The following is a 142,501-nucleotide window of genomic DNA, read 5'->3' as shown; positions in this document are numbered from 1 at the left end:
CGTGGCCTCAAAGCGCTCCACATATCCACTTGCAGATTCTACAAAAAGAGTGTTTCAAAACTGCTCTTTCCAAAGGAAGCTTCAAGTCTGTGCGTTGAATGCCCTCATCGCAAAGAAGTTTCTGAGAATGCTTCTGTCTAGTTTATATGTGAAGATATTTCCTTTTCCAACATAGGCCTCAAAGCGCTCCAAATAAACACTTGCAGATTCTACAAAGGGAGTGTTTCAAAACTGTTCTCTCAAGAGGGACGTTCAAGTCTGTGAGTGGAACGCACTCATCACAAAGAAGTTTCTGAGAATCCATCTGTCTGGTTTCTATGTGATGATATTTCGTTTCCCAGCATTGGCCTCGAAGCGCTCCCAAGATCCTCATTCAGATGCCTGTAAAAGAGTGTTTCAAAACTTCTCTATCAAAAGGAAGGTTCAAGCCTGTGAGTTGAATGCACTCATCACACAGAAGTTTCTGAGAAGGCTTCTGTCTAGTTTCTATGTGAAGATATTTCCCTTTCCATCATAGGCCTCAAATCGCTCCAAATATCCACTTGCAGATGTTACAAAAAGGCTGTTTCCAAACGGCTCTATCGAAAGGCCGGTTCAACTCTGTGAGTTGAATGCACACATCACAAAGAAGTTTCTGAGAATGCTTCTGTCTAGTGTTTATGTGAAGATATTCCCTTTTCCAGCATAGGCCTCAAAGCCCTCCAAATATCCACTTGCAGATTCTACACAATGTGTGTTTCAAAACTGCTCTATCAAAAGGAAGGTTCAACCGTGTGAGTTGAATGCACACATCGCAAAGATGTTTCTGAGAATGCTTCTGTCTAGTTTTTAGGTGAAGATATTTCATTTCCCAGCAAAGGCCTCAAAACGCTCCAAATATCCACTTGCAGATTCTACAAAAGGAGTGTTTCAAAACTGCTCTTTCAAAAGGAAGGTTCAAGTCTGTGAGTTGAAGGCACTCATCACAAAGAAGTTTGTGAGAATGCTTCTGTCTACTTGGTATGTGAAGATATTTCCTCTTCCAGCACAGGCCTCCAAAAGCTCCAAACATCCCCTAGCAAATTCTGCAAAAAGAGTGTTTCAAAACTGCGCTCTCCAAAGGAAGAGTCCCCTCCGTGAGTTGAATGCATAAAGCACAGGGTAGTTTCTGAGAACGCTTCCGTCTAGTTTTTAAGGGAAGATATTTCCTTTTCCAGTGTTGGCCTCTCGGCACACCGAATATCCCCTTGAAGATTCTACTCAAAGAGAGTTTCAAAACTGCTATAGCAAAGGGGAGCTTCAACTCTGTGAGTTGAATGCGCAGGTCACAGAGAAGTTTCTGAGAATGCTTCTCTCTAGTTTTTATGTGAAGCTATTTCCTTTTCCAGCATAGGCCTCAAAGCGTTCCAAGTATCGACTTGCAGATTCTACAAAAAGAGCGTTTCAAAGCTGTTCTATCAAAAGGAAGGTTCAACTCTGTGAGTTGAATGCAGAAAGCACAGGGAAGTCTCTGAGAATGCTTCCGTCTAGGTTCTAAGTGAAGTTATTTCCTTTTCCAGGGTAGGACTCAAAGCACTCCAAATCTCCACTTGCAGATTCTACAAAAAGAGTGTTTCAAAACTGCTCTATCAAAAGGAAGGTTCAACTCGGTGAGTTGAATGCGCACATCGGAAAAGGTTCCTGAGAATGCTTCTGTCTAGTTTTCGTGTGAAGATATTTCCTTTTCCAGCATAGGCATCAAAGCGCCCTAGTGATCCCCTTGCAGATTCCACCAAAAGAGTGTCTCAAAACTCTTCTCTCGAAAGGAAGGTTCGACTCTGTGAGTAGAAGGCACTCATCGCAAAGAAGTTTCTGAGAAGAGTTCAATCTAGTTTTCATCGTAATGTATGTTCCTTTCCACTAGATGCCGCAATCGCACCAAATATCCACTTGCAGTTTCCACAAGAAGAGTCATGCAGAACCGCTCTACGAAAAGGAATGTTCAACACTGTGAGTTCAATCCCCACGTGACAAAGAAGTTTCGGAGAATGCTTCCGTCTAGTTTGTATGTGAAGATATTTCCTTTTCCAACTCCAGCCTCAACGCGCTCCAAATATCCACTTGCGAATACTACCAAAACGGTGTTTCAAAACTGGTCTATCAAAACGAAGGTTCAACTCTGTGAGTTGAATGCACTCACCACAAAGAAGTTTGTGAGAATGCTTCCATCTAGTTTTTAGGCAATGCTATTTCCTTTTGCAGCGTAGGCCTCAAAGCGCTCCAATTATCCACTTGCAGACTCTACAAAAAGAGTGTTTCCAAACTGCTCTAGCAAAAAGAAGGCTGAACTCTGTGAGTTGAATGCACAAAGCACAGGGAACTTTCTGAGAATGCCTTTGTCTCGTTTCTACGTGAAGACATTTCCTTTTCCAGCATAGGCCTCAAAGCACTCCATACATCCACCTGAAGATTCTACTAAAAGAGTGTTTCCAAACTTCTCTATCAAAAGGAAGGTTCTACTCTGTGAGTTCAATGCACCCATGACCAAGACGTTTCTGAGCATGCTTCTGTCTAGTTTTTCTGTGAAGATATTTCCTTTTCCAGCCGAGGCCTCATAGCGCTCCACATATCCACTTGCAGATTCTACCAAAAGAGTGTTTCAAAACTGCTCTTTCCAAAGGAAGCTTCAAGTCTGTGCGTTGAATGCCCTCATCGCAAAGAAGTTTCTGAGAAGGCTTCTATCTAGTTTCTATGTGAAGATATTTCCTTTTCCAACATAGGCCTCAAAGCGCTCCAAATAAACACTTGCAGATTCTACAAAAGGAGTGTTTCAAAACTGTTCTCTCAAGAGGGACGTTCAAGTCTGTGAGTGGAACGCACTCATCACAAAGAAGTTTCTGAGAATCCATCTGTCTGGTTTCTATGTGATGATATTTCGTTTCCCAGCATTGGCCTCGAAGCGCTCCCAAGATCCTCATTCAGATGCCTCTAAAAGAGTGTTTCAAAACTTCTCTATCAAAAGGAAGGTTCAAGCCTGTGAGTTGAATGCACTCATCACACAGAAGTTTCTGAGAAGGCTTCTGTCTAATTTCTATGTGAAGATATTTCCCTTTCCATCATAGGCCTCAAATCGCTCCAAATATCCACTTGCAGATGTTACAAAAAGGCTGTTTCCAAACGGCTCTATCAAAAGGCCGGTTCAACTCTGTGAGTTGAATGCACACATCACAAAGAAGTTTCTGAGAATGCTTCTGTCTAGTGTTTATGTGAAGATATTCCCTTTTCCAGCATAGGCCTCAAAGCCCTCCAAGTATCCACTTGCAGATTCTACACAAAGTGCGTTTCAGAACTGCTCTATCAAAAGGAAGGTTCAACCCTGTGAGTTGAATGCACACATCGCAAAGATGTTTCTGAGAATGCTTCTGTCTAGTTTTTAGGTGAAGATATTTCATTTCCCAGCAAAGGCCTCAAAACGCTCCAAATATCCACTTGCAGATTCTACAAAAGGAGTGTTTCAAAACTGCTCTTTCAAAAGGAAGGTTCAAGTCTGTGAGTTGAAGGCACTCATCACAAAGAAGTTTGTGAGAATGCTTCTGTCTACTTGGTATGTGAAGATATTTCCTCTTCCAGCACAGGCCTCCCAAAGCTCCAAACATCCCCTAGCAAATTCTGCAAAAAGAGTGTTTCAAAACTGCGCTCTCCAAAGGAAGAGTCCCCTCCGTGAGTTGAATGCATAAAGCACAGGGTAGTTTCTGAGAACGCTTCCGTCTAGTTTTTAAGGGAAGATATTTCCTTTTCCAGTGTTGGCCTCTCGGCACACCGAATATCCCCTTGAAGATTCTACTCAAAGAGAGTTTCAAAACTGCTATAGCAAAGGGGAGCTTCAACTCTGTGAGTTGAATGCGCAGGTCACAGAGAAGTTTCTGAGAATGCTTCTCTCTAGTTTTTATGTGAAGCTATTTCCTTTTCCAGCATAGGCCTCAAAGCGTTCCAAGTATCGACTTGCAGATTCTACAAAAAGAGCGTTTCAAAGCTGTTCTATCAAAAGGAAGGTTCAACTCTGTGAGTTGAATGCAGAAAGCACAGGGAAGTCTCTGAGAATGCTTCCGTCTAGGTTCTAAGTGAAGTTATTTCCTTTTCCAGGGTAGGACTCAAAGCACTCCAAATCTCCACTTGCAGATTCTACAAAAAGAGTGTTTCAAAACTGCTCTATCAAAAGGAAGGTTCAACTCGGTGAGTTGAATGCGCACATCGGAAAAGGTTCCTGAGAATGCTTCTGTCTAGTTTTCGTGTGAAGATATTTCCTTTTCCAGCATAGGCATCAAAGCGCCCTAGTGATCCCCTTGCAGATTCCACCAAAAGAGTGTCTCAAAACTCTTCTCTCGAAAGGAAGGTTCGACTCTGTGAGTAGAAGGCACTCATCGCAAAGAAGTTTCTGAGAAGAGTTCAATCTAGTTTTCATCGTAATGTATGTTCCTTTCCACTAGATGCCGCAATCGCACCAAATATCCACTTGCAGTTTCCACAAGAAGAGTCATGCAGAACCGCTCTACGAAAAGGAATGTTCGACACTGTGAGTTCAATCCCCACGTGACAAAGAAGGTTCGGAGAATGCTTCCGTCTAGTTTGTATGTGAAGATATTTCCTTTTCCAACTCCAGCCTCAACGCGCTCCAAATATCCACTTGCGAATACTACCAAAACGGTGTTTCAAAACTGGTCTATCAAAACGAAGGTTCAACTCTGTGAGTTGAAAGCACTCACCACAAAGAAGTTTGTGAGAATGCTTCCATCTAGTTTTTATGCAACGTTATTTCCTTTTGCAGCGTAGGCCTCAAAGCGCTCCAATTATCCACTTGCAGACTCTACAAAAAGAGTGTTTCCAAACTGCTCTAGCAAAAAGAAGGCTGAACTCTGTGAGTTGAATGCACAAAGCACAGGGAACTTTCTGAGAATGCCTTTGTCTCGTTTCTACGTGAAGACATTTCCTTTTCCAGCATAGGCCTCAAAGCACTCCATACATCCACCTGAAGATTCTACTAAAAGAGTGTTTCCAAACTTCTCTATCAAAAGGAAGGTTCTACTCTGTGAGTTCAATGCACCCATGACCAAGACGTTTCTGAGCATGCTTCTGTCTAGTTTTTCTGTGAAGATATTTCCTTTTCCAGCCGAGGCCTCAAAGCGCTCCACATATCCACTTGCAGATTCTACCAAAAGAGTGTTTCAAAACTGCTCTTTCCAAAGGAAGCTTCAAGTCTGTGCGTTGAATGCCCTCATCGCAAAGAAGTTTCTGAGAATGCTTCTGTCTAGTTTCTATGTGAAGATATTTCCTTTTCCAACATAGGCCTCAAAGCGCTCCAAATAAACACTTGCAGATTCTACAAAAGGAGTGTTTCAAAACTGTTCTCTCAAGAGGGACGTTCAAGTCTGTGAGTGGAACGCACTCATCACAAAGAAGTTTCTGAGAATCCATCTGTCTGGTTTCTATGTGATGATATTTCGTTTCCCAGCATTGGCCTCGAAGCGCTCCCAAGATCCTCATTCAGATGCCTCTAAAAGAGTGTTTCAAAACTTCTCTATCAAAAGGAAGGTTCAAGCCTGTGAGTTGAATGCACTCATCACACAGAAGTTTCTGAGAAGGCTTCTGTCTAGTTTCTATGTGAAGATATTTCCCTTTCCATCATAGGCCTCAAATCGCTCCAAATATCCACTTGCAGATGTTACAAAAAGGCTGTTTCCAAACGGCTCTATCAAAAGGCCGGTTCAACTCTGTGAGTTGAATGCACACATCACAAAGAAGTTTCTGAGAATGCTTCTGTCTAGTGTTTATGTGAAGATATTCCCTTTTCCAGCATAGGCCTCAAAGCCCTCCAAGTATCCACTTGCAGATTCTACACAAAGTGCGTTTCAGAACTGCTCTATCAAAAGGAAGGTTCAACCCTGTGAGTTGAATGCACACATCGCAAAGATGTTTCTGAGAATGCTTCTGTCTAGTTTTTAGGTGAAGATATTTCATTTCCAGCAAAGGCCTCAAAACGCTCCAAATATCCACTTGCAGATTCTACAAAAGGAGTGTTTCAAAACTGCTCTTTCAAAAGGAAGGTTCAAGTCTGTGAGTTGAAGGCACTCATCACAAAGAAGTTTGTGAGAATGCTTCTGTCTACTTGGTATGTGAAGATATTTCCTCTTCCAGCACAGGCCTCCAAAAGCTCCAAACATCCCCTAGCAAATTCTGCAAAAAGAGTGTTTCAAAACTGCGCTCTCCAAAGGAAGAGTCCCCTCCGTGAGTTGAATGCATAAAGCACAGGGTAGTTTCTGAGAACGCTTCCGTCTAGTTTTTAAGGGAAGATATTTCCTTTTCCAGTGTTGGCCTCTCGGCACACCGAATATCCCCTTGAAGATTCTACTCAAAGAGAGTTTCAAAACTGCTATAGCAAAGGGGAGCTTCAACTCTGTGAGTTGAATGCGCAGGTCACAGAGAAGTTTCTGAGAATGCTTCTCTCTAGTTTTTATGTGAAGCTATTTCCTTTTCCAGCATAGGCCTCAAAGCGTTCCAAGTATCGACTTGCAGATTCTACAAAAAGAGCGTTTCAAAGCTGTTCTATCAAAAGGAAGGTTCAACTCTGTGAGTTGAATGCAGAAAGCACAGGGAAGTCTCTGAGAATGCTTCCGTCTAGGTTCTAAGTGAAGTTATTTCCTTTTCCAGGGTAGGACTCAAAGCACTCCAAATCTCCACTTGCAGATTCTACAAAAAGAGTGTTTCAAAACTGCTCTATCAAAAGGAAGGTTCAACTCGGTGAGTTGAATGCGCACATCGGAAAAGGTTCCTGAGAATGCTTCTGTCTAGTTTTCGTGTGAAGATATTTCCTTTTCCAGCATAGGCATCAAAGCGCCCTAGTGATCCCCTTGCAGATTCCACCAAAAGAGTGTCTCAAAACTCTTCTCTCGAAAGGAAGGTTCGACTCTGTGAGTAGAAGGCACTCATCGCAAAGAAGTTTCTGAGAAGAGTTCAATCTAGTTTTCATCGTAATGTATGTTCCTTTCCACTAGATGCCGCAATCGCACCAAATATCCACTTGCAGTTTCCACAAGAAGAGTCATGCAGAACCGCTCTACGAAAAGGAATGTTCAACACTGTGAGTTCAATCCCCACGTGACAAAGAAGTTTCGGAGAATGCTTCCGTCTAGTTTGTATGTGAAGATATTTCCTTTTCCAACTCCAGCCTCAACGCGCTCCAAATATCCACTTGCGAATACTACCAAAACGGTGTTTCAAAACTGGTCTATCAAAACGAAGGTTCAACTCTGTGAGTTGAAAGCACTCACCACAAAGAAGTTTGTGAGAATGCTTCCATCTAGTTTTTATGCAATGTTATTTCCTTTTGCAGCGTAGGCCTCAAAGCGCTCCAATTATCCACTTGCAGACTCTACAAAAAGAGTGTTTCCAAACTGCTCTAGCAAAAAGAAGGCTGAACTCTGTGAGTTGAATGCACAAAGCACAGGGAACTTTCTGAGAATGCCTTTGTCTCGTTTCTACGTGAAGACATTTCCTTTTCCAGCATAGGCCTCAAAGCACTCCATACATCCACCTGAAGATTCTACTAAAAGAGTGTTTCCAAACTTCTCTATCAAAAGGAAGGTTCTACTCTGTGAGTTCAATGCACCCATGACCAAGACGTTTCTGAGCATGCTTCTGTCTAGTTTTTCTGTGAAGATATTTCCTTTTCCAGCCGAGGCCTCAAAGCGCTCCACATATCCACTTGCAGATTCTACCAAAAGAGTGTTTCAAAACTGCTCTTTCCAAAGGAAGCTTCAAGTCTGTGCGTTGAATGCCCTCATCGCAAAGAAGTTTCTGAGAATGCTTCTGTCTAGTTTCTATGTGAAGATATTTCCTTTTCCAACATAGGCCTCAAAGCGCTCCAAATAAACACTTGCAGATTCTACAAAAGGAGTGTTTCAAAACTGTTCTCTCAAGAGGGACGTTCAAGTCTGTGAGTGGAACGCACTCATCACAAAGAAGTTTCTGAGAATCCATCTGTCTGGTTTCTATGTGATGATATTTCGTTTCCCAGCATTGGCCTCGAAGCGCTCCCAAGATCCTCATTCAGATGCCTCTAAAAGAGTGTTTCAAAACTTCTCTATCAAAAGGAAGGTTCAAGCCTGTGAGTTGAATGCACTCATCACACAGAAGTTTCTGAGAAGGCTTCTGTCTAGTTTCTATGTGAAGATATTTCCCTTTCCATCATAGGCCTCAAATCGCTCCAAATATCCACTTGCAGATGTTACAAAAAGGCTGTTTCCAAACGGCTCTATCAAAAGGCCGGTTCAACTCTGTGAGTTGAATGCACACATCACAAAGAAGTTTCTGAGAATGCTTCTGTCTAGTGTTTATGTGAAGATATTCCCTTTTCCAGCATAGGCCTCAAAGCCCTCCAAGTATCCACTTGCAGATTCTACACAAAGTGCGTTTCAGAACTGCTCTATCAAAAGGAAGGTTCAACCCTGTGAGTTGAATGCACACATCGCAAAGATGTTTCTGAGAATGCTTCTGTCTAGTTTTTAGGTGAAGATATTTCATTTCCCAGCAAAGGCCTCAAAACGCTCCAAATATCCACTTGCAGATTCTACAAAAGGAGTGTTTCAAAACTGCTCTTTCAAAAGGAAGGTTCAAGTCTGTGAGTTGAAGGCACTCATCACAAAGAAGTTTGTGAGAATGCTTCTGTCTACTTGGTATGTGAAGATATTTCCTCTTCCAGCACAGGCCTCCCAAAGCTCCAAACATCCCCTAGCAAATTCTGCAAAAAGAGTGTTTCAAAACTGCGCTCTCCAAAGGAAGAGTCCCCTCCGTGAGTTGAATGCATAAAGCACAGGGTAGTTTCTGAGAACGCTTCCGTCTAGTTTTTAAGGGAAGATATTTCCTTTTCCAGTGTTGGCCTCTCGGCACACCGAATATCCCCTTGAAGATTCTACTCAAAGAGAGTTTCAAAACTGCTATAGCAAAGGGGAGCTTCAACTCTGTGAGTTGAATGCGCAGGTCACAGAGAAGTTTCTGAGAATGCTTCTCTCTAGTTTTTATGTGAAGCTATTTCCTTTTCCAGCATAGGCCTCAAAGCGTTCCAAGTATCGACTTGCAGATTCTACAAAAAGAGCGTTTCAAAGCTGTTCTATCAAAAGGAAGGTTCAACTCTGTGAGTTGAATGCAGAAAGCACAGGGAAGTCTCTGAGAATGCTTCCGTCTAGGTTCTAAGTGAAGTTATTTCCTTTTCCAGGGTAGGACTCAAAGCACTCCAAATCTCCACTTGCAGATTCTACAAAAAGAGTGTTTCAAAACTGCTCTATCAAAAGGAAGGTTCAACTCGGTGAGTTGAATGCGCACATCGGAAAAGGTTCCTGAGAATGCTTCTGTCTAGTTTTCGTGTGAAGATATTTCCTTTTCCAGCATAGGCATCAAAGCGCCCTAGTGATCCCCTTGCAGATTCCACCAAAAGAGTGTCTCAAAACTCTTCTCTCGAAAGGAAGGTTCGACTCTGTGAGTAGAAGGCACTCATCGCAAAGAAGTTTCTGAGAAGAGTTCAATCTAGTTTTCATCGTAATGTATGTTCCTTTCCACTAGATGCCGCAATCGCACCAAATATCCACTTGCAGTTTCCACAAGAAGAGTCATGCAGAACCGCTCTACGAAAAGGAATGTTCGACACTGTGAGTTCAATCCCCACGTGACAAAGAAGGTTCGGAGAATGCTTCCGTCTAGTTTGTATGTGAAGATATTTCCTTTTCCAACTCCAGCCTCAACGCGCTCCAAATATCCACTTGCGAATACTACCAAAACGGTGTTTCAAAACTGGTCTATCAAAACGAAGGTTCAACTCTGTGAGTTGAAAGCACTCACCACAAAGAAGTTTGTGAGAATGCTTCCATCTAGTTTTTATGCAACGTTATTTCCTTTTGCAGCGTAGGCCTCAAAGCGCTCCAATTATCCACTTGCAGACTCTACAAAAAGAGTGTTTCCAAACTGCTCTAGCAAAAAGAAGGCTGAACTCTGTGAGTTGAATGCACAAAGCACAGGGAACTTTCTGAGAATGCCTTTGTCTCGTTTCTACGTGAAGACATTTCCTTTTCCAGCATAGGCCTCAAAGCACTCCATACATCCACCTGAAGATTCTACTAAAAGAGTGTTTCCAAACTTCTCTATCAAAAGGAAGGTTCTACTCTGTGAGTTCAATGCACCCATGACCAAGACGTTTCTGAGCATGCTTCTGTCTAGTTTTTCTGTGAAGATATTTCCTTTTCCAGCCGAGGCCTCAAAGCGCTCCACATATCCACTTGCAGATTCTACCAAAAGAGTGTTTCAAAACTGCTCTTTCCAAAGGAAGCTTCAAGTCTGTGCGTTGAATGCCCTCATCGCAAAGAAGTTTCTGAGAATGCTTCTGTCTAGTTTCTATGTGAAGATATTTCCTTTTCCAACATAGGCCTCAAAGCGCTCCAAATAAACACTTGCAGATTCTACAAAAGGAGTGTTTCAAAACTGTTCTCTCAAGAGGGACGTTCAAGTCTGTGAGTGGAACGCACTCATCACAAAGAAGTTTCTGAGAATCCATCTGTCTGGTTTCTATGTGATGATATTTCGTTTCCCAGCATTGGCCTCGAAGCGCTCCCAAGATCCTCATTCAGATGCCTCTAAAAGAGTGTTTCAAAACTTCTCTATCAAAAGGAAGGTTCAAGCCTGTGAGTTGAATGCACTCATCACACAGAAGTTTCTGAGAAGGCTTCTGTCTAGTTTCTATGTGAAGATATTTCCCTTTCCATCATAGGCCTCAAATCGCTCCAAATATCCACTTGCAGATGTTACAAAAAGGCTGTTTCCAAACGGCTCTATCAAAAGGCCGGTTCAACTCTGTGAGTTGAATGCACACATCACAAAGAAGTTTCTGAGAATGCTTCTGTCTAGTGTTTATGTGAAGATATTCCCTTTTCCAGCATAGGCCTCAAAGCCCTCCAAGTATCCACTTGCAGATTCTACACAAAGTGCGTTTCAGAACTGCTCTATCAAAAGGAAGGTTCAACCCTGTGAGTTGAATGCACACATCGCAAAGATGTTTCTGAGAATGCTTCTGTCTAGTTTTTAGGTGAAGATATTTCATTTCCAGCAAAGGCCTCAAAACGCTCCAAATATCCACTTGCAGATTCTACAAAAGGAGTGTTTCAAAACTGCTCTTTCAAAAGGAAGGTTCAAGTCTGTGAGTTGAAGGCACTCATCACAAAGAAGTTTGTGAGAATGCTTCTGTCTACTTGGTATGTGAAGATATTTCCTCTTCCAGCACAGGCCTCCAAAAGCTCCAAACATCCCCTAGCAAATTCTGCAAAAAGAGTGTTTCAAAACTGCGCTCTCCAAAGGAAGAGTCCCCTCCGTGAGTTGAATGCATAAAGCACAGGGTAGTTTCTGAGAACGCTTCCGTCTAGTTTTTAAGGGAAGATATTTCCTTTTCCAGTGTTGGCCTCTCGGCACACCGAATATCCCCTTGAAGATTCTACTCAAAGAGAGTTTCAAAACTGCTATAGCAAAGGGGAGCTTCAACTCTGTGAGTTGAATGCGCAGGTCACAGAGAAGTTTCTGAGAATGCTTCTCTCTAGTTTTTATGTGAAGCTATTTCCTTTTCCAGCATAGGCCTCAAAGCGTTCCAAGTATCGACTTGCAGATTCTACAAAAAGAGCGTTTCAAAGCTGTTCTATCAAAAGGAAGGTTCAACTCTGTGAGTTGAATGCAGAAAGCACAGGGAAGTCTCTGAGAATGCTTCCGTCTAGGTTCTAAGTGAAGTTATTTCCTTTTCCAGGGTAGGACTCAAAGCACTCCAAATCTCCACTTGCAGATTCTACAAAAAGAGTGTTTCAAAACTGCTCTATCAAAAGGAAGGTTCAACTCGGTGAGTTGAATGCGCACATCGGAAAAGGTTCCTGAGAATGCTTCTGTCTAGTTTTCGTGTGAAGATATTTCCTTTTCCAGCATAGGCATCAAAGCGCCCTAGTGATCCCCTTGCAGATTCCACCAAAAGAGTGTCTCAAAACTCTTCTCTCGAAAGGAAGGTTCGACTCTGTGAGTAGAAGGCACTCATCGCAAAGAAGTTTCTGAGAAGAGTTCAATCTAGTTTTCATCGTAATGTATGTTCCTTTCCACTAGATGCCGCAATCGCACCAAATATCCACTTGCAGTTTCCACAAGAAGAGTCATGCAGAACCGCTCTACGAAAAGGAATGTTCAACACTGTGAGTTCAATCCCCACGTGACAAAGAAGTTTCGGAGAATGCTTCCGTCTAGTTTGTATGTGAAGATATTTCCTTTTCCAACTCCAGCCTCAACGCGCTCCAAATATCCACTTGCGAATACTACCAAAACGGTGTTTCAAAACTGGTCTATCAAAACGAAGGTTCAACTCTGTGAGTTGAAAGCACTCACCACAAAGAAGTTTGTGAGAATGCTTCCATCTAGTTTTTATGCAATGTTATTTCCTTTTGCAGCGTAGGCCTCAAAGCGCTCCAATTATCCACTTGCAGACTCTACAAAAAGAGTGTTTCCAAACTGCTCTAGCAAAAAGAAGGCTGAACTCTGTGAGTTGAATGCACAAAGCACAGGGAACTTTCTGAGAATGCCTTTGTCTCGTTTCTACGTGAAGACATTTCCTTTTCCAGCATAGGCCTCAAAGCACTCCATACATCCACCTGAAGATTCTACTAAAAGAGTGTTTCCAAACTTCTCTATCAAAAGGAAGGTTCTACTCTGTGAGTTCAATGCACCCATGACCAAGACGTTTCTGAGCATGCTTCTGTCTAGTTTTTCTGTGAAGATATTTCCTTTTCCAGCCGAGGCCTCAAAGTGCTCCACATATCCACTTGCAGATTCTACCAAAAGAGTGTTTCAAAACTGCTCTTTCCAAAGGAAGCTTCAAGTCTGTGCGTTGAATGCCCTCATCGCAAAGAAGTTTCTGAGAATGCTTCTGTCTAGTTTCTATGTGAAGATATTTCCTTTTCCAACATAGGCCTCAAAGCGCTCCAAATAAACACTTGCAGATTCTACAAAAGGAGTGTTTCAAAACTGTTCTCTCAAGAGGGACGTTCAAGTCTGTGAGTGGAACGCACTCATCACAAAGAAGTTTCTGAGAATCCATCTGTCTGGTTTCTATGTGATGATATTTCGTTTCCCAGCATTGGCCTCGAAGCGCTCCCAAGATCCTCATTCAGATGCCTCTAAAAGAGTGTTTCAAAACTTCTCTATCAAAAGGAAGGTTCAAGCCTGTGAGTTGAATGCACTCATCACACAGAAGTTTCTGAGAAGGCTTCTGTCTAGTTTCTATGTGAAGATATTTCCCTTTCCATCATAGGCCTCAAATCGCTCCAAATATCCACTTGCAGATGTTACAAAAAGGCTGTTTCCAAACGGCTCTATCAAAAGGCCGGTTCAACTCTGTGAGTTGAATGCACACATCACAAAGAAGTTTCTGAGAATGCTTCTGTCTAGTGTTTATGTGAAGATATTCCCTTTTCCAGCATAGGCCTCAAAGCCCTCCAAGTATCCACTTGCAGATTCTACACAAAGTGCGTTTCAGAACTGCTCTATCAAAAGGAAGGTTCAACCCTGTGAGTTGAATGCACACATCGCAAAGATGTTTCTGAGAATGCTTCTGTCTAGTTTTTAGGTGAAGATATTTCATTTCCCAGCAAAGGCCTCAAAACGCTCCAAATATCCACTTGCAGATTCTACAAAAGGAGTGTTTCAAAACTGCTCTTTCAAAAGGAAGGTTCAAGTCTGTGAGTTGAAGGCACTCATCACAAAGAAGTTTGTGAGAATGCTTCTGTCTACTTGGTATGTGAAGATATTTCCTCTTCCAGCACAGGCCTCCAAAAGCTCCAAACATCCCCTAGCAAATTCTGCAAAAAGAGTGTTTCAAAACTGCGCTCTCCAAAGGAAGAGTCCCCTCCGTGAGTTGAATGCATAAAGCACAGGGTAGTTTCTGAGAACGCTTCCGTCTAGTTTTTAAGGGAAGATATTTCCTTTTCCAGTGTTGGCCTCTCGGCACACCGAATATCCCCTTGAAGATTCTACTCAAAGAGAGTTTCAAAACTGCTATAGCAAAGGGGAGCTTCAACTCTGTGAGTTGAATGCGCAGGTCACAGAGAAGTTTCTGAGAATGCTTCTCTCTAGTTTTTATGTGAAGCTATTTCCTTTTCCAGCATAGGCCTCAAAGCGTTCCAAGTATCGACTTGCAGATTCTACAAAAAGAGCGTTTCAAAGCTGTTCTATCAAAAGGAAGGTTCAACTCTGTGAGTTGAATGCAGAAAGCACAGGGAAGTCTCTGAGAATGCTTCCGTCTAGGTTCTAAGTGAAGTTATTTCCTTTTCCAGGGTAGGACTCAAAGCACTCCAAATCTCCACTTGCAGATTCTACAAAAAGAGTGTTTCAAAACTGCTCTATCAAAAGGAAGGTTCAACTCGGTGAGTTGAATGCGCACATCGGAAAAGGTTCCTGAGAATGCTTCTGTCTAGTTTTCGTGTGAAGATATTTCCTTTTCCAGCATAGGCATCAAAGCGCCCTAGTGATCCCCTTGCAGATTCCACCAAAAGAGTGTCTCAAAACTCTTCTCTCGAAAGGAAGGTTCGACTCTGTGAGTAGAAGGCACTCATCGCAAAGAAGTTTCTGAGAAGAGTTCAATCTAGTTTTCATCGTAATGTATGTTCCTTTCCACTAGATGCCGCAATCGCACCAAATATCCACTTGCAGTTTCCACAAGAAGAGTCATGCAGAACCGCTCTACGAAAAGGAATGTTCAACACTGTGAGTTCAATCCCCACGTGACAAAGAAGGTTCGGAGAATGCTTCCGTCTAGTTTGTATGTGAAGATATTTCCTTTTCCAACTCCAGCCTCAACGCGCTCCAAATATCCACTTGCGAATACTACCAAAACGGTGTTTCAAAACTGGTCTATCAAAACGAAGGTTCAACTCTGTGAGTTGAAAGCACTCACCACAAAGAAGTTTGTGAGAATGCTTCCATCTAGTTTTTATGCAACGTTATTTCCTTTTGCAGCGTAGGCCTCAAAGCGCTCCAATTATCCACTTGCAGACTCTACAAAAAGAGTGTTTCCAAACTGCTCTAGCAAAAAGAAGGCTGAACTCTGTGAGTTGAATGCACAAAGCACAGGGAACTTTCTGAGAATGCCTTTGTCTCGTTTCTACGTGAAGACATTTCCTTTTCCAGCATAGGCCTCAAAGCACTCCATACATCCACCTGAAGATTCTACTAAAAGAGTGTTTCCAAACTTCTCTATCAAAAGGAAGGTTCTACTCTGTGAGTTCAATGCACCCATGACCAAGACGTTTCTGAGCATGCTTCTGTCTAGTTTTTCTGTGAAGATATTTCCTTTTCCAGCCGAGGCCTCAAAGCGCTCCACATATCCACTTGCAGATTCTACCAAAAGAGTGTTTCAAAACTGCTCTTTCCAAAGGAAGCTTCAAGTCTGTGCGTTGAATGCCCTCATCGCAAAGAAGTTTCTGAGAAGGCTTCTGTCTAGTTTCTATGTGAAGATATTTCCTTTTCCAACATAGGCCTCAAAGCGCTCCAAATAAACACTTGCAGATTCTACAAAAGGAGTGTTTCAAAACTGTTCTCTCAAGAGGGACGTTCAAGTCTGTGAGTGGAACGCACTCATCACAAAGAAGTTTCTGAGAATCCATCTGTCTGGTTTCTATGTGATGATATTTCGTTTCCCAGCATTGGCCTCGAAGCGCTCCCAAGATCCTCATTCAGATGCCTCTAAAAGAGTGTTTCAAAACTTCTCTATCAAAAGGAAGGTTCAAGCCTGTGAGTTGAATGCACTCATCACACAGAAGTTTCTGAGAAGGCTTCTGTCTAATTTCTATGTGAAGATATTTCCCTTTCCATCATAGGCCTCAAATCGCTCCAAATATCCACTTGCAGATGTTACAAAAAGGCTGTTTCCAAACGGCTCTATCAAAAGGCCGGTTCAACTCTGTGAGTTGAATGCACACATCACAAAGAAGTTTCTGAGAATGCTTCTGTCTAGTGTTTATGTGAAGATATTCCCTTTTCCAGCATAGGCCTCAAAGCCCTCCAAGTATCCACTTGCAGATTCTACACAAAGTGCGTTTCAGAACTGCTCTATCAAAAGGAAGGTTCAACCCTGTGAGTTGAATGCACACATCGCAAAGATGTTTCTGAGAATGCTTCTGTCTAGTTTTTAGGTGAAGATATTTCATTTCCCAGCAAAGGCCTCAAAACGCTCCAAATATCCACTTGCAGATTCTACAAAAGGAGTGTTTCAAAACTGCTCTTTCAAAAGGAAGGTTCAAGTCTGTGAGTTGAAGGCACTCATCACAAAGAAGTTTGTGAGAATGCTTCTGTCTACTTGGTATGTGAAGATATTTCCTCTTCCAGCACAGGCCTCCAAAAGCTCCAAACATCCCCTAGCAAATTCTGCAAAAAGAGTGTTTCAAAACTGCGCTCTCCAAAGGAAGAGTCCCCTCCGTGAGTTGAATGCATAAAGCACAGGGTAGTTTCTGAGAACGCTTCCGTCTAGTTTTTAAGGGAAGATATTTCCTTTTCCAGTGTTGGCCTCTCGGCACACCGAATATCCCCTTGAAGATTCTACTCAAAGAGAGTTTCAAAACTGCTATAGCAAAGGGGAGCTTCAACTCTGTGAGTTGAATGCGCAGGTCACAGAGAAGTTTCTGAGAATGCTTCTCTCTAGTTTTTATGTGAAGCTATTTCCTTTTCCAGCATAGGCCTCAAAGCGTTCCAAGTATCGACTTGCAGATTCTACAAAAAGAGCGTTTCAAAGCTGTTCTATCAAAAGGAAGGTTCAACTCTGTGAGTTGAATGCAGAAAGCACAGGGAAGTCTCTGAGAATGCTTCCGTCTAGGTTCTAAGTGAAGTTATTTCCTTTTCCAGGGTAGGACTCAAAGCACTCCAAATCTCCACTTGCAGATTCTACAAAAAGAGTGTTTCAAAACTGCTCTATCAAAAGGAAGGTTCAACTCGGTGAGTTGAATGCGCACATCGGAAAAGGTTCCTGAGAATGCTTCTGTCTAGTTTTCGTGTGAAGATATTTCCTTTTCCAGCATAGGCATCAAAGCGCCCTAGTGATCCCCTTGCAGATTCCACCAAAAGAGTGTCTCAAAACTCTTCTCTCGAAAGGAAGGTTCGACTCTGTGAGTAGAAGGCACTCATCGCAAAGAAGTTTCTGAGAAGAGTTCAATCTAGTTTTCATCGTAATGTATGTTCCTTTCCACTAGATGCCGCAATCGCACCAAATATCCACTTGCAGTTTCCACAAGAAGAGTCATGCAGAACCGCTCTACGAAAAGGAATGTTCAACACTGTGAGTTCAATCCCCACGTGACAAAGAAGTTTCGGAGAATGCTTCCGTCTAGTTTGTATGTGAAGATATTTCCTTTTCCAACTCCAGCCTCAACGCGCTCCAAATATCCACTTGCGAATACTACCAAAACGGTGTTTCAAAACTGGTCTATCAAAACGAAGGTTCAACTCTGTGAGTTGAAAGCACTCACCACAAAGAAGTTTGTGAGAATGCTTCCATCTAGTTTTTATGCAATGTTATTTCCTTTTGCAGCGTAGGCCTCAAAGCGCTCCAATTATCCACTTGCAGACTCTACAAAAAGAGTGTTTCCAAACTGCTCTAGCAAAAAGAAGGCTGAACTCTGTGAGTTGAATGCACAAAGCACAGGGAACTTTCTGAGAATGCCTTTGTCTCGTTTCTACGTGAAGACATTTCCTTTTCCAGCATAGGCCTCAAAGCACTCCATACATCCACCTGAAGATTCTACTAAAAGAGTGTTTCCAAACTTCTCTATCAAAAGGAAGGTTCTACTCTGTGAGTTCAATGCACCCATGACCAAGACGTTTCTGAGCATGCTTCTGTCTAGTTTTTCTGTGAAGATATTTCCTTTTCCAGCCGAGGCCTCAAAGCGCTCCACATATCCACTTGCAGATTCTACCAAAAGAGTGTTTCAAAACTGCTCTTTCCAAAGGAAGCTTCAAGTCTGTGCGTTGAATGCCCTCATCGCAAAGAAGTTTCTGAGAATGCTTCTGTCTAGTTTCTATGTGAAGATATTTCCTTTTCCAACATAGGCCTCAAAGCGCTCCAAATAAACACTTGCAGATTCTACAAAAGGAGTGTTTCAAAACTGTTCTCTCAAGAGGGACGTTCAAGTCTGTGAGTGGAACGCACTCATCACAAAGAAGTTTCTGAGAATCCATCTGTCTGGTTTCTATGTGATGATATTTCGTTTCCCAGCATTGGCCTCGAAGCGCTCCCAAGATCCTCATTCAGATGCCTCTAAAAGAGTGTTTCAAAACTTCTCTATCAAAAGGAAGGTTCAAGCCTGTGAGTTGAATGCACTCATCACACAGAAGTTTCTGAGAAGGCTTCTGTCTAGTTTCTATGTGAAGATATTTCCCTTTCCATCATAGGCCTCAAATCGCTCCAAATATCCACTTGCAGATGTTACAAAAAGGCTGTTTCCAAACGGCTCTATCAAAAGGCCGGTTCAACTCTGTGAGTTGAATGCACACATCACAAAGAAGTTTCTGAGAATGCTTCTGTCTAGTGTTTATGTGAAGATATTCCCTTTTCCAGCATAGGCCTCAAAGCCCTCCAAGTATCCACTTGCAGATTCTACACAAAGTGCGTTTCAGAACTGCTCTATCAAAAGGAAGGTTCAACCCTGTGAGTTGAATGCACACATCGCAAAGATGTTTCTGAGAATGCTTCTGTCTAGTTTTTAGGTGAAGATATTTCATTTCCCAGCAAAGGCCTCAAAACGCTCCAAATATCCACTTGCAGATTCTACAAAAGGAGTGTTTCAAAACTGCTCTTTCAAAAGGAAGGTTCAAGTCTGTGAGTTGAAGGCACTCATCACAAAGAAGTTTGTGAGAATGCTTCTGTCTACTTGGTATGTGAAGATATTTCCTCTTCCAGCACAGGCCTCCAAAAGCTCCAAACATCCCCTAGCAAATTCTGCAAAAAGAGTGTTTCAAAACTGCGCTCTCCAAAGGAAGAGTCCCCTCCGTGAGTTGAATGCATAAAGCACAGGGTAGTTTCTGAGAACGCTTCCGTCTAGTTTTTAAGGGAAGATATTTCCTTTTCCAGTGTTGGCCTCTCGGCACACCGAATATCCCCTTGAAGATTCTACTCAAAGAGAGTTTCAAAACTGCTATAGCAAAGGGGAGCTTCAACTCTGTGAGTTGAATGCGCAGGTCACAGAGAAGTTTCTGAGAATGCTTCTCTCTAGTTTTTATGTGAAGCTATTTCCTTTTCCAGCATAGGCCTCAAAGCGTTCCAAGTATCGACTTGCAGATTCTACAAAAAGAGCGTTTCAAAGCTGTTCTATCAAAAGGAAGGTTCAACTCTGTGAGTTGAATGCAGAAAGCACAGGGAAGTCTCTGAGAATGCTTCCGTCTAGGTTCTAAGTGAAGTTATTTCCTTTTCCAGGGTAGGACTCAAAGCACTCCAAATCTCCACTTGCAGATTCTACAAAAAGAGTGTTTCAAAACTGCTCTATCAAAAGGAAGGTTCAACTCGGTGAGTTGAATGCGCACATCGGAAAAGGTTCCTGAGAATGCTTCTGTCTAGTTTTCGTGTGAAGATATTTCCTTTTCCAGCATAGGCATCAAAGCGCCCTAGTGATCCCCTTGCAGATTCCACCAAAAGAGTGTCTCAAAACTCTTCTCTCGAAAGGAAGGTTCGACTCTGTGAGTAGAAGGCACTCATCGCAAAGAAGTTTCTGAGAAGAGTTCAATCTAGTTTTCATCGTAATGTATGTTCCTTTCCACTAGATGCCGCAATCGCACCAAATATCCACTTGCAGTTTCCACAAGAAGAGTCATGCAGAACCGCTCTACGAAAAGGAATGTTCAACACTGTGAGTTCAATCCCCACGTGACAAAGAAGTTTCGGAGAATGCTTCCGTCTAGTTTGTATGTGAAGATATTTCCTTTTCCAACTCCAGCCTCAACGCGCTCCAAATATCCACTTGCGAATACTACCAAAACGGTGTTTCAAAACTGGTCTATCAAAACGAAGGTTCAACTCTGTGAGTTGAAAGCACTCACCACAAAGAAGTTTGTGAGAATGCTTCCATCTAGTTTTTATGCAATGTTATTTCCTTTTGCAGCGTAGGCCTCAAAGCGCTCCAATTATCCACTTGCAGACTCTACAAAAAGAGTGTTTCCAAACTGCTCTAGCAAAAAGAAGGCTGAACTCTGTGAGTTGAATGCACAAAGCACAGGGAACTTTCTGAGAATGCCTTTGTCTCGTTTCTACGTGAAGACATTTCCTTTTCCAGCATAGGCCTCAAAGCACTCCATACATCCACCTGAAGATTCTACTAAAAGAGTGTTTCCAAACTTCTCTATCAAAAGGAAGGTTCTACTCTGTGAGTTCAATGCACCCATGACCAAGACGTTTCTGAGCATGCTTCTGTCTAGTTTTTCTGTGAAGATATTTCCTTTTCCAGCCGAGGCCTCAAAGCGCTCCACATATCCACTTGCAGATTCTACCAAAAGAGTGTTTCAAAACTGCTCTTTCCAAAGGAAGCTTCAAGTCTGTGCGTTGAATGCCCTCATCGCAAAGAAGTTTCTGAGAATGCTTCTGTCTAGTTTCTATGTGAAGATATTTCCTTTTCCAACATAGGCCTCAAAGCGCTCCAAATAAACACTTGCAGATTCTACAAAAGGAGTGTTTCAAAACTGTTCTCTCAAGAGGGACGTTCAAGTCTGTGAGTGGAACGCACTCATCACAAAGAAGTTTCTGAGAATCCATCTGTCTGGTTTCTATGTGATGATATTTCGTTTCCCAGCATTGGCCTCGAAGCGCTCCCAAGATCCTCATTCAGATGCCTCTAAAAGAGTGTTTCAAAACTTCTCTATCAAAAGGAAGGTTCAAGCCTGTGAGTTGAATGCACTCATCACACAGAAGTTTCTGAGAAGGCTTCTGTCTAGTTTCTATGTGAAGATATTTCCCTTTCCATCATAGGCCTCAAATCGCTCCAAATATCCACTTGCAGATGTTACAAAAAGGCTGTTTCCAAACGGCTCTATCAAAAGGCCGGTTCAACTCTGTGAGTTGAATGCACACATCACAAAGAAGTTTCTGAGAATGCTTCTGTCTAGTGTTTATGTGAAGATATTCCCTTTTCCAGCATAGGCCTCAAAGCCCTCCAAGTATCCACTTGCAGATTCTACACAAAGTGCGTTTCAGAACTGCTCTATCAAAAGGAAGGTTCAACCCTGTGAGTTGAATGCACACATCGCAAAGATGTTTCTGAGAATGCTTCTGTCTAGTTTTTAGGTGAAGATATTTCATTTCCCAGCAAAGGCCTCAAAACGCTCCAAATATCCACTTGCAGATTCTACAAAAGGAGTGTTTCAAAACTGCTCTTTCAAAAGGAAGGTTCAAGTCTGTGAGTTGAAGGCACTCATCACAAAGAAGTTTGTGAGAATGCTTCTGTCTACTTGGTATGTGAAGATATTTCCTCTTCCAGCACAGGCCTCCAAAAGCTCCAAACATCCCCTAGCAAATTCTGCAAAAAGAGTGTTTCAAAACTGCGCTCTCCAAAGGAAGAGTCCCCTCCGTGAGTTGAATGCATAAAGCACAGGGTAGTTTCTGAGAACGCTTCCGTCTAGTTTTTAAGGGAAGATATTTCCTTTTCCAGTGTTGGCCTCTCGGCACACCGAATATCCCCTTGAAGATTCTACTCAAAGAGAGTTTCAAAACTGCTATAGCAAAGGGGAGCTTCAACTCTGTGAGTTGAATGCGCAGGTCACAGAGAAGTTTCTGAGAATGCTTCTCTCTAGTTTTTATGTGAAGCTATTTCCTTTTCCAGCATAGGCCTCAAAGCGTTCCAAGTATCGACTTGCAGATTCTACAAAAAGAGCGTTTCAAAGCTGTTCTATCAAAAGGAAGGTTCAACTCTGTGAGTTGAATGCAGAAAGCACAGGGAAGTCTCTGAGAATGCTTCCGTCTAGGTTCTAAGTGAAGTTATTTCCTTTTCCAGGGTAGGACTCAAAGCACTCCAAATCTCCACTTGCAGATTCTACAAAAAGAGTGTTTCAAAACTGCTCTATCAAAAGGAAGGTTCAACTCGGTGAGTTGAATGCGCACATCGGAAAAGGTTCCTGAGAATGCTTCTGTCTAGTTTTCGTGTGAAGATATTTCCTTTTCCAGCATAGGCATCAAAGCGCCCTAGTGATCCCCTTGCAGATTCCACCAAAAGAGTGTCTCAAAACTCTTCTCTCGAAAGGAAGGTTCGACTCTGTGAGTAGAAGGCACTCATCGCAAAGAAGTTTCTGAGAAGAGTTCAATCTAGTTTTCATCGTAATGTATGTTCCTTTCCACTAGATGCCGCAATCGCACCAAATATCCACTTGCAGTTTCCACAAGAAGAGTCATGCAGAACCGCTCTACGAAAAGGAATGTTCAACACTGTGAGTTCAATCCCCACGTGACAAAGAAGGTTCGGAGAATGCTTCCGTCTAGTTTGTATGTGAAGATATTTCCTTTTCCAACTCCAGCCTCAACGCGCTCCAAATATCCACTTGCGAATACTACCAAAACGGTGTTTCAAAACTGGTCTATCAAAACGAAGGTTCAACTCTGTGAGTTGAAAGCACTCACCACAAAGAAGTTTGTGAGAATGCTTCCATCTAGTTTTTATGCAATGTTATTTCCTTTTGCAGCGTAGGCCTCAAAGCGCTCCAATTATCCACTTGCAGACTCTACAAAAAGAGTGTTTCCAAACTGCTCTAGCAAAAAGAAGGCTGAACTCTGTGAGTTGAATGCACAAAGCACAGGGAACTTTCTGAGAATGCCTTTGTCTCGTTTCTACGTGAAGACATTTCCTTTTCCAGCATAGGCCTCAAAGCACTCCATACATCCACCTGAAGATTCTACTAAAAGAGTGTTTCCAAACTTCTCTATCAAAAGGAAGGTTCTACTCTGTGAGTTCAATGCACCCATGACCAAGACGTTTCTGAGCATGCTTCTGTCTAGTTTTTCTGTGAAGATATTTCCTTTTCCAGCCGAGGCCTCAAAGCGCTCCACATATCCACTTGCAGATTCTACCAAAAGAGTGTTTCAAAACTGCTCTTTCCAAAGGAAGCTTCAAGTCTGTGCGTTGAATGCCCTCATCGCAAAGAAGTTTCTGAGAAGGCTTCTGTCTAGTTTCTATGTGAAGATATTTCCTTTTCCAACATAGGCCTCAAAGCGCTCCAAATAAACACTTGCAGATTCTACAAAAGGAGTGTTTCAAAACTGTTCTCTCAAGAGGGACGTTCAAGTCTGTGAGTGGAACGCACTCATCACAAAGAAGTTTCTGAGAATCCATCTGTCTGGTTTCTATGTGATGATATTTCGTTTCCCAGCATTGGCCTCGAAGCGCTCCCAAGATCCTCATTCAGATGCCTCTAAAAGAGTGTTTCAAAACTTCTCTATCAAAAGGAAGGTTCAAGCCTGTGAGTTGAATGCACTCATCACACAGAAGTTTCTGAGAAGGCTTCTGTCTAATTTCTATGTGAAGATATTTCCCTTTCCATCATAGGCCTCAAATCGCTCCAAATATCCACTTGCAGATGTTACAAAAAGGCTGTTTCCAAACGGCTCTATCAAAAGGCCGGTTCAACTCTGTGAGTTGAATGCACACATCACAAAGAAGTTTCTGAGAATGCTTCTGTCTAGTGTTTATGTGAAGATATTCCCTTTTCCAGCATAGGCCTCAAAGCCCTCCAAGTATCCACTTGCAGATTCTACACAAAGTGCGTTTCAGAACTGCTCTATCAAAAGGAAGGTTCAACCCTGTGAGTTGAATGCACACATCGCAAAGATGTTTCTGAGAATGCTTCTGTCTAGTTTTTAGGTGAAGATATTTCATTTCCCAGCAAAGGCCTCAAAACGCTCCAAATATCCACTTGCAGATTCTACAAAAGGAGTGTTTCAAAACTGCTCTTTCAAAAGGAAGGTTCAAGTCTGTGAGTTGAAGGCACTCATCACAAAGAAGTTTGTGAGAATGCTTCTGTCTACTTGGTATGTGAAGATATTTCCTCTTCCAGCACAGGCCTCCAAAAGCTCCAAACATCCCCTAGCAAATTCTGCAAAAAGAGTGTTTCAAAACTGCGCTCTCCAAAGGAAGAGTCCCCTCCGTGAGTTGAATGCATAAAGCACAGGGTAGTTTCTGAGAACGCTTCCGTCTAGTTTTTAAGGGAAGATATTTCCTTTTCCAGTGTTGGCCTCTCGGCACACCGAATATCCCCTTGAAGATTCTACTCAAAGAGAGTTTCAAAACTGCTATAGCAAAGGGGAGCTTCAACTCTGTGAGTTGAATGCGCAGGTCACAGAGAAGTTTCTGAGAATGCTTCTCTCTAGTTTTTATGTGAAGCTATTTCCTTTTCCAGCATAGGCCTCAAAGCGTTCCAAGTATCGACTTGCAGATTCTACAAAAAGAGCGTTTCAAAGCTGTTCTATCAAAAGGAAGGTTCAACTCTGTGAGTTGAATGCAGAAAGCACAGGGAAGTCTCTGAGAATGCTTCCGTCTAGGTTCTAAGTGAAGTTATTTCCTTTTCCAGGGTAGGACTCAAAGCACTCCAAATCTCCACTTGCAGATTCTACAAAAAGAGTGTTTCAAAACTGCTCTATCAAAAGGAAGGTTCAACTCGGTGAGTTGAATGCGCACATCGGAAAAGGTTCCTGAGAATGCTTCTGTCTAGTTTTCGTGTGAAGATATTTCCTTTTCCAGCATAGGCATCAAAGCGCCCTAGTGATCCCCTTGCAGATTCCACCAAAAGAGTGTCTCAAAACTCTTCTCTCGAAAGGAAGGTTCGACTCTGTGAGTAGAAGGCACTCATCGCAAAGAAGTTTCTGAGAAGAGTTCAATCTAGTTTTCATCGTAATGTATGTTCCTTTCCACTAGATGCCGCAATCGCACCAAATATCCACTTGCAGTTTCCACAAGAAGAGTCATGCAGAACCGCTCTACGAAAAGGAATGTTCAACACTGTGAGTTCAATCCCCACGTGACAAAGAAGTTTCGGAGAATGCTTCCGTCTAGTTTGTATGTGAAGATATTTCCTTTTCCAACTCCAGCCTCAACGCGCTCCAAATATCCACTTGCGAATACTACCAAAACGGTGTTTCAAAACTGGTCTATCAAAACGAAGGTTCAACTCTGTGAGTTGAAAGCACTCACCACAAAGAAGTTTGTGAGAATGCTTCCATCTAGTTTTTATGCAATGTTATTTCCTTTTGCAGCGTAGGCCTCAAAGCGCTCCAATTATCCACTTGCAGACTCTACAAAAAGAGTGTTTCCAAACTGCTCTAGCAAAAAGAAGGCTGAACTCTGTGAGTTGAATGCACAAAGCACAGGGAACTTTCTGAGAATGCCTTTGTCTCGTTTCTACGTGAAGACATTTCCTTTTCCAGCATAGGCCTCAAAGCACTCCATACATCCACCTGAAGATTCTACTAAAAGAGTGTTTCCAAACTTCTCTATCAAAAGGAAGGTTCTACTCTGTGAGTTCAATGCACCCATGACCAAGACGTTTCTGAGCATGCTTCTGTCTAGTTTTTCTGTGAAGATATTTCCTTTTCCAGCCGAGGCCTCAAAGCGCTCCACATATCCACTTGCAGATTCTACCAAAAGAGTGTTTCAAAACTGCTCTTTCCAAAGGAAGCTTCAAGTCTGTGCGTTGAATGCCCTCATCGCAAAGAAGTTTCTGAGAATGCTTCTGTCTAGTTTCTATGTGAAGATATTTCCTTTTCCAACATAGGCCTCAAAGCGCTCCAAATAAACACTTGCAGATTCTACAAAAGGAGTGTTTCAAAACTGTTCTCTCAAGAGGGACGTTCAAGTCTGTGAGTGGAACGCACTCATCACAAAGAAGTTTCTGAGAATCCATCTGTCTGGTTTCTATGTGATGATATTTCGTTTCCCAGCATTGGCCTCGAAGCGCTCCCAAGATCCTCATTCAGATGCCTCTAAAAGAGTGTTTCAAAACTTCTCTATCAAAAGGAAGGTTCAAGCCTGTGAGTTGAATGCACTCATCACACAGAAGTTTCTGAGAAGGCTTCTGTCTAGTTTCTATGTGAAGATATTTCCCTTTCCATCATAGGCCTCAAATCGCTCCAAATATCCACTTGCAGATGTTACAAAAAGGCTGTTTCCAAACGGCTCTATCAAAAGGCCGGTTCAACTCTGTGAGTTGAATGCACACATCACAAAGAAGTTTCTGAGAATGCTTCTGTCTAGTGTTTATGTGAAGATATTCCCTTTTCCAGCATAGGCCTCAAAGCCCTCCAAGTATCCACTTGCAGATTCTACACAAAGTGCGTTTCAGAACTGCTCTATCAAAAGGAAGGTTCAACCCTGTGAGTTGAATGCACACATCGCAAAGATGTTTCTGAGAATGCTTCTGTCTAGTTTTTAGGTGAAGATATTTCATTTCCCAGCAAAGGCCTCAAAACGCTCCAAATATCCACTTGCAGATTCTACAAAAGGAGTGTTTCAAAACTGCTCTTTCAAAAGGAAGGTTCAAGTCTGTGAGTTGAAGGCACTCATCACAAAGAAGTTTGTGAGAATGCTTCTGTCTACTTGGTATGTGAAGATATTTCCTCTTCCAGCACAGGCCTCCAAAAGCTCCAAACATCCCCTAGCAAATTCTGCAAAAAGAGTGTTTCAAAACTGCGCTCTCCAAAGGAAGAGTCCCCTCCGTGAGTTGAATGCATAAAGCACAGGGTAGTTTCTGAGAACGCTTCCGTCTAGTTTTTAAGGGAAGATATTTCCTTTTCCAGTGTTGGCCTCTCGGCACACCGAATATCCCCTTGAAGATTCTACTCAAAGAGAGTTTCAAAACTGCTATAGCAAAGGGGAGCTTCAACTCTGTGAGTTGAATGCGCAGGTCACAGAGAAGTTTCTGAGAATGCTTCTCTCTAGTTTTTATGTGAAGCTATTTCCTTTTCCAGCATAGGCCTCAAAGCGTTCCAAGTATCGACTTGCAGATTCTACAAAAAGAGCGTTTCAAAGCTGTTCTATCAAAAGGAAGGTTCAACTCTGTGAGTTGAATGCAGAAAGCACAGGGAAGTCTCTGAGAATGCTTCCGTCTAGGTTCTAAGTGAAGTTATTTCCTTTTCCAGGGTAGGACTCAAAGCACTCCAAATCTCCACTTGCAGATTCTACAAAAAGAGTGTTTCAAAACTGCTCTATCAAAAGGAAGGTTCAACTCGGTGAGTTGAATGCGCACATCGGAAAAGGTTCCTGAGAATGCTTCTGTCTAGTTTTCGTGTGAAGATATTTCCTTTTCCAGCATAGGCATCAAAGCGCCCTAGTGATCCCCTTGCAGATTCCACCAAAAGAGTGTCTCAAAACTCTTCTCTCGAAAGGAAGGTTCGACTCTGTGAGTAGAAGGCACTCATCGCAAAGAAGTTTCTGAGAAGAGTTCAATCTAGTTTTCATCGTAATGTATGTTCCTTTCCACTAGATGCCGCAATCGCACCAAATATCCACTTGCAGTTTCCACAAGAAGAGTCATGCAGAACCGCTCTACGAAAAGGAATGTTCAACACTGTGAGTTCAATCCCCACGTGACAAAGAAGTTTCGGAGAATGCTTCCGTCTAGTTTGTATGTGAAGATATTTCCTTTTCCAACTCCAGCCTCAACGCGCTCCAAATATCCACTTGCGAATACTACCAAAACGGTGTTTCAAAACTGGTCTATCAAAACGAAGGTTCAACTCTGTGAGTTGAAAGCACTCACCACAAAGAAGTTTGTGAGAATGCTTCCATCTAGTTTTTATGCAATGTTATTTCCTTTTGCAGCGTAGGCCTCAAAGCGCTCCAATTATCCACTTGCAGACTCTACAAAAAGAGTGTTTCCAAACTGCTCTAGCCAAAAGAAGGCTGAACTCTGTGAGTTGAATGCACAAAGCACAGGGAACTTTCTGAGAATGCCTTTGTCTCGTTTCTACGTGAAGACATTTCCTTTTCCAGCATAGGCCTCAAAGCACTCCATACATCCACCTGAAGATTCTACTAAAAGAGTGTTTCCAAACTTCTCTATCAAAAGGAAGGTTCTACTCTGTGAGTTCAATGCACCCATGACCAAGACGTTTCTGAGCATGCTTCTGTCTAGTTTTTCTGTGAAGATATTTCCTTTTCCAGCCGAGGCCTCAAAGCGCTCCACATATCCACTTGCAGATTCTACCAAAAGAGTGTTTCAAAACTGCTCTTTCCAAAGGAAGCTTCAAGTCTGTGCGTTGAATGCCCTCATCGCAAAGAAGTTTCTGAGAATGCTTCTGTCTACTTTATATGTGAAGATATTTCCTTTTCCAACATAGGCCTCAAAGCGCTCCAAATAAACACTTGCAGATTCTACAAAAGGAGTGTTTCAAAACTGTTCTCTCAAGAGGGACGTTCAAGTCTGTGAGTGGAACGCACTCATCACAAAGAAGTTTCTGAGAATCCATCTGTCTGGTTTCTATGTGATGATATTTCGTTTCCCAGCATTGGCCTCGAAGCGCTCCCAAGATCCTCATTCAGATGCCTCTAAAAGAGTGTTTCAAAACTTCTCTATCAAAAGGAAGGTTCAAGCCTGTGAGTTGAATGCACTCATCACACAGAAGTTTCTGAGAAGGCTTCTGTCTAGTTTCTATGTGAACTATTTCCCTTTCCATCATAGGCCTCAAATCGCTCCAAATATCCACTTGCAGATGTTACAAAAAGGCTGTTTCCAAACGGCTCTATCAAAAGGCCGGTTCAACTCTGTGAGTTGAATGCACACATCACAAAGAAGTTTCTGAGAATGCTTCTGTCTAGTGTTTATGTGAAGATATTCCCTTTTCCAGCATAGGCCTCAAAGCCCTCCAAGTATCCACTTGCAGATTCTACACAAAGTGCGTTTCAGAACTGCTCTATCAAAAGGAAGGTTCAACCCAGTGAGTTGAATGCACACATCGCAAAGATGTTTCTGAGAATGCTTCTGTCTAGTTTTTAGGTGAAGATATTTCATTTCCCAGCAAAGGCCTCAAAACGCTCCAAATATCCAATTGCAGATTCTACAAAAGGAGTGTTTCAAAACTGCTCTTTCAAAAGGAAGGTTCAAGTCTGTGAGTTGAAGGCACTCATCACAAAGAAGTTTGTGAGAATGCTTCTGTCTACTTGGTATGTGAAGATATTTCCTCTTCCAGCACAGGCCTCCAAAAGCTCCAAACATCCCCTAGCAAATTCTGCAAAAAGAGTGTTTCAAAACTGCGCTCTCCAAAGGAAGAGTCCCCTCCGTGAGTTGAATGCATAAAGCACAGGGTAGTTTCTGAGAACGCTTCCGTCTAGTTTTTAAGGGAAGATATTTCCTTTTCCAGTGTTGGCCTCTCGGCACACCGAATATCCCCTTGAAGATTCTACTCAAAGAGAGTTTCAAAACTGCTATAGCAAAGGGGAGCTTCAACTCTGTGAGTTGAATGCGCAGGTCACAGAGAAGTTTCTGAGAATGCTTCTCTCTAGTTTTTATGTGAAGCTATTTCCTTTTCCAGCATAGGCCTCAAAGCGTTCCAAGTATCGACTTGCAGATTCTACAAAAAGAGGGTTTCAAAGCTGTTCTATCAAAAGGAAGGTTCAACTCTGTGAGTTGAATGCAGAAAGCACAGGGAAGTCTCTGAGAATGCTTCCGTCTAGGTTCTAAGTGAAGTTATTTCCTTTTCCAGGGTAGGACTCAAAGCACTCCAAATCTCCACTTGCAGATTCTACAAAAAGAGTGTTTCAAAACTGCTCTATCAAAAGGAAGGTTCAACTCGGTGAGTTGAATGCGCACATCGGAAAAGGTTCCTGAGAATGCTTCTGTCTAGTTTTCGTGTGAAGATATTTCCTTTTCCAGCATAGGCATCAAAGCGCCCTAGTGATCCCCTTGCAGATTCCACCAAAAGAGTGTCTCAAAACTCTTCTCTCGAAAGGAAGGTTCGACTCTGTGAGTAGAAGGCACTCATCGCAAAGAAGTTTCTGAGAAGAGTTCAATCTAGTTTTCATCGTAATGTATGTTCCTTTCCACTAGATGCCGCAATCGCACCAAATATCCACTTGCAGTTTCCACAAGAAGAGTCATGCAGAACCGCTCTACGAAAAGGAATGTTCGACACTGTGAGTTCAATCCCCACGTGACAAAGAAGTTTCGGAGAATGCTTCCGTCTAGTTTGTATGTGAAGATATTTCCTTTTCCAACTCCAGCCTCAACGCGCTCCAAATATCCACTTGCGAATACTACCAAAACGGTGTTTCAAAACTGGTCTATCAAAACGAAGGTTCAACTCTGTGAGTTGAAAGCACTCACCACAAAGAAGTTTGTGAGAATGCTTCCATCTAGTTTTTATGCAACGTTATTTCCTTTTGCAGCGTAGGCCTCAAAGCGCTCCAATTATCCACTTGCAGACTCTACAAAAAGAGTGTTTCCAAACTGCTCTAGCAAAAAGAAGGCTGAACTCTGTGAGTTGAATGCACAAAGCACAGGGAACTTTCTGAGAATGCCTTTGTCTCGTTTCTACGTGAAGACATTTCCTTTTCCAGCATAGGCCTCAAAGCACTCCATACATCCACCTGAAGATTCTACTAAAAGAGTGTTTCCAAACTTCTCTATCAAAAGGAAGGTTCTACTCTGTGAGTTCAATGCACCCATGACCAAGACGTTTCTGAGCATGCTTCTGTCTAGTTTTTCTGTGAAGATATTTCCTTTTCCAGCCGAGGCCTCAAAGCGCTCCACATATCCACTTGCAGATTCTACCAAAAGAGTGTTTCAAAACTGCTCTTTCCAAAGGAAGCTTCAAGTCTGTGCGTTGAATGCCCTCATCGCAAAGAAGTTTCTGAGAAGGCTTCTGTCTAGTTTCTATGTGAAGATATTTCCTTTTCCAACATAGGCCTCAAAGCGCTCCAAATAAACACTTGCAGATTCTACAAAAGGAGTGTTTCAAAACTGTTCTCTCAAGAGGGACGTTCAAGTCTGTGAGTGGAACGCACTCATCACAAAGAAGTTTCTGAGAATCCATCTGTCTGGTTTCTATGTGATGATATTTCGTTTCCCAGCATTGGCCTCGAAGCGCTCCCAAGATCCTCATTCAGATGCCTCTAAAAGAGTGTTTCAAAACTTCTCTATCAAAAGGAAGGTTCAAGCCTGTGAGTTGAATGCACTCATCACACAGAAGTTTCTGAGAAGGCTTCTGTCTAATTTCTATGTGAAGATATTTCCCTTTCCATCATAGGCCTCAAATCGCTCCAAATATCCACTTGCAGATGTTACAAAAAGGCTGTTTCCAAACGGCTCTATCAAAAGGCCGGTTCAACTCTGTGAGTTGAATGCACACATCACAAAGAAGTTTCTGAGAATGCTTCTGTCTAGTGTTTATGTGAAGATATTCCCTTTTCCAGCATAGGCCTCAAAGCCCTCCAAGTATCCACTTGCAGATTCTACACAAAGTGCGTTTCAGAACTGCTCTATCAAAAGGAAGGTTCAACCCTGTGAGTTGAATGCACACATCGCAAAGATGTTTCTGAGAATGCTTCTGTCTAGTTTTTAGGTGAAGATATTTCATTTCCCAGCAAAGGCCTCAAAACGCTCCAAATATCCACTTGCAGATTCTACAAAAGGAGTGTTTCAAAACTGCTCTTTCAAAAGGAAGGTTCAAGTCTGTGAGTTGAAGGCACTCATCACAAAGAAGTTTGTGAGAATGCTTCTGTCTACTTGGTATGTGAAGATATTTCCTCTTCCAGCACAGGCCTCCAAAAGCTCCAAACATCCCCTAGCAAATTCTGCAAAAAGAGTGTTTCAAAACTGCGCTCTCCAAAGGAAGAGTCCCCTCCGTGAGTTGAATGCATAAAGCACAGGGTAGTTTCTGAGAACGCTTCCGTCTAGTTTTTAAGGGAAGATATTTCCTTTTCCAGTGTTGGCCTCTCGGCACACCGAATATCCCCTTGAAGATTCTACTCAAAGAGAGTTTCAAAACTGCTATAGCAAAGGGGAGCTTCAACTCTGTGAGTTGAATGCGCAGGTCACAGAGAAGTTTCTGAGAATGCTTCTCTCTAGTTTTTATGTGAAGCTATTTCCTTTTCCAGCATAGGCCTCAAAGCGTTCCAAGTATCGACTTGCAGATTCTACAAAAAGAGCGTTTCAAAGCTGTTCTATCAAAAGGAAGGTTCAACTCTGTGAGTTGAATGCAGAAAGCACAGGGAAGTCTCTGAGAATGCTTCCGTCTAGGTTCTAAGTGAAGTTATTTCCTTTTCCAGGGTAGGACTCAAAGCACTCCAAATCTCCACTTGCAGATTCTACAAAAAGAGTGTTTCAAAACTGCTCTATCAAAAGGAAGGTTCAACTCGGTGAGTTGAATGCGCACATCGGAAAAGGTTCCTGAGAATGCTTCTGTCTAGTTTTCGTGTGAAGATATTTCCTTTTCCAGCATAGGCATCAAAGCGCCCTAGTGATCCCCTTGCAGATTCCACCAAAAGAGTGTCTCAAAACTCTTCTCTCGAAAGGAAGGTTCGACTCTGTGAGTAGAAGGCACTCATCGCAAAGAAGTTTCTGAGAAGAGTTCAATCTAGTTTTCATCGTAATGTATGTTCCTTTCCACTAGATGCCGCAATCGCACCAAATATCCACTTGCAGTTTCCACAAGAAGAGTCATGCAGAACCGCTCTACGAAAAGGAATGTTCAACACTGTGAGTTCAATCCCCACGTGACAAAGAAGTTTCGGAGAATGCTTCCGTCTAGTTTGTATGTGAAGATATTTCCTTTTCCAACTCCAGCCTCAACGCGCTCCAAATATCCACTTGCGAATACTACCAAAACGGTGTTTCAAAACTGGTCTATCAAAACGAAGGTTCAACTCTGTGAGTTGAAAGCACTCACCACAAAGAAGTTTGTGAGAATGCTTCCATCTAGTTTTTATGCAACGTTATTTCCTTTTGCAGCGTAGGCCTCAAAGCGCTCCAATTATCCACTTGCAGACTCTACAAAAAGAGTGTTTCCAAACTGCTCTAGCAAAAAGAAGGCTGAACTCTGTGAGTTGAATGCACAAAGCACAGGGAACTTTCTGAGAATGCCTTTGTCTCGTTTCTACGTGAAGACATTTCCTTTTCCAGCATAGGCCTCAAAGCACTCCATACATCCACCTGAAGATTCTACTAAAAGAGTGTTTCCAAACTTCTCTATCAAAAGGAAGGTTCTACTCTGTGAGTTCAATGCACCCATGACCAAGACGTTTCTGAGCATGCTTCTGTCTAGTTTTTCTGTGAAGATATTTCCTTTTCCAGCCGAGGCCTCAAAGCGCTCCACATATCCACTTGCAGATTCTACCAAAAGAGTGTTTCAAAACTGCTCTTTCCAAAGGAAGCTTCAAGTCTGTGCGTTGAATGCCCTCATCGCAAAGAAGTTTCTGAGAATGCTTCTGCCTAGTTTCTATGTGAAGATATTTCCTTTTCCAACATAGGCCTCAAAGCGCTCCAAATAAACACTTGCAGATTCTACAAAAGGAGTGTTTCAAAACTGTTCTCTCAAGAGGGACGTTCAAGTCTGTGAGTGGAACGCACTCATCACAAAGAAGTTTCTGAGAATCCATCTGTCTGGTTTCTATGTGATGATATTTCGTTTCCCAGCATTGGCCTCGAAGCGCTCCCAAGATCCTCATTCAGATGCCTCTAAAAGAGTGTTTCAAAACTTCTCTATCAAAAGGAAGGTTCAAGCCTGTGAGTTGAATGCACTCATCACACAGAAGTTTCTGAGAAGGCTTCTGTCTAGTTTCTATGTGAAGATATTTCCCTTTCCATCATAGGCCTCAAATCGCTCCAAATATCCACTTGCAGATGTTACAAAAAGGCTGTTTCCAAACGGCTCTATCAAAAGGCCGGTTCAACTCTGTGAGTTGAATGCACACATCACAAAGAAGTTTCTGAGAATGCTTCTGTCTAGTGTTTATGTGAAGATATTCCCTTTTCCAGCATAGGCCTCAAAGCCCTCCAAGTATCCACTTGCAGATTCTACACAAAGTGCGTTTCAGAACTGCTCTATCAAAAGGAAGGTTCAACCCTGTGAGTTGAATGCACACATCGCAAAGATGTTTCTGAGAATGCTTCTGTCTAGTTTTTAGGTGAAGATATTTCATTTCCCAGCAAAGGCCTCAAAACGCTCCAAATATCCACTTGCAGATTCTACAAAAGGAGTGTTTCAAAACTGCTCTTTCAAAAGGAAGGTTCAAGTCTGTGAGTTGAAGGCACTCATCACAAAGAAGTTTGTGAGAATGCTTCTGTCTACTTGGTATGTGAAGATATTTCCTCTTCCAGCACAGGCCTCCAAAAGCTCCAAACATCCCCTAGCAAATTCTGCAAAAAGAGTGTTTCAAAACTGCGCTCTCCAAAGGAAGAGTCCCCTCCGTGAGTTGAATGCATAAAGCACAGGGTAGTTTCTGAGAACGCTTCCGTCTAGTTTTTAAGGGAAGATATTTCCTTTTCCAGTGTTGGCCTCTCGGCACACCGAATATCCCCTTGAAGATTCTACTCAAAGAGAGTTTCAAAACTGCTATAGCAAAGGGGAGCTTCAACTCTGTGAGTTGAATGCGCAGGTCACAGAGAAGTTTCTGAGAATGCTTCTCTCTAGTTTTTATGTGAAGCTATTTCCTTTTCCAGCATAGGCCTCAAAGCGTTCCAAGTATCGACTTGCAGATTCTACAAAAAGAGCGTTTCAAAGCTGTTCTATCAAAAGGAAGGTTCAACTCTGTGAGTTGAATGCAGAAAGCACAGGGAAGTCTCTGAGAATGCTTCCGTCTAGGTTCTAAGTGAAGTTATTTCCTTTTCCAGGGTAGGACTCAAAGCACTCCAAATCTCCACTTGCAGATTCTACAAAAAGAGTGTTTCAAAACTGCTCTATCAAAAGGAAGGTTCAACTCGGTGAGTTGAATGCGCACATCGGAAAAGGTTCCTGAGAATGCTTCTGTCTAGTTTTCGTGTGAAGATATTTCCTTTTCCAGCATAGGCATCAAAGCGCCCTAGTGATCCCCTTGCAGATTCCACCAAAAGAGTGTCTCAAAACTCTTCTCTCGAAAGGAAGGTTCGACTCTGTGAGTAGAAGGCACTCATCGCAAAGAAGTTTCTGAGAAGAGTTCAATCTAGTTTTCATCGTAATGTATGTTCCTTTCCACTAGATGCCGCAATCGCACCAAATATCCACTTGCAGTTTCCACAAGAAGAGTCATGCAGAACCGCTCTACGAAAAGGAATGTTCAACACTGTGAGTTCAATCCCCACGTGACAAAGAAGTTTCGGAGAATGCTTCCGTCTAGTTTGTATGTGAAGATATTTCCTTTTCCAACTCCAGCCTCAACGCGCTCCAAATATCCACTTGCGAATACTACCAAAACGGTGTTTCAAAACTGGTCTATCAAAACGAAGGTTCAACTCTGTGAGTTGAAAGCACTCACCACAAAGAAGTTTGTGAGAATGCTTCCATCTAGTTTTTATGCAATGTTATTTCCTTTTGCAGCGTAGGCCTCAAAGCGCTCCAATTATCCACTTGCAGACTCTACAAAAAGAGTGTTTCCAAACTGCTCTAGCCAAAAGAAGGCTGAACTCTGTGAGTTGAATGCACAAAGCACAGGGAACTTTCTGAGAATGCCTTTGTCTCGTTTCTACGTGAAGACATTTCCTTTTCCAGCATAGGCCTCAAAGCACTCCATACATCCACCTGAAGATTCTACTAAAAGAGTGTTTCCAAACTTCTCTATCAAAAGGAAGGTTCTACTCTGTGAGTTCAATGCACCCATGACCAAGACGTTTCTGAGCATGCTTCTGTCTAGTTTTTCTGTGAAGATATTTCCTTTTCCAGCCGAGGCCTCAAAGCGCTCCACATATCCACTTGCAGATTCTACCAAAAGAGTGTTTCAAAACTGCTCTTTCCAAAGGAAGCTTCAAGTCTGTGCGTTGAATGCCCTCATCGCAAAGAAGTTTCTGAGAATGCTTCTGTCTACTTTATATGTGAAGATATTTCCTTTTCCAACATAGGCCTCAAAGCGCTCCAAATAAACACTTGCAGATTCTACAAAAGGAGTGTTTCAAAACTGTTCTCTCAAGAGGGACGTTCAAGTCTGTGAGTGGAACGCACTCATCACAAAGAAGTTTCTGAGAATCCATCTGTCTGGTTTCTATGTGATGATATTTCGTTTCCCAGCATTGGCCTCGAAGCGCTCCCAAGATCCTCATTCAGATGCCTCTAAAAGAGTGTTTCAAAACTTCTCTATCAAAAGGAAGGTTCAAGCCTGTGAGTTGAATGCACTCATCACACAGAAGTTTCTGAGAAGGCTTCTGTCTAGTTTCTATGTGAACTATTTCCCTTTCCATCATAGGCCTCAAATCGCTCCAAATATCCACTTGCAGATGTTACAAAAAGGCTGTTTCCAAACGGCTCTATCAAAAGGCCGGTTCAACTCTGTGAGTTGAATGCACACATCACAAAGAAGTTTCTGAGAATGCTTCTGTCTAGTGTTTATGTGAAGATATTCCCTTTTCCAGCATAGGCCTCAAAGCCCTCCAAGTATCCACTTGCAGATTCTACACAAAGTGCGTTTCAGAACTGCTCTATCAAAAGGAAGGTTCAACCCAGTGAGTTGAATGCACACATCGCAAAGATGTTTCTGAGAATGCTTCTGTCTAGTTTTTAGGTGAAGATATTTCATTTCCCAGCAAAGGCCTCAAAACGCTCCAAATATCCAATTGCAGATTCTACAAAAGGAGTGTTTCAAAACTGCTCTTTCAAAAGGAAGGTTCAAGTCTGTGAGTTGAAGGCACTCATCACAAAGAAGTTTGTGAGAATGCTTCTGTCTACTTGGTATGTGAAGATATTTCCTCTTCCAGCACAGGCCTCCAAAAGCTCCAAACATCCCCTAGCAAATTCTGCAAAAAGAGTGTTTCAAAACTGCGCTCTCCAAAGGAAGAGTCCCCTCCGTGAGTTGAATGCATAAAGCACAGGGTAGTTTCTGAGAACGCTTCCGTCTAGTTTTTAAGGGAAGATATTTCCTTTTCCAGTGTTGGCCTCTCGGCACACCGAATATCCCCTTGAAGATTCTACTCAAAGAGAGTTTCAAAACTGCTATAGCAAAGGGGAGCTTCAACTCTGTGAGTTGAATGCGCAGGTCACAGAGAAGTTTCTGAGAATGCTTCTCTCTAGTTTTTATGTGAAGCTATTTCCTTTTCCAGCATAGGCCTCAAAGCGTTCCAAGTATCGACTTGCAGATTCTACAAAAAGAGGGTTTCAAAGCTGTTCTATCAAAAGGAAGGTTCAACTCTGTGAGTTGAATGCAGAAAGCACAGGGAAGTCTCTGAGAATGCTTCCGTCTAGGTTCTAAGTGAAGTTATTTCCTTTTCCAGGGTAGGACTCAAAGCACTCCAAATCTCCACTTGCAGATTCTACAAAAAGAGTGTTTCAAAACTGCTCTATCAAAAGGAAGGTTCAACTCGGTGAGTTGAATGCGCACATCGGAAAAGGTTCCTGAGAATGCTTCTGTCTAGTTTTCGTGTGAAGATATTTCCTTTTCCAGCATAGGCATCAAAGCGCCCTAGTGATCCCCTTGCAGATTCCACCAAAAGAGTGTCTCAAAACTCTTCTCTCGAAAGGAAGGTTCGACTCTGTGAGTAGAAGGCACTCATCGCAAAGAAGTTTCTGAGAAGAGTTCAATCTAGTTTTCATCGTAATGTATGTTCCTTTCCACTAGATGCCGCAATCGCACCAAATATCCACTTGCAGTTTCCACAAGAAGAGTCATGCAGAACCGCTCTACGAAAAGGAATGTTCGACACTGTGAGTTCAATCCCCACGTGACAAAGAAGTTTCGGAGAATGCTTCCGTCTAGTTTGTATGTGAAGATATTTCCTTTTCCAACTCCAGCCTCAACGCGCTCCAAATATCCACTTGCGAATACTACCAAAACGGTGTTTCAAAACTGGTCTATCAAAACGAAGGTTCAACTCTGTGAGTTGAAAGCACTCACCACAAAGAAGTTTGTGAGAATGCTTCCATCTAGTTTTTATGCAACGTTATTTCCTTTTGCAGCGTAGGCCTCAAAGCGCTCCAATTATCCACTTGCAGACTCTACAAAAAGAGTGTTTCCAAACTGCTCTAGCAAAAAGAAGGCTGAACTCTGTGAGTTGAATGCACAAAGCACAGGGAACTTTCTGAGAATGCCTTTGTCTCGTTTCTACGTGAAGACATTTCCTTTTCCAGCATAGGCCTCAAAGCACTCCATACATCCACCTGAAGATTCTACTAAAAGAGTGTTTCCAAACTTCTCTATCAAAAGGAAGGTTCTACTCTGTGAGTTCAATGCACCCATGACCAAGACGTTTCTGAGCATGCTTCTGTCTAGTTTTTCTGTGAAGATATTTCCTTTTCCAGCCGAGGCCTCAAAGCGCTCCACATATCCACTTGCAGATTCTACCAAAAGAGTGTTTCAAAACTGCTCTTTCCAAAGGAAGCTTCAAGTCTGTGCGTTGAATGCCCTCATCGCAAAGAAGTTTCTGAGAATGCTTCTGTCTACTTTATATGTGAAGATATTTCCTTTTCCAACATAGGCCTCAAAGCGCTCCAAATAAACACTTGCAGATTCTACAAAAGGAGTGTTTCAAAACTGTTCTCTCAAGAGGGACGTTCAAGTCTGTGAGTGGAACGCACTCATCACAAAGAAGTTTCTGAGAATCCATCTGTCTGGTTTCTATGTGATGATATTTCGTTTCCCAGCATTGGCCTCGAAGCGCTCCCAAGATCCTCATTCAGATGCCTCTAAAAGAGTGTTTCAAAACTTCTCTATCAAAAGGAAGGTTCAAGCCTGTGAGTTGAATGCACTCATCACACAGAAGTTTCTGAGAAGGCTTCTGTCTAGTTTCTATGTGAACTATTTCCCTTTCCATCATAGGCCTCAAATCGCTCCAAATATCCACTTGCAGATGTTACAAAAAGGCTGTTTCCAAACGGCTCTATCAAAAGGCCGGTTCAACTCTGTGAGTTGAATGCACACATCACAAAGAAGTTTCTGAGAATGCTTCTGTCTAGTGTTTATGTGAAGATATTCCCTTTTCCAGCATAGGCCTCAAAGCCCTCCAAGTATCCACTTGCAGATTCTACACAAAGTGCGTTTCAGAACTGCTCTATCAAAGGGAAGGTTCAACCCTGTGAGTTGAATGCACACATCGCAAAGATGTTTCTGAGAATGCTTCTGTCTAGTTTTTAGGTGAAGATATTTCATTTCCCAGCAAAGGCCTCAAAACGCTCCAAATATCCACTTGCAGATTCTACAAAAGGAGTGTTTCAAAACTGCTCTTTCAAAAGGAAGGTTCAAGTCTGTGAGTTGAAGGCACTCATCACAAAGAAGTTTGTGAGAATGCTTCTGTCTACTTGGTATGTGAAGATATTTCCTCTTCCAGCACAGGCCTCCAAAAGCTCCAAACATCCCCTAGCAAATTCTGCAAAAAGAGTGTTTCAAAACTGCGCTCTCCAAAGGAAGAGTCCCCTCCGTGAGTTGAATGCATAAAGCACAGGGTAGTTTCTGAGAACGCTTCCGTCTAGTTTTTAAGGGAAGATATTTCCTTTTCCAGTGTTGGCCTCTCGGCACACCGAATATCCCCTTGAAGATTCTACTCAAAGAGAGTTTCAAAACTGCTATAGCAAAGGGGAGCTTCAACTCTGTGAGTTGAATGCGCAGGTCACAGAGAAGTTTCTGAGAATGCTTCTCTCTAGTTTTTATGTGAAGCTATTTCCTTTTCCAGCATAGGCCTCAAAGCGTTCCAAGTATCGACTTGCAGATTCTACAAAAAGAGGGTTTCAAAGCTGTTCTATCAAAAGGAAGGTTCAACTCTGTGAGTTGAATGCAGAAAGCACAGGGAAGTCTCTGAGAATGCTTCCGTCTAGGTTCTAAGTGAAGTTATTTCCTTTTCCAGGGTAGGACTCAAAGCACTCCAAATCTCCACTTGCAGATTCTACAAAAAGAGTGTTTCAAAACTGCTCTATCAAAAGGAAGGTTCAACTCGGTGAGTTGAATGCGCACATCGGAAAAGGTTCCTGAGAATGCTTCTGTCTAGTTTTCGTGTGAAGATATTTCCTTTTCCAGCATAGGCATCAAAGCGCCCTAGTGATCCCCTTGCAGATTCCACCAAAAGAGTGTCTCAAAACTCTTCTCTCGAAAGGAAGGTTCGACTCTGTGAGTAGAAGGCACTCATCGCAAAGAAGTTTCTGAGAAGAGTTCAATCTAGTTTTCATCGTAATGTATGTTCCTTTCCACTAGATGCCGCAATCGCACCAAATATCCACTTGCAGTTTCCACAAGAAGAGTCATGCAGAACCGCTCTACGAAAAGGAATGTTCGACACTGTGAGTTCAATCCCCACGTGACAAAGAAGTTTCGGAGAATGCTTCCGTCTAGTTTGTATGTGAAGATATTTCCTTTTCCAACTCCAGCCTCAACGCGCTCCAAATATCCACTTGCGAATACTACCAAAACGGTGTTTCAAAACTGGTCTATCAAAACGAAGGTTCAACTCTGTGAGTTGAAAGCACTCACCACAAAGAAGTTTGTGAGAATGCTTCCATCTAGTTTTTATGCAACGTTATTTCCTTTTGCAGCGTAGGCCTCAAAGCGCTCCAATTATCCACTTGCAGACTCTACAAAAAGAGTGTTTCCAAACTGCTCTAGCAAAAAGAAGGCTGAACTCTGTGAGTTGAATGCACAAAGCACAGGGAACTTTCTGAGAATGCCTTTGTCTCGTTTCTACGTGAAGACATTTCCTTTTCCAGCATAGGCCTCAAAGCACTCCATACATCCACCTGAAGATTCTACTAAAAGAGTGTTTCCAAACTTCTCTATCAAAAGGAAGGTTCTACTCTGTGAGTTCAATGCACCCATGACCAAGACGTTTCTGAGCATGCTTCTGTCTAGTTTTTCTGTGAAGATATTTCCTTTTCCAGCCGAGGCCTCAAAGCGCTCCACATATCCACTTGCAGATTCTACCAAAAGAGTGTTTCAAAACTGCTCTTTCCAAAGGAAGCTTCAAGTCTGTGCGTTGAATGCCCTCATCGCAAAGAAGTTTCTGAGAATGCTTCTGTCTACTTTATATGTGAAGATATTTCCTTTTCCAACATAGGCCTCAAAGCGCTCCAAATAAACACTTGCAGATTCTACAAAAGGAGTGTTTCAAAACTGTTCTCTCAAGAGGGACGTTCAAGTCTGTGAGTGGAACGCACTCATCACAAAGAAGTTTCTGAGAATCCATCTGTCTGGTTTCTATGTGATGATATTTCGTTTCCCAGCATTGGCCTCGAAGCGCTCCCAAGATCCTCATTCAGATGCCTCTAAAAGAGTGTTTCAAAACTTCTCTATCAAAAGGAAGGTTCAAGCCTGTGAGTTGAATGCACTCATCACACAGAAGTTTCTGAGAAGGCTTCTGTCTAGTTTCTATGTGAACTATTTCCCTTTCCATCATAGGCCTCAAATCGCTCCAAATATCCACTTGCAGATGTTACAAAAAGGCTGTTTCCAAACGGCTCTATCAAAAGGCCGGTTCAACTCTGTGAGTTGAATGCACACATCACAAAGAAGTTTCTGAGAATGCTTCTGTCTAGTGTTTATGTGAAGATATTCCCTTTTCCAGCATAGGCCTCAAAGCCCTCCAAGTATCCACTTGCAGATTCTACACAAAGTGCGTTTCAGAACTGCTCTATCAAAGGGAAGGTTCAACCCTGTGAGTTGAATGCACACATCGCAAAGATGTTTCTGAGAATGCTTCTGTCTAGTTTTTAGGTGAAGATATTTCATTTCCCAGCAAAGGCCTCAAAACGCTCCAAATATCCAATTGCAGATTCTACAAAAGGAGTGTTTCAAAACTGCTCTTTCAAAAGGAAGGTTCAAGTCTGTGAGTTGAAGGCACTCATCACAAAGAAGTTTGTGAGAATGCTTCTGTCTACTTGGTATGTGAAGATATTTCCTCTTCCAGCACAGGCCTCCAAAAGCTCCAAACATCCCCTAGCAAATTCTGCAAAAAGAGTGTTTCAAAACTGCGCTCTCCAAAGGAAGAGTCCCCTCCGTGAGTTGAATGCATAAAGCACAGGGTAGTTTCTGAGAACGCTTCCGTCTAGTTTTTAAGGGAAGATATTTCCTTTTCCAGTGTTGGCCTCTCGGCACACCGAATATCCCCTTGAAGATTCTACTCAAAGAGAGTTTCAAAACTGCTATAGCAAAGGGGAGCTTCAACTCTGTGAGTTGAATGCGCAGGTCACAGAGAAGTTTCTGAGAATGCTTCTCTCTAGTTTTTATGTGAAGCTATTTCCTTTTCCAGCATAGGCCTCAAAGCGTTCCAAGTATCGACTTGCAGATTCTACAAAAAGAGGGTTTCAAAGCTGTTCTATCAAAAGGAAGGTTCAACTCTGTGAGTTGAATGCAGAAAGCACAGGGAAGTCTCTGAGAATGCTTCCGTCTAGGTTCTAAGTGAAGTTATTTCCTTTTCCAGGGTAGGACTCAAAGCACTCCAAATCTCCACTTGCAGATTCTACAAAAAGAGTGTTTCAAAACTGCTCTATCAAAAGGAAGGTTCAACTCGGTGAGTTGAATGCGCACATCGGAAAAGGTTCCTGAGAATGCTTCTGTCTAGTTTTCGTGTGAAGATATTTCCTTTTCCAGCATAGGCATCAAAGCGCCCTAGTGATCCCCTTGCAGATTCCACCAAAAGAGTGTCTCAAAACTCTTCTCTCGAAAGGAAGGTTCGACTCTGTGAGTAGAAGGCACTCATCGCAAAGAAGTTTCTGAGAAGAGTTCAATCTAGTTTTCATCGTAATGTATGTTCCTTTCCACTAGATGCCGCAATCGCACCAAATATCCACTTGCAGTTTCCACAAGAAGAGTCATGCAGAACCGCTCTACGAAAAGGAATGTTCGACACTGTGAGTTCAATCCCCACGTGACAAAGAAGTTTCGGAGAATGCTTCCGTCTAGTTTGTATGTGAAGATATTTCCTTTTCCAACTCCAGCCTCAACGCGCTCCAAATATCCACTTGCGAATACTACCAAAACGGTGTTTCAAAACTGGTCTATCAAAACGAAGGTTCAACTCTGTGAGTTGAAAGCACTCACCACAAAGAAGTTTGTGAGAATGCTTCCATCTAGTTTTTATGCAACGTTATTTCCTTTTGCAGCGTAGGCCTCAAAGCGCTCCAATTATCCACTTGCAGACTCTACAAAAAGAGTGTTTCCAAACTGCTCTAGCAAAAAGAAGGCTGAACTCTGTGAGTTGAATGCACAAAGCACAGGGAACTTTCTGAGAATGCCTTTGTCTCGTTTCTACGTGAAGACATTTCCTTTTCCAGCATAGGCCTCAAAGCACTCCATACATCCACCTGAAGATTCTACTAAAAGAGTGTTTCCAAACTTCTCTATCAAAAGGAAGGTTCTACTCTGTGAGTTCAATGCACCCATGACCAAGACGTTTCTGAGCATGCTTCTGTCTAGTTTTTCTGTGAAGATATTTCCTTTTCCAGCCGAGACCTCAAAGCGCTCCACATATCCACTTGCAGATTCTACCAAAAGAGTGTTTCAAAACTGCTCTTTCCAAAGGAAGCTTCAAGTCTGTGCGTTGAATGCCCTCATCGCAAAGAAGTTTCTGAGAATGCTTCTGTCTAGTTTATATGTGAAGATATTTCCTTTTCCCACATAGGCCTCAAAGCGCTCCAAATAAACACTTGCAGATTCTACAAAAGGAGTGTTTCAAAACTGTTCTCTCAAGAGGGACGTTCAAGTCTGTGAGTGGAACGCACTCATCACAAAGAAGTTTCTGAGAATCCATCTGTCTGGTTTCTATGTGATGATATTTCGTTTCCCAGCATTGGCCTCGAAGCGCTCCCAAGATCCTCATTCAGATGCCTCTAAAAGAGTGTTTCAAAACTTCTCTATCAAAAGGAAGGTTCAAGCCTGTGAGTTGAATGCACTCATCACACAGAAGTTTCTGAGAAGGCTTCTGTCTAGTTTCTATGTGAACTATTTCCCTTTCCATCATAGGCCTCAAATCGCTCCAAATATCCACTTGCAGATGTTACAAAAAGTCTTTTTCCAAACGGCTCTATCAAAAGGCCGGTTCAACTCTGTGAGTTGAATGCACACATCACAAAGAAGTTTCTGAGAATGCTTCTGTCTAGTGTTTATGTGAAGATATTCCCTTTTCCAGCATAGGCCTCAAAGCCCTCCAAGTATCCACTTGCAGATTCTACACAAAGTGCGTTTCAGAACTGCTCTATCAAAAGGAAGGTTCAACCCTGTGAGTTGAATGCACACATCGCAAAGATGTTTCTGAGAATGCTTCTGTCTAGTTTTTAGGTGAAGATATTTCATTTCCCAGCAAAGGCCTCAAAACGCTCCAAATATCCACTTGCAGATTCTACAAAAGGAGTGTTTCAAAACTGCTCTTTCAAAAGGAAGGTTCAAGTCTGTGAGTTGAAGGCACTCATCACAAAGAAGTTTGTGAGAATGCTTCTGTCTACTTGGTATGTGAAGATATTTCCTCTTCCAGCACAGGCCTCCAAAAGCTCCAAACATCCCCTAGCAAATTCTGCAAAAAGAGTGTTTCAAAACTGCGCTCTCCAAAGGAAGAGTCCCCTCCGTGAGTTGAATGCATAAAGCACAGGGTAGTTTCTGAGAACGCTTCCGTCTAGTTTTTAAGGGAAGATATTTCCTTTTCCAGTGTTGGCCTCTCGGCACACCGAATATCCCCTTGAAGATTCTACTCAAAGAGAGTTTCAAAACTGCTATAGCAAAGGGGAGCTTCAACTCTGTGAGTTGAATGCGCAGGTCACAGAGAAGTTTCTGAGAATGCTTCTCTCTAGTTTTTATGTGAAGCTATTTCCTTTTCCAGCATAGGCCTCAAAGCGTTCCAAGTATCGACTTGCAGATTCTACAAAAAGAGGGTTTCAAAGCTGTTCTATCAAAAGGAAGGTTCAACTCTGTGAGTTGAATGCAGAAAGCACAGGGAAGTCTCTGAGAATGCTTCCGTCTAGGTTCTAAGTGAAGTTATTTCCTTTTCCAGGGTAGGACTCAAAGCACCCCAAATCTCCACTTGCAGATTCTACAAAAAGAGTGTTTCAAAACTGCTCTATCAAAAGGAAGGTTCAACTCGGTGAGTTGAATGCGCACATCGGAAAAGGTTCCTGAGAATGCTTCTGTCTAGTTTTCGTGTGAAGATATTTCCTTTTCCAGCATAGGCATCAAAGCGCCCTAGTGATCCCCTTGCAGATTCCACCAAAAGAGTGTCTCAAAACTCTTCTCTCGAAAGGAAGGTTCGACTCTGTGAGTAGAAGGCACTCATCGCAAAGAAGTTTCTGAGAAGAGTTCAATCTAGTTTTCATCGTAATGTATGTTCCTTTCCACTAGATGCCGCAATCGCACCAAATATCCACTTGCAGTTTCCACAAGAAGAGTCATGCAGAACCGCTCTACGAAAAGGAATGTTCGACACTGTGAGTTCAATCCCCACGTGACAAAGAAGTTTCGGAGAATGCTTCCGTCTAGTTTGTATGTGAAGATATTTCCTTTTCCAACTCCAGCCTCAACGCGCTCCAAATATCCACTTGCGAATACTACCAAAACGGTGTTTCAAAACTGGTCTATCAAAACGAAGGTTCAACTCTGTGAGTTGAAAGCACTCACCACAAAGAAGTTTGTGAGAATGCTTCCATCTAGTTTTTATGCAACGTTATTTCCTTTTGCAGCGTAGGCCTCAAAGCGCTCCAATTATCCACTTGCAGACTCTACAAAAAGAGTGTTTCCAAACTGCTCTAGCAAAAAGAAGGCTGAACTCTGTGAGTTGAATGCACAAAGCACAGGGAACTTTCTGAGAATGCCTTTGTCTCGTTTCTACGTGAAGACATTTCCTTTTCCAGCATAGGCCTCAAAGCACTCCATACATCCACCTGAAGATTCTACTAAAAGAGTGTTTCCAAACTTCTCTATCAAAAGGAAGGTTCTACTCTGTGAGTTCAATGCACCCATGACCAAGACGTTTCTGAGCATGCTTCTGTCTAGTTTTTCTGTGAAGATATTTCCTTTTCCAGCCGAGGCCTCAAAGCGCTCCACATATCCACTTGCAGATTCTACCAAAAGAGTGTTTCAAAACTGCTCTTTCCAAAGGAAGCTTCAAGTCTGTGCGTTGAATGCCCTCATCGCAAAGAAGTTTCTGAGAAGGCTTCTGTCTAGTTTCTATGTGAAGATATTTCCTTTTCCCACATAGGCCTCAAAGCGCTCCAAATAAACACTTGCAGATTCTACAAAAGGAGTGTTTCAAAACTGTTCTCTCAAGAGGGACGTTCAAGTCTGTGAGTGGAACGCACTCATCACAAAGAAGTTTCTGAGAATCCATCTGTCTGGTTTCTATGTGATGATATTTCGTTTCCCAGCATTGGCCTCGAAGCGCTCCCAAGATCCTCATTCAGATGCCTCTAAAAGAGTGTTTCAAAACTTCTCTATCAAAAGGAAGGTTCAGGCCTGTGAGTTGAATGCACTCATCACACAGAAGTTTCTGAGAAGGCTTCTGTCTAGTTTCTATGTGAAGATATTTCCCTTTCCATCATAGGCCTCAAATCGCTCCAAATATCCACTTGCAGATGTTACAAAAAGGCTGTTTCCAAACGGCTCTATCAAAAGGCCGGTTCAACTCTGTGAGTTGAATGCACACATCACAAAGAAGTTTCTGAGAATGCTTCTGTCTAGTGTTTATGTGAAGATATTCCCTTTTCCAGCATAGGCCTCAAAGCCCTCCAAGTATCCACTTGCAGATTCTACACAAAGTGCGTTTCAGAACTGCTCTATCAAAAGGAAGGTTCAACCCTGTGAGTTGAATGCACACATCGCAAAGATGTTTCTGAGAATGCTTCTGTCTAGTTTTTAGGTGAAGATATTTCATTTCCCAGCAAAGGCCTCAAAACGCTCCAAATATCCACTTGCAGATTCTACAAAAGGAGTGTTTCAAAACTGCTCTTTCAAAAGGAAGGTTCAAGTCTGTGAGTTGAAGGCACTCATCACAAAGAAGTTTGTGAGAACGCTTCCGTCTAGTTTTTAAGGGAAGATATTTCCTTTTCCAGTGTTGGCCTCTCGGCACACCGAATATCCCCTTGAAGATTCTACTCAAAGAGAGTTTCAAAACTGCTATAGCAAAGGGGAGCTTCAACTCTGTGAGTTGAATGCGCAGGTCACAGAGAAGTTTCTGAGAATGCTTCTCTCTAGTTTTTATGTGAAGCTATTTCCTTTTCCAGCATAGGCCTCAAAGCGTTCCAAGTATCGACTTGCAGATTCTACAAAAAGAGGGTTTCAAAGCTGTTCTATCAAAAGGAAGGTTCAACTCTGTGAGTTGAATGCAGAAAGCACAGGGAAGTCTCTGAGAATGCTTCCGTCTAGGTTCTAAGTGAAGTTATTTCCTTTTCCAGGGTAGGACTCAAAGCACTCCAAATCTCCACTTGCAGATTCTACAAAAAGAGTGTTTCAAAACTGCTCTATCAAAAGGAAGGTTCAACTCGGTGAGTTGAATGCGCACATCGGAAAAGGTTCCTGAGAATGCTTCTGTCTGGTTTTCGTGTGAAGATATTTCCTTTTCCAGCATAGGCATCAAAGCGCCCTAGTGATCCCCTTGCAGATTCCACCAAAAGAGTGTCTCAAAACTCTTCTCTCGAAAGGAAGGTTCGACTCTGTGAGTAGAAGGCACTCATCGCAAAGAAGTTTCTGAGAAGAGTTCAATCTAGTTTTCATCGTAATGTATGTTCCTTTCCACTAGATGCCGCAATCGCACCAAATATCCACTTGCAGTTTCCACAAGAAGAGTCATGCAGAACCGCTCTACGAAAAGGAATGTTCGACACTGTGAGTTCAATCCCCACGTGACAAAGAAGTTTCGGAGAATGCTTCCGTCTAGTTTGTATGTGAAGATATTTCCTTTTCCAACTCCAGCCTCAACGCGCTCCAAATATCCACTTGCGAATACTACCAAAACGGTGTTTCAAAACTGGTCTATCAAAACGAAGGTTCAACTCTGTGAGTTGAAAGCACTCACCACAAAGAAGTTTGTGAGAATGCTTCCATCTAGTTTTTATGCAACGTTATTTCCTTTTGCAGCGTAGGCCTCAAAGCGCTCCAATTATCCACTTGCAGACTCTACAAAAAGAGTGTTTCCAAACTGCTCTAGCCAAAAGAAGGCTGAACTCTGTGAGTTGAATGCACAAAGCACAGGGAACTTTCTGAGAATGCCTTTGTCTCGTTTCTACGTGAAGACATTTCCTTTTCCAGCATAGGCCTCAAAGCACTCCATACATCCACCTGAAGATTCTACTAAAAGAGTGTTTCCAAACTTCTCTATCAAAAGGAAGGGTCTACTCTGTGAGTTCAATGCACCCATGACCAAGACGTTTCTGAGCATGCTTCTGTCTAGTTTTTCTGTGAAGATATTTCCTTTTCCAGCCGAGGCCTCAAAGCGCTCCACATATCCACTTGCAGATTCTACCAAAAGAGTGTTTCAAAACTGCTCTTTCCAAAGGAAGCTTCAAGTCTGTGCGTTGAATGCCCTCATCGCAAAGAAGTTTCTGAGAAGGCTTCTGTCTAGTTTCTATGTGAAGATATTTCCTTTTCCCACATAGGCCTCAAAGCGCTCCAAATAAACACTTGCAGATTCTACAAAAGGAGTGTTTCAAAACTGTTCTCTCAAGAGGGACGTTCAAGTCTGTGAGTGGAACGCACTCATCACAAAGAAGTTTCTGAGAATCCATCTGTCTGGTTTCTATGTGATGATATTTCGTTTCCCAGCATTGGCCTCGAAGCGCTCCCAAGATCCTCATTCAGATGCCTCTAAAAGAGTGTTTCAAAACTTCTCTATCAAAAGGAAGGTTCAGGCCTGTGAGTTGAATGCACTCATCACACAGAAGTTTCTGAGAAGGCTTCTGTCTAGTTTCTATGTGAAGATATTTCCCTTTCCATCATAGGCCTCAAATCGCTCCAAATATCCACTTGCAGATGTTACAAAAAGGCTGTTTCCAAACGGCTCTATCAAAAGGCCGGTTCAACTCTGTGAGTTGAATGCACACATCACAAAGAAGTTTCTGAGAATGCTTCTGTCTAGTGTTTATGTGAAGATATTCCCTTTTCCAGCATAGGCCTCAAAGCCCTCCAAGTATCCACTTGCAGATTCTACACAAAGTGCGTTTCAGAACTGCTCTATCAAAAGGAAGGTTCAACCCTGTGAGTTGAATGCACACATCGCAAAGATGTTTCTGAGAATGCTTCTGTCTAGTTTTTAGGTGAAGATATTTCATTTCCCTGCAAAGGCCTCAAAACGCTCCAAATATCCACTTGCAGATTCTACAAAAGGAGTGTTTCAAAACTGCTCTTTCAAAAGGAAGGTTCAAGTCTGTGAGTTGAAGGCACTCATCACAAAGAAGTTTGTGAGAATGCTTCTGTCTACTTGGTATGTGAAGATATTTCCTCTTCCAGCACAGGCCTCCAAAAGCTCCAAACATCCCCTAGCAAATTCTGCAAAAAGAGTGTTTCAAAACTGCGCTCTCCAAAGGAAGAGTCCCCTCCGTGAGTTGAATGCATAAAGCACAGGGTAGTTTCTGAGAACGCTTCCGTCTAGTTTTTAAGGGAAGATATTTCCTTTTCCAGTGTTGGCCTCTCGGCACACCGAATATCCCCTTGAAGATTCTACTCAAAGAGAGTTTCAAAACTGCTATAGCAAAGGGGAGCTTCAACTCTGTGAGTTGAATGCGCAGGTCACAGAGAAGTTTCTGAGAATGCTTCTCTCTAGTTTTTATGTGAAGCTATTTCCTTTTCCAGCATAGGCCTCAAAGCGTTCCAAGTATCGACTTGCAGATTCTACAAAAAGAGGGTTTCAAAGCTGTTCTATCAAAAGGAAGGTTCAACTCTGTGAGTTGAATGCAGAAAGCACAGGGAAGTCTCTGAGAATGCTTCCGTCTAGGTTCTAAGTGAAGTTATTTCCTTTTCCAGGGTAGGACTCAAAGCACTCCAAATCTCCACTTGCAGATTCTACAAAAAGAGTGTTTCAAAACTGCTCTATCAAAAGGAAGGTTCAACTCGGTGAGTTGAATGCGCACATCGGAAAAGGTTCCTGAGAATGCTTCTGTCTAGTTTTCGTGTGAAGATATTTCCTTTTCCAGCATAGGCATCAAAGCGCCCTAGTGATCCCCTTGCAGATTCCACCAAAAGAGTGTCTCAAAACTCTTCTCTCGAAAGGAAGGTTCGACTCTGTGAGTAGAAGGCACTCATCGCAAAGAAGTTTCTGAGAAGAGTTCAATCTAGTTTTCATCGTAATGTATGTTCCTTTCCACTAGATGCCGCAATCGCACCAAATATCCACTTGCAGTTTCCACAAGAAGAGTCATGCAGAACCGCTCTACGAAAAGGAATGTTCAACACTGTGAGTTCAATCCCCACGTGACAAAGAAGTTTCGGAGAATGCTTCCGTCTAGTTTGTATGTGAAGATATTTCCTTTTCCAACTCCAGCCTCAACGCGCTCCAAATATCCACTTGCGAATACTACCAAAACGGTGTTTCAAAACTGGTCTATCAAAACGAAGGTTCAACTCTGTGAGTTGAAAGCACTCACCACAAAGAAGTTTGTGAGAATGCTTCCATCTAGTTTTTATGCAACGTTATTTCCTTTTGCAGCGTAGGCCTCAAAGCGCTCCAATTATCCACTTGCAGACTCTACAAAAAGAGTGTTTCCAAACTGCTCTAGCCAAAAGAAGGCTGAACTCTGTGAGTTGAATGCACAAAGCACAGGGAACTTTCTGAGAATGCCTTTGTCTCGTTTCTACGTGAAGACATTTCCTTTTCCAGCATAGGCCTCAAAGCACTCCATACATCCACCTGAAGATTCTACTAAAAGAGTGTTTCCAAACTTCTCTATCAAAAGGAAGGGTCTACTCTGTGAGTTCAATGCACCCATGACCAAGACGTTTCTGAGCATGCTTCTGTCTAGTTTTTCTGTGAAGATATTTCCTTTTCCAGCCGAGGCCTCAAAGCGCTCCACATATCCACTTGCAGATTCTACCAAAAGAGTGTTTCAAAACTGCTCTTTCCAAAGGAAGCTTCAAGTCTGTGCGTTGAATGCCCTCATCGCAAAGAAGTTTCTGAGAAGGCTTCTGTCTAGTTTCTATGTGAAGATATTTCCTTTTCCCACATAGGCCTCAAAGCGCTCCAAATAAACACTTGCAGATTCTACAAAAGGAGTGTTTCAAAACTGTTCTCTCAAGAGGGACGTTCAAGTCTGTGAGTGGAACGCACTCATCACAAAGAAGTTTCTGAGAATCCATCTGTCTGGTTTCTATGTGATGATATTTCGTTTCCCAGCATTGGCCTCGAAGCGCTCCCAAGATCCTCATTCAGATGCCTCTAAAAGAGTGTTTCAAAACTTCTCTATCAAAAGGAAGGTTCAGGCCTGTGAGTTGAATGCACTCATCACACAGAAGTTTCTGAGAAGGCTTCTGTCTAGTTTCTATGTGAAGATATTTCCCTTTCCATCATAGGCCTCAAATCGCTCCAAATATCCACTTGCAGATGTTACAAAAAGGCTGTTTCCAAACGGCTCTATCAAAAGGCCGGTTCAACTCTGTGAGTTGAATGCACACATCACAAAGAAGTTTCTGAGAATGCTTCTGTCTAGTGTTTATGTGAAGATATTCCCTTTTCCAGCATAGGCCTCAAAGCCCTCCAAGTATCCACTTGCAGATTCTACACAAAGTGCGTTTCAGAACTGCTCTATCAAAAGGAAGGTTCAACCCTGTGAGTTGAATGCACACATCGCAAAGATGTTTCTGAGAATGCTTCTGTCTAGTTTTTAGGTGAAGATATTTCATTTCCCAGCAAAGGCCTCAAAACGCTCCAAATATCCACTTGCAGATTCTACAAAAGGAGTGTTTCAAAACTGCTCTTTCAAAAGGAAGGTTCAAGTCTGTGAGTTGAAGGCACTCATCACAAACAAGTTTGTGAGAATGCTTCTGTCTACTTGGTATGTGAAGATATTTCCTCTTCCAGCACAGGCCTCCAAAAGCTCCAAACATCCCCTAGCAAATTCTGCAAAAAGAGTGTTTCAAAACTGCGCTCTCCAAAGGAAGAGTCCCCTCCGTGAGTTGAATGCATAAAGCACAGGGTAGTTTCTGAGAACGCTTCCGTCTAGTTTTTAAGGGAAGATATTTCCTTTTCCAGTGTTGGCCTCTCGGCACACCGAATATCCCCTTGAAGATTCTACTCAAAGAGAGTTTCAAAACTGCTATAGCAAAGGGGAGCTTCAACTCTGTGAGTTGAATGCGCAGGTCACAGAGAAGTTTCTGAGAATGCTTCTCTCTAGTTTTTATGTGAAGCTATTTCCTTTTCCAGCATAGGCCTCAAAGCGTTCCAAGTATCGACTTGCAGATTCTACAAAAAGAGCGTTTCAAAGCTGTTCTATCAAAAGGAAGGTTCAACTCTGTGAGTTGAATGCAGAAAGCACAGGGAAGTCTCTGAGAATGCTTCCGTCTAGGTTCTAAGTGAAGTTATTTCCTTTTCCAGGGTAGGACTCAAAGCACTCCAAATCTCCACTTGCAGATTCTACAAAAAGAGTGTTTCAAAACTGCTCTATCAAAAGGAAGGTTCAACTCGGTGAGTTGAATGCGCACATCGGAAAAGGTTCCTGAGAATGCTTCTGTCTAGTTTTCGTGTGAAGATATTTCCTTTTCCAGCATAGGCATCAAAGCGCCCTAGTGATCCCCTTGCAGATTCCACCAAAAGAGTGTCTCAAAACTCTTCTCTCGAAAGGAAGGTTCGACTCTGTGAGTAGAAGGCACTCATCGCAAAGAAGTTTCTGAGAAGAGTTCAATCTAGTTTTCATCGTAATGTATGTTCCTTTCCACTAGATGCCGCAATCGCACCAAATATCCACTTGCAGTTTCCACAAGAAGAGTCATGCAGAACCGCTCTACGAAAAGGAATGTTCAACACTGTGAGTTCAATCCCCACGTGACAAAGAAGTTTCGGAGAATGCTTCCGTCTAGTTTGTATGTGAAGATATTTCCTTTTCCAACTCCAGCCTCAACGCGCTCCAAATATCCACTTGCGAATACTACCAAAACGGTGTTTCAAAACTGGTCTATCAAAACGAAGGTTCAACTCTGTGAGTTGAAAGCACTCACCACAAAGAAGTTTGTGAGAATGCTTCCATCTAGTTTTTATGCAATGTTATTTCCTTTTGCAGCGTAGGCCTCAAAGCGCTCCAATTATCCACTTGCAGACTCTACAAAAAGAGTGTTTCCAAACTGCTCTAGCCAAAAGAAGGCTGAACTCTGTGAGTTGAATGCACAAAGCACAGGGAACTTTCTGAGAATGCCTTTGTCTCGTTTCTACGTGAAGACATTTCCTTTTCCAGCATAGGCCTCAAAGCACTCCATACATCCACCTGAAGATTCTACTAAAAGAGTGTTTCCAAACTTCTCTATCAAAAGGAAGGTTCTACTCTGTGAGTTCAATGCACCCATGACCAAGACGTTTCTGAGCATGCTTCTGTCTAGTTTTTCTGTGAAGATATTTCCTTTTCCAGCCGAGGCCTCAAAGCGCTCCACATATCCACTTGCAGATTCTACCAAAAGAGTGTTTCAAAACTGCTCTTTCCAAAGGAAGCTTCAAGTCTGTGCGTTGAATGCCCTCATCGCAAAGAAGTTTCTGAGAAGGCTTCTGTCTAGTTTCTATGTGAAGATATTTCCTTTTCCAACATAGGCCTCAAAGCGCTCCAAATAAACACTTGCAGATTCTACAAAAGGAGTGTTTCAAAACTGTTCTCTCAAGAGGGACGTTCAAGTCTGTGAGTGGAACGCACTCATCACAAAGAAGTTTCTGAGAATCCATCTGTCTGGTTTCTATGTGATGATATTTCGTTTCCCAGCATTGGCCTCGAAGCGCTCCCAAGATCCTCATTCAGATGCCTCTAAAAGAGTGTTTCAAAACTTCTCTATCAAAAGGAAGGTTCAAGCCTGTGAGTTGAATGCACTCATCACACAGAAGTTTCTGAGAAGGCTTCTGTCTAGTTTCTATGTGAAGATATTTCCCTTTCCATCATAGGCCTCAAATCGCTCCAAATATCCACTTGCAGATGTTACAAAAAGGCTGTTTCCAAACGGCTCTATCAAAAGGCCGGTTCAACTCTGTGAGTTGAATGCACACATCACAAAGAAGTTTCTGAGAATGCTTCTGTCTAGTGTTTATGTGAAGATATTCCCTTTTCCAGCATAGGCCTCAAAGCCCTCCAAGTATCCACTTGCAGATTCTACACAAAGTGCGTTTCAGAACTGCTCTATCAAAAGGAAGGTTCAACCCTGTGAGTTGAATGCACACATCGCAAAGATGTTTCTGAGAATGCTTCTGTCTAGTTTTTAGGTGAAGATATTTCATTTCCCAGCAAAGGCCTCAAAACGCTCCAAATATCCACTTGCAGATTCTACAAAAGGAGTGTTTCAAAACTGCTCTTTCAAAAGGAAGGTTCAAGTCTGTGAGTTGAAGGCACTCATCACAAAGAAGTTTGTGAGAATGCTTCTGTCTACTTGGTATGTGAAGATATTTCCTCTTCCAGCACAGGCCTCCAAAAGCTCCAAACATCCCCTAGCAAATTCTGCAAAAAGAGTGTTTCAAAACTGCGCTCTCCAAAGGAAGAGTCCCCTCCGTGAGTTGAATGCATAAAGCACAGGGTAGTTTCTGAGAACGCTTCCGTCTAGTTTTTAAGGGAAGATATTTCCTTTTCCAGTGTTGGCCTCTCGGCACACCGAATATCCCCTTGAAGATTCTACTCAAAGAGAGTTTCAAAACTGCTATAGCAAAGGGGAGCTTCAGCTCTGTGAGTTGAATGCGCAGGTCACAGAGAAGTTTCTGAGAATGCTTCTCTCTAGTTTTTATGTGAAGCTATTTCCTTTTCCAGCATAGGCCTCAAAGCGTTCCAAGTATCGACTTGCAGATTCTACAAAAAGAGGGTTTCAAAGCTGTTCTATCAAAAGGAAGGTTCAACTCTGTGAGTTGAATGCAGAAAGCACAGGGAAGTCTCTGAGAATGCTTCCGTCTAGGTTCTAAGTGAAGTTATTTCCTTTTCCAGGGTAGGACTCAAAGCACTCCAAATCTCCACTTGCAGATTCTACAAAAAGAGTGTTTCAAAACTGCTCTATCAAAAGGAAGGTTCAACTCGGTGAGTTGAATGCGCACATCGGAAAAGGTTCCTGAGAATGCTTCTGTCTGGTTTTCGTGTGAAGATATTTCCTTTTCCAGCATAGGCATCAAAGCGCCCTAGTGATCCCCTTGCAGATTCCACCAAAAGAGTGTCTCAAAACTCTTCTCTCGAAAGGAAGGTTCGACTCTGTGAGTAGAAGGCACTCATCGCAAAGAAGTTTCTGAGAAGAGTTCAATCTAGTTTTCATCGTAATGTATGTTCCTTTCCACTAGATGCCGCAATCGCACCAAATATCCACTTGCAGTTTCCACAAGAAGAGTCATGCAGAACCGCTCTACGAAAAGGAATGTTCAACACTGTGAGTTCAATCCCCACGTGACAAAGAAGTTTCGGAGAATGCTTCCGTCTAGTTTGTATGTGAAGATATTTCCTTTTCCAACTCCAGCCTCAACGCGCTCCAAATATCCACTTGCGAATACTACCAAAACGGTGTTTCAAAACTGGTCTATCAAAACGAAGGTTCAACTCTGTGAGTTGAAAGCACTCACCACAAAGAAGTTTGTGAGAATGCTTCCATCTAGTTTTTATGCAATGTTATTTCCTTTTGCAGCGTAGGCCTCAAAGCGCTCCAATTATCCACTTGCAGACTCTACAAAAAGAGTGTTTCCAAACTGCTCTAGCCAAAAGAAGGCTGAACTCTGTGAGTTGAATGCACAAAGCACAGGGAACTTTCTGAGAATGCCTTTGTCTCGTTTCTACGTGAAGACATTTCCTTTTCCAGCATAGGCCTCAAAGCACTCCATACATCCACCTGAAGATTCTACTAAAAGAGTGTTTCCAAACTTCTCTATCAAAAGGAAGGTTCTACTCTGTGAGTTCAATGCACCCATGACCAAGACGTTTCTGAGCATGCTTCTGTCTAGTTTTTCTGTGAAGATATTTCCTTTTCCAGCCGAGGCCTCAAAGCGCTCCACATATCCACTTGCAGATTCTACCAAAAGAGTGTTTCAAAACTGCTCTTTCCAAAGGAAGCTTCAAGTCTGTGCGTTGAATGCCCTCATCGCAAAGAAGTTTCTGAGAAGGCTTCTGTCTAGTTTCTATGTGAAGATATTTCCTTTTCCAACATAGGCCTCAAAGCGCTCCAAATAAACACTTGCAGATTCTACAAAAGGAGTGTTTCAAAACTGTTCTCTCAAGAGGGACGTTCAAGTCTGTGAGTGGAACGCACTCATCACAAAGAAGTTTCTGAGAATCCATCTGTCTGGTTTCTATGTGATGATATTTCGTTTCCCAGCATTGGCCTCGAAGCGCTCCCAAGATCCTCATTCAGATGCCTCTAAAAGAGTGTTTCAAAACTTCTCTATCAAAAGGAAGGTTCAAGCCTGTGAGTTGAATGCACTCATCACACAGAAGTTTCTGAGAAGGCTTCTGTCTAGTTTCTATGTGAAGATATTTCCCTTTCCATCATAGGCCTCAAATCGCTCCAAATATCCACTTGCAGATGTTACAAAAAGGCTGTTTCCAAACGGCTCTATCAAAAGGCCGGTTCAACTCTGTGAGTTGAATGCACACATCACAAAGAAGTTTCTGAGAATGCTTCTGTCTAGTGTTTATGTGAAGATATTCCCTTTTCCAGCATAGGCCTCAAAGCCCTCCAAGTATCCACTTGCAGATTCTACACAAAGTGCGTTTCAGAACTGCTCTATCAAAAGGAAGGTTCAACCCTGTGAGTTGAATGCACACATCGCAAAGATGTTTCTGAGAATGCTTCTGTCTAGTTTTTAGGTGAAGATATTTCATTTCCCAGCAAAGGCCTCAAAACGCTCCAAATATCCACTTGCAGATTCTACAAAAGGAGTGTTTCAAAACTGCTCTTTCAAAAGGAAGGTTCAAGTCTGTGAGTTGAAGGCACTCATCACAAAGAAGTTTGTGAGAATGCTTCTGTCTACTTGGTATGTGAAGATATTTCCTCTTCCAGCACAGGCCTCCAAAAGCTCCAAACATCCCCTAGCAAATTCTGCAAAAAGAGTGTTTCAAAACTGCGCTCTCCAAAGGAAGAGTCCCCTCCGTGAGTTGAATGCATAAAGCACAGGGTAGTTTCTGAGAACGCTTCCGTCTAGTTTTTAAGGGAAGATATTTCCTTTTCCAGTGTTGGCCTCTCGGCACACCGAATATCCCCTTGAAGATTCTACTCAAAGAGAGTTTCAAAACTGCTATAGCAAAGGGGAGCTTCAGCTCTGTGAGTTGAATGCGCAGGTCACAGAGAAGTTTCTGAGAATGCTTCTCTCTAGTTTTTATGTGAAGCTATTTCCTTTTCCAGCATAGGCCTCAAAGCGTTCCAAGTATCGACTTGCAGATTCTACAAAAAGAGGGTTTCAAAGCTGTTCTATCAAAAGGAAGGTTCAACTCTGTGAGTTGAATGCAGAAAGCACAGGGAAGTCTCTGAGAATGCTTCCGTCTAGGTTCTAAGTGAAGTTATTTCCTTTTCCAGGGTAGGACTCAAAGCACTCCAAATCTCCACTTGCAGATTCTACAAAAAGAGTGTTTCAAAACTGCTCTATCAAAAGGAAGGTTCAACTCGGTGAGTTGAATGCGCACATCGGAAAAGGTTCCTGAGAATGCTTCTGTCTGGTTTTCGTGTGAAGATATTTCCTTTTCCAGCATAGGCATCAAAGCGCCCTAGTGATCCCCTTGCAGATTCCACCAAAAGAGTGTCTCAAAACTCTTCTCTCGAAAGGAAGGTTCGACTCTGTGAGTAGAAGGCACTCATCGCAAAGAAGTTTCTGAGAAGAGTTCAATCTAGTTTTCATCGTAATGTATGTTCCTTTCCACTAGATGCCGCAATCGCACCAAATATCCACTTGCAGTTTCCACAAGAAGAGTCATGCAGAACCGCTCTACGAAAAGGAATGTTCAACACTGTGAGTTCAATCCCCACGTGACAAAGAAGTTTCGGAGAATGCTTCCGTCTAGTTTGTATGTGAAGATATTTCCTTTTCCAACTCCAGCCTCAACGCGCTCCAAATATCCACTTGCGAATACTACCAAAACGGTGTTTCAAAACTGGTCTATCAAAACGAAGGTTCAACTCTGTGAGTTGAAAGCACTCACCACAAAGAAGTTTGTGAGAATGCTTCCATCTAGTTTTTATGCAACGTTATTTCCTTTTGCAGCGTAGGCCTCAAAGCGCTCCAATTATCCACTTGCAGACTCTACAAAAAGAGTGTTTCCAAACTGCTCTAGCCAAAAGAAGGCTGAACTCTGTGAGTTGAATGCACAAAGCACAGGGAACTTTCTGAGAATGCCTTTGTCTCGTTTCTACGTGAAGACATTTCCTTTTCCAGCATAGGCCTCAAAGCACTCCATACATCCACCTGAAGATTCTACTAAAAGAGTGTTTCCAAACTTCTCTATCAAAAGGAAGGGTCTACTCTGTGAGTTCAATGCACCCATGACCAAGACGTTTCTGAGCATGCTTCTGTCTAGTTTTTCTGTGAAGATATTTCCTTTTCCAGCCGAGGCCTCAAAGCGCTCCACATATCCACTTGCAGATTCTACCAAAAGAGTGTTTCAAAACTGCTCTTTCCAAAGGAAGCTTCAAGTCTGTGCGTTGAATGCCCTCATCGCAAAGAAGTTTCTGAGAAGGCTTCTGTCTAGTTTCTATGTGAAGATATTTCCTTTTCCCACATAGGCCTCAAAGCGCTCCAAATAAACACTTGCAGATTCTACAAAAGGAGTGTTTCAAAACTGTTCTCTCAAGAGGGACGTTCAAGTCTGTGAGTGGAACGCACTCATCACAAAGAAGTTTCTGAGAATCCATCTGTCTGGTTTCTATGTGATGATATTTCGTTTCCCAGCATTGGCCTCGAAGCGCTCCCAAGATCCTCATTCAGATGCCTCTAAAAGAGTGTTTCAAAACTTCTCTATCAAAAGGAAGGTTCAGGCCTGTGAGTTGAATGCACTCATCACACAGAAGTTTCTGAGAAGGCTTCTGTCTAGTTTCTATGTGAAGATATTTCCCTTTCCATCATAGGCCTCAAATCGCTCCAAATATCCACTTGCAGATGTTACAAAAAGGCTGTTTCCAAACGGCTCTATCAAAAGGCCGGTTCAACTCTGTGAGTTGAATGCACACATCACAAAGAAGTTTCTGAGAATGCTTCTGTCTAGTGTTTATGTGAAGATATTCCCTTTTCCAGCATAGGCCTCAAAGCCCTCCAAGTATCCACTTGCAGATTCTACACAAAGTGCGTTTCAGAACTGCTCTATCAAAAGGAAGGTTCAACCCTGTGAGTTGAATGCACACATCGCAAAGATGTTTCTGAGAATGCTTCTGTCTAGTTTTTAGGTGAAGATATTTCATTTCCCAGCAAAGGCCTCAAAACGCTCCAAATATCCACTTGCAGATTCTACAAAAGGAGTGTTTCAAAACTGCTCTTTCAAAAGGAAGGTTCAAGTCTGTGAGTTGAAGGCACTCATCACAAAGAAGTTTGTGAGAATGCTTCTGTCTACTTGGTATGTGAAGATATTTCCTCTTCCAGCACAGGCCTCCAAAAGCTCCAAACATCCCCTAGCAAATTCTGCAAAAAGAGTGTTTCAAAACTGCGCTCTCCAAAGGAAGAGTCCCCTCCGTGAGTTGAATGCATAAAGCACAGGGTAGTTTCTGAGAACGCTTCCGTCTAGTTTTTAAGGGAAGATATTTCCTTTTCCAGTGTTGGCCTCTCGGCACACCGAATATCCCCTTGAAGATTCTACTCAAAGAGAGTTTCAAAACTGCTATAGCAAAGGGGAGCTTCAGCTCTGTGAGTTGAATGCGCAGGTCACAGAGAAGTTTCTGAGAATGCTTCTCTCTAGTTTTTATGTGAAGCTATTTCCTTTTCCAGCATAGGCCTCAAAGCGTTCCAAGTATCGACTTGCAGATTCTACAAAAAGAGGGTTTCAAAGCTGTTCTATCAAAAGGAAGGTTCAACTCTGTGAGTTGAATGCAGAAAGCACAGGGAAGTCTCTGAGAATGCTTCCGTCTAGGTTCTAAGTGAAGTTATTTCCTTTTCCAGGGTAGGACTCAAAGCACTCCAAATCTCCACTTGCAGATTCTACAAAAAGAGTGTTTCAAAACTGCTCTATCAAAAGGAAGGTTCAACTCGGTGAGTTGAATGCGCACATCGGAAAAGGTTCCTGAGAATGCTTCTGTCTGGTTTTCGTGTGAAGATATTTCCTTTTCCAGCATAGGCATCAAAGCGCCCTAGTGATCCCCTTGCAGATTCCACCAAAAGAGTGTCTCAAAACTCTTCTCTCGAAAGGAAGGTTCGACTCTGTGAGTAGAAGGCACTCATCGCAAAGAAGTTTCTGAGAAGAGTTCAATCTAGTTTTCATCGTAATGTATGTTCCTTTCCACTAGATGCCGCAATCGCACCAAATATCCACTTGCAGTTTCCACAAGAAGAGTCATGCAGAACCGCTCTACGAAAAGGAATGTTCGACACTGTGAGTTCAATCCCCACGTGACAAAGAAGTTTCGGAGAATGCTTCCGTCTAGTTTGTATGTGAAGATATTTCCTTTTCCAACTCCAGCCTCAACGCGCTCCAAATATCCACTTGCGAATACTACCAAAACGGTGTTTCAAAACTGGTCTATCAAAACGAAGGTTCAACTCTGTGAGTTGAAAGCACTCACCACAAAGAAGTTTGTGAGAATGCTTCCATCTAGTTTTTATGCAACGTTATTTCCTTTTGCAGCGTAGGCCTCAAAGCGCTCCAATTATCCACTTGCAGACTCTACAAAAAGAGTGTTTCCAAACTGCTCTAGCCAAAAGAAGGCTGAACTCTGTGAGTTGAATGCACAAAGCACAGGGAACTTTCTGAGAATGCCTTTGTCTCGTTTCTACGTGAAGACATTTCCTTTTCCAGCATAGGCCTCAAAGCACTCCATACATCCACCTGAAGATTCTACTAAAAGAGTGTTTCCAAACTTCTCTATCAAAAGGAAGGGTCTACTCTGTGAGTTCAATGCACCCATGACCAAGACGTTTCTGAGCATGCTTCTGTCTAGTTTTTCTGTGAAGATATTTCCTTTTCCAGCCGAGGCCTCAAAGCGCTCCACATATCCACTTGCAGATTCTACCAAAAGAGTGTTTCAAAACTGCTCTTTCCAAAGGAAGCTTCAAGTCTGTGCGTTGAATGCCCTCATCGCAAAGAAGTTTCTGAGAAGGCTTCTGTCTAGTTTCTATGTGAAGATATTTCCTTTTCCCACATAGGCCTCAAAGCGCTCCAAATAAACACTTGCAGATTCTACAAAAGGAGTGTTTCAAAACTGTTCTCTCAAGAGGGACGTTCAAGTCTGTGAGTGGAACGCACTCATCACAAAGAAGTTTCTGAGAATCCATCTGTCTGGTTTCTATGTGATGATATTTCGTTTCCCAGCATTGGCCTCGAAGCGCTCCCAAGATCCTCATTCAGATGCCTCTAAAAGAGTGTTTCAAAACTTCTCTATCAAAAGGAAGGTTCAGGCCTGTGAGTTGAATGCACTCATCACACAGAAGTTTCTGAGAAGGCTTCTGTCTAGTTTCTATGTGAAGATATTTCCCTTTCCATCATAGGCCTCAAATCGCTCCAAATATCCACTTGCAGATGTTACAAAAAGGCTGTTTCCAAACGGCTCTATCAAAAGGCCGGTTCAACTCTGTGAGTTGAATGCACACATCACAAAGAAGTTTCTGAGAATGCTTCTGTCTAGTGTTTATGTGAAGATATTCCCTTTTCCAGCATAGGCCTCAAAGCCCTCCAAGTATCCACTTGCAGATTCTACACAAAGTGCGTTTCAGAACTGCTCTATCAAAAGGAAGGTTCAACCCTGTGAGTTGAATGCACACATCGCAAAGATGTTTCTGAGAATGCTTCTGTCTAGTTTTTAGGTGAAGATATTTCATTTCCCAGCAAAGGCCTCAAAACGCTCCAAATATCCACTTGCAGATTCTACAAAAGGAGTGTTTCAAAACTGCTCTTTCAAAAGGAAGGTTCAAGTCTGTGAGTTGAAGGCACTCATCACAAAGAAGTTTGTGAGAATGCTTCTGTCTACTTGGTATGTGAAGATATTTCCTCTTCCAGCACAGGCCTCCAAAAGCTCCAAACATCCCCTAGCAAATTCTGCAAAAAGAGTGTTTCAAAACTGCGCTCTCCAAAGGAAGAGTCCCCTCCGTGAGTTGAATGCATAAAGCACAGGGTAGTTTCTGAGAACGCTTCCGTCTAGTTTTTAAGGGAAGATATTTCCTTTTCCAGTGTTGGCCTCTCGGCACACCGAATATCCCCTTGAAGATTCTACTCAAAGAGAGTTTCAAAACTGCTATAGCAAAGGGGAGCTTCAACTCTGTGAGTTGAATGCGCAGGTCACAGAGAAGTTTCTGAGAATGCTTCTCTCTAGTTTTTATGTGAAGCTATTTCCTTTTCCAGCATAGGCCTCAAAGCGTTCCAAGTATCGACTTGCAGATTCTACAAAAAGAGGGTTTCAAAGCTGTTCTATCAAAAGGAAGGTTCAACTCTGTGAGTTGAATGCAGAAAGCACAGGGAAGTCTCTGAGAATGCTTCCGTCTAGGTTCTAAGTGAAGTTATTTCCTTTTCCAGGGTAGGACTCAAAGCACTCCAAATCTCCACTTGCAGATTCTACAAAAAGAGTGTTTCAAAACTGCTCTATCAAAAGGAAGGTTCAACTCGGTGAGTTGAATGCGCACATCGGAAAAGGTTCCTGAGAATGCTTCTGTCTGGTTTTCGTGTGAAGATATTTCCTTTTCCAGCATAGGCATCAAAGCGCCCTAGTGATCCCCTTGCAGATTCCACCAAAAGAGTGTCTCAAAACTCTTCTCTCGAAAGGAAGGTTCGACTCTGTGAGTAGAAGGCACTCATCGCAAAGAAGTTTCTGAGAAGAGTTCAATCTAGTTTTCATCGTAATGTATGTTCCTTTCCACTAGATGCCGCAATCGCACCAAATATCCACTTGCAGTTTCCACAAGAAGAGTCATGCAGAACCGCTCTACGAAAAGGAATGTTCGACACTGTGAGTTCAATCCCCACGTGACAAAGAAGTTTCGGAGAATGCTTCCGTCTAGTTTGTATGTGAAGATATTTCCTTTTCCAACTCCAGCCTCAACGCGCTCCAAATATCCACTTGCGAATACTACCAAAACGGTGTTTCAAAACTGGTCTATCAAAACGAAGGTTCAACTCTGTGAGTTGAAAGCACTCACCACAAAGAAGTTTGTGAGAATGCTTCCATCTAGTTTTTATGCAACGTTATTTCCTTTTGCAGCGTAGGCCTCAAAGCGCTCCAATTATCCACTTGCAGACTCTACAAAAAGAGTGTTTCCAAACTGCTCTAGCCAAAAGAAGGCTGAACTCTGTGAGTTGAATGCACAAAGCACAGGGAACTTTCTGAGAATGCCTTTGTCTCGTTTCTACGTGAAGACATTTCCTTTTCCAGCATAGGCCTCAAAGCACTCCATACATCCACCTGAAGATTCTACTAAAAGAGTGTTTCCAAACTTCTCTATCAAAAGGAAGGGTCTACTCTGTGAGTTCAATGCACCCATGACCAAGACGTTTCTGAGCATGCTTCTGTCTAGTTTTTCTGTGAAGATATTTCCTTTTCCAGCCGAGGCCTCAAAGCGCTCCACATATCCACTTGCAGATTCTACCAAAAGAGTGTTTCAAAACTGCTCTTTCCAAAGGAAGCTTCAAGTCTGTGCGTTGAATGCCCTCATCGCAAAGAAGTTTCTGAGAAGGCTTCTGTCTAGTTTCTATGTGAAGATATTTCCTTTTCCCACATAGGCCTCAAAGCGCTCCAAATAAACACTTGCAGATTCTACAAAAGGAGTGTTTCAAAACTGTTCTCTCAAGAGGGACGTTCAAGTCTGTGAGTGGAACGCACTCATCACAAAGAAGTTTCTGAGAATCCATCTGTCTGGTTTCTATGTGATGATATTTCGTTTCCCAGCATTGGCCTCGAAGCGCTCCCAAGATCCTCATTCAGATGCCTCTAAAAGAGTGTTTCAAAACTTCTCTATCAAAAGGAAGGTTCAGGCCTGTGAGTTGAATGCACTCATCACACAGAAGTTTCTGAGAAGGCTTCTGTCTAGTTTCTATGTGAAGATATTTCCCTTTCCATCATAGGCCTCAAATCGCTCCAAATATCCACTTGCAGATGTTACAAAAAGGCTGTTTCCAAACGGCTCTATCAAAAGGCCGGTTCAACTCTGTGAGTTGAATGCACACATCACAAAGAAGTTTCTGAGAATGCTTCTGTCTAGTGTTTATGTGAAGATATTCCCTTTTCCAGCATAGGCCTCAAAGCCCTCCAAGTATCCACTTGCAGATTCTACACAAAGTGCGTTTCAGAACTGCTCTATCAAAAGGAAGGTTCAACCCTGTGAGTTGAATGCACACATCGCAAAGATGTTTCTGAGAATGCTTCTGTCTAGTTTTTAGGTGAAGATATTTCATTTCCCAGCAAAGGCCTCAAAACGCTCCAAATATCCACTTGCAGATTCTACAAAAGGAGTGTTTCAAAACTGCTCTTTCAAAAGGAAGGTTCAAGTCTGTGAGTTGAAGGCACTCATCACAAAGAAGTTTGTGAGAATGCTTCTGTCTACTTGGTATGTGAAGATATTTCCTCTTCCAGCACAGGCCTCCAAAAGCTCCAAACATCCCCTAGCAAATTCTGCAAAAAGAGTGTTTCAAAACTGCGCTCTCCAAAGGAAGAGTCCCCTCCGTGAGTTGAATGCATAAAGCACAGGGTAGTTTCTGAGAACGCTTCCGTCTAGTTTTTAAGGGAAGATATTTCCTTTTCCAGTGTTGGCCTCTCGGCACACCGAATATCCCCTTGAAGATTCTACTCAAAGAGAGTTTCAAAACTGCTATAGCAAAGGGGAGCTTCAGCTCTGTGAGTTGAATGCGCAGGTCACAGAGAAGTTTCTGAGAATGCTTCTCTCTAGTTTTTATGTGAAGCTATTTCCTTTTCCAGCATAGGCCTCAAAGCGTTCCAAGTATCGACTTGCAGATTCTACAAAAAGAGGGTTTCAAAGCTGTTCTATCAAAAGGAAGGTTCAACTCTGTGAGTTGAATGCAGAAAGCACAGGGAAGTCTCTGAGAATGCTTCCGTCTAGGTTCTAAGTGAAGTTATTTCCTTTTCCAGGGTAGGACTCAAAGCACTCCAAATCTCCACTTGCAGATTCTACAAAAAGAGTGTTTCAAAACTGCTCTATCAAAAGGAAGGTTCAACTCGGTGAGTTGAATGCGCACATCGGAAAAGGTTCCTGAGAATGCTTCTGTCTAGTTTTCGTGTGAAGATATTTCCTTTTCCAGCATAGGCATCAAAGCGCCCTAGTGATCCCCTTGCAGATTCCACCAAAAGAGTGTCTCAAAACTCTTCTCTCGAAAGGAAGGTTCGACTCTGTGAGTAGAAGGCACTCATCGCAAAGAAGTTTCTGAGAAGAGTTCAATCTAGTTTTCATCGTAATGTATGTTCCTTTCCACTAGATGCCGCAATCGCACCAAATATCCACTTGCAGTTTCCACAAGAAGAGTCATGCAGAACCGCTCTACGAAAAGGAATGTTCAACACTGTGAGTTCAATCCCCACGTGACAAAGAAGTTTCGGAGAATGCTTCCGTCTAGTTTGTATGTGAAGATATTTCCTTTTCCAACTCCAGCCTCAACGCGCTCCAAATATCCACTTGCGAATACTACCAAAACGGTGTTTCAAAACTGGTCTATCAAAACGAAGGTTCAACTCTGTGAGTTGAAAGCACTCACCACAAAGAAGTTTGTGAGAATGCTTCCATCTAGTTTTTATGCAACGTTATTTCCTTTTGCAGCGTAGGCCTCAAAGCGCTCCAATTATCCACTTGCAGACTCTACAAAAAGAGTGTTTCCAAACTGCTCTAGCCAAAAGAAGGCTGAACTCTGTGAGTTGAATGCACAAAGCACAGGGAACTTTCTGAGAATGCCTTTGTCTCGTTTCTACGTGAAGACATTTCCTTTTCCAGCATAGGCCTCAAAGCACTCCATACATCCACCTGAAGATTCTACTAAAAGAGTGTTTCCAAACTTCTCTATCAAAAGGAAGGGTCTACTCTGTGAGTTCAATGCACCCATGACCAAGACGTTTCTGAGCATGCTTCTGTCTAGTTTTTCTGTGAAGATATTTCCTTTTCCAGCCGAGGCCTCAAAGCGCTCCACATATCCACTTGCAGATTCTACCAAAAGAGTGTTTCAAAACTGCTCTTTCCAAAGGAAGCTTCAAGTCTGTGCGTTGAATGCCCTCATCGCAAAGAAGTTTCTGAGAAGGCTTCTGTCTAGTTTCTATGTGAAGATATTTCCTTTTCCCACATAGGCCTCAAAGCGCTCCAAATAAACACTTGCAGATTCTACAAAAGGAGTGTTTCAAAACTGTTCTCTCAAGAGGGACGTTCAAGTCTGTGAGTGGAACGCACTCATCACAAAGAAGTTTCTGAGAATCCATCTGTCTGGTTTCTATGTGATGATATTTCGTTTCCCAGCATTGGCCTCGAAGCGCTCCCAAGATCCTCATTCAGATGCCTCTAAAAGAGTGTTTCAAAACTTCTCTATCAAAAGGAAGGTTCAGGCCTGTGAGTTGAATGCACTCATCACACAGAAGTTTCTGAGAAGGCTTCTGTCTAGTTTCTATGTGAAGATATTTCCCTTTCCATCATAGGCCTCAAATCGCTCCAAATATCCACTTGCAGATGTTACAAAAAGGCTGTTTCCAAACGGCTCTATCAAAAGGCCGGTTCAACTCTGTGAGTTGAATGCACACATCACAAAGAAGTTTCTGAGAATGCTTCTGTCTAGTGTTTATGTGAAGATATTCCCTTTTCCAGCATAGGCCTCAAAGCCCTCCAAGTATCCACTTGCAGATTCTACACAAAGTGCGTTTCAGAACTGCTCTATCAAAAGGAAGGTTCAACCCTGTGAGTTGAATGCACACATCGCAAAGATGTTTCTGAGAATGCTTCTGTCTAGTTTTTAGGTGAAGATATTTCATTTCCCAGCAAAGGCCTCAAAACGCTCCAAATATCCACTTGCAGATTCTACAAAAGGAGTGTTTCAAAACTGCTCTTTCAAAAGGAAGGTTCAAGTCTGTGAGTTGAAGGCACTCATCACAAAGAAGTTTGTGAGAATGCTTCTGTCTACTTGGTATGTGAAGATATTTCCTCTTCCAGCACAGGCCTCCAAAAGCTCCAAACATCCCCTAGCAAATTCTGCAAAAAGAGTGTTTCAAAACTGCGCTCTCCAAAGGAAGAGTCCCCTCCGTGAGTTGAATGCATAAAGCACAGGGTAGTTTCTGAGAACGCTTCCGTCTAGTTTTTAAGGGAAGATATTTCCTTTTCCAGTGTTGGCCTCTCGGCACACCGAATATCCCCTTGAAGATTCTACTCAAAGAGAGTTTCAAAACTGCTATAGCAAAGGGGAGCTTCAACTCTGTGAGTTGAATGCGCAGGTCACAGAGAAGTTTCTGAGAATGCTTCTCTCTAGTTTTTATGTGAAGCTATTTCCTTTTCCAGCATAGGCCTCAAAGCGTTCCAAGTATCGACTTGCAGATTCTACAAAAAGAGGGTTTCAAAGCTGTTCTATCAAAAGGAAGGTTCAACTCTGTGAGTTGAATGCAGAAAGCACAGGGAAGTCTCTGAGAATGCTTCCGTCTAGGTTCTAAGTGAAGTTATTTCCTTTTCCAGGGTAGGACTCAAAGCACTCCAAATCTCCACTTGCAGATTCTACAAAAAGAGTGTTTCAAAACTGCTCTATCAAAAGGAAGGTTCAACTCGGTGAGTTGAATGCGCACATCGGAAAAGGTTCCTGAGAATGCTTCTGTCTGGTTTTCGTGTGAAGATATTTCCTTTTCCAGCATAGGCATCAAAGCGCCCTAGTGATCCCCTTGCAGATTCCACCAAAAGAGTGTCTCAAAACTCTTCTCTCGAAAGGAAGGTTCGACTCTGTGAGTAGAAGGCACTCATCGCAAAGAAGTTTCTGAGAAGAGTTCAATCTAGTTTTCATCGTAATGTATGTTCCTTTCCACTAGATGCCGCAATCGCACCAAATATCCACTTGCAGTTTCCACAAGAAGAGTCATGCAGAACCGCTCTACGAAAAGGAATGTTCGACACTGTGAGTTCAATCCCCACGTGACAAAGAAGTTTCGGAGAATGCTTCCGTCTAGTTTGTATGTGAAGATATTTCCTTTTCCAACTCCAGCCTCAACGCGCTCCAAATATCCACTTGCGAATACTACCAAAACGGTGTTTCAAAACTGGTCTATCAAAACGAAGGTTCAACTCTGTGAGTTGAAAGCACTCACCACAAAGAAGTTTGTGAGAATGCTTCCATCTAGTTTTTATGCAACGTTATTTCCTTTTGCAGCGTAGGCCTCAAAGCGCTCCAATTATCCACTTGCAGACTCTACAAAAAGAGTGTTTCCAAACTGCTCTAGCCAAAAGAAGGCTGAACTCTGTGAGTTGAATGCACAAAGCACAGGGAACTTTCTGAGAATGCCTTTGTCTCGTTTCTACGTGAAGACATTTCCTTTTCCAGCATAGGCCTCAAAGCACTCCATACATCCACCTGAAGATTCTACTAAAAGAGTGTTTCCAAACTTCTCTATCAAAAGGAAGGGTCTACTCTGTGAGTTCAATGCACCCATGACCAAGACGTTTCTGAGCATGCTTCTGTCTAGTTTTTCTGTGAAGATATTTCCTTTTCCAGCCGAGGCCTCAAAGCGCTCCACATATCCACTTGCAGATTCTACCAAAAGAGTGTTTCAAAACTGCTCTTTCCAAAGGAAGCTTCAAGTCTGTGCGTTGAATGCCCTCATCGCAAAGAAGTTTCTGAGAAGGCTTCTGTCTAGTTTCTATGTGAAGATATTTCCTTTTCCCACATAGGCCTCAAAGCGCTCCAAATAAACACTTGCAGATTCTACAAAAGGAGTGTTTCAAAACTGTTCTCTCAAGAGGGACGTTCAAGTCTGTGAGTGGAACGCACTCATCACAAAGAAGTTTCTGAGAATCCATCTGTCTGGTTTCTATGTGATGATATTTCGTTTCCCAGCATTGGCCTCGAAGCGCTCCCAAGATCCTCATTCAGATGCCTCTAAAAGAGTGTTTCAAAACTTCTCTATCAAAAGGAAGGTTCAGGCCTGTGAGTTGAATGCACTCATCACACAGAAGTTTCTGAGAAGGCTTCTGTCTAGTTTCTATGTGAAGATATTTCCCTTTCCATCATAGGCCTCAAATCGCTCCAAATATCCACTTGCAGATGTTACAAAAAGGCTGTTTCCAAACGGCTCTATCAAAAGGCCGGTTCAACTCTGTGAGTTGAATGCACACATCACAAAGAAGTTTCTGAGAATGCTTCTGTCTAGTGTTTATGTGAAGATATTCCCTTTTCCAGCATAGGCCTCAAAGCCCTCCAAGTATCCACTTGCAGATTCTACACAAAGTGCGTTTCAGAACTGCTCTATCAAAAGGAAGGTTCAACCCTGTGAGTTGAATGCACACATCGCAAAGATGTTTCTGAGAATGCTTCTGTCTAGTTTTTAGGTGAAGATATTTCATTTCCCAGCAAAGGCCTCAAAACGCTCCAAATATCCACTTGCAGATTCTACAAAAGGAGTGTTTCAAAACTGCTCTTTCAAAAGGAAGGTTCAAGTCTGTGAGTTGAAGGCACTCATCACAAAGAAGTTTGTGAGAATGCTTCTGTCTACTTGGTATGTGAAGATATTTCCTCTTCCAGCACAGGCCTCCAAAAGCTCCAAACATCCCCTAGCAAATTCTGCAAAAAGAGTGTTTCAAAACTGCGCTCTCCAAAGGAAGAGTCCCCTCCGTGAGTTGAATGCATAAAGCACAGGGTAGTTTCTGAGAACGCTTCCGTCTAGTTTTTAAGGGAAGATATTTCCTTTTCCAGTGTTGGCCTCTCGGCACACCGAATATCCCCTTGAAGATTCTACTCAAAGAGAGTTTCAAAACTGCTATAGCAAAGGGGAGCTTCAACTCTGTGAGTTGAATGCGCAGGTCACAGAGAAGTTTCTGAGAATGCTTCTCTCTAGTTTTTATGTGAAGCTATTTCCTTTTCCAGCATAGGCCTCAAAGCGTTCCAAGTATCGACTTGCAGATTCTACAAAAAGAGGGTTTCAAAGCTGTTCTATCAAAAGGAAGGTTCAACTCTGTGAGTTGAATGCAGAAAGCACAGGGAAGTCTCTGAGAATGCTTCCGTCTAGGTTCTAAGTGAAGTTATTTCCTTTTCCAGGGTAGGACTCAAAGCACTCCAAATCTCCACTTGCAGATTCTACAAAAAGAGTGTTTCAAAACTGCTCTATCAAAAGGAAGGTTCAACTCGGTGAGTTGAATGCGCACATCGGAAAAGGTTCCTGAGAATGCTTCTGTCTAGTTTTCGTGTGAAGATATTTCCTTTTCCAGCATAGGCATCAAAGCGCCCTAGTGATCCCCTTGCAGATTCCACCAAAAGAGTGTCTCAAAACTCTTCTCTCGAAAGGAAGGTTCGACTCTGTGAGTAGAAGGCACTCATCGCAAAGAAGTTTCTGAGAAGAGTTCAATCTAGTTTTCATCGTAATGTATGTTCCTTTCCACTAGATGCCGCAATCGCACCAAATATCCACTTGCAGTTTCCACAAGAAGAGTCATGCAGAACCGCTCTACGAAAAGGAATGTTCAACACTGTGAGTTCAATCCCCACGTGACAAAGAAGTTTCGGAGAATGCTTCCGTCTAGTTTGTATGTGAAGATATTTCCTTTTCCAACTCCAGCCTCAACGCGCTCCAAATATCCACTTGCGAATACTACCAAAACGGTGTTTCAAAACTGGTCTATCAAAACGAAGGTTCAACTCTGTGAGTTGAAAGCACTCACCACAAAGAAGTTTGTGAGAATGCTTCCATCTAGTTTTTATGCAACGTTATTTCCTTTTGCAGCGTAGGCCTCAAAGCGCTCCAATTATCCACTTGCAGACTCTACAAAAAGAGTGTTTCCAAACTGCTCTAGCCAAAAGAAGGCTGAACTCTGTGAGTTGAATGCACAAAGCACAGGGAACTTTCTGAGAATGCCTTTGTCTCGTTTCTACGTGAAGACATTTCCTTTTCCAGCATAGGCCTCAAAGCACTCCATACATCCACCTGAAGATTCTACTAAAAGAGTGTTTCCAAACTTCTCTATCAAAAGGAAGGGTCTACTCTGTGAGTTCAATGCACCCATGACCAAGACGTTTCTGAGCATGCTTCTGTCTAGTTTTTCTGTGAAGATATTTCCTTTTCCAGCCGAGGCCTCAAAGCGCTCCACATATCCACTTGCAGATTCTACCAAAAGAGTGTTTCAAAACTGCTCTTTCCAAAGGAAGCTTCAAGTCTGTGCGTTGAATGCCCTCATCGCAAAGAAGTTTCTGAGAAGGCTTCTGTCTAGTTTCTATGTGAAGATATTTCCTTTTCCCACATAGGCCTCAAAGCGCTCCAAATAAACACTTGCAGATTCTACAAAAGGAGTGTTTCAAAACTGTTCTCTCAAGAGGGACGTTCAAGTCTGTGAGTGGAACGCACTCATCACAAAGAAGTTTCTGAGAATCCATCTGTCTGGTTTCTATGTGATGATATTTCGTTTCCCAGCATTGGCCTCGAAGCGCTCCCAAGATCCTCATTCAGATGCCTCTAAAAGAGTGTTTCAAAACTTCTCTATCAAAAGGAAGGTTCAGGCCTGTGAGTTGAATGCACTCATCACACAGAAGTTTCTGAGAAGGCTTCTGTCTAGTTTCTATGTGAAGATATTTCCCTTTCCATCATAGGCCTCAAATCGCTCCAAATATCCACTTGCAGATGTTACAAAAAGGCTGTTTCCAAACGGCTCTATCAAAAGGCCGGTTCAACTCTGTGAGTTGAATGCACACATCACAAAGAAGTTTCTGAGAATGCTTCTGTCTAGTGTTTATGTGAAGATATTCCCTTTTCCAGCATAGGCCTCAAAGCCCTCCAAGTATCCACTTGCAGATTCTACACAAAGTGCGTTTCAGAACTGCTCTATCAAAAGGAAGGTTCAACCCTGTGAGTTGAATGCACACATCGCAAAGATGTTTCTGAGAATGCTTCTGTCTAGTTTTTAGGTGAAGATATTTCATTTCCCAGCAAAGGCCTCAAAACGCTCCAAATATCCACTTGCAGATTCTACAAAAGGAGTGTTTCAAAACTGCTCTTTCAAAAGGAAGGTTCAAGTCTGTGAGTTGAAGGCACTCATCACAAAGAAGTTTGTGAGAATGCTTCTGTCTACTTGGTATGTGAAGATATTTCCTCTTCCAGCACAGGCCTCCAAAAGCTCCAAACATCCCCTAGCAAATTCTGCAAAAAGAGTGTTTCAAAACTGCGCTCTCCAAAGGAAGAGTCCCCTCCGTGAGTTGAATGCATAAAGCACAGGGTAGTTTCTGAGAACGCTTCCGTCTAGTTTTTAAGGGAAGATATTTCCTTTTCCAGTGTTGGCCTCTCGGCACACCGAATATCCCCTTGAAGATTCTACTCAAAGAGAGTTTCAAAACTGCTATAGCAAAGGGGAGCTTCAACTCTGTGAGTTGAATGCGCAGGTCACAGAGAAGTTTCTGAGAATGCTTCTCTCTAGTTTTTATGTGAAGCTATTTCCTTTTCCAGCATAGGCCTCAAAGCGTTCCAAGTATCGACTTGCAGATTCTACAAAAAGAGGGTTTCAAAGCTGTTCTATCAAAAGGAAGGTTCAACTCTGTGAGTTGAATGCAGAAAGCACAGGGAAGTCTCTGAGAATGCTTCCGTCTAGGTTCTAAGTGAAGTTATTTCCTTTTCCAGGGTAGGACTCAAAGCACTCCAAATCTCCACTTGCAGATTCTACAAAAAGAGTGTTTCAAAACTGCTCTATCAAAAGGAAGGTTCAACTCGGTGAGTTGAATGCGCACATCGGAAAAGGTTCCTGAGAATGCTTCTGTCTAGTTTTCGTGTGAAGATATTTCCTTTTCCAGCATAGGCATCAAAGCGCCCTAGTGATCCCCTTGCAGATTCCACCAAAAGAGTGTCTCAAAACTCTTCTCTCGAAAGGAAGGTTCGACTCTGTGAGTAGAAGGCACTCATCGCAAAGAAGTTTCTGAGAAGAGTTCAATCTAGTTTTCATCGTAATGTATGTTCCTTTCCACTAGATGCCGCAATCGCACCAAATATCCACTTGCAGTTTCCACAAGAAGAGTCATGCAGAACCGCTCTACGAAAAGGAATGTTCAACACTGTGAGTTCAATCCCCACGTGACAAAGAAGTTTCGGAGAATGCTTCCGTCTAGTTTGTATGTGAAGATATTTCCTTTTCCAACTCCAGCCTCAACGCGCTCCAAATATCCACTTGCGAATACTACCAAAACGGTGTTTCAAAACTGGTCTATCAAAACGAAGGTTCAACTCTGTGAGTTGAAAGCACTCACCACAAAGAAGTTTGTGAGAATGCTTCCATCTAGTTTTTATGCAATGTTATTTCCTTTTGCAGCGTAGGCCTCAAAGCGCTCCAATTATCCACTTGCAGACTCTACAAAAAGAGTGTTTCCAAACTGCTCTAGCCAAAAGAAGGCTGAACTCTGTGAGTTGAATGCACAAAGCACAGGGAACTTTCTGAGAATGCCTTTGTCTCGTTTCTACGTGAAGACATTTCCTTTTCCAGCATAGGCCTCAAAGCACTCCATACATCCACCTGAAGATTCTACTAAAAGAGTGTTTCCAAACTTCTCTATCAAAAGGAAGGTTCTACTCTGTGAGTTCAATGCACCCATGACCAAGACGTTTCTGAGCATGCTTCTGTCTAGTTTTTCTGTGAAGATATTTCCTTTTCCAGCCGAGGCCTCAAAGCGCTCCACATATCCACTTGCAGATTCTACCAAAAGAGTGTTTCAAAACTGCTCTTTCCAAAGGAAGCTTCAAGTCTGTGCGTTGAATGCCCTCATCGCAAAGAAGTTTCTGAGAAGGCTTCTGTCTAGTTTCTATGTGAAGATATTTCCTTTTCCAACATAGGCCTCAAAGCGCTCCAAATAAACACTTGCAGATTCTACAAAAGGAGTGTTTCAAAACTGTTCTCTCAAGAGGGACGTTCAAGTCTGTGAGTGGAACGCACTCATCACAAAGAAGTTTCTGAGAATCCATCTGTCTGGTTTCTATGTGATGATATTTCGTTTCCCAGCATTGGCCTCGAAGCGCTCCCAAGATCCTCATTCAGATGCCTCTAAAAGAGTGTTTCAAAACTTCTCTATCAAAAGGAAGGTTCAAGCCTGTGAGTTGAATGCACTCATCACACAGAAGTTTCTGAGAAGGCTTCTGTCTAGTTTCTATGTGAAGATATTTCCCTTTCCATCATAGGCCTCAAATCGCTCCAAATATCCACTTGCAGATGTTACAAAAAGGCTGTTTCCAAACGGCTCTATCAAAAGGCCGGTTCAACTCTGTGAGTTGAATGCACACATCACAAAGAAGTTTCTGAGAATGCTTCTGTCTAGTGTTTATGTGAAGATATTCCCTTTTCCAGCATAGGCCTCAAAGCCCTCCAAGTATCCACTTGCAGATTCTACACAAAGTGCGTTTCAGAACTGCTCTATCAAAAGGAAGGTTCAACCCTGTGAGTTGAATGCACACATCGCAAAGATGTTTCTGAGAATGCTTCTGTCTAGTTTTTAGGTGAAGATATTTCATTTCCCAGCAAAGGCCTCAAAACGCTCCAAATATCCACTTGCAGATTCTACAAAAGGAGTGTTTCAAAACTGCTCTTTCAAAAGGAAGGTTCAAGTCTGTGAGTTGAAGGCACTCATCACAAAGAAGTTTGTGAGAATGCTTCTGTCTACTTGGTATGTGAAGATATTTCCTCTTCCAGCACAGGCCTCCAAAAGCTCCAAACATCCCCTAGCAAATTCTGCAAAAAGAGTGTTTCAAAACTGCGCTCTCCAAAGGAAGAGTCCCCTCCGTGAGTTGAATGCATAAAGCACAGGGTAGTTTCTGAGAACGCTTCCGTCTAGTTTTTAAGGGAAGATATTTCCTTTTCCAGTGTTGGCCTCTCGGCACACCGAATATCCCCTTGAAGATTCTACTCAAAGAGAGTTTCAAAACTGCTATAGCAAAGGGGAGCTTCAGCTCTGTGAGTTGAATGCGCAGGTCACAGAGAAGTTTCTGAGAATGCTTCTCTCTAGTTTTTATGTGAAGCTATTTCCTTTTCCAGCATAGGCCTCAAAGCGTTCCAAGTATCGACTTGCAGATTCTACAAAAAGAGGGTTTCAAAGCTGTTCTATCAAAAGGAAGGTTCAACTCTGTGAGTTGAATGCAGAAAGCACAGGGAAGTCTCTGAGAATGCTTCCGTCTAGGTTCTAAGTGAAGTTATTTCCTTTTCCAGGGTAGGACTCAAAGCACTCCAAATCTCCACTTGCAGATTCTACAAAAAGAGTGTTTCAAAACTGCTCTATCAAAAGGAAGGTTCAACTCGGTGAGTTGAATGCGCACATCGGAAAAGGTTCCTGAGAATGCTTCTGTCTGGTTTTCGTGTGAAGATATTTCCTTTTCCAGCATAGGCATCAAAGCGCCCTAGTGATCCCCTTGCAGATTCCACCAAAAGAGTGTCTCAAAACTCTTCTCTCGAAAGGAAGGTTCGACTCTGTGAGTAGAAGGCACTCATCGCAAAGAAGTTTCTGAGAAGAGTTCAATCTAGTTTTCATCGTAATGTATGTTCCTTTCCACTAGATGCCGCAATCGCACCAAATATCCACTTGCAGTTTCCACAAGAAGAGTCATGCAGAACCGCTCTACGAAAAGGAATGTTCGACACTGTGAGTTCAATCCCCACGTGACAAAGAAGTTTCGGAGAATGCTTCCGTCTAGTTTGTATGTGAAGATATTTCCTTTTCCAACTCCAGCCTCAACGCGCTCCAAATATCCACTTGCGAATACTACCAAAACGGTGTTTCAAAACTGGTCTATCAAAACGAAGGTTCAACTCTGTGAGTTGAAAGCACTCACCACAAAGAAGTTTGTGAGAATGCTTCCATCTAGTTTTTATGCAACGTTATTTCCTTTTGCAGCGTAGGCCTCAAAGCGCTCCAATTATCCACTTGCAGACTCTACAAAAAGAGTGTTTCCAAACTGCTCTAGCCAAAAGAAGGCTGAACTCTGTGAGTTGAATGCACAAAGCACAGGGAACTTTCTGAGAATGCCTTTGTCTCGTTTCTACGTGAAGACATTTCCTTTTCCAGCATAGGCCTCAAAGCACTCCATACATCCACCTGAAGATTCTACTAAAAGAGTGTTTCCAAACTTCTCTATCAAAAGGAAGGGTCTACTCTGTGAGTTCAATGCACCCATGACCAAGACGTTTCTGAGCATGCTTCTGTCTAGTTTTTCTGTGAAGATATTTCCTTTTCCAGCCGAGGCCTCAAAGCGCTCCACATATCCACTTGCAGATTCTACCAAAAGAGTGTTTCAAAACTGCTCTTTCCAAAGGAAGCTTCAAGTCTGTGCGTTGAATGCCCTCATCGCAAAGAAGTTTCTGAGAAGGCTTCTGTCTAGTTTCTATGTGAAGATATTTCCTTTTCCCACATAGGCCTCAAAGCGCTCCAAATAAACACTTGCAGATTCTACAAAAGGAGTGTTTCAAAACTGTTCTCTCAAGAGGGACGTTCAAGTCTGTGAGTGGAACGCACTCATCACAAAGAAGTTTCTGAGAATCCATCTGTCTGGTTTCTATGTGATGATATTTCGTTTCCCAGCATTGGCCTCGAAGCGCTCCCAAGATCCTCATTCAGATGCCTCTAAAAGAGTGTTTCAAAACTTCTCTATCAAAAGGAAGGTTCAGGCCTGTGAGTTGAATGCACTCATCACACAGAAGTTTCTGAGAAGGCTTCTGTCTAGTTTCTATGTGAAGATATTTCCCTTTCCATCATAGGCCTCAAATCGCTCCAAATATCCACTTGCAGATGTTACAAAAAGGCTGTTTCCAAACGGCTCTATCAAAAGGCCGGTTCAACTCTGTGAGTTGAATGCACACATCACAAAGAAGTTTCTGAGAATGCTTCTGTCTAGTGTTTATGTGAAGATATTCCCTTTTCCAGCATAGGCCTCAAAGCCCTCCAAGTATCCACTTGCAGATTCTACACAAAGTGCGTTTCAGAACTGCTCTATCAAAAGGAAGGTTCAACCCTGTGAGTTGAATGCACACATCGCAAAGATGTTTCTGAGAATGCTTCTGTCTAGTTTTTAGGTGAAGATATTTCATTTCCCAGCAAAGGCCTCAAAACGCTCCAAATATCCACTTGCAGATTCTACAAAAGGAGTGTTTCAAAACTGCTCTTTCAAAAGGAAGGTTCAAGTCTGTGAGTTGAAGGCACTCATCACAAAGAAGTTTGTGAGAATGCTTCTGTCTACTTGGTATGTGAAGATATTTCCTCTTCCAGCACAGGCCTCCAAAAGCTCCAAACATCCCCTAGCAAATTCTGCAAAAAGAGTGTTTCAAAACTGCGCTCTCCAAAGGAAGAGTCCCCTCCGTGAGTTGAATGCATAAAGCACAGGGTAGTTTCTGAGAACGCTTCCGTCTAGTTTTTAAGGGAAGATATTTCCTTTTCCAGTGTTGGCCTCTCGGCACACCGAATATCCCCTTGAAGATTCTACTCAAAGAGAGTTTCAAAACTGCTATAGCAAAGGGGAGCTTCAACTCTGTGAGTTGAATGCGCAGGTCACAGAGAAGTTTCTGAGAATGCTTCTCTCTAGTTTTTATGTGAAGCTATTTCCTTTTCCAGCATAGGCCTCAAAGCGTTCCAAGTATCGACTTGCAGATTCTACAAAAAGAGGGTTTCAAAGCTGTTCTATCAAAAGGAAGGTTCAACTCTGTGAGTTGAATGCAGAAAGCACAGGGAAGTCTCTGAGAATGCTTCCGTCTAGGTTCTAAGTGAAGTTATTTCCTTTTCCAGGGTAGGACTCAAAGCACTCCAAATCTCCACTTGCAGATTCTACAAAAAGAGTGTTTCAAAACTGCTCTATCAAAAGGAAGGTTCAACTCGGTGAGTTGAATGCGCACATCGGAAAAGGTTCCTGAGAATGCTTCTGTCTGGTTTTCGTGTGAAGATATTTCCTTTTCCAGCATAGGCATCAAAGCGCCCTAGTGATCCCCTTGCAGATTCCACCAAAAGAGTGTCTCAAAACTCTTCTCTCGAAAGGAAGGTTCGACTCTGTGAGTAGAAGGCACTCATCGCAAAGAAGTTTCTGAGAAGAGTTCAATCTAGTTTTCATCGTAATGTATGTTCCTTTCCACTAGATGCCGCAATCGCACCAAATATCCACTTGCAGTTTCCACAAGAAGAGTCATGCAGAACCGCTCTACGAAAAGGAATGTTCGACACTGTGAGTTCAATCCCCACGTGACAAAGAAGTTTCGGAGAATGCTTCCGTCTAGTTTGTATGTGAAGATATTTCCTTTTCCAACTCCAGCCTCAACGCGCTCCAAATATCCACTTGCGAATACTACCAAAACGGTGTTTCAAAACTGGTCTATCAAAACGAAGGTTCAACTCTGTGAGTTGAAAGCACTCACCACAAAGAAGTTTGTGAGAATGCTTCCATCTAGTTTTTATGCAACGTTATTTCCTTTTGCAGCGTAGGCCTCAAAGCGCTCCAATTATCCACTTGCAGACTCTACAAAAAGAGTGTTTCCAAACTGCTCTAGCCAAAAGAAGGCTGAACTCTGTGAGTTGAATGCACAAAGCACAGGGAACTTTCTGAGAATGCCTTTGTCTCGTTTCTACGTGAAGACATTTCCTTTTCCAGCATAGGCCTCAAAGCACTCCATACATCCACCTGAAGATTCTACTAAAAGAGTGTTTCCAAACTTCTCTATCAAAAGGAAGGGTCTACTCTGTGAGTTCAATGCACCCATGACCAAGACGTTTCTGAGCATGCTTCTGTCTAGTTTTTCTGTGAAGATATTTCCTTTTCCAGCCGAGGCCTCAAAGCGCTCCACATATCCACTTGCAGATTCTACCAAAAGAGTGTTTCAAAACTGCTCTTTCCAAAGGAAGCTTCAAGTCTGTGCGTTGAATGCCCTCATCGCAAAGAAGTTTCTGAGAAGGCTTCTGTCTAGTTTCTATGTGAAGATATTTCCTTTTCCCACATAGGCCTCAAAGCGCTCCAAATAAACACTTGCAGATTCTACAAAAGGAGTGTTTCAAAACTGTTCTCTCAAGAGGGACGTTCAAGTCTGTGAGTGGAACGCACTCATCACAAAGAAGTTTCTGAGAATCCATCTGTCTGGTTTCTATGTGATGATATTTCGTTTCCCAGCATTGGCCTCGAAGCGCTCCCAAGATCCTCATTCAGATGCCTCTAAAAGAGTGTTTCAAAACTTCTCTATCAAAAGGAAGGTTCAGGCCTGTGAGTTGAATGCACTCATCACACAGAAGTTTCTGAGAAGGCTTCTGTCTAGTTTCTATGTGAAGATATTTCCCTTTCCATCATAGGCCTCAAATCGCTCCAAATATCCACTTGCAGATGTTACAAAAAGGCTGTTTCCAAACGGCTCTATCAAAAGGCCGGTTCAACTCTGTGAGTTGAATGCACACATCACAAAGAAGTTTCTGAGAATGCTTCTGTCTAGTGTTTATGTGAAGATATTCCCTTTTCCAGCATAGGCCTCAAAGCCCTCCAAGTATCCACTTGCAGATTCTACACAAAGTGCGTTTCAGAACTGCTCTATCAAAAGGAAGGTTCAACCCTGTGAGTTGAATGCACACATCGCAAAGATGTTTCTGAGAATGCTTCTGTCTAGTTTTTAGGTGAAGATATTTCATTTCCCAGCAAAGGCCTCAAAACGCTCCAAATATCCACTTGCAGATTCTACAAAAGGAGTGTTTCAAAACTGCTCTTTCAAAAGGAAGGTTCAAGTCTGTGAGTTGAAGGCACTCATCACAAAGAAGTTTGTGAGAATGCTTCTGTCTACTTGGTATGTGAAGATATTTCCTCTTCCAGCACAGGCCTCCAAAAGCTCCAAACATCCCCTAGCAAATTCTGCAAAAAGAGTGTTTCAAAACTGCGCTCTCCAAAGGAAGAGTCCCCTCCGTGAGTTGAATGCATAAAGCACAGGGTAGTTTCTGAGAACGCTTCCGTCTAGTTTTTAAGGGAAGATATTTCCTTTTCCAGTGTTGGCCTCTCGGCACACCGAATATCCCCTTGAAGATTCTACTCAAAGAGAGTTTCAAAACTGCTATAGCAAAGGGGAGCTTCAGCTCTGTGAGTTGAATGCGCAGGTCACAGAGAAGTTTCTGAGAATGCTTCTCTCTAGTTTTTATGTGAAGCTATTTCCTTTTCCAGCATAGGCCTCAAAGCGTTCCAAGTATCGACTTGCAGATTCTACAAAAAGAGGGTTTCAAAGCTGTTCTATCAAAAGGAAGGTTCAACTCTGTGAGTTGAATGCAGAAAGCACAGGGAAGTCTCTGAGAATGCTTCCGTCTAGGTTCTAAGTGAAGTTATTTCCTTTTCCAGGGTAGGACTCAAAGCACTCCAAATCTCCACTTGCAGATTCTACAAAAAGAGTGTTTCAAAACTGCTCTATCAAAAGGAAGGTTCAACTCGGTGAGTTGAATGCGCACATCGGAAAAGGTTCCTGAGAATGCTTCTGTCTAGTTTTCGTGTGAAGATATTTCCTTTTCCAGCATAGGCATCAAAGCGCCCTAGTGATCCCCTTGCAGATTCCACCAAAAGAGTGTCTCAAAACTCTTCTCTCGAAAGGAAGGTTCGACTCTGTGAGTAGAAGGCACTCATCGCAAAGAAGTTTCTGAGAAGAGTTCAATCTAGTTTTCATCGTAATGTATGTTCCTTTCCACTAGATGCCGCAATCGCACCAAATATCCACTTGCAGTTTCCACAAGAAGAGTCATGCAGAACCGCTCTACGAAAAGGAATGTTCAACACTGTGAGTTCAATCCCCACGTGACAAAGAAGTTTCGGAGAATGCTTCCGTCTAGTTTGTATGTGAAGATATTTCCTTTTCCAACTCCAGCCTCAACGCGCTCCAAATATCCACTTGCGAATACTACCAAAACGGTGTTTCAAAACTGGTCTATCAAAACGAAGGTTCAACTCTGTGAGTTGAAAGCACTCACCACAAAGAAGTTTGTGAGAATGCTTCCATCTAGTTTTTATGCAACGTTATTTCCTTTTGCAGCGTAGGCCTCAAAGCGCTCCAATTATCCACTTGCAGACTCTACAAAAAGAGTGTTTCCAAACTGCTCTAGCCAAAAGAAGGCTGAACTCTGTGAGTTGAATGCACAAAGCACAGGGAACTTTCTGAGAATGCCTTTGTCTCGTTTCTACGTGAAGACATTTCCTTTTCCAGCATAGGCCTCAAAGCACTCCATACATCCACCTGAAGATTCTACTAAAAGAGTGTTTCCAAACTTCTCTATCAAAAGGAAGGGTCTACTCTGTGAGTTCAATGCACCCATGACCAAGACGTTTCTGAGCATGCTTCTGTCTAGTTTTTCTGTGAAGATATTTCCTTTTCCAGCCGAGGCCTCAAAGCGCTCCACATATCCACTTGCAGATTCTACCAAAAGAGTGTTTCAAAACTGCTCTTTCCAAAGGAAGCTTCAAGTCTGTGCGTTGAATGCCCTCATCGCAAAGAAGTTTCTGAGAAGGCTTCTGTCTAGTTTCTATGTGAAGATATTTCCTTTTCCCACATAGGCCTCAAAGCGCTCCAAATAAACACTTGCAGATTCTACAAAAGGAGTGTTTCAAAACTGTTCTCTCAAGAGGGACGTTCAAGTCTGTGAGTGGAACGCACTCATCACAAAGAAGTTTCTGAGAATCCATCTGTCTGGTTTCTATGTGATGATATTTCGTTTCCCAGCATTGGCCTCGAAGCGCTCCCAAGATCCTCATTCAGATGCCTCTAAAAGAGTGTTTCAAAACTTCTCTATCAAAAGGAAGGTTCAGGCCTGTGAGTTGAATGCACTCATCACACAGAAGTTTCTGAGAAGGCTTCTGTCTAGTTTCTATGTGAAGATATTTCCCTTTCCATCATAGGCCTCAAATCGCTCCAAATATCCACTTGCAGATGTTACAAAAAGGCTGTTTCCAAACGGCTCTATCAAAAGGCCGGTTCAACTCTGTGAGTTGAATGCACACATCACAAAGAAGTTTCTGAGAATGCTTCTGTCTAGTGTTTATGTGAAGATATTCCCTTTTCCAGCATAGGCCTCAAAGCCCTCCAAGTATCCACTTGCAGATTCTACACAAAGTGCGTTTCAGAACTGCTCTATCAAAAGGAAGGTTCAACCCTGTGAGTTGAATGCACACATCGCAAAGATGTTTCTGAGAATGCTTCTGTCTAGTTTTTAGGTGAAGATATTTCATTTCCCAGCAAAGGCCTCAAAACGCTCCAAATATCCACTTGCAGATTCTACAAAAGGAGTGTTTCAAAACTGCTCTTTCAAAAGGAAGGTTCAAGTCTGTGAGTTGAAGGCACTCATCACAAAGAAGTTTGTGAGAATGCTTCTGTCTACTTGGTATGTGAAGATATTTCCTCTTCCAGCACAGGCCTCCAAAAGCTCCAAACATCCCCTAGCAAATTCTGCAAAAAGAGTGTTTCAAAACTGCGCTCTCCAAAGGAAGAGTCCCCTCCGTGAGTTGAATGCATAAAGCACAGGGTAGTTTCTGAGAACGCTTCCGTCTAGTTTTTAAGGGAAGATATTTCCTTTTCCAGTGTTGGCCTCTCGGCACACCGAATATCCCCTTGAAGATTCTACTCAAAGAGAGTTTCAAAACTGCTATAGCAAAGGGGAGCTTCAACTCTGTGAGTTGAATGCGCAGGTCACAGAGAAGTTTCTGAGAATGCTTCTCTCTAGTTTTTATGTGAAGCTATTTCCTTTTCCAGCATAGGCCTCAAAGCGTTCCAAGTATCGACTTGCAGATTCTACAAAAAGAGGGTTTCAAAGCTGTTCTATCAAAAGGAAGGTTCAACTCTGTGAGTTGAATGCAGAAAGCACAGGGAAGTCTCTGAGAATGCTTCCGTCTAGGTTCTAAGTGAAGTTATTTCCTTTTCCAGGGTAGGACTCAAAGCACTCCAAATCTCCACTTGCAGATTCTACAAAAAGAGTGTTTCAAAACTGCTCTATCAAAAGGAAGGTTCAACTCGGTGAGTTGAATGCGCACATCGGAAAAGGTTCCTGAGAATGCTTCTGTCTGGTTTTCGTGTGAAGATATTTCCTTTTCCAGCATAGGCATCAAAGCGCCCTAGTGATCCCCTTGCAGATTCCACCAAAAGAGTGTCTCAAAACTCTTCTCTCGAAAGGAAGGTTCGACTCTGTGAGTAGAAGGCACTCATCGCAAAGAAGTTTCTGAGAAGAGTTCAATCTAGTTTTCATCGTAATGTATGTTCCTTTCCACTAGATGCCGCAATCGCACCAAATATCCACTTGCAGTTTCCACAAGAAGAGTCATGCAGAACCGCTCTACGAAAAGGAATGTTCGACACTGTGAGTTCAATCCCCACGTGACAAAGAAGTTTCGGAGAATGCTTCCGTCTAGTTTGTATGTGAAGATATTTCCTTTTCCAACTCCAGCCTCAACGCGCTCCAAATATCCACTTGCGAATACTACCAAAACGGTGTTTCAAAACTGGTCTATCAAAACGAAGGTTCAACTCTGTGAGTTGAAAGCACTCACCACAAAGAAGTTTGTGAGAATGCTTCCATCTAGTTTTTATGCAACGTTATTTCCTTTTGCAGCGTAGGCCTCAAAGCGCTCCAATTATCCACTTGCAGACTCTACAAAAAGAGTGTTTCCAAACTGCTCTAGCCAAAAGAAGGCTGAACTCTGTGAGTTGAATGCACAAAGCACAGGGAACTTTCTGAGAATGCCTTTGTCTCGTTTCTACGTGAAGACATTTCCTTTTCCAGCATAGGCCTCAAAGCACTCCATACATCCACCTGAAGATTCTACTAAAAGAGTGTTTCCAAACTTCTCTATCAAAAGGAAGGGTCTACTCTGTGAGTTCAATGCACCCATGACCAAGACGTTTCTGAGCATGCTTCTGTCTAGTTTTTCTGTGAAGATATTTCCTTTTCCAGCCGAGGCCTCAAAGCGCTCCACATATCCACTTGCAGATTCTACCAAAAGAGTGTTTCAAAACTGCTCTTTCCAAAGGAAGCTTCAAGTCTGTGCGTTGAATGCCCTCATCGCAAAGAAGTTTCTGAGAAGGCTTCTGTCTAGTTTCTATGTGAAGATATTTCCTTTTCCCACATAGGCCTCAAAGCGCTCCAAATAAACACTTGCAGATTCTACAAAAGGAGTGTTTCAAAACTGTTCTCTCAAGAGGGACGTTCAAGTCTGTGAGTGGAACGCACTCATCACAAAGAAGTTTCTGAGAATCCATCTGTCTGGTTTCTATGTGATGATATTTCGTTTCCCAGCATTGGCCTCGAAGCGCTCCCAAGATCCTCATTCAGATGCCTCTAAAAGAGTGTTTCAAAACTTCTCTATCAAAAGGAAGGTTCAGGCCTGTGAGTTGAATGCACTCATCACACAGAAGTTTCTGAGAAGGCTTCTGTCTAGTTTCTATGTGAAGATATTTCCCTTTCCATCATAGGCCTCAAATCGCTCCAAATATCCACTTGCAGATGTTACAAAAAGGCTGTTTCCAAACGGCTCTATCAAAAGGCCGGTTCAACTCTGTGAGTTGAATGCACACATCACAAAGAAGTTTCTGAGAATGCTTCTGTCTAGTGTTTATGTGAAGATATTCCCTTTTCCAGCATAGGCCTCAAAGCCCTCCAAGTATCCACTTGCAGATTCTACACAAAGTGCGTTTCAGAACTGCTCTATCAAAAGGAAGGTTCAACCCTGTGAGTTGAATGCACACATCGCAAAGATGTTTCTGAGAATGCTTCTGTCTAGTTTTTAGGTGAAGATATTTCATTTCCCAGCAAAGGCCTCAAAACGCTCCAAATATCCACTTGCAGATTCTACAAAAGGAGTGTTTCAAAACTGCTCTTTCAAAAGGAAGGTTCAAGTCTGTGAGTTGAAGGCACTCATCACAAAGAAGTTTGTGAGAATGCTTCTGTCTACTTGGTATGTGAAGATATTTCCTCTTCCAGCACAGGCCTCCAAAAGCTCCAAACATCCCCTAGCAAATTCTGCAAAAAGAGTGTTTCAAAACTGCGCTCTCCAAAGGAAGAGTCCCCTCCGTGAGTTGAATGCATAAAGCACAGGGTAGTTTCTGAGAACGCTTCCGTCTAGTTTTTAAGGGAAGATATTTCCTTTTCCAGTGTTGGCCTCTCGGCACACCGAATATCCCCTTGAAGATTCTACTCAAAGAGAGTTTCAAAACTGCTATAGCAAAGGGGAGCTTCAGCTCTGTGAGTTGAATGCGCAGGTCACAGAGAAGTTTCTGAGAATGCTTCTCTCTAGTTTTTATGTGAAGCTATTTCCTTTTCCAGCATAGGCCTCAAAGCGTTCCAAGTATCGACTTGCAGATTCTACAAAAAGAGGGTTTCAAAGCTGTTCTATCAAAAGGAAGGTTCAACTCTGTGAGTTGAATGCAGAAAGCACAGGGAAGTCTCTGAGAATGCTTCCGTCTAGGTTCTAAGTGAAGTTATTTCCTTTTCCAGGGTAGGACTCAAAGCACTCCAAATCTCCACTTGCAGATTCTACAAAAAGAGTGTTTCAAAACTGCTCTATCAAAAGGAAGGTTCAACTCGGTGAGTTGAATGCGCACATCGGAAAAGGTTCCTGAGAATGCTTCTGTCTGGTTTTCGTGTGAAGATATTTCCTTTTCCAGCATAGGCATCAAAGCGCCCTAGTGATCCCCTTGCAGATTCCACCAAAAGAGTGTCTCAAAACTCTTCTCTCGAAAGGAAGGTTCGACTCTGTGAGTAGAAGGCACTCATCGCAAAGAAGTTTCTGAGAAGAGTTCAATCTAGTTTTCATCGTAATGTATGTTCCTTTCACTAGATGCCGCAATCGCACCAAATATCCACTTGCAGTTTCCACAAGAAGAGTCATGCAGAACCGCTCTACGAAAAGGAATGTTCAACACTGTGAGTTCAATCCCCACGTGACAAAGAAGTTTCGGAGAATGCTTCCGTCTAGTTTGTATGTGAAGATATTTCCTTTTCCAACTCCAGCCTCAACGCGCTCCAAATATCCACTTGCGAATACTACCAAAACGGTGTTTCAAAACTGGTCTATCAAAACGAAGGTTCAACTCTGTGAGTTGAAAGCACTCACCACAAAGAAGTTTGTGAGAATGCTTCCATCTAGTTTTTATGCAATGTTATTTCCTTTTGCAGCGTAGGCCTCAAAGCGCTCCGGTTATCCACTTGCAGACTCTACAAAAAGAGTGTTTCCAAACTGCTCTAGCCAAAAGAAGGCTGAACTCTGTGAGTTGAATGCACAAAGCACAGGGAACTTTCTGAGAATGCCTTTGTCTCGTTTCTACGTGAAGACATTTCCTTTTCCAGCATAGGCGTCAAAGCACTCCATACATCCACCTGAAGATTCTACTAAAAGAGTGTTTCCAAACTTCTCTATCAAAAGGAAGGTTCTACCCTGTGAGTTCAATGCACCCATGACCAAGACGTTTCTGAGCATGCTTCTGTCTAGTTTTTCTGTGAAGATATTTCCTTTTCCAGCCGAGTCCTCAAAGCACTCCACATATCCACTTGCAGATTCTACCAAAAGTGTGTTTCAAAACTGCTCTCTCCAAAGGAAGCTTCAAGTCTGTGCGTTGAATGCCCTCATCGCAAAGAAGTTTCTGAGAATGCTTCTGTCTAGTTTGTATGTGAAGATATTTCCTTTTCCAACATAGGCCTCAAAGCGCTCCAAATAAACACTTGCAGATTCTACAAAAGGAGTGTTTCAAAACTGTTCTCTCAAGAGGGACGTTCAAGTCTGTGAGTGGAACGCACTCATCACAAAGAAGTTTCTGAGAATCCATCTGTCTGGTTTCTATGTGATGATATTTCGTTTCCCAGCATTGGCCTCGAAGCGCTCCCAAGATCCTCATTCAGATGCCTCTAAAAGAGTGTTTCAAAACTTCTCTATCAAAAGGAAGGTTCAAGCCTGTGAGTTGAATGCACTCATCACACAGAAGTTTCTGAGAAGGCTTCTGTCTAGTTTCTATGTGAAGATATTTCCCTTTCCATCATAGGCCTCAAATCGCTCCAAATATCCACTTGCAGATGTTACAAAAAGGCTGTTTCCAAACGGCTCTATCAAAAGGCCGGTTCAACTCTGTGAGTTGAATGCACACATCACAAAGAAGTTTCTGAGAATGCTTCTGTCTAGTGTTTATGTGAAGATATTCCCTTTTCCAGCATAGGCCTCAAAGCCCTCCAAGTATCCACTTGCAGATTCTACACAAAGTGCGTTTCAGAACTGCTCTATCAAAAGGAAGGTTCAACCCTGTGAGTTGAATGCACACATCGCAAAGATGTTTCTGAGAATGCTTCTGTCTAGTTTTTAGGTGAAGATATTTCATTTCCCAGCAAAGGCCTCAAAACGCTCCAAATATCCACTTGCAGATTCTACAAAAGGAGTGTTTCAAAACTGCTCTTTCAAAAGGAAGGTTCAAGTCTGTGAGTTGAAGGCACTCATCACAAAGAAGTTTGTGAGAATGCTTCTGTCTACTTGGTATGTGAAGATATTTCCTCTTCCAGCACAGGCCTCCAAAAGCTCCAAACATCCCCTAGCAAATTCTGCAAAAAGAGTGTTTCAAAACTGCGCTCTCCAAAGGAAGAGTCCCCTCCGTGAGTTGAATGCATAAAGCACAGGGTAGTTTCTGAGAACGCTTCCGTCTAGTTTTTAAGGGAAGATATTTCCTTTTCCAGTGTTGGCCTCTCGGCACACCGAATATCCCCTTGAAGATTCTACTCAAAGAGAGTTTCAAAACTGCTATAGCAAAGGGGAGCTTCAGCTCTGTGAGTTGAATGCGCAGGTCACAGAGAAGTTTCTGAGAATGCTTCTCTCTAGTTTTTATGTGAAGCTATTTCCTTTTCCAGCATAGGCCTCAAAGCGTTCCAAGTATCGACTTGCAGATTCTACAAAAAGAGGGTTTCAAAGCTGTTCTATCAAAAGGAAGGTTCAACTCTGTGAGTTGAATGCAGAAAGCACAGGGAAGTCTCTGAGAATGCTTCCGTCTAGGTTCTAAGTGAAGTTATTTCCTTTTCCAGGGTAGGACTCAAAGCACTCCAAATCTCCACTTGCAGATTCTACAAAAAGAGTGTTTCAAAACTGCTCTATCAAAAGGAAGGTTCAACTCGGTGAGTTGAATGCGCACATCGGAAAAGGTTCCTGAGAATGCTTCTGTCTGGTTTTCGTGTGAAGATATTTCCTTTTCCAGCATAGGCATCAAAGCGCCCTAGTGATCCCCTTGCAGATTCCACCAAAAGAGTGTCTCAAAACTCTTCTCTCGAAAGGAAGGTTCGACTCTGTGAGTAGAAGGCACTCATCGCAAAGAAGTTTCTGAGAAGAGTTCAATCTAGTTTTCATCGTAATGTATGTTCCTTTCCACTAGATGCCGCAATCGCACCAAATATCCACTTGCAGTTTCCACAAGAAGAGTCATGCAGAACCGCTCTACGAAAAGGAATGTTCAACACTGTGAGTTCAATCCCCACGTGACAAAGAAGTTTCGGAGAATGCTTCCGTCTAGTTTGTATGTGAAGATATTTCCTTTTCCAACTCCAGCCTCAACGCGCTCCAAATATCCACTTGCGAATACTACCAAAACGGTGTTTCAAAACTGGTCTATCAAAACGAAGGTTCAACTCTGTGAGTTGAAAGCACTCACCACAAAGAAGTTTGTGAGAATGCTTCCATCTAGTTTTTATGCAATGTTATTTCCTTTTGCAGCGTAGGCCTCAAAGCGCTCCAATTATCCACTTGCAGACTCTACAAAAAGAGTGTTTCCAAACTGCTCTAGCCAAAAGAAGGCTGAACTCTGTGAGTTGAATGCACAAAGCACAGGGAACTTTCTGAGAATGCCTTTGTCTCGTTTCTACGTGAAGACATTTCCTTTTCCAGCATAGGCCTCAAAGCACTCCATACATCCACCTGAAGATTCTACTAAAAGAGTGTTTCCAAACTTCTCTATCAAAAGGAAGGTTCTACTCTGTGAGTTCAATGCACCCATGACCAAGACGTTTCTGAGCATGCTTCTGTCTAGTTTTTCTGTGAAGATATTTCCTTTTCCAGCCGAGGCCTCAAAGCGCTCCACATATCCACTTGCAGATTCTACCAAAAGAGTGTTTCAAAACTGCTCTTTCCAAAGGAAGCTTCAAGTCTGTGCGTTGAATGCCCTCATCGCAAAGAAGTTTCTGAGAAGGCTTCTGTCTAGTTTCTATGTGAAGATATTTCCTTTTCCAACATAGGCCTCAAAGCGCTCCAAATAAACACTTGCAGATTCTACAAAAGGAGTGTTTCAAAACTGTTCTCTCAAGAGGGACGTTCAAGTCTGTGAGTGGAACGCACTCATCACAAAGAAGTTTCTGAGAATCCATCTGTCTGGTTTCTATGTGATGATATTTCGTTTCCCAGCATTGGCCTCGAAGCGCTCCCAAGATCCTCATTCAGATGCCTCTAAAAGAGTGTTTCAAAACTTCTCTATCAAAAGGAAGGTTCAAGCCTGTGAGTTGAATGCACTCATCACACAGAAGTTTCTGAGAAGGCTTCTGTCTAGTTTCTATGTGAAGATATTTCCCTTTCCATCATAGGCCTCAAATCGCTCCAAATATCCACTTGCAGATGTTACAAAAAGGCTGTTTCCAAACGGCTCTATCAAAAGGCCGGTTCAACTCTGTGAGTTGAATGCACACATCACAAAGAAGTTTCTGAGAATGCTTCTGTCTAGTGTTTATGTGAAGATATTCCCTTTTCCAGCATAGGCCTCAAAGCCCTCCAAGTATCCACTTGCAGATTCTACACAAAGTGCGTTTCAGAACTGCTCTATCAAAAGGAAGGTTCAACCCTGTGAGTTGAATGCACACATCGCAAAGATGTTTCTGAGAATGCTTCTGTCTAGTTTTTAGGTGAAGATATTTCATTTCCCAGCAAAGGCCTCAAAACGCTCCAAATATCCACTTGCAGATTCTACAAAAGGAGTGTTTCAAAACTGCTCTTTCAAAAGGAAGGTTCAAGTCTGTGAGTTGAAGGCACTCATCACAAAGAAGTTTGTGAGAATGCTTCTGTCTACTTGGTATGTGAAGATATTTCCTCTTCCAGCACAGGCCTCCAAAAGCTCCAAACATCCCCTAGCAAATTCTGCAAAAAGAGTGTTTCAAAACTGCGCTCTCCAAAGGAAGAGTCCCCTCCGTGAGTTGAATGCATAAAGCACAGGGTAGTTTCTGAGAACGCTTCCGTCTAGTTTTTAAGGGAAGATATTTCCTTTTCCAGTGTTGGCCTCTCGGCACACCGAATATCCCCTTGAAGATTCTACTCAAAGAGAGTTTCAAAACTGCTATAGCAAAGGGGAGCTTCAACTCTGTGAGTTGAATGCGCAGGTCACAGAGAAGTTTCTGAGAATGCTTCTCTCTAGTTTTTATGTGAAGCTATTTCCTTTTCCAGCATAGGCCTCAAAGCGTTCCAAGTATCGACTTGCAGATTCTACAAAAAGAGCGTTTCAAAGCTGTTCTATCAAAAGGAAGGTTCAACTCTGTGAGTTGAATGCAGAAAGCACAGGGAAGTCTCTGAGAATGCTTCCGTCTAGGTTCTAAGTGAAGTTATTTCCTTTTCCAGGGTAGGACTCAAAGCACTCCAAATCTCCACTTGCAGATTCTACAAAAAGAGTGTTTCAAAACTGCTCTATCAAAAGGAAGGTTCAACTCGGTGAGTTGAATGCGCACATCGGAAAAGGTTCCTGAGAATGCTTCTGTCTGGTTTTCGTGTGAAGATATTTCCTTTTCCAGCATAGGCATCAAAGCGCCCTAGTGATCCCCTTGCAGATTCCACCAAAAGAGTGTCTCAAAACTCTTCTCTCGAAAGGAAGGTTCGACTCTGTGAGTAGAAGGCACTCATCGCAAAGAAGTTTCTGAGAAGAGTTCAATCTAGTTTTCATCGTAATGTATGTTCCTTTCCACTAGATGCCGCAATCGCACCAAATATCCACTTGCAGTTTCCACAAGAAGAGTCATGCAGAACCGCTCTACGAAAAGGAATGTTCAACACTGTGAGTTCAATCCCCACGTGACAAAGAAGTTTCGGAGAATGCTTCCGTCTAGTTTGTATGTGAAGATATTTCCTTTTCCAACTCCAGCCTCAACGCGCTCCAAATATCCACTTGCGAATACTACCAAAACGGTGTTTCAAAACTGGTCTATCAAAACGAAGGTTCAACTCTGTGAGTTGAAAGCACTCACCACAAAGAAGTTTGTGAGAATGCTTCCATCTAGTTTTTATGCAATGTTATTTCCTTTTGCAGCGTAGGCCTCAAAGCGCTCCAATTATCCACTTGCAGACTCTACAAAAAGAGTGTTTCCAAACTGCTCTAGCCAAAAGAAGGCTGAACTCTGTGAGTTGAATGCACAAAGCACAGGGAACTTTCTGAGAATGCCTTTGTCTCGTTTCTACGTGAAGACATTTCCTTTTCCAGCATAGGCCTCAAAGCACTCCATACATCCACCTGAAGATTCTACTAAAAGAGTGTTTCCAAACTTCTCTATCAAAAGGAAGGTTCTACTCTGTGAGTTCAATGCACCCATGACCAAGACGTTTCTGAGCATGCTTCTGTCTAGTTTTTCTGTGAAGATATTTCCTTTTCCAGCCGAGGCCTCAAAGCGCTCCACATATCCACTTGCAGATTCTACCAAAAGAGTGTTTCAAAACTGCTCTTTCCAAAGGAAGCTTCAAGTCTGTGCGTTGAATGCCCTCATCGCAAAGAAGTTTCTGAGAAGGCTTCTGTCTAGTTTCTATGTGAAGATATTTCCTTTTCCAACATAGGCCTCAAAGCGCTCCAAATAAACACTTGCAGATTCTACAAAAGGAGTGTTTCAAAACTGTTCTCTCAAGAGGGACGTTCAAGTCTGTGAGTGGAACGCACTCATCACAAAGAAGTTTCTGAGAATCCATCTGTCTGGTTTCTATGTGATGATATTTCGTTTCCCAGCATTGGCCTCGAAGCGCTCCCAAGATCCTCATTCAGATGCCTCTAAAAGAGTGTTTCAAAACTTCTCTATCAAAAGGAAGGTTCAAGCCTGTGAGTTGAATGCACTCATCACACAGAAGTTTCTGAGAAGGCTTCTGTCTAGTTTCTATGTGAAGATATTTCCCTTTCCATCATAGGCCTCAAATCGCTCCAAATATCCACTTGCAGATGTTACAAAAAGGCTGTTTCCAAACGGCTCTATCAAAAGGCCGGTTCAACTCTGTGAGTTGAATGCACACATCACAAAGAAGTTTCTGAGAATGCTTCTGTCTAGTGTTTATGTGAAGATATTCCCTTTTCCAGCATAGGCCTCAAAGCCCTCCAAGTATCCACTTGCAGATTCTACACAAAGTGCGTTTCAGAACTGCTCTATCAAAAGGAAGGTTCAACCCTGTGAGTTGAATGCACACATCGCAAAGATGTTTCTGAGAATGCTTCTGTCTAGTTTTTAGGTGAAGATATTTCATTTCCCAGCAAAGGCCTCAAAACGCTCCAAATATCCACTTGCAGATTCTACAAAAGGAGTGTTTCAAAACTGCTCTTTCAAAAGGAAGGTTCAAGTCTGTGAGTTGAAGGCACTCATCACAAAGAAGTTTGTGAGAATGCTTCTGTCTACTTGGTATGTGAAGATATTTCCTCTTCCAGCACAGGCCTCCAAAAGCTCCAAACATCCCCTAGCAAATTCTGCAAAAAGAGTGTTTCAAAACTGCGCTCTCCAAAGGAAGAGTCCCCTCCGTGAGTTGAATGCATAAAGCACAGGGTAGTTTCTGAGAACGCTTCCGTCTAGTTTTTAAGGGAAGATATTTCCTTTTCCAGTGTTGGCCTCTCGGCACACCGAATATCCCCTTGAAGATTCTACTCAAAGAGAGTTTCAAAACTGCTATAGCAAAGGGGAGCTTCAGCTCTGTGAGTTGAATGCGCAGGTCACAGAGAAGTTTCTGAGAATGCTTCTCTCTAGTTTTTATGTGAAGCTATTTCCTTTTCCAGCATAGGCCTCAAAGCGTTCCAAGTATCGACTTGCAGATTCTACAAAAAGAGGGTTTCAAAGCTGTTCTATCAAAAGGAAGGTTCAACTCTGTGAGTTGAATGCAGAAAGCACAGGGAAGTCTCTGAGAATGCTTCCGTCTAGGTTCTAAGTGAAGTTATTTCCTTTTCCAGGGTAGGACTCAAAGCACTCCAAATCTCCACTTGCAGATTCTACAAAAAGAGTGTTTCAAAACTGCTCTATCAAAAGGAAGGTTCAACTCGGTGAGTTGAATGCGCACATCGGAAAAGGTTCCTGAGAATGCTTCTGTCTGGTTTTCGTGTGAAGATATTTCCTTTTCCAGCATAGGCATCAAAGCGCCCTAGTGATCCCCTTGCAGATTCCACCAAAAGAGTGTCTCAAAACTCTTCTCTCGAAAGGAAGGTTCGACTCTGTGAGTAGAAGGCACTCATCGCAAAGAAGTTTCTGAGAAGAGTTCAATCTAGTTTTCATCGTAATGTATGTTCCTTTCCACTAGATGCCGCAATCGCACCAAATATCCACTTGCAGTTTCCACAAGAAGAGTCATGCAGAACCGCTCTACGAAAAGGAATGTTCAACACTGTGAGTTCAATCCCCACGTGACAAAGAAGTTTCGGAGAATGCTTCCGTCTAGTTTGTATGTGAAGATATTTCCTTTTCCAACTCCAGCCTCAACGCGCTCCAAATATCCACTTGCGAATACTACCAAAACGGTGTTTCAAAACTGGTCTATCAAAACGAAGGTTCAACTCTGTGAGTTGAAAGCACTCACCACAAAGAAGTTTGTGAGAATGCTTCCATCTAGTTTTTATGCAATGTTATTTCCTTTTGCAGCGTAGGCCTCAAAGCGCTCCAGTTATCCACTTGCAGACTCTACAAAAAGAGTGTTTCCAAACTGCTCTAGCCAAAAGAAGGCTGAACTCTGTGAGTTGAATGCACAAAGCACAGGGAACTTTCTGAGAATGCCTTTGTCTCGTTTCTACGTGAAGACATTTCCTTTTCCAGCATAGGCGTCAAAGCACTCCATACATCCACCTGAAGATTCTACTAAAAGAGTGTTTCCAAACTTCTCTATCAAAAGGAAGGTTCTACCCTGTGAGTTCAATGCACACATGACCAAGACGTTTCTGAGCATGCTTCTGTCTAGTTTTTCTGTGAAGATATTTCCTTTTCCAGCCGAGTCCTCAAAGCACTCCACATATCCACTTGCAGATTCTACCAAAAGTGTGTTTCAAAACTGCTCTCTCCAAAGGAAGCTTAAAGTCTGTGCGTTGAATGCCCTCATCGCAAAGAAGTTTCTGAGAATGCTTCTGTCTAGTTTGTATGTGAAGATATTTCCTTTTCCAACATAGGCCTCAAAGCGCTCCAAATAAACACTTGCAGATTCTACAAAAGGAGTGTTTCAAAACTGTTCTCTCAAGAGGGACGTTCAAGTCTGTGAGTGGAACGCACTCATCACAAAGAAGTTTCTGAGAATCCATCTGTCTAGTTTCTATGTGATGATATTTCGTTTCCCAGCATTGGCCTCGAAGCGCTCCCAAGATCCTCATTCAGATGCCTCTAAAAGAGTGTTTCAAAACTTCTCTATCAAAAGGAAGGTTCAAGCCTGTGAGTTGAATGCACTCATCACACAGAAGTTTCTGAGAAGGCTTCTGTCTAGTTTCTATGTGAAGATATTTCCCTTTCCATCATAGGCCTCAAATCGCTCCAAATATCCACTTGCAGATGTTACAAAAAGGCTGTTTCCAAACGGCTCTATCAAAAGGCCGGTTCAACTCTGTGAGTTGAATGCACACATCACAAAGAAGTTTCTGAGAATGCTTCTGTCTAGTGTTTATGTGAAGATATTCCCTTTTCCAGCATAGGCCTCAAAGCCCTCCAAGTATCCACTTGCAGATTCTACACAAAGTGCGTTTCAGAACTGCTCTATCAAAAGGAAGGTTCAACCCTGTGAGTTGAATGCACACATCGCAAAGATGTTTCTGAGAATGCTTCTGTCTAGTTTTTAGGTGAAGATATTTCATTTCCCAGCAAAGGCCTCAAAACGCTCCAAATATCCACTTGCAGATTCTACAAAAGGAGTGTTTCAAAACTGCTCTTTCAAAAGGAAGGTTCAAGTCTGTGAGTTGAAGGCACTCATCACAAAGAAGTTTGTGAGAATGCTTCTGTCTACTTGGTATGTGAAGATATTTCCTCTTCCAGCACAGGCCTCCAAAAGCTCCAAACATCCCCTAGCAAATTCTGCAAAAAGAGTGTTTCAAAACTGCGCTCTCCAAAGGAAGAGTCCCCTCCGTGAGTTGAATGCATAAAGCACAGGGTAGTTTCTGAGAACGCTTCCGTCTAGTTTTTAAGGGAAGATATTTCCTTTTCCAGTGTTGGCCTCTCGGCACACCGAATATCCCCTTGAAGATTCTACTCAAAGAGAGTTTCAAAACTGCTATAGCAAAGGGGAGCTTCAACTCTGTGAGTTGAATGCGCAGGTCACAGAGAAGTTTCTGAGAATGCTTCTCTCTAGTTTTTATGTGAAGCTATTTCCTTTTCCAGCATAGGCCTCAAAGCGTTCCAAGTATCGACTTGCAGATTCTACAAAAAGAGGGTTTCAAAGCTGTTCTATCAAAAGGAAGGTTCAACTCTGTGAGTTGAATGCAGAAAGCACAGGGAAGTCTCTGAGAATGCTTCCGTCTAGGTTCTAAGTGAAGTTATTTCCTTTTCCAGGGTAGGACTCAAAGCACTCCAAATCTCCACTTGCAGATTCTACAAAAAGAGTGTTTCAAAACTGCTCTATCAAAAGGAAGGTTCAACTCGGTGAGTTGAATGCGCACATCGGAAAAGGTTCCTGAGAATGCTTCTGTCTGGTTTTCGTGTGAAGATATTTCCTTTTCCAGCATAGGCATCAAAGCGCCCTAGTGATCCCCTTGCAGATTCCACCAAAAGAGTGTCTCAAAACTCTTCTCTCGAAAGGAAGGTTCGACTCTGTGAGTAGAAGGCACTCATCGCAAAGAAGTTTCTGAGAAGAGTTCAATCTAGTTTTCATCGTAATGTATGTTCCTTTCCACTAGATGCCGCAATCGCACCAAATATCCACTTGCAGTTTCCACAAGAAGAGTCATGCAGAACCGCTCTACGAAAAGGAATGTTCAACACTGTGAGTTCAATCCCCACGTGACAAAGAAGTTTCGGAGAATGCTTCCGTCTAGTTTGTATGTGAAGATATTTCCTTTTCCAACTCCAGCCTCAACGCGCTCCAAATATCCACTTGCGAATACTACCAAAACGGTGTTTCAAAACTGGTCTATCAAAACGAAGGTTCAACTCTGTGAGTTGAAAGCACTCACCACAAAGAAGTTTGTGAGAATGCTTCCATCTAGTTTTTATGCAATGTTATTTCCTTTTGCAGCGTAGGCCTCAAAGCGCTCCAATTATCCACTTGCAGACTCTACAAAAAGAGTGTTTCCAAACTGCTCTAGCCAAAAGAAGGCTGAACTCTGTGAGTTGAATGCACAAAGCACAGGGAACTTTCTGAGAATGCCTTTGTCTCGTTTCTACGTGAAGACATTTCCTTTTCCAGCATAGGCCTCAAAGCACTCCATACATCCACCTGAAGATTCTACTAAAAGAGTGTTTCCAAACTTCTCTATCAAAAGGAAGGTTCTACTCTGTGAGTTCAATGCACCCATGACCAAGACGTTTCTGAGCATGCTTCTGTCTAGTTTTTCTGTGAAGATATTTCCTTTTCCAGCCGAGGCCTCAAAGCGCTCCACATATCCACTTGCAGATTCTACCAAAAGAGTGTTTCAAAACTGCTCTTTCCAAAGGAAGCTTCAAGTCTGTGCGTTGAATGCCCTCATCGCAAAGAAGTTTCTGAGAAGGCTTCTGTCTAGTTTCTATGTGAAGATATTTCCTTTTCCAACATAGGCCTCAAAGCGCTCCAAATAAACACTTGCAGATTCTACAAAAGGAGTGTTTCAAAACTGTTCTCTCAAGAGGGACGTTCAAGTCTGTGAGTGGAACGCACTCATCACAAAGAAGTTTCTGAGAATCCATCTGTCTGGTTTCTATGTGATGATATTTCGTTTCCCAGCATTGGCCTCGAAGCGCTCCCAAGATCCTCATTCAGATGCCTCTAAAAGAGTGTTTCAAAACTTCTCTATCAAAAGGAAGGTTCAAGCCTGTGAGTTGAATGCACTCATCACACAGAAGTTTCTGAGAAGGCTTCTGTCTAGTTTCTATGTGAAGATATTTCCCTTTCCATCATAGGCCTCAAATCGCTCCAAATATCCACTTGCAGATGTTACAAAAAGGCTGTTTCCAAACGGCTCTATCAAAAGGCCGGTTCAACTCTGTGAGTTGAATGCACACATCACAAAGAAGTTTCTGAGAATGCTTCTGTCTAGTGTTTATGTGAAGATATTCCCTTTTCCAGCATAGGCCTCAAAGCCCTCCAAGTATCCACTTGCAGATTCTACACAAAGTGCGTTTCAGAACTGCTCTATCAAAAGGAAGGTTCAACCCTGTGAGTTGAATGCACACATCGCAAAGATGTTTCTGAGAATGCTTCTGTCTAGTTTTTAGGTGAAGATATTTCATTTCCCAGCAAAGGCCTCAAAACGCTCCAAATATCCACTTGCAGATTCTACAAAAGGAGTGTTTCAAAACTGCTCTTTCAAAAGGAAGGTTCAAGTCTGTGAGTTGAAGGCACTCATCACAAAGAAGTTTGTGAGAATGCTTCTGTCTACTTGGTATGTGAAGATATTTCCTCTTCCAGCACAGGCCTCCAAAAGCTCCAAACATCCCCTAGCAAATTCTGCAAAAAGAGTGTTTCAAAACTGCGCTCTCCAAAGGAAGAGTCCCCTCCGTGAGTTGAATGCATAAAGCACAGGGTAGTTTCTGAGAACGCTTCCGTCTAGTTTTTAAGGGAAGATATTTCCTTTTCCAGTGTTGGCCTCTCGGCACACCGAATATCCCCTTGAAGATTCTACTCAAAGAGAGTTTCAAAACTGCTATAGCAAAGGGGAGCTTCAACTCTGTGAGTTGAATGCGCAGGTCACAGAGAAGTTTCTGAGAATGCTTCTCTCTAGTTTTTATGTGAAGCTATTTCCTTTTCCAGCATAGGCCTCAAAGCGTTCCAAGTATCGACTTGCAGATTCTACAAAAAGAGGGTTTCAAAGCTGTTCTATCAAAAGGAAGGTTCAACTCTGTGAGTTGAATGCAGAAAGCACAGGGAAGTCTCTGAGAATGCTTCCGTCTAGGTTCTAAGTGAAGTTATTTCCTTTTCCAGGGTAGGACTCAAAGCACTCCAAATCTCCACTTGCAGATTCTACAAAAAGAGTGTTTCAAAACTGCTCTATCAAAAGGAAGGTTCAACTCGGTGAGTTGAATGCGCACATCGGAAAAGGTTCCTGAGAATGCTTCTGTCTAGTTTTCGTGTGAAGATATTTCCTTTTCCAGCATAGGCATCAAAGCGCCCTAGTGATCCCCTTGCAGATTCCACCAAAAGAGTGTCTCAAAACTCTTCTCTCGAAAGGAAGGTTCGACTCTGTGAGTAGAAGGCACTCATCGCAAAGAAGTTTCTGAGAAGAGTTCAATCTAGTTTTCATCGTAATGTATGTTCCTTTCCACTAGATGCCGCAATCGCACCAAATATCCACTTGCAGTTTCCACAAGAAGAGTCATGCAGAACCGCTCTACGAAAAGGAATGTTCAACACTGTGAGTTCAATCCCCACGTGACAAAGAAGTTTCGGAGAATGCTTCCGTCTAGTTTGTATGTGAAGATATTTCCTTTTCCAACTCCAGCCTCAACGCGCTCCAAATATCCACTTGCGAATACTACCAAAACGGTGTTTCAAAACTGGTCTATCAAAACGAAGGTTCAACTCTGTGAGTTGAAAGCACTCACCACAAAGAAGTTTGTGAGAATGCTTCCATCTAGTTTTTATGCAATGTTATTTCCTTTTGCAGCGTAGGCCTCAAAGCGCTCCAATTATCCACTTGCAGACTCTACAAAAAGAGTGTTTCCAAACTGCTCTAGCCAAAAGAAGGCTGAACTCTGTGAGTTGAATGCACAAAGCACAGGGAACTTTCTGAGAATGCCTTTGTCTCGTTTCTACGTGAAGACATTTCCTTTTCCAGCATAGGCCTCAAAGCACTCCATACATCCACCTGAAGATTCTACTAAAAGAGTGTTTCCAAACTTCTCTATCAAAAGGAAGGTTCTACTCTGTGAGTTCAATGCACCCATGACCAAGACGTTTCTGAGCATGCTTCTGTCTAGTTTTTCTGTGAAGATATTTCCTTTTCCAGCCGAGGCCTCAAAGCGCTCCACATATCCACTTGCAGATTCTACCAAAAGAGTGTTTCAAAACTGCTCTTTCCAAAGGAAGCTTCAAGTCTGTGCGTTGAATGCCCTCATCGCAAAGAAGTTTCTGAGAAGGCTTCTGTCTAGTTTCTATGTGAAGATATTTCCTTTTCCAACATAGGCCTCAAAGCGCTCCAAATAAACACTTGCAGATTCTACAAAAGGAGTGTTTCAAAACTGTTCTCTCAAGAGGGACGTTCAAGTCTGTGAGTGGAACGCACTCATCACAAAGAAGTTTCTGAGAATCCATCTGTCTGGTTTCTATGTGATGATATTTCGTTTCCCAGCATTGGCCTCGAAGCGCTCCCAAGATCCTCATTCAGATGCCTCTAAAAGAGTGTTTCAAAACTTCTCTATCAAAAGGAAGGTTCAAGCCTGTGAGTTGAATGCACTCATCACACAGAAGTTTCTGAGAAGGCTTCTGTCTAGTTTCTATGTGAAGATATTTCCCTTTCCATCATAGGCCTCAAATCGCTCCAAATATCCACTTGCAGATGTTACAAAAAGGCTGTTTCCAAACGGCTCTATCAAAAGGCCGGTTCAACTCTGTGAGTTGAATGCACACATCACAAAGAAGTTTCTGAGAATGCTTCTGTCTAGTGTTTATGTGAAGATATTCCCTTTTCCAGCATAGGCCTCAAAGCCCTCCAAGTATCCACTTGCAGATTCTACACAAAGTGCGTTTCAGAACTGCTCTATCAAAAGGAAGGTTCAACCCTGTGAGTTGAATGCACACATCGCAAAGATGTTTCTGAGAATGCTTCTGTCTAGTTTTTAGGTGAAGATATTTCATTTCCCAGCAAAGGCCTCAAAACGCTCCAAATATCCACTTGCAGATTCTACAAAAGGAGTGTTTCAAAACTGCTCTTTCAAAAGGAAGGTTCAAGTCTGTGAGTTGAAGGCACTCATCACAAAGAAGTTTGTGAGAATGCTTCTGTCTACTTGGTATGTGAAGATATTTCCTCTTCCAGCACAGGCCTCCAAAAGCTCCAAACATCCCCTAGCAAATTCTGCAAAAAGAGTGTTTCAAAACTGCGCTCTCCAAAGGAAGAGTCCCCTCCGTGAGTTGAATGCATAAAGCACAGGGTAGTTTCTGAGAACGCTTCCGTCTAGTTTTTAAGGGAAGATATTTCCTTTTCCAGTGTTGGCCTCTCGGCACACCGAATATCCCCTTGAAGATTCTACTCAAAGAGAGTTTCAAAACTGCTATAGCAAAGGGGAGCTTCAGCTCTGTGAGTTGAATGCGCAGGTCACAGAGAAGTTTCTGAGAATGCTTCTCTCTAGTTTTTATGTGAAGCTATTTCCTTTTCCAGCATAGGCCTCAAAGCGTTCCAAGTATCGACTTGCAGATTCTACAAAAAGAGGGTTTCAAAGCTGTTCTATCAAAAGGAAGGTTCAACTCTGTGAGTTGAATGCAGAAAGCACAGGGAAGTCTCTGAGAATGCTTCCGTCTAGGTTCTAAGTGAAGTTATTTCCTTTTCCAGGGTAGGACTCAAAGCACTCCAAATCTCCACTTGCAGATTCTACAAAAAGAGTGTTTCAAAACTGCTCTATCAAAAGGAAGGTTCAACTCGGTGAGTTGAATGCGCACATCGGAAAAGGTTCCTGAGAATGCTTCTGTCTGGTTTTCGTGTGAAGATATTTCCTTTTCCAGCATAGGCATCAAAGCGCCCTAGTGATCCCCTTGCAGATTCCACCAAAAGAGTGTCTCAAAACTCTTCTCTCGAAAGGAAGGTTCGACTCTGTGAGTAGAAGGCACTCATCGCAAAGAAGTTTCTGAGAAGAGTTCAATCTAGTTTTCATCGTAATGTATGTTCCTTTCCACTAGATGCCGCAATCGCACCAAATATCCACTTGCAGTTTCCACAAGAAGAGTCATGCAGAACCGCTCTACGAAAAGGAATGTTCAACACTGTGAGTTCAATCCCCACGTGACAAAGAAGTTTCGGAGAATGCTTCCGTCTAGTTTGTATGTGAAGATATTTCCTTTTCCAACTCCAGCCTCAACGCGCTCCAAATATCCACTTGCGAATACTACCAAAACGGTGTTTCAAAACTGGTCTATCAAAACGAAGGTTCAACTCTGTGAGTTGAAAGCACTCACCACAAAGAAGTTTGTGAGAATGCTTCCATCTAGTTTTTATGCAATGTTATTTCCTTTTGCAGCGTAGGCCTCAAAGCGCTCCAGTTATCCACTTGCAGACTCTACAAAAAGAGTGTTTCCAAACTGCTCTAGCCAAAAGAAGGCTGAACTCTGTGAGTTGAATGCACAAAGCACAGGGAACTTTCTGAGAATGCCTTTGTCTCGTTTCTACGTGAAGACATTTCCTTTTCCAGCATAGGCGTCAAAGCACTCCATACATCCACCTGAAGATTCTACTAAAAGAGTGTTTCCAAACTTCTCTATCAAAAGGAAGGTTCTACCCTGTGAGTTCAATGCACACATGACCAAGACGTTTCTGAGCATGCTTCTGTCTAGTTTTTCTGTGAAGATATTTCCTTTTCCAGCCGAGTCCTCAAAGCACTCCACATATCCACTTGCAGATTCTACCAAAAGTGTGTTTCAAAACTGCTCTCTCCAAAGGAAGCTTAAAGTCTGTGCGTTGAATGCCCTCATCGCAAAGAAGTTTCTGAGAATGCTTCTGTCTAGTTTGTATGTGAAGATATTTCCTTTTCCAACATAGGCCTCAAAGCGCTCCAAATAAACACTTGCAGATTCTACAAAAGGAGTGTTTCAAAACTGTTCTCTCAAGAGGGACGTTCAAGTCTGTGAGTGGAACGCACTCATCACAAAGAAGTTTCTGAGAATCCATCTGTCTAGTTTCTATGTGATGATATTTCGTTTCCCAGCATTGGCCTCGAAGCGCTCCCAAGATCCTCATTCAGATGCCTCTAAAAGAGTGTTTCAAAACTTCTCTATCAAAAGGAAGGTTCAAGCCTGTGAGTTGAATGCACTCATCACACAGAAGTTTCTGAGAAGGCTTCTGTCTAGTTTCTATGTGAAGATATTTCCCTTTCCATCATAGGCCTCAAATCGCTCCAAATATCCACTTGCAGATGTTACAAAAAGGCTGTTTCCAAACGGCTCTATCAAAAGGCCGGTTCAACTCTGTGAGTTGAATGCACACATCACAAAGAAGTTTCTGAGAATGCTTCTGTCTAGTGTTTATGTGAAGATATTCCCTTTTCCAGCATAGGCCTCAAAGCCCTCCAAGTATCCACTTGCAGATTCTACACAAAGTGCGTTTCAGAACTGCTCTATCAAAAGGAAGGTTCAACCCTGTGAGTTGAATGCACACATCGCAAAGATGTTTCTGAGAATGCTTCTGTCTAGTTTTTAGGTGAAGATATTTCATTTCCCAGCAAAGGCCTCAAAACGCTCCAAATATCCACTTGCAGATTCTACAAAAGGAGTGTTTCAAAACTGCTCTTTCAAAAGGAAGGTTCAAGTCTGTGAGTTGAAGGCACTCATCACAAAGAAGTTTGTGAGAATGCTTCTGTCTACTTGGTATGTGAAGATATTTCCTCTTCCAGCACAGGCCTCCAAAAGCTCCAAACATCCCCTAGCAAATTCTGCAAAAAGAGTGTTTCAAAACTGCGCTCTCCAAAGGAAGAGTCCCCTCCGTGAGTTGAATGCATAAAGCACAGGGTAGTTTCTGAGAACGCTTCCGTCTAGTTTTTAAGGGAAGATATTTCCTTTTCCAGTGTTGGCCTCTCGGCACACCGAATATCCCCTTGAAGATTCTACTCAAAGAGAGTTTCAAAACTGCTATAGCAAAGGGGAGCTTCAACTCTGTGAGTTGAATGCGCAGGTCACAGAGAAGTTTCTGAGAATGCTTCTCTCTAGTTTTTATGTGAAGCTATTTCCTTTTCCAGCATAGGCCTCAAAGCGTTCCAAGTATCGACTTGCAGATTCTACAAAAAGAGGGTTTCAAAGCTGTTCTATCAAAAGGAAGGTTCAACTCTGTGAGTTGAATGCAGAAAGCACAGGGAAGTCTCTGAGAATGCTTCCGTCTAGGTTCTAAGTGAAGTTATTTCCTTTTCCAGGGTAGGACTCAAAGCACTCCAAATCTCCACTTGCAGATTCTACAAAAAGAGTGTTTCAAAACTGCTCTATCAAAAGGAAGGTTCAACTCGGTGAGTTGAATGCGCACATCGGAAAAGGTTCCTGAGAATGCTTCTGTCTGGTTTTCGTGTGAAGATATTTCCTTTTCCAGCATAGGCATCAAAGCGCCCTAGTGATCCCCTTGCAGATTCCACCAAAAGAGTGTCTCAAAACTCTTCTCTCGAAAGGAAGGTTCGACTCTGTGAGTAGAAGGCACTCATCGCAAAGAAGTTTCTGAGAAGAGTTCAATCTAGTTTTCATCGTAATGTATGTTCCTTTCCACTAGATGCCGCAATCGCACCAAATATCCACTTGCAGTTTCCACAAGAAGAGTCATGCAGAACCGCTCTACGAAAAGGAATGTTCAACACTGTGAGTTCAATCCCCACGTGACAAAGAAGTTTCGGAGAATGCTTCCGTCTAGTTTGTATGTGAAGATATTTCCTTTTCCAACTCCAGCCTCAACGCGCTCCAAATATCCACTTGCGAATACTACCAAAACGGTGTTTCAAAACTGGTCTATCAAAACGAAGGTTCAACTCTGTGAGTTGAAAGCACTCACCACAAAGAAGTTTGTGAGAATGCTTCCATCTAGTTTTTATGCAATGTTATTTCCTTTTGCAGCGTAGGCCTCAAAGCGCTCCAATTATCCACTTGCAGACTCTACAAAAAGAGTGTTTCCAAACTGCTCTAGCCAAAAGAAGGCTGAACTCTGTGAGTTGAATGCACAAAGCACAGGGAACTTTCTGAGAATGCCTTTGTCTCGTTTCTACGTGAAGACATTTCCTTTTCCAGCATAGGCCTCAAAGCACTCCATACATCCACCTGAAGATTCTACTAAAAGAGTGTTTCCAAACTTCTCTATCAAAAGGAAGGTTCTACTCTGTGAGTTCAATGCACCCATGACCAAGACGTTTCTGAGCATGCTTCTGTCTAGTTTTTCTGTGAAGATATTTCCTTTTCCAGCCGAGGCCTCAAAGCGCTCCACATATCCACTTGCAGATTCTACCAAAAGAGTGTTTCAAAACTGCTCTTTCCAAAGGAAGCTTCAAGTCTGTGCGTTGAATGCCCTCATCGCAAAGAAGTTTCTGAGAAGGCTTCTGTCTAGTTTCTATGTGAAGATATTTCCTTTTCCAACATAGGCCTCAAAGCGCTCCAAATAAACACTTGCAGATTCTACAAAAGGAGTGTTTCAAAACTGTTCTCTCAAGAGGGACGTTCAAGTCTGTGAGTGGAACGCACTCATCACAAAGAAGTTTCTGAGAATCCATCTGTCTGGTTTCTATGTGATGATATTTCGTTTCCCAGCATTGGCCTCGAAGCGCTCCCAAGATCCTCATTCAGATGCCTCTAAAAGAGTGTTTCAAAACTTCTCTATCAAAAGGAAGGTTCAAGCCTGTGAGTTGAATGCACTCATCACACAGAAGTTTCTGAGAAGGCTTCTGTCTAGTTTCTATGTGAAGATATTTCCCTTTCCATCATAGGCCTCAAATCGCTCCAAATATCCACTTGCAGATGTTACAAAAAGGCTGTTTCCAAACGGCTCTATCAAAAGGCCGGTTCAACTCTGTGAGTTGAATGCACACATCACAAAGAAGTTTCTGAGAATGCTTCTGTCTAGTGTTTATGTGAAGATATTCCCTTTTCCAGCATAGGCCTCAAAGCCCTCCAAGTATCCACTTGCAGATTCTACACAAAGTGCGTTTCAGAACTGCTCTATCAAAAGGAAGGTTCAACCCTGTGAGTTGAATGCACACATCGCAAAGATGTTTCTGAGAATGCTTCTGTCTAGTTTTTAGGTGAAGATATTTCATTTCCCAGCAAAGGCCTCAAAACGCTCCAAATATCCACTTGCAGATTCTACAAAAGGAGTGTTTCAAAACTGCTCTTTCAAAAGGAAGGTTCAAGTCTGTGAGTTGAAGGCACTCATCACAAAGAAGTTTGTGAGAATGCTTCTGTCTACTTGGTATGTGAAGATATTTCCTCTTCCAGCACAGGCCTCCAAAAGCTCCAAACATCCCCTAGCAAATTCTGCAAAAAGAGTGTTTCAAAACTGCGCTCTCCAAAGGAAGAGTCCCCTCCGTGAGTTGAATGCATAAAGCACAGGGTAGTTTCTGAGAACGCTTCCGTCTAGTTTTTAAGGGAAGATATTTCCTTTTCCAGTGTTGGCCTCTCGGCACACCGAATATCCCCTTGAAGATTCTACTCAAAGAGAGTTTCAAAACTGCTATAGCAAAGGGGAGCTTCAACTCTGTGAGTTGAATGCGCAGGTCACAGAGAAGTTTCTGAGAATGCTTCTCTCTAGTTTTTATGTGAAGCTATTTCCTTTTCCAGCATAGGCCTCAAAGCGTTCCAAGTATCGACTTGCAGATTCTACAAAAAGAGGGTTTCAAAGCTGTTCTATCAAAAGGAAGGTTCAACTCTGTGAGTTGAATGCAGAAAGCACAGGGAAGTCTCTGAGAATGCTTCCGTCTAGGTTCTAAGTGAAGTTATTTCCTTTTCCAGGGTAGGACTCAAAGCACTCCAAATCTCCACTTGCAGATTCTACAAAAAGAGTGTTTCAAAACTGCTCTATCAAAAGGAAGGTTCAACTCGGTGAGTTGAATGCGCACATCGGAAAAGGTTCCTGAGAATGCTTCTGTCTAGTTTTCGTGTGAAGATATTTCCTTTTCCAGCATAGGCATCAAAGCGCCCTAGTGATCCCCTTGCAGATTCCACCAAAAGAGTGTCTCAAAACTCTTCTCTCGAAAGGAAGGTTCGACTCTGTGAGTAGAAGGCACTCATCGCAAAGAAGTTTCTGAGAAGAGTTCAATCTAGTTTTCATCGTAATGTATGTTCCTTTCCACTAGATGCCGCAATCGCACCAAATATCCACTTGCAGTTTCCACAAGAAGAGTCATGCAGAACCGCTCTACGAAAAGGAATGTTCAACACTGTGAGTTCAATCCCCACGTGACAAAGAAGTTTCGGAGAATGCTTCCGTCTAGTTTGTATGTGAAGATATTTCCTTTTCCAACTCCAGCCTCAACGCGCTCCAAATATCCACTTGCGAATACTACCAAAACGGTGTTTCAAAACTGGTCTATCAAAACGAAGGTTCAACTCTGTGAGTTGAAAGCACTCACCACAAAGAAGTTTGTGAGAATGCTTCCATCTAGTTTTTATGCAATGTTATTTCCTTTTGCAGCGTAGGCCTCAAAGCGCTCCAATTATCCACTTGCAGACTCTACAAAAAGAGTGTTTCCAAACTGCTCTAGCCAAAAGAAGGCTGAACTCTGTGAGTTGAATGCACAAAGCACAGGGAACTTTCTGAGAATGCCTTTGTCTCGTTTCTACGTGAAGACATTTCCTTTTCCAGCATAGGCCTCAAAGCACTCCATACATCCACCTGAAGATTCTACTAAAAGAGTGTTTCCAAACTTCTCTATCAAAAGGAAGGTTCTACTCTGTGAGTTCAATGCACCCATGACCAAGACGTTTCTGAGCATGCTTCTGTCTAGTTTTTCTGTGAAGATATTTCCTTTTCCAGCCGAGGCCTCAAAGCGCTCCACATATCCACTTGCAGATTCTACCAAAAGAGTGTTTCAAAACTGCTCTTTCCAAAGGAAGCTTCAAGTCTGTGCGTTGAATGCCCTCATCGCAAAGAAGTTTCTGAGAAGGCTTCTGTCTAGTTTCTATGTGAAGATATTTCCTTTTCCAACATAGGCCTCAAAGCGCTCCAAATAAACACTTGCAGATTCTACAAAAGGAGTGTTTCAAAACTGTTCTCTCAAGAGGGACGTTCAAGTCTGTGAGTGGAACGCACTCATCACAAAGAAGTTTCTGAGAATCCATCTGTCTGGTTTCTATGTGATGATATTTCGTTTCCCAGCATTGGCCTCGAAGCGCTCCCAAGATCCTCATTCAGATGCCTCTAAAAGAGTGTTTCAAAACTTCTCTATCAAAAGGAAGGTTCAAGCCTGTGAGTTGAATGCACTCATCACACAGAAGTTTCTGAGAAGGCTTCTGTCTAGTTTCTATGTGAAGATATTTCCCTTTCCATCATAGGCCTCAAATCGCTCCAAATATCCACTTGCAGATGTTACAAAAAGGCTGTTTCCAAACGGCTCTATCAAAAGGCCGGTTCAACTCTGTGAGTTGAATGCACACATCACAAAGAAGTTTCTGAGAATGCTTCTGTCTAGTGTTTATGTGAAGATATTCCCTTTTCCAGCATAGGCCTCAAAGCCCTCCAAGTATCCACTTGCAGATTCTACACAAAGTGCGTTTCAGAACTGCTCTATCAAAAGGAAGGTTCAACCCTGTGAGTTGAATGCACACATCGCAAAGATGTTTCTGAGAATGCTTCTGTCTAGTTTTTAGGTGAAGATATTTCATTTCCCAGCAAAGGCCTCAAAACGCTCCAAATATCCACTTGCAGATTCTACAAAAGGAGTGTTTCAAAACTGCTCTTTCAAAAGGAAGGTTCAAGTCTGTGAGTTGAAGGCACTCATCACAAAGAAGTTTGTGAGAATGCTTCTGTCTACTTGGTATGTGAAGATATTTCCTCTTCCAGCACAGGCCTCCAAAAGCTCCAAACATCCCCTAGCAAATTCTGCAAAAAGAGTGTTTCAAAACTGCGCTCTCCAAAGGAAGAGTCCCCTCCGTGAGTTGAATGCATAAAGCACAGGGTAGTTTCTGAGAACGCTTCCGTCTAGTTTTTAAGGGAAGATATTTCCTTTTCCAGTGTTGGCCTCTCGGCACACCGAATATCCCCTTGAAGATTCTACTCAAAGAGAGTTTCAAAACTGCTATAGCAAAGGGGAGCTTCAGCTCTGTGAGTTGAATGCGCAGGTCACAGAGAAGTTTCTGAGAATGCTTCTCTCTAGTTTTTATGTGAAGCTATTTCCTTTTCCAGCATAGGCCTCAAAGCGTTCCAAGTATCGACTTGCAGATTCTACAAAAAGAGGGTTTCAAAGCTGTTCTATCAAAAGGAAGGTTCAACTCTGTGAGTTGAATGCAGAAAGCACAGGGAAGTCTCTGAGAATGCTTCCGTCTAGGTTCTAAGTGAAGTTATTTCCTTTTCCAGGGTAGGACTCAAAGCACTCCAAATCTCCACTTGCAGATTCTACAAAAAGAGTGTTTCAAAACTGCTCTATCAAAAGGAAGGTTCAACTCGGTGAGTTGAATGCGCACATCGGAAAAGGTTCCTGAGAATGCTTCTGTCTGGTTTTCGTGTGAAGATATTTCCTTTTCCAGCATAGGCATCAAAGCGCCCTAGTGATCCCCTTGCAGATTCCACCAAAAGAGTGTCTCAAAACTCTTCTCTCGAAAGGAAGGTTCGACTCTGTGAGTAGAAGGCACTCATCGCAAAGAAGTTTCTGAGAAGAGTTCAATCTAGTTTTCATCGTAATGTATGTTCCTTTCCACTAGATGCCGCAATCGCACCAAATATCCACTTGCAGTTTCCACAAGAAGAGTCATGCAGAACCGCTCTACGAAAAGGAATGTTCAACACTGTGAGTTCAATCCCCACGTGACAAAGAAGTTTCGGAGAATGCTTCCGTCTAGTTTGTATGTGAAGATATTTCCTTTTCCAACTCCAGCCTCAACGCGCTCCAAATATCCACTTGCGAATACTACCAAAACGGTGTTTCAAAACTGGTCTATCAAAACGAAGGTTCAACTCTGTGAGTTGAAAGCACTCACCACAAAGAAGTTTGTGAGAATGCTTCCATCTAGTTTTTATGCAATGTTATTTCCTTTTGCAGCGTAGGCCTCAAAGCGCTCCGGTTATCCACTTGCAGACTCTACAAAAAGAGTGTTTCCAAACTGCTCTAGCCAAAAGAAGGCTGAACTCTGTGAGTTGAATGCACAAAGCACAGGGAACTTTCTGAGAATGCCTTTGTCTCGTTTCTACGTGAAGACATTTCCTTTTCCAGCATAGGCGTCAAAGCACTCCATACATCCACCTGAAGATTCTACTAAAAGAGTGTTTCCAAACTTCTCTATCAAAAGGAAGGTTCTACCCTGTGAGTTCAATGCACCCATGACCAAGACGTTTCTGAGCATGCTTCTGTCTAGTTTTTCTGTGAAGATATTTCCTTTTCCAGCCGAGTCCTCAAAGCACTCCACATATCCACTTGCAGATTCTACCAAAAGTGTGTTTCAAAACTGCTCTCTCCAAAGGAAGCTTCAAGTCTGTGCGTTGAATGCCCTCATCGCAAAGAAGTTTCTGAGAATGCTTCTGTCTAGTTTGTATGTGAAGATATTTCCTTTTCCAACATAGGCCTCAAAGCGCTCCAAATAAACACTTGCAGATTCTACAAAAGGAGTGTTTCAAAACTGTTCTCTCAAGAGGGACGTTCAAGTCTGTGAGTGGAACGCACTCATCACAAAGAAGTTTCTGAGAATCCATCTGTCTGGTTTCTATGTGATGATATTTCGTTTCCCAGCATTGGCCTCGAAGCGCTCCCAAGATCCTCATTCAGATGCCTCTAAAAGAGTGTTTCAAAACTTCTCTATCAAAAGGAAGGTTCAAGCCTGTGAGTTGAATGCACTCATCACACAGAAGTTTCTGAGAAGGCTTCTGTCTAGTTTCTATGTGAAGATATTTCCCTTTCCATCATAGGCCTCAAATCGCTCCAAATATCCACTTGCAGATGTTACAAAAAGGCTGTTTCCAAACGGCTCTATCAAAAGGCCGGTTCAACTCTGTGAGTTGAATGCACACATCACAAAGAAGTTTCTGAGAATGCTTCTGTCTAGTGTTTATGTGAAGATATTCCCTTTTCCAGCATAGGCCTCAAAGCCCTCCAAGTATCCACTTGCAGATTCTACACAAAGTGCGTTTCAGAACTGCTCTATCAAAAGGAAGGTTCAACCCTGTGAGTTGAATGCACACATCGCAAAGATGTTTCTGAGAATGCTTCTGTCTAGTTTTTAGGTGAAGATATTTCATTTCCCAGCAAAGGCCTCAAAACGCTCCAAATATCCACTTGCAGATTCTACAAAAGGAGTGTTTCAAAACTGCTCTTTCAAAAGGAAGGTTCAAGTCTGTGAGTTGAAGGCACTCATCACAAAGAAGTTTGTGAGAATGCTTCTGTCTACTTGGTATGTGAAGATATTTCCTCTTCCAGCACAGGCCTCCAAAAGCTCCAAACATCCCCTAGCAAATTCTGCAAAAAGAGTGTTTCAAAACTGCGCTCTCCAAAGGAAGAGTCCCCTCCGTGAGTTGAATGCATAAAGCACAGGGTAGTTTCTGAGAACGCTTCCGTCTAGTTTTTAAGGGAAGATATTTCCTTTTCCAGTGTTGGCCTCTCGGCACACCGAATATCCCCTTGAAGATTCTACTCAAAGAGAGTTTCAAAACTGCTATAGCAAAGGGGAGCTTCAGCTCTGTGAGTTGAATGCGCAGGTCACAGAGAAGTTTCTGAGAATGCTTCTCTCTAGTTTTTATGTGAAGCTATTTCCTTTTCCAGCATAGGCCTCAAAGCGTTCCAAGTATCGACTTGCAGATTCTACAAAAAGAGGGTTTCAAAGCTGTTCTATCAAAAGGAAGGTTCAACTCTGTGAGTTGAATGCAGAAAGCACAGGGAAGTCTCTGAGAATGCTTCCGTCTAGGTTCTAAGTGAAGTTATTTCCTTTTCCAGGGTAGGACTCAAAGCACTCCAAATCTCCACTTGCAGATTCTACAAAAAGAGTGTTTCAAAACTGCTCTATCAAAAGGAAGGTTCAACTCGGTGAGTTGAATGCGCACATCGGAAAAGGTTCCTGAGAATGCTTCTGTCTGGTTTTCGTGTGAAGATATTTCCTTTTCCAGCATAGGCATCAAAGCGCCCTAGTGATCCCCTTGCAGATTCCACCAAAAGAGTGTCTCAAAACTCTTCTCTCGAAAGGAAGGTTCGACTCTGTGAGTAGAAGGCACTCATCGCAAAGAAGTTTCTGAGAAGAGTTCAATCTAGTTTTCATCGTAATGTATGTTCCTTTCCACTAGATGCCGCAATCGCACCAAATATCCACTTGCAGTTTCCACAAGAAGAGTCATGCAGAACCGCTCTACGAAAAGGAATGTTCAACACTGTGAGTTCAATCCCCACGTGACAAAGAAGTTTCGGAGAATGCTTCCGTCTAGTTTGTATGTGAAGATATTTCCTTTTCCAACTCCAGCCTCAACGCGCTCCAAATATCCACTTGCGAATACTACCAAAACGGTGTTTCAAAACTGGTCTATCAAAACGAAGGTTCAACTCTGTGAGTTGAAAGCACTCACCACAAAGAAGTTTGTGAGAATGCTTCCATCTAGTTTTTATGCAATGTTATTTCCTTTTGCAGCGTAGGCCTCAAAGCGCTCCAATTATCCACTTGCAGACTCTACAAAAAGAGTGTTTCCAAACTGCTCTAGCCAAAAGAAGGCTGAACTCTGTGAGTTGAATGCACAAAGCACAGGGAACTTTCTGAGAATGCCTTTGTCTCGTTTCTACGTGAAGACATTTCCTTTTCCAGCATAGGCCTCAAAGCACTCCATACATCCACCTGAAGATTCTACTAAAAGAGTGTTTCCAAACTTCTCTATCAAAAGGAAGGTTCTACTCTGTGAGTTCAATGCACCCATGACCAAGACGTTTCTGAGCATGCTTCTGTCTAGTTTTTCTGTGAAGATATTTCCTTTTCCAGCCGAGGCCTCAAAGCGCTCCACATATCCACTTGCAGATTCTACCAAAAGAGTGTTTCAAAACTGCTCTTTCCAAAGGAAGCTTCAAGTCTGTGCGTTGAATGCCCTCATCGCAAAGAAGTTTCTGAGAAGGCTTCTGTCTAGTTTCTATGTGAAGATATTTCCTTTTCCAACATAGGCCTCAAAGCGCTCCAAATAAACACTTGCAGATTCTACAAAAGGAGTGTTTCAAAACTGTTCTCTCAAGAGGGACGTTCAAGTCTGTGAGTGGAACGCACTCATCACAAAGAAGTTTCTGAGAATCCATCTGTCTGGTTTCTATGTGATGATATTTCGTTTCCCAGCATTGGCCTCGAAGCGCTCCCAAGATCCTCATTCAGATGCCTCTAAAAGAGTGTTTCAAAACTTCTCTATCAAAAGGAAGGTTCAAGCCTGTGAGTTGAATGCACTCATCACACAGAAGTTTCTGAGAAGGCTTCTGTCTAGTTTCTATGTGAAGATATTTCCCTTTCCATCATAGGCCTCAAATCGCTCCAAATATCCACTTGCAGATGTTACAAAAAGGCTGTTTCCAAACGGCTCTATCAAAAGGCCGGTTCAACTCTGTGAGTTGAATGCACACATCACAAAGAAGTTTCTGAGAATGCTTCTGTCTAGTGTTTATGTGAAGATATTCCCTTTTCCAGCATAGGCCTCAAAGCCCTCCAAGTATCCACTTGCAGATTCTACACAAAGTGCGTTTCAGAACTGCTCTATCAAAAGGAAGGTTCAACCCTGTGAGTTGAATGCACACATCGCAAAGATGTTTCTGAGAATGCTTCTGTCTAGTTTTTAGGTGAAGATATTTCATTTCCCAGCAAAGGCCTCAAAACGCTCCAAATATCCACTTGCAGATTCTACAAAAGGAGTGTTTCAAAACTGCTCTTTCAAAAGGAAGGTTCAAGTCTGTGAGTTGAAGGCACTCATCACAAAGAAGTTTGTGAGAATGCTTCTGTCTACTTGGTATGTGAAGATATTTCCTCTTCCAGCACAGGCCTCCAAAAGCTCCAAACATCCCCTAGCAAATTCTGCAAAAAGAGTGTTTCAAAACTGCGCTCTCCAAAGGAAGAGTCCCCTCCGTGAGTTGAATGCATAAAGCACAGGGTAGTTTCTGAGAACGCTTCCGTCTAGTTTTTAAGGGAAGATATTTCCTTTTCCAGTGTTGGCCTCTCGGCACACCGAATATCCCCTTGAAGATTCTACTCAAAGAGAGTTTCAAAACTGCTATAGCAAAGGGGAGCTTCAACTCTGTGAGTTGAATGCGCAGGTCACAGAGAAGTTTCTGAGAATGCTTCTCTCTAGTTTTTATGTGAAGCTATTTCCTTTTCCAGCATAGGCCTCAAAGCGTTCCAAGTATCGACTTGCAGATTCTACAAAAAGAGCGTTTCAAAGCTGTTCTATCAAAAGGAAGGTTCAACTCTGTGAGTTGAATGCAGAAAGCACAGGGAAGTCTCTGAGAATGCTTCCGTCTAGGTTCTAAGTGAAGTTATTTCCTTTTCCAGGGTAGGACTCAAAGCACTCCAAATCTCCACTTGCAGATTCTACAAAAAGAGTGTTTCAAAACTGCTCTATCAAAAGGAAGGTTCAACTCGGTGAGTTGAATGCGCACATCGGAAAAGGTTCCTGAGAATGCTTCTGTCTGGTTTTCGTGTGAAGATATTTCCTTTTCCAGCATAGGCATCAAAGCGCCCTAGTGATCCCCTTGCAGATTCCACCAAAAGAGTGTCTCAAAACTCTTCTCTCGAAAGGAAGGTTCGACTCTGTGAGTAGAAGGCACTCATCGCAAAGAAGTTTCTGAGAAGAGTTCAATCTAGTTTTCATCGTAATGTATGTTCCTTTCCACTAGATGCCGCAATCGCACCAAATATCCACTTGCAGTTTCCACAAGAAGAGTCATGCAGAACCGCTCTACGAAAAGGAATGTTCAACACTGTGAGTTCAATCCCCACGTGACAAAGAAGTTTCGGAGAATGCTTCCGTCTAGTTTGTATGTGAAGATATTTCCTTTTCCAACTCCAGCCTCAACGCGCTCCAAATATCCACTTGCGAATACTACCAAAACGGTGTTTCAAAACTGGTCTATCAAAACGAAGGTTCAACTCTGTGAGTTGAAAGCACTCACCACAAAGAAGTTTGTGAGAATGCTTCCATCTAGTTTTTATGCAATGTTATTTCCTTTTGCAGCGTAGGCCTCAAAGCGCTCCAATTATCCACTTGCAGACTCTACAAAAAGAGTGTTTCCAAACTGCTCTAGCCAAAAGAAGGCTGAACTCTGTGAGTTGAATGCACAAAGCACAGGGAACTTTCTGAGAATGCCTTTGTCTCGTTTCTACGTGAAGACATTTCCTTTTCCAGCATAGGCCTCAAAGCACTCCATACATCCACCTGAAGATTCTACTAAAAGAGTGTTTCCAAACTTCTCTATCAAAAGGAAGGTTCTACTCTGTGAGTTCAATGCACCCATGACCAAGACGTTTCTGAGCATGCTTCTGTCTAGTTTTTCTGTGAAGATATTTCCTTTTCCAGCCGAGGCCTCAAAGCGCTCCACATATCCACTTGCAGATTCTACCAAAAGAGTGTTTCAAAACTGCTCTTTCCAAAGGAAGCTTCAAGTCTGTGCGTTGAATGCCCTCATCGCAAAGAAGTTTCTGAGAAGGCTTCTGTCTAGTTTCTATGTGAAGATATTTCCTTTTCCAACATAGGCCTCAAAGCGCTCCAAATAAACACTTGCAGATTCTACAAAAGGAGTGTTTCAAAACTGTTCTCTCAAGAGGGACGTTCAAGTCTGTGAGTGGAACGCACTCATCACAAAGAAGTTTCTGAGAATCCATCTGTCTGGTTTCTATGTGATGATATTTCGTTTCCCAGCATTGGCCTCGAAGCGCTCCCAAGATCCTCATTCAGATGCCTCTAAAAGAGTGTTTCAAAACTTCTCTATCAAAAGGAAGGTTCAAGCCTGTGAGTTGAATGCACTCATCACACAGAAGTTTCTGAGAAGGCTTCTGTCTAGTTTCTATGTGAAGATATTTCCCTTTCCATCATAGGCCTCAAATCGCTCCAAATATCCACTTGCAGATGTTACAAAAAGGCTGTTTCCAAACGGCTCTATCAAAAGGCCGGTTCAACTCTGTGAGTTGAATGCACACATCACAAAGAAGTTTCTGAGAATGCTTCTGTCTAGTGTTTATGTGAAGATATTCCCTTTTCCAGCATAGGCCTCAAAGCCCTCCAAGTATCCACTTGCAGATTCTACACAAAGTGCGTTTCAGAACTGCTCTATCAAAAGGAAGGTTCAACCCTGTGAGTTGAATGCACACATCGCAAAGATGTTTCTGAGAATGCTTCTGTCTAGTTTTTAGGTGAAGATATTTCATTTCCCAGCAAAGGCCTCAAAACGCTCCAAATATCCACTTGCAGATTCTACAAAAGGAGTGTTTCAAAACTGCTCTTTCAAAAGGAAGGTTCAAGTCTGTGAGTTGAAGGCACTCATCACAAAGAAGTTTGTGAGAATGCTTCTGTCTACTTGGTATGTGAAGATATTTCCTCTTCCAGCACAGGCCTCCAAAAGCTCCAAACATCCCCTAGCAAATTCTGCAAAAAGAGTGTTTCAAAACTGCGCTCTCCAAAGGAAGAGTCCCCTCCGTGAGTTGAATGCATAAAGCACAGGGTAGTTTCTGAGAACGCTTCCGTCTAGTTTTTAAGGGAAGATATTTCCTTTTCCAGTGTTGGCCTCTCGGCACACCGAATATCCCCTTGAAGATTCTACTCAAAGAGAGTTTCAAAACTGCTATAGCAAAGGGGAGCTTCAGCTCTGTGAGTTGAATGCGCAGGTCACAGAGAAGTTTCTGAGAATGCTTCTCTCTAGTTTTTATGTGAAGCTATTTCCTTTTCCAGCATAGGCCTCAAAGCGTTCCAAGTATCGACTTGCAGATTCTACAAAAAGAGGGTTTCAAAGCTGTTCTATCAAAAGGAAGGTTCAACTCTGTGAGTTGAATGCAGAAAGCACAGGGAAGTCTCTGAGAATGCTTCCGTCTAGGTTCTAAGTGAAGTTATTTCCTTTTCCAGGGTAGGACTCAAAGCACTCCAAATCTCCACTTGCAGATTCTACAAAAAGAGTGTTTCAAAACTGCTCTATCAAAAGGAAGGTTCAACTCGGTGAGTTGAATGCGCACATCGGAAAAGGTTCCTGAGAATGCTTCTGTCTGGTTTTCGTGTGAAGATATTTCCTTTTCCAGCATAGGCATCAAAGCGCCCTAGTGATCCCCTTGCAGATTCCACCAAAAGAGTGTCTCAAAACTCTTCTCTCGAAAGGAAGGTTCGACTCTGTGAGTAGAAGGCACTCATCGCAAAGAAGTTTCTGAGAAGAGTTCAATCTAGTTTTCATCGTAATGTATGTTCCTTTCCACTAGATGCCGCAATCGCACCAAATATCCACTTGCAGTTTCCACAAGAAGAGTCATGCAGAACCGCTCTACGAAAAGGAATGTTCAACACTGTGAGTTCAATCCCCACGTGACAAAGAAGTTTCGGAGAATGCTTCCGTCTAGTTTGTATGTGAAGATATTTCCTTTTCCAACTCCAGCCTCAACGCGCTCCAAATATCCACTTGCGAATACTACCAAAACGGTGTTTCAAAACTGGTCTATCAAAACGAAGGTTCAACTCTGTGAGTTGAAAGCACTCACCACAAAGAAGTTTGTGAGAATGCTTCCATCTAGTTTTTATGCAATGTTATTTCCTTTTGCAGCGTAGGCCTCAAAGCGCTCCAATTATCCACTTGCAGACTCTACAAAAAGAGTGTTTCCAAACTGCTCTAGCCAAAAGAAGGCTGAACTCTGTGAGTTGAATGCACAAAGCACAGGGAACTTTCTGAGAATGCCTTTGTCTCGTTTCTACGTGAAGACATTTCCTTTTCCAGCATAGGCCTCAAAGCACTCCATACATCCACCTGAAGATTCTACTAAAAGAGTGTTTCCAAACTTCTCTATCAAAAGGAAGGTTCTACTCTGTGAGTTCAATGCACCCATGACCAAGACGTTTCTGAGCATGCTTCTGTCTAGTTTTTCTGTGAAGATATTTCCTTTTCCAGCCGAGGCCTCAAAGCGCTCCACATATCCACTTGCAGATTCTACCAAAAGAGTGTTTCAAAACTGCTCTTTCCAAAGGAAGCTTCAAGTCTGTGCGTTGAATGCCCTCATCGCAAAGAAGTTTCTGAGAAGGCTTCTGTCTAGTTTCTATGTGAAGATATTTCCTTTTCCAACATAGGCCTCAAAGCGCTCCAAATAAACACTTGCAGATTCTACAAAAGGAGTGTTTCAAAACTGTTCTCTCAAGAGGGACGTTCAAGTCTGTGAGTGGAACGCACTCATCACAAAGAAGTTTCTGAGAATCCATCTGTCTGGTTTCTATGTGATGATATTTCGTTTCCCAGCATTGGCCTCGAAGCGCTCCCAAGATCCTCATTCAGATGCCTCTAAAAGAGTGTTTCAAAACTTCTCTATCAAAAGGAAGGTTCAAGCCTGTGAGTTGAATGCACTCATCACACAGAAGTTTCTGAGAAGGCTTCTGTCTAGTTTCTATGTGAAGATATTTCCCTTTCCATCATAGGCCTCAAATCGCTCCAAATATCCACTTGCAGATGTTACAAAAAGGCTGTTTCCAAACGGCTCTATCAAAAGGCCGGTTCAACTCTGTGAGTTGAATGCACACATCACAAAGAAGTTTCTGAGAATGCTTCTGTCTAGTGTTTATGTGAAGATATTCCCTTTTCCAGCATAGGCCTCAAAGCCCTCCAAGTATCCACTTGCAGATTCTACACAAAGTGCGTTTCAGAACTGCTCTATCAAAAGGAAGGTTCAACCCTGTGAGTTGAATGCACACATCGCAAAGATGTTTCTGAGAATGCTTCTGTCTAGTTTTTAGGTGAAGATATTTCATTTCCCAGCAAAGGCCTCAAAACGCTCCAAATATCCACTTGCAGATTCTACAAAAGGAGTGTTTCAAAACTGCTCTTTCAAAAGGAAGGTTCAAGTCTGTGAGTTGAAGGCACTCATCACAAAGAAGTTTGTGAGAATGCTTCTGTCTACTTGGTATGTGAAGATATTTCCTCTTCCAGCACAGGCCTCCAAAAGCTCCAAACATCCCCTAGCAAATTCTGCAAAAAGAGTGTTTCAAAACTGCGCTCTCCAAAGGAAGAGTCCCCTCCGTGAGTTGAATGCATAAAGCACAGGGTAGTTTCTGAGAACGCTTCCGTCTAGTTTTTAAGGGAAGATATTTCCTTTTCCAGTGTTGGCCTCTCGGCACACCGAATATCCCCTTGAAGATTCTACTCAAAGAGAGTTTCAAAACTGCTATAGCAAAGGGGAGCTTCAACTCTGTGAGTTGAATGCGCAGGTCACAGAGAAGTTTCTGAGAATGCTTCTCTCTAGTTTTTATGTGAAGCTATTTCCTTTTCCAGCATAGGCCTCAAAGCGTTCCAAGTATCGACTTGCAGATTCTACAAAAAGAGGGTTTCAAAGCTGTTCTATCAAAAGGAAGGTTCAACTCTGTGAGTTGAATGCAGAAAGCACAGGGAAGTCTCTGAGAATGCTTCCGTCTAGGTTCTAAGTGAAGTTATTTCCTTTTCCAGGGTAGGACTCAAAGCACTCCAAATCTCCACTTGCAGATTCTACAAAAAGAGTGTTTCAAAACTGCTCTATCAAAAGGAAGGTTCAACTCGGTGAGTTGAATGCGCACATCGGAAAAGGTTCCTGAGAATGCTTCTGTCTAGTTTTCGTGTGAAGATATTTCCTTTTCCAGCATAGGCATCAAAGCGCCCTAGTGATCCCCTTGCAGATTCCACCAAAAGAGTGTCTCAAAACTCTTCTCTCGAAAGGAAGGTTCGACTCTGTGAGTAGAAGGCACTCATCGCAAAGAAGTTTCTGAGAAGAGTTCAATCTAGTTTTCATCGTAATGTATGTTCCTTTCCACTAGATGCCGCAATCGCACCAAATATCCACTTGCAGTTTCCACAAGAAGAGTCATGCAGAACCGCTCTACGAAAAGGAATGTTCAACACTGTGAGTTCAATCCCCACGTGACAAAGAAGTTTCGGAGAATGCTTCCGTCTAGTTTGTATGTGAAGATATTTCCTTTTCCAACTCCAGCCTCAACGCGCTCCAAATATCCACTTGCGAATACTACCAAAACGGTGTTTCAAAACTGGTCTATCAAAACGAAGGTTCAACTCTGTGAGTTGAAAGCACTCACCACAAAGAAGTTTGTGAGAATGCTTCCATCTAGTTTTTATGCAATGTTATTTCCTTTTGCAGCGTAGGCCTCAAAGCGCTCCAATTATCCACTTGCAGACTCTACAAAAAGAGTGTTTCCAAACTGCTCTAGCCAAAAGAAGGCTGAACTCTGTGAGTTGAATGCACAAAGCACAGGGAACTTTCTGAGAATGCCTTTGTCTCGTTTCTACGTGAAGACATTTCCTTTTCCAGCATAGGCCTCAAAGCACTCCATACATCCACCTGAAGATTCTACTAAAAGAGTGTTTCCAAACTTCTCTATCAAAAGGAAGGTTCTACTCTGTGAGTTCAATGCACCCATGACCAAGACGTTTCTGAGCATGCTTCTGTCTAGTTTTTCTGTGAAGATATTTCCTTTTCCAGCCGAGGCCTCAAAGCGCTCCACATATCCACTTGCAGATTCTACCAAAAGAGTGTTTCAAAACTGCTCTTTCCAAAGGAAGCTTCAAGTCTGTGCGTTGAATGCCCTCATCGCAAAGAAGTTTCTGAGAAGGCTTCTGTCTAGTTTCTATGTGAAGATATTTCCTTTTCCAACATAGGCCTCAAAGCGCTCCAAATAAACACTTGCAGATTCTACAAAAGGAGTGTTTCAAAACTGTTCTCTCAAGAGGGACGTTCAAGTCTGTGAGTGGAACGCACTCATCACAAAGAAGTTTCTGAGAATCCATCTGTCTGGTTTCTATGTGATGATATTTCGTTTCCCAGCATTGGCCTCGAAGCGCTCCCAAGATCCTCATTCAGATGCCTCTAAAAGAGTGTTTCAAAACTTCTCTATCAAAAGGAAGGTTCAAGCCTGTGAGTTGAATGCACTCATCACACAGAAGTTTCTGAGAAGGCTTCTGTCTAGTTTCTATGTGAAGATATTTCCCTTTCCATCATAGGCCTCAAATCGCTCCAAATATCCACTTGCAGATGTTACAAAAAGGCTGTTTCCAAACGGCTCTATCAAAAGGCCGGTTCAACTCTGTGAGTTGAATGCACACATCACAAAGAAGTTTCTGAGAATGCTTCTGTCTAGTGTTTATGTGAAGATATTCCCTTTTCCAGCATAGGCCTCAAAGCCCTCCAAGTATCCACTTGCAGATTCTACACAAAGTGCGTTTCAGAACTGCTCTATCAAAAGGAAGGTTCAACCCTGTGAGTTGAATGCACACATCGCAAAGATGTTTCTGAGAATGCTTCTGTCTAGTTTTTAGGTGAAGATATTTCATTTCCCAGCAAAGGCCTCAAAACGCTCCAAATATCCACTTGCAGATTCTACAAAAGGAGTGTTTCAAAACTGCTCTTTCAAAAGGAAGGTTCAAGTCTGTGAGTTGAAGGCACTCATCACAAAGAAGTTTGTGAGAATGCTTCTGTCTACTTGGTATGTGAAGATATTTCCTCTTCCAGCACAGGCCTCCAAAAGCTCCAAACATCCCCTAGCAAATTCTGCAAAAAGAGTGTTTCAAAACTGCGCTCTCCAAAGGAAGAGTCCCCTCCGTGAGTTGAATGCATAAAGCACAGGGTAGTTTCTGAGAACGCTTCCGTCTAGTTTTTAAGGGAAGATATTTCCTTTTCCAGTGTTGGCCTCTCGGCACACCGAATATCCCCTTGAAGATTCTACTCAAAGAGAGTTTCAAAACTGCTATAGCAAAGGGGAGCTTCAGCTCTGTGAGTTGAATGCGCAGGTCACAGAGAAGTTTCTGAGAATGCTTCTCTCTAGTTTTTATGTGAAGCTATTTCCTTTTCCAGCATAGGCCTCAAAGCGTTCCAAGTATCGACTTGCAGATTCTACAAAAAGAGGGTTTCAAAGCTGTTCTATCAAAAGGAAGGTTCAACTCTGTGAGTTGAATGCAGAAAGCACAGGGAAGTCTCTGAGAATGCTTCCGTCTAGGTTCTAAGTGAAGTTATTTCCTTTTCCAGGGTAGGACTCAAAGCACTCCAAATCTCCACTTGCAGATTCTACAAAAAGAGTGTTTCAAAACTGCTCTATCAAAAGGAAGGTTCAACTCGGTGAGTTGAATGCGCACATCGGAAAAGGTTCCTGAGAATGCTTCTGTCTGGTTTTCGTGTGAAGATATTTCCTTTTCCAGCATAGGCATCAAAGCGCCCTAGTGATCCCCTTGCAGATTCCACCAAAAGAGTGTCTCAAAACTCTTCTCTCGAAAGGAAGGTTCGACTCTGTGAGTAGAAGGCACTCATCGCAAAGAAGTTTCTGAGAAGAGTTCAATCTAGTTTTCATCGTAATGTATGTTCCTTTCCACTAGATGCCGCAATCGCACCAAATATCCACTTGCAGTTTCCACAAGAAGAGTCATGCAGAACCGCTCTACGAAAAGGAATGTTCAACACTGTGAGTTCAATCCCCACGTGACAAAGAAGTTTCGGAGAATGCTTCCGTCTAGTTTGTATGTGAAGATATTTCCTTTTCCAACTCCAGCCTCAACGCGCTCCAAATATCCACTTGCGAATACTACCAAAACGGTGTTTCAAAACTGGTCTATCAAAACGAAGGTTCAACTCTGTGAGTTGAAAGCACTCACCACAAAGAAGTTTGTGAGAATGCTTCCATCTAGTTTTTATGCAATGTTATTTCCTTTTGCAGCGTAGGCCTCAAAGCGCTCCAATTATCCACTTGCAGACTCTACAAAAAGAGTGTTTCCAAACTGCTCTAGCCAAAAGAAGGCTGAACTCTGTGAGTTGAATGCACAAAGCACAGGGAACTTTCTGAGAATGCCTTTGTCTCGTTTCTACGTGAAGACATTTCCTTTTCCAGCATAGGCCTCAAAGCACTCCATACATCCACCTGAAGATTCTACTAAAAGAGTGTTTCCAAACTTCTCTATCAAAAGGAAGGTTCTACTCTGTGAGTTCAATGCACCCATGACCAAGACGTTTCTGAGCATGCTTCTGTCTAGTTTTTCTGTGAAGATATTTCCTTTTCCAGCCGAGGCCTCAAAGCGCTCCACATATCCACTTGCAGATTCTACCAAAAGAGTGTTTCAAAACTGCTCTTTCCAAAGGAAGCTTCAAGTCTGTGCGTTGAATGCCCTCATCGCAAAGAAGTTTCTGAGAAGGCTTCTGTCTAGTTTCTATGTGAAGATATTTCCTTTTCCAACATAGGCCTCAAAGCGCTCCAAATAAACACTTGCAGATTCTACAAAAGGAGTGTTTCAAAACTGTTCTCTCAAGAGGGACGTTCAAGTCTGTGAGTGGAACGCACTCATCACAAAGAAGTTTCTGAGAATCCATCTGTCTGGTTTCTATGTGATGATATTTCGTTTCCCAGCATTGGCCTCGAAGCGCTCCCAAGATCCTCATTCAGATGCCTCTAAAAGAGTGTTTCAAAACTTCTCTATCAAAAGGAAGGTTCAAGCCTGTGAGTTGAATGCACTCATCACACAGAAGTTTCTGAGAAGGCTTCTGTCTAGTTTCTATGTGAAGATATTTCCCTTTCCATCATAGGCCTCAAATCGCTCCAAATATCCACTTGCAGATGTTACAAAAAGGCTGTTTCCAAACGGCTCTATCAAAAGGCCGGTTCAACTCTGTGAGTTGAATGCACACATCACAAAGAAGTTTCTGAGAATGCTTCTGTCTAGTGTTTATGTGAAGATATTCCCTTTTCCAGCATAGGCCTCAAAGCCCTCCAAGTATCCACTTGCAGATTCTACACAAAGTGCGTTTCAGAACTGCTCTATCAAAAGGAAGGTTCAACCCTGTGAGTTGAATGCACACATCGCAAAGATGTTTCTGAGAATGCTTCTGTCTAGTTTTTAGGTGAAGATATTTCATTTCCCAGCAAAGGCCTCAAAACGCTCCAAATATCCACTTGCAGATTCTACAAAAGGAGTGTTTCAAAACTGCTCTTTCAAAAGGAAGGTTCAAGTCTGTGAGTTGAAGGCACTCATCACAAAGAAGTTTGTGAGAATGCTTCTGTCTACTTGGTATGTGAAGATATTTCCTCTTCCAGCACAGGCCTCCAAAAGCTCCAAACATCCCCTAGCAAATTCTGCAAAAAGAGTGTTTCAAAACTGCGCTCTCCAAAGGAAGAGTCCCCTCCGTGAGTTGAATGCATAAAGCACAGGGTAGTTTCTGAGAACGCTTCCGTCTAGTTTTTAAGGGAAGATATTTCCTTTTCCAGTGTTGGCCTCTCGGCACACCGAATATCCCCTTGAAGATTCTACTCAAAGAGAGTTTCAAAACTGCTATAGCAAAGGGGAGCTTCAACTCTGTGAGTTGAATGCGCAGGTCACAGAGAAGTTTCTGAGAATGCTTCTCTCTAGTTTTTATGTGAAGCTATTTCCTTTTCCAGCATAGGCCTCAAAGCGTTCCAAGTATCGACTTGCAGATTCTACAAAAAGAGCGTTTCAAAGCTGTTCTATCAAAAGGAAGGTTCAACTCTGTGAGTTGAATGCAGAAAGCACAGGGAAGTCTCTGAGAATGCTTCCGTCTAGGTTCTAAGTGAAGTTATTTCCTTTTCCAGGGTAGGACTCAAAGCACTCCAAATCTCCACTTGCAGATTCTACAAAAAGAGTGTTTCAAAACTGCTCTATCAAAAGGAAGGTTCAACTCGGTGAGTTGAATGCGCACATCGGAAAAGGTTCCTGAGAATGCTTCTGTCTAGTTTTCGTGTGAAGATATTTCCTTTTCCAGCATAGGCATCAAAGCGCCCTAGTGATCCCCTTGCAGATTCCACCAAAAGAGTGTCTCAAAACTCTTCTCTCGAAAGGAAGGTTCGACTCTGTGAGTAGAAGGCACTCATCGCAAAGAAGTTTCTGAGAAGAGTTCAATCTAGTTTTCATCGTAATGTATGTTCCTTTCCACTAGATGCCGCAATCGCACCAAATATCCACTTGCAGTTTCCACAAGAAGAGTCATGCAGAACCGCTCTACGAAAAGGAATGTTCAACACTGTGAGTTCAATCCCCACGTGACAAAGAAGTTTCGGAGAATGCTTCCGTCTAGTTTGTATGTGAAGATATTTCCTTTTCCAACTCCAGCCTCAACGCGCTCCAAATATCCACTTGCGAATACTACCAAAACGGTGTTTCAAAACTGGTCTATCAAAACGAAGGTTCAACTCTGTGAGTTGAAAGCACTCACCACAAAGAAGTTTGTGAGAATGCTTCCATCTAGTTTTTATGCAATGTTATTTCCTTTTGCAGCGTAGGCCTCAAAGCGCTCCAATTATCCACTTGCAGACTCTACAAAAAGAGTGTTTCCAAACTGCTCTAGCCAAAAGAAGGCTGAACTCTGTGAGTTGAATGCACAAAGCACAGGGAACTTTCTGAGAATGCCTTTGTCTCGTTTCTACGTGAAGACATTTCCTTTTCCAGCATAGGCCTCAAAGCACTCCATACATCCACCTGAAGATTCTACTAAAAGAGTGTTTCCAAACTTCTCTATCAAAAGGAAGGTTCTACTCTGTGAGTTCAATGCACCCATGACCAAGACGTTTCTGAGCATGCTTCTGTCTAGTTTTTCTGTGAAGATATTTCCTTTTCCAGCCGAGGCCTCAAAGCGCTCCACATATCCACTTGCAGATTCTACCAAAAGAGTGTTTCAAAACTGCTCTTTCCAAAGGAAGCTTCAAGTCTGTGCGTTGAATGCCCTCATCGCAAAGAAGTTTCTGAGAAGGCTTCTGTCTAGTTTCTATGTGAAGATATTTCCTTTTCCAACATAGGCCTCAAAGCGCTCCAAATAAACACTTGCAGATTCTACAAAAGGAGTGTTTCAAAACTGTTCTCTCAAGAGGGACGTTCAAGTCTGTGAGTGGAACGCACTCATCACAAAGAAGTTTCTGAGAATCCATCTGTCTGGTTTCTATGTGATGATATTTCGTTTCCCAGCATTGGCCTCGAAGCGCTCCCAAGATCCTCATTCAGATGCCTCTAAAAGAGTGTTTCAAAACTTCTCTATCAAAAGGAAGGTTCAAGCCTGTGAGTTGAATGCACTCATCACACAGAAGTTTCTGAGAAGGCTTCTGTCTAGTTTCTATGTGAAGATATTTCCCTTTCCATCATAGGCCTCAAATCGCTCCAAATATCCACTTGCAGATGTTACAAAAAGGCTGTTTCCAAACGGCTCTATCAAAAGGCCGGTTCAACTCTGTGAGTTGAATGCACACATCACAAAGAAGTTTCTGAGAATGCTTCTGTCTAGTGTTTATGTGAAGATATTCCCTTTTCCAGCATAGGCCTCAAAGCCCTCCAAGTATCCACTTGCAGATTCTACACAAAGTGCGTTTCAGAACTGCTCTATCAAAAGGAAGGTTCAACCCTGTGAGTTGAATGCACACATCGCAAAGATGTTTCTGAGAATGCTTCTGTCTAGTTTTTAGGTGAAGATATTTCATTTCCCAGCAAAGGCCTCAAAACGCTCCAAATATCCACTTGCAGATTCTACAAAAGGAGTGTTTCAAAACTGCTCTTTCAAAAGGAAGGTTCAAGTCTGTGAGTTGAAGGCACTCATCACAAAGAAGTTTGTGAGAATGCTTCTGTCTACTTGGTATGTGAAGATATTTCCTCTTCCAGCACAGGCCTCCAAAAGCTCCAAACATCCCCTAGCAAATTCTGCAAAAAGAGTGTTTCAAAACTGCGCTCTCCAAAGGAAGAGTCCCCTCCGTGAGTTGAATGCATAAAGCACAGGGTAGTTTCTGAGAACGCTTCCGTCTAGTTTTTAAGGGAAGATATTTCCTTTTCCAGTGTTGGCCTCTCGGCACACCGAATATCCCCTTGAAGATTCTACTCAAAGAGAGTTTCAAAACTGCTATAGCAAAGGGGAGCTTCAGCTCTGTGAGTTGAATGCGCAGGTCACAGAGAAGTTTCTGAGAATGCTTCTCTCTAGTTTTTATGTGAAGCTATTTCCTTTTCCAGCATAGGCCTCAAAGCGTTCCAAGTATCGACTTGCAGATTCTACAAAAAGAGGGTTTCAAAGCTGTTCTATCAAAAGGAAGGTTCAACTCTGTGAGTTGAATGCAGAAAGCACAGGGAAGTCTCTGAGAATGCTTCCGTCTAGGTTCTAAGTGAAGTTATTTCCTTTTCCAGGGTAGGACTCAAAGCACTCCAAATCTCCACTTGCAGATTCTACAAAAAGAGTGTTTCAAAACTGCTCTATCAAAAGGAAGGTTCAACTCGGTGAGTTGAATGCGCACATCGGAAAAGGTTCCTGAGAATGCTTCTGTCTGGTTTTCGTGTGAAGATATTTCCTTTTCCAGCATAGGCATCAAAGCGCCCTAGTGATCCCCTTGCAGATTCCACCAAAAGAGTGTCTCAAAACTCTTCTCTCGAAAGGAAGGTTCGACTCTGTGAGTAGAAGGCACTCATCGCAAAGAAGTTTCTGAGAAGAGTTCAATCTAGTTTTCATCGTAATGTATGTTCCTTTCCACTAGATGCCGCAATCGCACCAAATATCCACTTGCAGTTTCCACAAGAAGAGTCATGCAGAACCGCTCTACGAAAAGGAATGTTCAACACTGTGAGTTCAATCCCCACGTGACAAAGAAGTTTCGGAGAATGCTTCCGTCTAGTTTGTATGTGAAGATATTTCCTTTTCCAACTCCAGCCTCAACGCGCTCCAAATATCCACTTGCGAATACTACCAAAACGGTGTTTCAAAACTGGTCTATCAAAACGAAGGTTCAACTCTGTGAGTTGAAAGCACTCACCACAAAGAAGTTTGTGAGAATGCTTCCATCTAGTTTTTATGCAATGTTATTTCCTTTTGCAGCGTAGGCCTCAAAGCGCTCCAATTATCCACTTGCAGACTCTACAAAAAGAGTGTTTCCAAACTGCTCTAGCCAAAAGAAGGCTGAACTCTGTGAGTTGAATGCACAAAGCACAGGGAACTTTCTGAGAATGCCTTTGTCTCGTTTCTACGTGAAGACATTTCCTTTTCCAGCATAGGCCTCAAAGCACTCCATACATCCACCTGAAGATTCTACTAAAAGAGTGTTTCCAAACTTCTCTATCAAAAGGAAGGTTCTACTCTGTGAGTTCAATGCACCCATGACCAAGACGTTTCTGAGCATGCTTCTGTCTAGTTTTTCTGTGAAGATATTTCCTTTTCCAGCCGAGGCCTCAAAGCGCTCCACATATCCACTTGCAGATTCTACCAAAAGAGTGTTTCAAAACTGCTCTTTCCAAAGGAAGCTTCAAGTCTGTGCGTTGAATGCCCTCATCGCAAAGAAGTTTCTGAGAAGGCTTCTGTCTAGTTTCTATGTGAAGATATTTCCTTTTCCAACATAGGCCTCAAAGCGCTCCAAATAAACACTTGCAGATTCTACAAAAGGAGTGTTTCAAAACTGTTCTCTCAAGAGGGACGTTCAAGTCTGTGAGTGGAACGCACTCATCACAAAGAAGTTTCTGAGAATCCATCTGTCTGGTTTCTATGTGATGATATTTCGTTTCCCAGCATTGGCCTCGAAGCGCTCCCAAGATCCTCATTCAGATGCCTCTAAAAGAGTGTTTCAAAACTTCTCTATCAAAAGGAAGGTTCAAGCCTGTGAGTTGAATGCACTCATCACACAGAAGTTTCTGAGAAGGCTTCTGTCTAGTTTCTATGTGAAGATATTTCCCTTTCCATCATAGGCCTCAAATCGCTCCAAATATCCACTTGCAGATGTTACAAAAAGGCTGTTTCCAAACGGCTCTATCAAAAGGCCGGTTCAACTCTGTGAGTTGAATGCACACATCACAAAGAAGTTTCTGAGAATGCTTCTGTCTAGTGTTTATGTGAAGATATTCCCTTTTCCAGCATAGGCCTCAAAGCCCTCCAAGTATCCACTTGCAGATTCTACACAAAGTGCGTTTCAGAACTGCTCTATCAAAAGGAAGGTTCAACCCTGTGAGTTGAATGCACACATCGCAAAGATGTTTCTGAGAATGCTTCTGTCTAGTTTTTAGGTGAAGATATTTCATTTCCCAGCAAAGGCCTCAAAACGCTCCAAATATCCACTTGCAGATTCTACAAAAGGAGTGTTTCAAAACTGCTCTTTCAAAAGGAAGGTTCAAGTCTGTGAGTTGAAGGCACTCATCACAAAGAAGTTTGTGAGAATGCTTCTGTCTACTTGGTATGTGAAGATATTTCCTCTTCCAGCACAGGCCTCCAAAAGCTCCAAACATCCCCTAGCAAATTCTGCAAAAAGAGTGTTTCAAAACTGCGCTCTCCAAAGGAAGAGTCCCCTCCGTGAGTTGAATGCATAAAGCACAGGGTAGTTTCTGAGAACGCTTCCGTCTAGTTTTTAAGGGAAGATATTTCCTTTTCCAGTGTTGGCCTCTCGGCACACCGAATATCCCCTTGAAGATTCTACTCAAAGAGAGTTTCAAAACTGCTATAGCAAAGGGGAGCTTCAACTCTGTGAGTTGAATGCGCAGGTCACAGAGAAGTTTCTGAGAATGCTTCTCTCTAGTTTTTATGTGAAGCTATTTCCTTTTCCAGCATAGGCCTCAAAGCGTTCCAAGTATCGACTTGCAGATTCTACAAAAAGAGGGTTTCAAAGCTGTTCTATCAAAAGGAAGGTTCAACTCTGTGAGTTGAATGCAGAAAGCACAGGGAAGTCTCTGAGAATGCTTCCGTCTAGGTTCTAAGTGAAGTTATTTCCTTTTCCAGGGTAGGACTCAAAGCACTCCAAATCTCCACTTGCAGATTCTACAAAAAGAGTGTTTCAAAACTGCTCTATCAAAAGGAAGGTTCAACTCGGTGAGTTGAATGCGCACATCGGAAAAGGTTCCTGAGAATGCTTCTGTCTAGTTTTCGTGTGAAGATATTTCCTTTTCCAGCATAGGCATCAAAGCGCCCTAGTGATCCCCTTGCAGATTCCACCAAAAGAGTGTCTCAAAACTCTTCTCTCGAAAGGAAGGTTCGACTCTGTGAGTAGAAGGCACTCATCGCAAAGAAGTTTCTGAGAAGAGTTCAATCTAGTTTTCATCGTAATGTATGTTCCTTTCCACTAGATGCCGCAATCGCACCAAATATCCACTTGCAGTTTCCACAAGAAGAGTCATGCAGAACCGCTCTACGAAAAGGAATGTTCAACACTGTGAGTTCAATCCCCACGTGACAAAGAAGTTTCGGAGAATGCTTCCGTCTAGTTTGTATGTGAAGATATTTCCTTTTCCAACTCCAGCCTCAACGCGCTCCAAATATCCACTTGCGAATACTACCAAAACGGTGTTTCAAAACTGGTCTATCAAAACGAAGGTTCAACTCTGTGAGTTGAAAGCACTCACCACAAAGAAGTTTGTGAGAATGCTTCCATCTAGTTTTTATGCAATGTTATTTCCTTTTGCAGCGTAGGCCTCAAAGCGCTCCAATTATCCACTTGCAGACTCTACAAAAAGAGTGTTTCCAAACTGCTCTAGCCAAAAGAAGGCTGAACTCTGTGAGTTGAATGCACAAAGCACAGGGAACTTTCTGAGAATGCCTTTGTCTCGTTTCTACGTGAAGACATTTCCTTTTCCAGCATAGGCCTCAAAGCACTCCATACATCCACCTGAAGATTCTACTAAAAGAGTGTTTCCAAACTTCTCTATCAAAAGGAAGGTTCTACTCTGTGAGTTCAATGCACCCATGACCAAGACGTTTCTGAGCATGCTTCTGTCTAGTTTTTCTGTGAAGATATTTCCTTTTCCAGCCGAGGCCTCAAAGCGCTCCACATATCCACTTGCAGATTCTACCAAAAGAGTGTTTCAAAACTGCTCTTTCCAAAGGAAGCTTCAAGTCTGTGCGTTGAATGCCCTCATCGCAAAGAAGTTTCTGAGAAGGCTTCTGTCTAGTTTCTATGTGAAGATATTTCCTTTTCCAACATAGGCCTCAAAGCGCTCCAAATAAACACTTGCAGATTCTACAAAAGGAGTGTTTCAAAACTGTTCTCTCAAGAGGGACGTTCAAGTCTGTGAGTGGAACGCACTCATCACAAAGAAGTTTCTGAGAATCCATCTGTCTGGTTTCTATGTGATGATATTTCGTTTCCCAGCATTGGCCTCGAAGCGCTCCCAAGATCCTCATTCAGATGCCTCTAAAAGAGTGTTTCAAAACTTCTCTATCAAAAGGAAGGTTCAAGCCTGTGAGTTGAATGCACTCATCACACAGAAGTTTCTGAGAAGGCTTCTGTCTAGTTTCTATGTGAAGATATTTCCCTTTCCATCATAGGCCTCAAATCGCTCCAAATATCCACTTGCAGATGTTACAAAAAGGCTGTTTCCAAACGGCTCTATCAAAAGGCCGGTTCAACTCTGTGAGTTGAATGCACACATCACAAAGAAGTTTCTGAGAATGCTTCTGTCTAGTGTTTATGTGAAGATATTCCCTTTTCCAGCATAGGCCTCAAAGCCCTCCAAGTATCCACTTGCAGATTCTACACAAAGTGCGTTTCAGAACTGCTCTATCAAAAGGAAGGTTCAACCCTGTGAGTTGAATGCACACATCGCAAAGATGTTTCTGAGAATGCTTCTGTCTAGTTTTTAGGTGAAGATATTTCATTTCCCAGCAAAGGCCTCAAAACGCTCCAAATATCCACTTGCAGATTCTACAAAAGGAGTGTTTCAAAACTGCTCTTTCAAAAGGAAGGTTCAAGTCTGTGAGTTGAAGGCACTCATCACAAAGAAGTTTGTGAGAATGCTTCTGTCTACTTGGTATGTGAAGATATTTCCTCTTCCAGCACAGGCCTCCAAAAGCTCCAAACATCCCCTAGCAAATTCTGCAAAAAGAGTGTTTCAAAACTGCGCTCTCCAAAGGAAGAGTCCCCTCCGTGAGTTGAATGCATAAAGCACAGGGTAGTTTCTGAGAACGCTTCCGTCTAGTTTTTAAGGGAAGATATTTCCTTTTCCAGTGTTGGCCTCTCGGCACACCGAATATCCCCTTGAAGATTCTACTCAAAGAGAGTTTCAAAACTGCTATAGCAAAGGGGAGCTTCAGCTCTGTGAGTTGAATGCGCAGGTCACAGAGAAGTTTCTGAGAATGCTTCTCTCTAGTTTTTATGTGAAGCTATTTCCTTTTCCAGCATAGGCCTCAAAGCGTTCCAAGTATCGACTTGCAGATTCTACAAAAAGAGGGTTTCAAAGCTGTTCTATCAAAAGGAAGGTTCAACTCTGTGAGTTGAATGCAGAAAGCACAGGGAAGTCTCTGAGAATGCTTCCGTCTAGGTTCTAAGTGAAGTTATTTCCTTTTCCAGGGTAGGACTCAAAGCACTCCAAATCTCCACTTGCAGATTCTACAAAAAGAGTGTTTCAAAACTGCTCTATCAAAAGGAAGGTTCAACTCGGTGAGTTGAATGCGCACATCGGAAAAGGTTCCTGAGAATGCTTCTGTCTGGTTTTCGTGTGAAGATATTTCCTTTTCCAGCATAGGCATCAAAGCGCCCTAGTGATCCCCTTGCAGATTCCACCAAAAGAGTGTCTCAAAACTCTTCTCTCGAAAGGAAGGTTCGACTCTGTGAGTAGAAGGCACTCATCGCAAAGAAGTTTCTGAGAAGAGTTCAATCTAGTTTTCATCGTAATGTATGTTCCTTTCCACTAGATGCCGCAATCGCACCAAATATCCACTTGCAGTTTCCACAAGAAGAGTCATGCAGAACCGCTCTACGAAAAGGAATGTTCAACACTGTGAGTTCAATCCCCACGTGACAAAGAAGTTTCGGAGAATGCTTCCGTCTAGTTTGTATGTGAAGATATTTCCTTTTCCAACTCCAGCCTCAACGCGCTCCAAATATCCACTTGCGAATACTACCAAAACGGTGTTTCAAAACTGGTCTATCAAAACGAAGGTTCAACTCTGTGAGTTGAAAGCACTCACCACAAAGAAGTTTGTGAGAATGCTTCCATCTAGTTTTTATGCAATGTTATTTCCTTTTGCAGCGTAGGCCTCAAAGCGCTCCAATTATCCACTTGCAGACTCTACAAAAAGAGTGTTTCCAAACTGCTCTAGCCAAAAGAAGGCTGAACTCTGTGAGTTGAATGCACAAAGCACAGGGAACTTTCTGAGAATGCCTTTGTCTCGTTTCTACGTGAAGACATTTCCTTTTCCAGCATAGGCCTCAAAGCACTCCATACATCCACCTGAAGATTCTACTAAAAGAGTGTTTCCAAACTTCTCTATCAAAAGGAAGGTTCTACTCTGTGAGTTCAATGCACCCATGACCAAGACGTTTCTGAGCATGCTTCTGTCTAGTTTTTCTGTGAAGATATTTCCTTTTCCAGCCGAGGCCTCAAAGCGCTCCACATATCCACTTGCAGATTCTACCAAAAGAGTGTTTCAAAACTGCTCTTTCCAAAGGAAGCTTCAAGTCTGTGCGTTGAATGCCCTCATCGCAAAGAAGTTTCTGAGAAGGCTTCTGTCTAGTTTCTATGTGAAGATATTTCCTTTTCCAACATAGGCCTCAAAGCGCTCCAAATAAACACTTGCAGATTCTACAAAAGGAGTGTTTCAAAACTGTTCTCTCAAGAGGGACGTTCAAGTCTGTGAGTGGAACGCACTCATCACAAAGAAGTTTCTGAGAATCCATCTGTCTGGTTTCTATGTGATGATATTTCGTTTCCCAGCATTGGCCTCGAAGCGCTCCCAAGATCCTCATTCAGATGCCTCTAAAAGAGTGTTTCAAAACTTCTCTATCAAAAGGAAGGTTCAAGCCTGTGAGTTGAATGCACTCATCACACAGAAGTTTCTGAGAAGGCTTCTGTCTAGTTTCTATGTGAAGATATTTCCCTTTCCATCATAGGCCTCAAATCGCTCCAAATATCCACTTGCAGATGTTACAAAAAGGCTGTTTCCAAACGGCTCTATCAAAAGGCCGGTTCAACTCTGTGAGTTGAATGCACACATCACAAAGAAGTTTCTGAGAATGCTTCTGTCTAGTGTTTATGTGAAGATATTCCCTTTTCCAGCATAGGCCTCAAAGCCCTCCAAGTATCCACTTGCAGATTCTACACAAAGTGCGTTTCAGAACTGCTCTATCAAAAGGAAGGTTCAACCCTGTGAGTTGAATGCACACATCGCAAAGATGTTTCTGAGAATGCTTCTGTCTAGTTTTTAGGTGAAGATATTTCATTTCCCAGCAAAGGCCTCAAAACGCTCCAAATATCCACTTGCAGATTCTACAAAAGGAGTGTTTCAAAACTGCTCTTTCAAAAGGAAGGTTCAAGTCTGTGAGTTGAAGGCACTCATCACAAAGAAGTTTGTGAGAATGCTTCTGTCTACTTGGTATGTGAAGATATTTCCTCTTCCAGCACAGGCCTCCAAAAGCTCCAAACATCCCCTAGCAAATTCTGCAAAAAGAGTGTTTCAAAACTGCGCTCTCCAAAGGAAGAGTCCCCTCCGTGAGTTGAATGCATAAAGCACAGGGTAGTTTCTGAGAACGCTTCCGTCTAGTTTTTAAGGGAAGATATTTCCTTTTCCAGTGTTGGCCTCTCGGCACACCGAATATCCCCTTGAAGATTCTACTCAAAGAGAGTTTCAAAACTGCTATAGCAAAGGGGAGCTTCAACTCTGTGAGTTGAATGCGCAGGTCACAGAGAAGTTTCTGAGAATGCTTCTCTCTAGTTTTTATGTGAAGCTATTTCCTTTTCCAGCATAGGCCTCAAAGCGTTCCAAGTATCGACTTGCAGATTCTACAAAAAGAGCGTTTCAAAGCTGTTCTATCAAAAGGAAGGTTCAACTCTGTGAGTTGAATGCAGAAAGCACAGGGAAGTCTCTGAGAATGCTTCCGTCTAGGTTCTAAGTGAAGTTATTTCCTTTTCCAGGGTAGGACTCAAAGCACTCCAAATCTCCACTTGCAGATTCTACAAAAAGAGTGTTTCAAAACTGCTCTATCAAAAGGAAGGTTCAACTCGGTGAGTTGAATGCGCACATCGGAAAAGGTTCCTGAGAATGCTTCTGTCTAGTTTTCGTGTGAAGATATTTCCTTTTCCAGCATAGGCATCAAAGCGCCCTAGTGATCCCCTTGCAGATTCCACCAAAAGAGTGTCTCAAAACTCTTCTCTCGAAAGGAAGGTTCGACTCTGTGAGTAGAAGGCACTCATCGCAAAGAAGTTTCTGAGAAGAGTTCAATCTAGTTTTCATCGTAATGTATGTTCCTTTCCACTAGATGCCGCAATCGCACCAAATATCCACTTGCAGTTTCCACAAGAAGAGTCATGCAGAACCGCTCTACGAAAAGGAATGTTCAACACTGTGAGTTCAATCCCCACGTGACAAAGAAGTTTCGGAGAATGCTTCCGTCTAGTTTGTATGTGAAGATATTTCCTTTTCCAACTCCAGCCTCAACGCGCTCCAAATATCCACTTGCGAATACTACCAAAACGGTGTTTCAAAACTGGTCTATCAAAACGAAGGTTCAACTCTGTGAGTTGAAAGCACTCACCACAAAGAAGTTTGTGAGAATGCTTCCATCTAGTTTTTATGCAATGTTATTTCCTTTTGCAGCGTAGGCCTCAAAGCGCTCCAATTATCCACTTGCAGACTCTACAAAAAGAGTGTTTCCAAACTGCTCTAGCCAAAAGAAGGCTGAACTCTGTGAGTTGAATGCACAAAGCACAGGGAACTTTCTGAGAATGCCTTTGTCTCGTTTCTACGTGAAGACATTTCCTTTTCCAGCATAGGCCTCAAAGCACTCCATACATCCACCTGAAGATTCTACTAAAAGAGTGTTTCCAAACTTCTCTATCAAAAGGAAGGTTCTACTCTGTGAGTTCAATGCACCCATGACCAAGACGTTTCTGAGCATGCTTCTGTCTAGTTTTTCTGTGAAGATATTTCCTTTTCCAGCCGAGGCCTCAAAGCGCTCCACATATCCACTTGCAGATTCTACCAAAAGAGTGTTTCAAAACTGCTCTTTCCAAAGGAAGCTTCAAGTCTGTGCGTTGAATGCCCTCATCGCAAAGAAGTTTCTGAGAAGGCTTCTGTCTAGTTTCTATGTGAAGATATTTCCTTTTCCAACATAGGCCTCAAAGCGCTCCAAATAAACACTTGCAGATTCTACAAAAGGAGTGTTTCAAAACTGTTCTCTCAAGAGGGACGTTCAAGTCTGTGAGTGGAACGCACTCATCACAAAGAAGTTTCTGAGAATCCATCTGTCTGGTTTCTATGTGATGATATTTCGTTTCCCAGCATTGGCCTCGAAGCGCTCCCAAGATCCTCATTCAGATGCCTCTAAAAGAGTGTTTCAAAACTTCTCTATCAAAAGGAAGGTTCAAGCCTGTGAGTTGAATGCACTCATCACACAGAAGTTTCTGAGAAGGCTTCTGTCTAGTTTCTATGTGAAGATATTTCCCTTTCCATCATAGGCCTCAAATCGCTCCAAATATCCACTTGCAGATGTTACAAAAAGGCTGTTTCCAAACGGCTCTATCAAAAGGCCGGTTCAACTCTGTGAGTTGAATGCACACATCACAAAGAAGTTTCTGAGAATGCTTCTGTCTAGTGTTTATGTGAAGATATTCCCTTTTCCAGCATAGGCCTCAAAGCCCTCCAAGTATCCACTTGCAGATTCTACACAAAGTGCGTTTCAGAACTGCTCTATCAAAAGGAAGGTTCAACCCTGTGAGTTGAATGCACACATCGCAAAGATGTTTCTGAGAATGCTTCTGTCTAGTTTTTAGGTGAAGATATTTCATTTCCCAGCAAAGGCCTCAAAACGCTCCAAATATCCACTTGCAGATTCTACAAAAGGAGTGTTTCAAAACTGCTCTTTCAAAAGGAAGGTTCAAGTCTGTGAGTTGAAGGCACTCATCACAAAGAAGTTTGTGAGAATGCTTCTGTCTACTTGGTATGTGAAGATATTTCCTCTTCCAGCACAGGCCTCCAAAAGCTCCAAACATCCCCTAGCAAATTCTGCAAAAAGAGTGTTTCAAAACTGCGCTCTCCAAAGGAAGAGTCCCCTCCGTGAGTTGAATGCATAAAGCACAGGGTAGTTTCTGAGAACGCTTCCGTCTAGTTTTTAAGGGAAGATATTTCCTTTTCCAGTGTTGGCCTCTCGGCACACCGAATATCCCCTTGAAGATTCTACTCAAAGAGAGTTTCAAAACTGCTATAGCAAAGGGGAGCTTCAGCTCTGTGAGTTGAATGCGCAGGTCACAGAGAAGTTTCTGAGAATGCTTCTCTCTAGTTTTTATGTGAAGCTATTTCCTTTTCCAGCATAGGCCTCAAAGCGTTCCAAGTATCGACTTGCAGATTCTACAAAAAGAGGGTTTCAAAGCTGTTCTATCAAAAGGAAGGTTCAACTCTGTGAGTTGAATGCAGAAAGCACAGGGAAGTCTCTGAGAATGCTTCCGTCTAGGTTCTAAGTGAAGTTATTTCCTTTTCCAGGGTAGGACTCAAAGCACTCCAAATCTCCACTTGCAGATTCTACAAAAAGAGTGTTTCAAAACTGCTCTATCAAAAGGAAGGTTCAACTCGGTGAGTTGAATGCGCACATCGGAAAAGGTTCCTGAGAATGCTTCTGTCTGGTTTTCGTGTGAAGATATTTCCTTTTCCAGCATAGGCATCAAAGCGCCCTAGTGATCCCCTTGCAGATTCCACCAAAAGAGTGTCTCAAAACTCTTCTCTCGAAAGGAAGGTTCGACTCTGTGAGTAGAAGGCACTCATCGCAAAGAAGTTTCTGAGAAGAGTTCAATCTAGTTTTCATCGTAATGTATGTTCCTTTCCACTAGATGCCGCAATCGCACCAAATATCCACTTGCAGTTTCCACAAGAAGAGTCATGCAGAACCGCTCTACGAAAAGGAATGTTCAACACTGTGAGTTCAATCCCCACGTGACAAAGAAGTTTCGGAGAATGCTTCCGTCTAGTTTGTATGTGAAGATATTTCCTTTTCCAACTCCAGCCTCAACGCGCTCCAAATATCCACTTGCGAATACTACCAAAACGGTGTTTCAAAACTGGTCTATCAAAACGAAGGTTCAACTCTGTGAGTTGAAAGCACTCACCACAAAGAAGTTTGTGAGAATGCTTCCATCTAGTTTTTATGCAATGTTATTTCCTTTTGCAGCGTAGGCCTCAAAGCGCTCCAATTATCCACTTGCAGACTCTACAAAAAGAGTGTTTCCAAACTGCTCTAGCCAAAAGAAGGCTGAACTCTGTGAGTTGAATGCACAAAGCACAGGGAACTTTCTGAGAATGCCTTTGTCTCGTTTCTACGTGAAGACATTTCCTTTTCCAGCATAGGCCTCAAAGCACTCCATACATCCACCTGAAGATTCTACTAAAAGAGTGTTTCCAAACTTCTCTATCAAAAGGAAGGTTCTACTCTGTGAGTTCAATGCACCCATGACCAAGACGTTTCTGAGCATGCTTCTGTCTAGTTTTTCTGTGAAGATATTTCCTTTTCCAGCCGAGGCCTCAAAGCGCTCCACATATCCACTTGCAGATTCTACCAAAAGAGTGTTTCAAAACTGCTCTTTCCAAAGGAAGCTTCAAGTCTGTGCGTTGAATGCCCTCATCGCAAAGAAGTTTCTGAGAAGGCTTCTGTCTAGTTTCTATGTGAAGATATTTCCTTTTCCAACATAGGCCTCAAAGCGCTCCAAATAAACACTTGCAGATTCTACAAAAGGAGTGTTTCAAAACTGTTCTCTCAAGAGGGACGTTCAAGTCTGTGAGTGGAACGCACTCATCACAAAGAAGTTTCTGAGAATCCATCTGTCTGGTTTCTATGTGATGATATTTCGTTTCCCAGCATTGGCCTCGAAGCGCTCCCAAGATCCTCATTCAGATGCCTCTAAAAGAGTGTTTCAAAACTTCTCTATCAAAAGGAAGGTTCAAGCCTGTGAGTTGAATGCACTCATCACACAGAAGTTTCTGAGAAGGCTTCTGTCTAGTTTCTATGTGAAGATATTTCCCTTTCCATCATAGGCCTCAAATCGCTCCAAATATCCACTTGCAGATGTTACAAAAAGGCTGTTTCCAAACGGCTCTATCAAAAGGCCGGTTCAACTCTGTGAGTTGAATGCACACATCACAAAGAAGTTTCTGAGAATGCTTCTGTCTAGTGTTTATGTGAAGATATTCCCTTTTCCAGCATAGGCCTCAAAGCCCTCCAAGTATCCACTTGCAGATTCTACACAAAGTGCGTTTCAGAACTGCTCTATCAAAAGGAAGGTTCAACCCTGTGAGTTGAATGCACACATCGCAAAGATGTTTCTGAGAATGCTTCTGTCTAGTTTTTAGGTGAAGATATTTCATTTCCCAGCAAAGGCCTCAAAACGCTCCAAATATCCACTTGCAGATTCTACAAAAGGAGTGTTTCAAAACTGCTCTTTCAAAAGGAAGGTTCAAGTCTGTGAGTTGAAGGCACTCATCACAAAGAAGTTTGTGAGAATGCTTCTGTCTACTTGGTATGTGAAGATATTTCCTCTTCCAGCACAGGCCTCCAAAAGCTCCAAACATCCCCTAGCAAATTCTGCAAAAAGAGTGTTTCAAAACTGCGCTCTCCAAAGGAAGAGTCCCCTCCGTGAGTTGAATGCATAAAGCACAGGGTAGTTTCTGAGAACGCTTCCGTCTAGTTTTTAAGGGAAGATATTTCCTTTTCCAGTGTTGGCCTCTCGGCACACCGAATATCCCCTTGAAGATTCTACTCAAAGAGAGTTTCAAAACTGCTATAGCAAAGGGGAGCTTCAGCTCTGTGAGTTGAATGCGCAGGTCACAGAGAAGTTTCTGAGAATGCTTCTCTCTAGTTTTTATGTGAAGCTATTTCCTTTTCCAGCATAGGCCTCAAAGCGTTCCAAGTATCGACTTGCAGATTCTACAAAAAGAGGGTTTCAAAGCTGTTCTATCAAAAGGAAGGTTCAACTCTGTGAGTTGAATGCAGAAAGCACAGGGAAGTCTCTGAGAATGCTTCCGTCTAGGTTCTAAGTGAAGTTATTTCCTTTTCCAGGGTAGGACTCAAAGCACTCCAAATCTCCACTTGCAGATTCTACAAAAAGAGTGTTTCAAAACTGCTCTATCAAAAGGAAGGTTCAACTCGGTGAGTTGAATGCGCACATCGGAAAAGGTTCCTGAGAATGCTTCTGTCTGGTTTTCGTGTGAAGATATTTCCTTTTCCAGCATAGGCATCAAAGCGCCCTAGTGATCCCCTTGCAGATTCCACCAAAAGAGTGTCTCAAAACTCTTCTCTCGAAAGGAAGGTTCGACTCTGTGAGTAGAAGGCACTCATCGCAAAGAAGTTTCTGAGAAGAGTTCAATCTAGTTTTCATCGTAATGTATGTTCCTTTCCACTAGATGCCGCAATCGCACCAAATATCCACTTGCAGTTTCCACAAGAAGAGTCATGCAGAACCGCTCTACGAAAAGGAATGTTCAACACTGTGAGTTCAATCCCCACGTGACAAAGAAGTTTCGGAGAATGCTTCCGTCTAGTTTGTATGTGAAGATATTTCCTTTTCCAACTCCAGCCTCAACGCGCTCCAAATATCCACTTGCGAATACTACCAAAACGGTGTTTCAAAACTGGTCTATCAAAACGAAGGTTCAACTCTGTGAGTTGAAAGCACTCACCACAAAGAAGTTTGTGAGAATGCTTCCATCTAGTTTTTATGCAATGTTATTTCCTTTTGCAGCGTAGGCCTCAAAGCGCTCCAATTATCCACTTGCAGACTCTACAAAAAGAGTGTTTCCAAACTGCTCTAGCCAAAAGAAGGCTGAACTCTGTGAGTTGAATGCACAAAGCACAGGGAACTTTCTGAGAATGCCTTTGTCTCGTTTCTACGTGAAGACATTTCCTTTTCCAGCATAGGCCTCAAAGCACTCCATACATCCACCTGAAGATTCTACTAAAAGAGTGTTTCCAAACTTCTCTATCAAAAGGAAGGTTCTACTCTGTGAGTTCAATGCACCCATGACCAAGACGTTTCTGAGCATGCTTCTGTCTAGTTTTTCTGTGAAGATATTTCCTTTTCCAGCCGAGGCCTCAAAGCGCTCCACATATCCACTTGCAGATTCTACCAAAAGAGTGTTTCAAAACTGCTCTTTCCAAAGGAAGCTTCAAGTCTGTGCGTTGAATGCCCTCATCGCAAAGAAGTTTCTGAGAAGGCTTCTGTCTAGTTTCTATGTGAAGATATTTCCTTTTCCAACATAGGCCTCAAAGCGCTCCAAATAAACACTTGCAGATTCTACAAAAGGAGTGTTTCAAAACTGTTCTCTCAAGAGGGACGTTCAAGTCTGTGAGTGGAACGCACTCATCACAAAGAAGTTTCTGAGAATCCATCTGTCTGGTTTCTATGTGATGATATTTCGTTTCCCAGCATTGGCCTCGAAGCGCTCCCAAGATCCTCATTCAGATGCCTCTAAAAGAGTGTTTCAAAACTTCTCTATCAAAAGGAAGGTTCAAGCCTGTGAGTTGAATGCACTCATCACACAGAAGTTTCTGAGAAGGCTTCTGTCTAGTTTCTATGTGAAGATATTTCCCTTTCCATCATAGGCCTCAAATCGCTCCAAATATCCACTTGCAGATGTTACAAAAAGGCTGTTTCCAAACGGCTCTATCAAAAGGCCGGTTCAACTCTGTGAGTTGAATGCACACATCACAAAGAAGTTTCTGAGAATGCTTCTGTCTAGTGTTTATGTGAAGATATTCCCTTTTCCAGCATAGGCCTCAAAGCCCTCCAAGTATCCACTTGCAGATTCTACACAAAGTGCGTTTCAGAACTGCTCTATCAAAAGGAAGGTTCAACCCTGTGAGTTGAATGCACACATCGCAAAGATGTTTCTGAGAATGCTTCTGTCTAGTTTTTAGGTGAAGATATTTCATTTCCCAGCAAAGGCCTCAAAACGCTCCAAATATCCACTTGCAGATTCTACAAAAGGAGTGTTTCAAAACTGCTCTTTCAAAAGGAAGGTTCAAGTCTGTGAGTTGAAGGCACTCATCACAAAGAAGTTTGTGAGAATGCTTCTGTCTACTTGGTATGTGAAGATATTTCCTCTTCCAGCACAGGCCTCCAAAAGCTCCAAACATCCCCTAGCAAATTCTGCAAAAAGAGTGTTTCAAAACTGCGCTCTCCAAAGGAAGAGTCCCCTCCGTGAGTTGAATGCATAAAGCACAGGGTAGTTTCTGAGAACGCTTCCGTCTAGTTTTTAAGGGAAGATATTTCCTTTTCCAGTGTTGGCCTCTCGGCACACCGAATATCCCCTTGAAGATTCTACTCAAAGAGAGTTTCAAAACTGCTATAGCAAAGGGGAGCTTCAGCTCTGTGAGTTGAATGCGCAGGTCACAGAGAAGTTTCTGAGAATGCTTCTCTCTAGTTTTTATGTGAAGCTATTTCCTTTTCCAGCATAGGCCTCAAAGCGTTCCAAGTATCGACTTGCAGATTCTACAAAAAGAGGGTTTCAAAGCTGTTCTATCAAAAGGAAGGTTCAACTCTGTGAGTTGAATGCAGAAAGCACAGGGAAGTCTCTGAGAATGCTTCCGTCTAGGTTCTAAGTGAAGTTATTTCCTTTTCCAGGGTAGGACTCAAAGCACTCCAAATCTCCACTTGCAGATTCTACAAAAAGAGTGTTTCAAAACTGCTCTATCAAAAGGAAGGTTCAACTCGGTGAGTTGAATGCGCACATCGGAAAAGGTTCCTGAGAATGCTTCTGTCTGGTTTTCGTGTGAAGATATTTCCTTTTCCAGCATAGGC

The sequence above is a fragment of the Pongo pygmaeus genome, chromosome 3 (assembly GCF_028885625.2).
Source record: "Pongo pygmaeus isolate AG05252 chromosome 3, NHGRI_mPonPyg2-v2.0_pri, whole genome shotgun sequence".
Lineage (NCBI taxonomy): Eukaryota > Metazoa > Chordata > Mammalia > Primates > Hominidae > Pongo > Pongo pygmaeus.
This window is presented reverse-complemented; position numbering follows the sequence as displayed.